At 38.1% G+C, this 144179-nt stretch overlaps 2 protein-coding genes across 6 annotated transcripts; one reads left to right on the top strand and one right to left on the bottom strand.

Annotated features, from left to right (window-relative positions):
- Positions 1-42582: 42582 nt before the first annotated feature.
- Positions 42583-138216, bottom strand: AKAP7 (A-kinase anchoring protein 7). 5 transcript variants are annotated; one of them, XM_083379950.1, is made up of 8 exons: positions 137800-138207; positions 131994-132131; positions 129479-129624; positions 123954-124090; positions 113037-113197; positions 102697-102806; positions 91865-92012; positions 42583-42671 (listed from the first exon to the last, which is right to left on the bottom strand). In XM_083379950.1, the coding sequence occupies exons 1-8, from the start codon at positions 138095-138097 to the stop codon at positions 42598-42600; spliced, it is 1212 nt and encodes a 403-aa protein (XP_083236076.1). In that variant the 5' UTR covers positions 138098-138207; the 3' UTR covers positions 42583-42597. The 5 variants fall into 5 exon arrangements, with proteins under 5 accessions (XP_083236076.1, XP_083236077.1, XP_083236075.1 ...); XM_083379951.1 differs by lacking the exon at positions 42583-42671 and adding an exon at positions 52179-52210 and having other exon boundaries at positions 137800-138197; XM_083379949.1 differs by lacking the exon at positions 42583-42671 and adding an exon at positions 59657-59895 and having other exon boundaries at positions 137800-138214.
- Positions 98066-100507, top strand: MSH5 (mutS homolog 5; the record flags this gene model as incomplete). Its single annotated transcript, XM_083350187.1, has 1 exon — positions 98066-100507. The coding sequence occupies one exon, from the start codon at positions 98066-98068 to the stop codon at positions 100505-100507; it is 2442 nt and encodes an 813-aa protein (XP_083206313.1).
- Positions 138217-144179: the final 5963 nt, after the last annotated feature.

The raw sequence follows: 144179 nt of genomic DNA, 5'->3' as shown, positions 1-144179 counted from the left end.
AGTCTATCTTTTCTTCTATTGCTTTAGAAATATTCTATCATTAAAAAGTTCCGCTCTCCACTCTCCTCCGTGATCATTGGGCTGGGCGAAGCACTTGGACTGCCTGGCAAGCAGTCCTATGAGTGCTTTAGCACCAGGGCTTTTAACTGGTTTAGCACAAGACTGAAAAAAGCCAAACAGTGAAGTGATATAACCAGTGCTTTTTTTGTAAAAGAAAAAGGTGCCGGAACTCACACATGTCATACAACCCGCCTTGCCTACCCTACAAGGTTCTATCCAAAAAAGGTGCCGGAACTCCGTTTTGAGCGTTCTATGAGGAAAAAAGCCCTGGATATAACCAATTTTATCCTCTTTGCCTCTCAAAACAACTTAGGATAATTTAGAACTTGGCATCTATTACCGCTAAAGAAAGGAAAGAAAGGGGAGAGGGATCTTTTTTTAAAGGCCTACTTATGACTCATTGCTTTTTGTGAGGTTTTTTTTTCTTTTTTAAAAAAGAACTTCATTTGATTTACAGGCAGATGTTGGAAGACGGTCAGAGAGATGATAGAGCCCCACAGACTCTGCTACAGACTACCCTGGTCTAATCACTCGCATCAGTTAGTGGCATGAAAAAGAAGAAGAAGAGCAGCAGAATCATCACTGAACTGTAAGGCATCTTTATGCAAAACATTTTCGGCCACTACAAAGTCAGGTCACATCTTGTGGCAGCTGTGGCTTTGTTCTCCCTTCTCTTCTGCAGCCCACGAGCAGAGATGCAACATATTATCCAGATGTACTTCTTCCCCCAACCTGGCACCTTGCATTGCAATATTGGACACTACCATTCTCAGTGTTTAGCATCCCCATGTCATGGCACCATTGTGCTGGGCATAATTGGTGCACCTGTGATAGTGGCCCTGGAGAGCACCAAAGTTAGAGGAGCCAACCAATCACTTTGCATATTACTTGCTGCACCCACAAAATTAGTGCAGGACCATTCAACTTTGAATTGGAACTGATGCAAAGAGGCATGATAAAGATCAGCAATAAGAGCAACGCATTTAAATCTGGTATTTTCTGCCAGGGTAAATGGGTGCATGGATGGCATTTTAATGTATTAATTGGGATGGGCCCAGTGCTAATGCCTGATATGAGTCCTGTTCTATATTCCATTACATCATTTGGCTGAAATCAGGGGGGGGGACAAACTATGTCCCTTTTATGTCTTTTGGACTTCAATTCCCAGAATTCCTGAGTCAGTCATGCTGGCTCAGGAATTCTGGGAGTTGAAGTCCACAAGTCATGAAGGGGCCATAGTTCCCCACTTCTGATATACATTATTGTGTACTTGCATATGCTTGTATATGCTCATACATATGCAAGCCGGTGCTTAACTCATCACTCAATCCATCCCCTACTTCAAAATAACTTCAATCTCACCCAAACCTATTGTTTTAAAGCTGCTTTTTACTTTGTTTTCACTGGCTGGACCCTGCCCTTTCCCCACCCTCCTGCTGTTCCTTGGCACACATCTCCCCAGCAGAATATCTCAGCACCCATCCTGCCAGGCTGCTGTGAGGTACATTCTCTGCTAGGTTGGAATGACATTGATTTTCAGCAGTCAACCCAACACACAGGGCAGCCTCAAGTTTACAACCGCACCATGCCGGGTAGCAGATGATTCCCAGCAGCAAAAGTATTATCTCATTTTGAGATGCAAATTGAGCTACAAATACTCCAGCTGGCTCTGCCTGTGCATTCCCTCACTTTGATGCCTATTCAAGGTTACAAACAACTGCAGAGCTGAGGTTCAGGTACCAATGTGGAGATATTAATTAGGAAAAGGGATGGTGGAAAAAGCAACTCACAACCAGCTATCTCTAAGCCGAAGTTTGAAAACAGAACCACCTGCCAGCACAGGAAGAATGCTGGAGGAAATAGATGGGTGGTCCCTCTCAGCCTGAGGTTCAGGGTGCCATGTAGGACCAAGAATAAGCAGGTGAAGCATTCACCACCTTGGAAAGGCATCATCTGAAGTCAGTCCTTTTTGTTCTGTTTAGAAGGAAAATTGCTCACTTTCCTGAGCTGTCCTTAGTAATGAGGCTGACAGTTGTTAAGAAAACAGTGCTCTGTTTCATCAGCTTGAATAAAAACCTAGCTGTTGAACAATGATGGTCACTCATCAGGAACAATTTTGCCAGCCATACTAACCGGATGATATAATTCTTAAATGCTATCCACAGCTTTAGAGGGGAAAAAGGCTTCTATTCTTTTCTCTGCATATGCAGACCCAGTTGGAGAAGGCTCCTGAAAATACCATGGACAGCCAAGAAAACAAACAAATGGATCACTGGACAAATCAAGTCAAAGTTCACACTCAAGGCACAAATCACAAGGCTCGTATTATCGTACATCAGACACGTTATGCAAAGACTTTGCTCTCCGGAGAAGTCTCTAATTTTGGGGAAGGTGAAAGGAAAGTGTAGAAGAGGATGACCAGCAAAAAGATGGATAGACTTGATTACAGCAGCAATGCATGCACTTTTAGAAGACTGATACAGATTGCCATGGAGAAAAATCTATGTGATCATTAGAGTTGACTATGAGTTGATGGCACATAATCAATTCCAATGTGGAAAACCCCAATCTTCATATTCACAGGAGCCCCAAAACTGGCCTTAGGGTTTCCAAGCCAATCCAGAACTTCCAATCCAATCTATTCTTGTTGCTCCTCTAAGCTACTTGGCTCTTATAACAAAATTGGCACCATGTAGCAGTCAGTATTTCTGAGTCACAGGGCAACAAATACTTCATCATGTGTGACATACAAATACCAGGTTAACCTGTTACAAGTATACAATATACAAAATTCAGAATGTGATATTAAAGAAATGTCCCGTTTAAACATGAAAAATATTCTTTTCCCGTGTGGAATTGTGGACAGTGTTTAAACTAAATTATGATGTATGTTTCTTTAATAAATGAGATAAGAGCCACAGAATACTATTACATCAAGGGCTGGATGCAGTCTACAGGCTGCTAGTTGGACAGCCACAGGCTTTCTAATGCTGGGACACATTCATACATTAAATGCCCATATGTTAAGAGTTTTCAGAAGTTCCTAACCAAAAAGCAGGAAGCAACGTTGTTGCCATCACAGAACTATTGAACATATAAGTGTATATTGCAAAACAAAGGAAAAACGGATGGTAAAAGATCCCAGGCTAAACAGTCCTTAGCAGAAGTAAGTAAAAAAAAAACTGTGTCGTTCAGACTCTGTAATCTCAGAAGCTGGGCAGGAATGGGTCTGAGTACACCACAATCTGGCCAAGCCAACTGTCTGGAATGTTTGAGGTTTTATCCATGTCCAATTTCAGCCAAGCAGGAGAAGTTTAATATACCCCTCTCTTCTTTCATTGCCTCTTTAACATAGCTTGTGCACCAGCTGACCAACCCACCATCCCTGTGCCTTGCTTCCAGTGGTGGGATTCAGCCAATTCACACCAGTTCAGCAGAACCGGTAGCTAATTTTTTTGTTGCCCAAGCCCAGAATGGACTTCCGGAATCAGCATCCACACAGAGAACCAGTTGTTTCCCTTTTCACTGCAGGTACTGGACTTGAGTTGAAGTACTGAATAATCCACTGACCTACTTGCCCCTTGTCTTGATCCTCTAACCCAGGGGTGTCAAACTACCGGCCCCTGGGCCGGTTGCGTCACATGGAGGCCGTGCCCACTCCAGCTCCGGCAATGCAAAAAAAGTCATGATACATTGCAACACGTCACATGACATGGCGAGTTTGACACCCGTGATCTAAACACTTCCTTTCTCTTTGCTGTTCCTGTTATGTTGGAATTCAAGCATGGAATAGCCCAACTGACTTATATCCACTGGCCTTTCCTCCAACTGTACCAGGGCCTTCCTTTCTCTAATTTTTCTTTAGCTGCTTGCATGCATCACTGCCAGCTTTGCCTTTTCTTCCTCCGTCTTCCACTCTGGAATGTTTCTGCCTAAAACAGACTAAACATGAATCTGTATTTTTTGGCTTGGACCCAGCCTAGGTGAATATGGCTGTTTCATGACTAGAACAGCATCATGGAACCCTTTGCTCACCGGTAGTCCTCTGCTTACCACAGTTCAGTTTGGCCATTCAAGGTTACAATGGCACTGAAATAATGACCATGCAGCATCCCCATGGTCATGTGATCAGACGGTAGGCATCTGAGTCATATTTCCGACAGTTGCAACATCACAGCATCATGTGATCAGCTTTTGTGACCTTCTGACAAGCAGAGTCAATGAGGAAGCCACTAGTAACTCTGTTACTAATTTAACAACTTCAGTGATTCACTTAACAACTGTGGCAAGAATGGGGATAAAACGGGGGTAAAACTCACTTAATAAATGTCTCACTTAGCAACAGAAAATTTTGGGATTAATTGGGGTTGTAAGTCAAGGACTACTTGTATTTAGCTTTCTTCTTGGAAAAAAATATTTCTTCGAAGAAGAAATATATTGCTGCTTTTTGGGTTTTTTAAATTAAATTTGATGCTTGATTCTCAATGACTCTGGACAATTCATAACAATGAAAACAAAGAAATTATAATAAAACCAATTAAAAGGAAGAAAAGATATAGCAAGAACAACAGACCAGATGGAATGAAGCAAGAAGCCTCCCCCTACCTCACAAAAACCTGAGCCAGGTCTTCCTGACTCTTAAACAATAGTAGAGTGGGGGATCATCCAAATCCTAGAAGAACCTAATTCCAGAGGGCAGTCTGGAAAAGAATGCTTGCACTTCTGGGGTCTATTGTTTAACTGAAGGAACCAAAAGTGCACCAACCTTACAAGATCATTTTGTCCAGGCAGATACTATGGGAGACAGGCAGTCCCACAAGTAACATAAAAGAAAATCAGTAGCCAAATGCAATAACATTTGGTACAAGCAATTCAAGAGAGATAAGAGAATAGTGAAGGAGATGAATAGAGAATAGAATAGAATAGAATAGAATAGAATAGAATAGAATAGAATAGAATAGAATAGAATAGAATAGAATAGAATAGAATAGAATAGAATTTTATTGTCACTTTAAATGTACACTAATCAGCATACATTAAAATGAAATTTTGTTGCATTCAGCTCTCAAAGGGTAACCCCCTCCAATATACACTGCATAAACATGTAAAAAAGTTATGCACATACCCGCTTACACACACATATGACACAGAGAATCAACACAGTCTAGTTTGGATGTACACATATACATGGCGAAAAAAAGAATCCTGTGAATTTCAAGATGAATGGCATAAGGAACAAAGCTGTTACAGAATATAGTAGTTCTTCTATAAATACCTCAAAACCTCCTCCCAGAGGGGAGCAACAGGAATGGACCATGAAGTGGGTGTGTGGGGTTTCTAATAATGCTTGGAGCTCTAAGCACATAGCACTTCTAAGCAGTATCCTGAATAATAGGAAGCGAGCTTCCTATAATCTTCTCAGCTGTCCTTACCACTCTCTGTATGGACCTTCTATCTGAGGCTCTGCTACCACCAAACCAAACAGTGACACAGTTTATTAAGACATTCTCAATTGTGCCTCTGTAAAAAGTGGCCAGGACTGAAGGAGAAATATGAGGATAGTGGAAGAAGAAGGAGAAGGGGAAGGGGAAGGAGGATTATTCCAAATAATCTTCAATATATCATATATCAATGATGGGTCAACTGATTTAAGTCCGAGATGAAACAGAGACTAAAGTCTACTCCCTCTGTCTTTTTAACACCTGATTTGTTTTTCTTCGTTCAGCCACCATTTTTCCCCCTTCCACTGTTTCTAATACTCTCTTCTGTCTTTACCAGAAGAAAGAGAGAAGCTTTATTAATTGTTGTGATTCAGGGTCAGCCTGTGGGTTCGGCAGTTGGGTCGGACGACTCAGAGGAGGATTAGGGGGGTGTTGAAGAGCTTGCTGATGAGAGCCCTCAGCCAGGCCCCTCTCACCTGGTCATGACGGAGACCCAGCTGTGTGAGCCTGACAGCGTGGATGAAGATGACCCACAGCTGGCCCTGTTCAAGGACGCCCGACACAGGAGGCAGTCAATCAGGAGTAAACAGAGGAAGGCAATGGGGCACCTCGGAAGGAGGCAGAGAGAAGCCACGCCCTAAACTGTATAAAAGGGGAATGCGTGGGAGGGCTGGTTTGCTGAAGGCAACCGCTTGAAAAGCTCCTGTTTCTTGGTTCGTGTCTTGTTTGTTTTTGTATCAATAAATTTGGCAGGCTTAATTCCAGCCTCTTGCCGTTTGTAAAGGGGTTGTCCCTGCCTTTTCTGCAGGGCCGGTAGCAGGCTGGTACAGAACATTAATGATCTTGACTGAGCACTTGCAGATGGATTTTGACATGAGGACAAAGGCCTCATTAAATGAAGCAGACAGTTGGGTAAGGCACTTCAGCAGCAGGATGCCCATTTTGGTCTAAAAGAATGGATTACAAAAATAAAGCTGTAATTTACAGCACATGAATGCGTGGAGACAACTGAGCTTTTCCATCCTACGCACTCGTTTCACAAAAAGTCTCTACAAAATTCTCCAAATCAGAGAATGGAAATGATGCGCTTCACGTAGCTGCAATCAACAAACAATGGAGATGAAAAAAGAGGGAGTCAGAAATCTGATGGTCATTTCTCACATACTGTTCAGTTTAATATAATTGGGAACAAGATAATGAAGATGAAACCTGAAAATAATAATGGGGTTGGGAAAGATTAAAATAGGTAACATTATATGGAAGATTACAGCAGATTTAGTTCAATTAACTGAAAATTAACTATGCCTCTAGTTGAATTCTGAGGTGGGCAATTTTATCCCGCCTCAATGTATATTTAGTACATACTCCATACTCCTCTCTCTCTCTCTCTCTCTCTCTCTCTCTCTCTTTCTCTCTCTCTCTCGTTTGATATTGATATTCTCTGCAGTATCTTGCTTTGCTGACTTAACTGATAGTAAATATTAATTCCATTCTTAAATAAATCTGAGGCATTTAGTCATTCTACAGACAGTAAAATGAAGGAGATCCCCTCCTTACATTTCCTCCCTTCACATTACCCTTTCCAGCAGGTTGTATTTGCAGACCCAGCGTGAAATCAGGAAAGCTTCTTTAAAACTTGAAAGCCTGCCAACCATTGCCATGTCATTTCTTTCTGTAATGAGATTTTACCATAACTAATTAGCAGAAAAGCGGAAAGGGACCGGTGAGAATGTTTTGAACAGTCCATAGCTGAGTATTAACTGAAAAGCAGAGATCTTCCGATAAAAGCTTCAATGAAATGCCCACAAAAATAAATGCTGGTTTGTAATTCCTCCACCCCCACCTCTATCATTTTCATGACCATTTGCGTGTGTATATATACACAAAGTAGACTGCCAGGTGTATTATCTCATGGAAACCAGGAATGTTAATTAAATTACAATCCAGAGGCTGGTAGATTTGTCCCTTTTGTCTGGAGAATGCTATTTCTTTCAGCATGATGTGAAGGTTGAACCACCATCATGCATTCAAGTTAGATGCAGCCATGATATAAATACATTTTGTGCAAAATTCCTTGATGTGGTCTCTTGAGTAGAACCCAATATGCTTGATGATGCTCTAGTCATCTCCTTTTGAATATAGGTTCTCTTTTTACCCCGGTAGTAGCAAGTAATTCAATGGGGAAATAAATAAATAATGCATTTTGAACTGACCCAGAAACCGGTTTGACTTTTTCTTCTCTAAAGCTTCTAGTTCTGTTGAAGTTGGATCCATCAATTGAGAAATCTCAAATGGAAAAGTTGGTTTCCAAAACATGAATGAGGGATTTGACTTTGTTGATATCTCAATGTCCTTCATATTCTCAGCCATACATTACTTTCAGTCTGCTTCTGCATCTGTTTGCTAATTCAGCAGGTTAAAAAAAACAGCTGACACACTTTTTTTTTCTTTAGAGACACCGTTTTCTATACACATTTCTAGATTTAACAGGTTCAGTAAGCTATACTGTCCTAATAAAATGCACTTATGTGTGCTGTTTTCTTTACTGATACAAGTATTTTACCTGAAATTTCATTTTGTGACATGCATTTAGCACGCTTTCATGTGGTACCATTATCACTCAATTTCTATCACCCACCCACCCACCCTGATCCTTCAACAATCTGTTTGAAGTTGACCTTGATCATACTCCTTTCCTTCTTTGGATGTCCAGGAAGGCGTAGATATGTAAATAGCAAAAGAGTAAGATGTCATGATATGCATGCCATCACTTGCCTATTTGCAACAAAGACTGGGACATGCAAATGTAACGGCTTCATTTATGTCATAACATCACCACACATGTGGTGTTATTTGGATGTCATCACAGTTGATACAGAAAGAGAAGGTGATGATCAGAAGCAAGGTGGATAGATTCAGCTAGAGTAGTGATCAGTATACTACTAGAAGAACTGAAGGACCGAGCTAGGCAGAGATTATCATAGAGAAAATCTATGTGGTTGCTATGAATTGACAACAGCAACTTCAAGAAGAAATAGGGGAGAGATGCTAGCAGTATTCCAGTATTTGAGGGGCTGCCACAAAGAAGAGGGGGGGGTCATGTTATTCACCAAAGCACCAGAAGGAAGGATGAGAAACAATGGTTGGAAATTGATCAAAGAGAGAAGCAACCTGGAATTAAGGAGAAACTTCCTGACAGGACACTTAACCAATGGAACAGCTTGCCCCCAAAAATCATGGGCGCTCAATCATTGGAAGTTTTTAAGAAGAGACTTGTCTGAGATTGTCTGAGATTGTATGGGTTCTCCTGCTTGAGCAGGGGGCTGGACTAGAAGACCTCCAAGGTCCCTTCCAGCTCTATTCTATTCATATCATAAATCATCACAGAGGATGCCACTGTTTCTGCCCACTATAAAATTCTGCAAATAGATGGAAAAGCTCATGAGATAATCAGTTTTCCCTCCAGTAAATCCATAGGAGAGTAAAAAATATAGGAAGTCCTTGACTTACAACAGTTCATTTAGTGACTGTTTGAAGTTACAACAGCACTGAAAAATGTGACTTAGGGCCATTTTTCATACTTACGATCTTTGCAGCATCCTCATGATCATACGATCAAAATTTGGATGCTTGACAATTGGTTCATATTTCTGACCATTGCTGTGTCCCAAGATCATGTGATCACCTTTTGCGACCTTTTAACAAGCAAAGTCAATGGGGAAGCCAGATTCACTTAATAATCAGGTTGCTAATTTAAAACAACTTCAGCGATTCACTTAACAACTGTGGCGCAAAAGGTCGTAAAATGGGGCAAAACTCACTTGACAAGTGTCTCACTTAACAACAGAAATTTTGAGCTCGGTTGCGCTCATAAGTTGAGGACTACCTGTATACGGCCCCAAAACCGTTTCCAGAAAACACCTCTGCAGCTCCTAGAAAATGAAAATCACTTTTCCATTCCCCCCCCCCTATTGTAAATAGATTGATAGCATTCACACACACATGCACACATATAACACCTTCATTTTTGGAACACATGGAGTGCTTTTGCTAGGATTTACAAAAATAAAATCAATCTGAATGGTTGCTGAGGGAGAAGGCATTATCCTTCCTATTTCTGTTCCAAGACCCCTGCAATTTGGGCCAGCAGAAAAATCAGATGGAGGCATTTTTGTTTTTTGCCCAAACTCTAACCAGAGATATGGGTTGCAGGTTGAACCTCTCTGTGCCTGTTGGGGTAGGAAGGGAAAGAATGTCTTACTACAGCCCAGGGGCAGAATGGGGAGAGGGAATGAATGCTTTGGTTATGCTGTTATAGAAGCAGAGGAAGTCAAGAGGAACAGTTGTGATGCTGATTTTCATCAGGCTCATGGAACTGAATGCAAACCGATCAGAAGGATTAACATGGATTTTGCTGATAAAGTCTGCTTATGTCACTGAGGCACATAAAATCCTGAGGCACTGTGAAGCTGATTAGAAGGATTTACAGGGAATCCCTAATCTGATGGCCCATATTCCTACCACAGCATTGTAGGTTGCTGATGTTAATCAAGTCCTTACTTGCATCCCAGAGAACATTGATTCAGCCCTTGAAGCCAGGCAATGTATAATGTATAAGATCACTGGCCAATAAGCTAACTTATTGCTTATGACTCCACAGTTCCATAAATTCCATAAGCTTTCATACCATAGTTAGACCCATCAGAACCAAGGATGTTTTAAAAGAGCCGTATTACATTTTCTCCCTTTTCTTACTGCCCTGTGTTTTTCTGCCTCTTCTTTTTTTCAATCCATAAAAAATCAGTTAAAGGCAGAAATATGAATTAGCAGTACTGTGCTTTTGCTTCATAGCCATATAATCTTTATTTACAGAGACAACCAGAGTTGCAAAAGTTGGAGTGGAGAATTTAGGTTTCACTGGAAAACCTTTGGCATTTATTTATTTAGTGTACACTGTCGGATTCAGAGCACACACAAAAATCAACAGAAACACTGCATAAATTCAAACAACAGTAAAATGATATGCTGGCCATTAATGAAATATTTTGTTATATATTTTTTAATTAAATAACAGTGACCAAGGGCGTTATTCTTATTTTTAAGAACTGATCAAACAATTTCACAAAAAGCTTTCAAGCTTTTAAGCACTGTGTAATTGAAGTCTTTGGGCTAATTGCCCCTAATGTCCCCAAACCTTCTCCCCAATTTATATTCTGATGTTACCTTCATCTTATCATCAACTGACAATAAGACAGGCTTAAGTCTTCCTTAGCTGTAACAATCTTTAAGTAGTATTTTTCCCCACCCACCCCTTACCTTGACATCATCCAAAAGCAACTTTACAATGTACAAATCTGTTAAACCTTGCAACCCACAAGCTTATAAGACACAATATACACTTGGCAATGATTGGGAGGGGGGAATAGGATGGGTACTGTCAATGGGGCTAACAATATTCAGACTAGCACAGTTTTCTGTCAACTCAAAGGGGAGGGCAAAGCACTTAATTCAGCAGAAAGAAAAGGCTGTTTAAGTGAGAATGCCCTCTTCATTCTTACCTCAGGGTTTATTATGTTTATTTATTATTTATTAGTAGTATTTACTTATAGACTTCTCCAATCCACTGTTTGTGTTAGCCCTGCAAGGTAGTTCAGTCAAGAAGAACATCCAGGAGTACCAGGTTTGTCTTTATTGAAAGGTTACATTAATAGAATCTTGCAAAATTAAAAATATTCCACCCCCCTTTGTTTTTTATTGTCCAGAAAACTAAAGGGGATCCTTCTGAAGCATTTTCCATTGCATTGTCTCTTTTGAGGGCTGAGATATCTTTTACATCTTGGTTATCCAGTCTGCAGCTCTTCCTCATACTGTATCTCCCAAGGTTATTCCCTTATCACTACATCACAGCAAGCAAGAATTTCCAATATATAATGAATGAAAAATAATCAGTCATCATCACTCCTGGCAACTGCCTGAAAAAGTCACAGTAGTTTTATTGGCAAGATATTTGCCATTGCTTTCTTCCTAGGGCTGAGAGAGAGTGACTGGCCCAAGGCAGAATTAGAATTTATGGTCTCCCGGTTTCTAGTCTGGTGCCTTAACCAATACAAGGAGTCCTTGGGCTATGACCTCTTGTTCAGCAACTATTCAAAGTTATAATGGCACTGAATGAAGGAGACCTATGACCAATTCACAAAGTTGTGGCCTTCACGATGTCCTCTTGCTCACACGATCCTGATTTGGGCACACATGGCAACTGGTTCACAATTACAGTAGTTGCAGCATTCCCTGGTAAGGAAATCAGCATTTGTAAACATTCGCCTATCCCAGATTCTTGGAAAGAACTCGATAGATGGATTTAAAAGACCAAATTTATTCTAAACATCTGGCTGACTATGCAGCCAGCCATAATGATTCTGTAAAAGGAAGACCATGATTGAGATCACTGCTGTACAACCCTTAGAAGAAATAAGGAAAGGAACCATATCTAATTCAAAGCAAGGGGACAGCTATTCTGCCTTTTCTCTTTGTTTACATTATATCTCTTTTGTTTTTATATTTAATAGTTCTTCATTTCATAATCTGGGTTTTGTTCTTTTGCGCTTTTTGACAGAAGAGATTTCAAAAATTGTGATCGATGGGAACATTCTGCTTCTGAAAATATTTGCAACCTTAATGGCCCACAGCAGGATTAAGGAAATGTTTCTTTCAAAGTAACTAACATATTGAAAAAAAATATGTCTTCATTAATGTGAAGGACATCAGGCTGTTTTATTGTTGATTGTGGAATTCAAGAAAGAATATCAATATGAACACAATATGAACATAATATGAAAACAAATAGCTATTCCATGTTGACTAACTGCATTTGAAATCATGATATATGAATAATACTCTTTGCAACATGTCACATTTAACTTTAAAAAAAAGTAGAAGAGGACTGGACAGTCATTTGTCTGAAATGGTATAGGGTTTCCTGCCTGAGCAGGGGATTGGACTAGATGACCTCCAAGGTCCCATCCAACTTTACTATTATGATTATGATTACAATAACAATAATTTAAACTTCTTGAAATACACAGAAATACGAGAATCAAAATATGACATATTACAGCAAAATCTTGAATTTGAATGAAATGTCTGATAGCTTTTACCATGATTTATCTAGAATCTATCTTTGCCAACATGGGAGGATTTTAGGACCTATTGTGGGGTTCAGAGCCCCCATCTTTGCCTATTTCAGGGAATAGTAAAAGGGTTGGTAAAGAACCCCACCTAAAACACAATGTCAGAACTGTAACAAGAACATACTATAAGAGCTTTTGATATTGATTCTGTCTTTTGCATGACAAGAATTACTGGAGAGAAGAACAGTGAGAACTGTTTCTGCTAGATGATTATCTTTGTTTATTTGGGAGAAAGGTCCTTTTAAATTTTTAAAATTGTCTTCAGTTGAAGCTTACAAAAGCTTACTAGGTTAAATCCCTGGAAACTTCCCCCAAAGTGAAATGTACCAGCAAAACAAAAGAAGATGCAAATTTATGCAGTTTATACACAGAGAGCAATGCAAATTCAGACATCCTCAATTTATATCAGGGATAGGATACTGAGGACTCTTTTGAGCTCACAGCCTAATTTCAAATCCCCTGTGAAAAGGATAATTCAAATTTGAAAGAATTAAGACCAGGCTACTCTCTGCAGTTACTCCCCACAGCCACTTATCTGTCAGGGGGAGAGAAAAGGGGGAAGGAAGAAAAGAAAAGGGGTGGGGGTGGGTAGACAATAGGCCTAGTAAGAAATAAGCAGACAGCAATGCAGTTTTCAGAAAGAATATTTATGTGTGTCAGCTAATTTAACTAAGTTAGCCATAGCTAAGTGAGTCACCAGTGGAAATAAAAGTACTATATGGCGTTGTGATTTCTGATTCCTGAACAGGTGAAATAATTTTTTTTGCCATCTCTCTCAAAATTTGCTCCAGAATTTTTCCCACCCAGAACTCAAGATATTGAATTGGAGACTTCAAGATAAACGGAAATCATTCAGCAGGCTGATTTCATTCCATTAGTTGATGGTTACTGTATATTTGAAATTCAGCTTATGTTCTATCCGGTTTGGTATTTAAATGATTCTTTTTTAAAAAAATAAAATGTTCTTCATAACTTATGAGAAAAACGTATGTGAAACACAAAAAGAAATCTGAGTCTGATATAAGAGCAACTTTTGTTTGTCATGAACTAGACACCTCAAAGAATGTTTAATAAGCTTCAGAAACAATAGTTTTTTTTTACTGGAGATGCAATTCAGGAGTTGCCATATTAACCTATGTGATTTGATCCAGACTTATTATCACTACAATATGTAGTGAAATCTACAGACTTGTTAATGTAGAATTATAGTAATCATACTGCTTTAACAGTGCATATGACTTGTTTGTAGGGACGCAGTGGCTCAGTGGGTTAGGACGCTGAGGTTGTCGATCAGAAGGTCAGCAGTTTGGCGGGTTGAATCCCACGTGCCACGTAACAGAGTGAGCGCCTGTTACTCATCCCAGCTTCTGCCAACCTAGCAGTTCGAAAGCACGTAAAAATGCAAGTAGAAAAATAGGGACCACTACTGTTCTGAACCAGCCCTCTTCTGGCCTTGTAGTAAGGCAAACCCCTATTCAGAAAGAAGAGACTGGAGAGCGTCCAAGGCTAAAAGGCATCTGCCAAGATTTATTACGCAGTTAACAAAAACACTAGAGCTTGACTCCTCAAGCGGAAGAGTTGCTTTCAGCAACCAGCCCCTCCCCAAACACTCCTTTTATAGAGAGCTCAGGGCGTGGTCTCCCTGTGCCTCCTCCCGAGGAGTCCCACAGCCTTTCTTTGTTTGTTCCTGCTCGACTGCCTCCTGCGTCGGGCGTCCTTGAACAGGGCCAGCTGTGGGTCATCTTCCTCCGCACTCTCGGGCTCACGCAGCTGAGAAGAGGTCCCCGGCTGAGGGCTCTGCAAAGCCTCCAAACCATCATCAGCCGGTTCGTCACCCACACACACCTCCTCCCCCTCATCTGAGTCATCCGATACATCTGAGCCGGGTGCCGAACCCACAGGCTGACCCTGAGTCACAACAACTACGGTGGGAAGGTAACAGCGTTCCGTGCGCCTTTGGCATCTAGTCATGCTGGCCACATGACCACGGAGACATCCTCGGACAAGTGCTGGCTCTTCGGCTTTGAAACGGAGATGAGCACCGGCCCCTAGAGTTGGAAACGACTAGCACGCATGTGCGGGGGAACCTTTACCTTTTTACCTTTTATGACTTGTTTAACTATATACCCAATATTTGTTATCTATTGACTTTTTGCACAAAGAATGTGGCCAAAATAGTTATTATATAATAACACTGGAGAGATAAAATAAAGACTGACCAAAAACCTAGTTTTTCGATGTTGAATTGCTGACTTATTATTTTTCAGTGTGTGACTGGTCTTAAGGCCATGCATCTCATTTGAATTAGCACAATACCTGGATATATCTAACTCATACCATTTGTCAAGTATAGATAGTCCTTGACTTACGACCACAACTGAGCCCAAAATTTCTGTTGCGAAGCAAGACATTTGTTAAGTGACTATTGCGCCATTTTATATCCTTTTTGCCACAGTTATTAAGTGAATCACTGCCATTGTTAAATTAGCAACATGGTGATTAAGTAAAGCTGGCTTCCCCATTGACTTTGCTTGTCAGAGGTTCACAAAAGCTGATCACATGACCTCAGGACACTGCAACCGTCATAAATATGAGTCAGTTGCCAAGTGTCAGAATTTTGATCACATGACCATAGGGATGCTGCAACAGTCATAAATGTGAAAAACAGTCATAAGTCACTATTTTAGTGCTATTTTGCAAATCAAAAGACATGAGAACTGGTTTGATGCAGTAAGACTCCAGGAGAATCCATGAGATCTAGTCCTGCCTTAAGACATGAAGCCAGCTGCTTCATCTTTGGGCCAATCATTCTCTCTCAGCCCTTGGAAAAAGGCAAGGGAAGATTAAACTACGGTACTTCTGAAGAAAGCTGCAGGGACTTGGCCAAACAATCCCCAAGAACTGAACAGTAGGGGGGGTGGAAATCAAGACATGTTTGCAGTTACTGAAAACCATTCCTACTACTTCTGCCGTGATAGAGGAAGAAAACATTCACATATCCCACAGGAGGCTTATCCTGTTCTGAGCGTGATCACAAGCAAGATACAACAGCTTCAACTCAGCAGGGTTACCTTCAGCTGCTGTACCTGGGTTTTCTTTTGCCAAGACACAACAGCAGCAACAAGAAAAACAAGAGCAAAAACACCTCCAGTCTTGGGAAAGGAAAGCTAGGTGATTCCCAAAGCGATCCCATATGTTACTGAGGGGATAAAAGCATCATTACCAGCATTACTTGTGTTGTTTTTGTGGGATTACATAAGAATAAAGCAATTCAGTCAGTAGCAGATTCTGGTGAACCCTGAACATGGAGCCTGATATTGCTGCTACTTCAGGGCCAACAACATGCACGGCAGAGTAGCTGCCATTTCTTTCCACCTCCCTGATGGGTTTGTCTGGCTGAGATCCATTCCACAGCCGCTGCCATGTTAGATTCCCCAACAGCAAGTGCCAAAGAGGGCAGAAACAGGGAAGAGAGAGAGGAGGGGGGGGATAAATAAGGGGGAAAAAGGAAATGAGTTCTTTCTCATATGCTTAATTAATGGAAGGGCTTCAGTGTCTCCAAGCAACTTAATTATGTCAATTTTCAAAAGCATGAAACAAGTTTATGATTAATGGATCCTGGCCTCAAGTTAGGAAACGTCGGAAACTTGGAAAAAGATAGAAAATCCATTCATAAAATGGCAGAGCTCCAGATAATTTTCTTCCATTTTCAGTCCAATCTCTCACTTTCTAGTCTTCCAAAAAGAATAGTCAAAACCCTGGAATGAAAGATAAGGGTGCTTCCTATAACATGAAGAGTTGATATAATGGGCTATATAATGAAAATAAACAGTACAGCTGACATGCCTTTATCATGCTTTGGGATTTACATATAGAATAAATGGAGTGTTAATCTTTCCTAGCAAGCAAGCTGCTGTAATCTCCATGCAATGAAAGTAACTGTGCTAATAGTAATAATAGTGAGTGAGATACACACAGAAAAATACAGTAGAAGGATAGAAAGATAATATACATTGTAACTGTGGCTTAGGAATCAATGCACAAGAAATGAGAAATTTATCCAGTAAGTAGTAGTATTAATCACAGCTATCCAAATCTATATTAGCATCAAAGCCCTAGAATTGAAAACCTGCACAGTGCATTAGCAATTCCCATGTTGCTGTCTATTCAAGAGACAGCCAAGACTTTGGCTGTTCTTTTTCTGATAGAATTTGAAGATCATATTATCAATCATTAAGGAAAGGGATAAATTATTTACTGCTTTTTAAAATGAAATTGGAGTTTGGTAAATAACATTTCTGATGCAGCCTCTATATTATAATTTTGTGCAGCTGGGGCAGATCTAAAACCTATTAAGTAAAGTGCTAGACTTTAATGTTCAGAGAGTGAGTTGTTAAATCTCTGGTACCAAAAAAAGACAGATTAGCAAATTTATAAGCCTGTGAAAGTCTTACAATAGATGTGGTAGTCTTTAAGATTTTGCAGTTAAGTGTTGTTTAAATTTTAAATTAGATGGTGTTTTGAAAATAGCATGTATCTCTTACAGATTGGTGATAGGTATTTAAAACCACCAGTTTGTTTGTACATAACAGGAATGAAATAATTTGAATATCCTAAAGCAGAAATGGAAGTAAAACTGGCTTTGGCTGTTCAAAACCAGATTATAAGGATGAAATGCATTGACTTAAAAACAATTTTTAAACATGATATAGCATACTTTATATCAATCCCTTTTGTTCCAAATTTAATATATTAGGCCATAACTAAGTGGGACATTTTGCATAATTAACATGTAGCACATTGATTTTGAATAGAAAATATCCCAGAACATAGTGATCAGGAGTATCTATTGGGTGAAGGGTGAAAAAAGGGAGAAGATTGCTGCTTTTATCATACTGCTATCATATTGACCATTCCTGTTCTAGAATAATATCCAAAGTAGATTCTTGAACTCCAAGGTTCATATGGTTTCAACAAAGTGTTCTAACTTCATCTTGCTGCAGTGGCAGAAAGATAATAATTTATTTCTTGATAAATATCCCACAATGTTGCTTCATACCTTATGTGGCATCTTGCCTGTCGTTTCTTATATCCAGCTACACAAAACAAGGCCAATCTGAGGTCTGCTGTCTCAGGTGCTGAATCCAACCTAAGGTGTGCTATGGTCCATGTTCCCAAATCCAGATTCATAGTTGTAGGTAACACATTAGAGGCTAAAAAACACAGAAAACAAATGTCTCTTTTCACCACATGGGCAGATGTTTCTTAACTTAATTTTTCTTTGGATGGAGTTTGCCGCAGCAGCAGATGGCTTACAAAGATTTTTGCCTCTAGTAACACATATTCTTTAAAAAAAATAAGCTACCTTTGTCCAACTAGATTCTAGAATAGAATAGAATAGAATAGAATAGAATAGAATAGAATAGAATAGAATAGAATAGAATAGAATAGAATAGAATAGAATAGAATAGAATGGAATGGAATGGAATAGAATAGAATAGAATAGAATAGAACAGAACAGAACAGAACAGAACAGAACAGAACAGAACAGAACAGAATAGAATAGAATAGAATAGAATAGAACAGAATAGAATAGAATATTTTATTGGCCAAGTGTGATTGGACACACAAGGAATTTTCAAAAATAATTTGGAAAAGGGGGGACTGACATGAGTTCATAAAGGATATTCCAAGGTATGTGAATGAGCAGTAAAATAGCTAAGACAATTCAATGGCTGAATTCATATATACATATGTTATTCAAAGCCATGTTACTTGGCATGTTGTGTGCATATTTTCATTATGATTTATAAACTATTGATAATGGTTCAGCATTCCATGTCAGTCCAGCTTCATAGCTTGTTCAAGAAATTTTTTAACCAAGTCAATGTAAAACAAATGGGATAAAGAGGGGCAAAATTCTAATCCAAAAGATAAGCGATGGGATCTGAGCTGGGAATAACAAAGAAATAGAACAAACATGTGCTTGTGATAGAAAATATTAAGATGGTTAATCTGTATTTGAAGAGACAACTTCCTTGTTTAGTGCCTACCTTATAATAAGCTGGAAAATTGTAATGCCATTATGCAAATCCAGAGTGCCACCACATACTTTGAATATGAATATTGCACCTTAAATAATGGAAAATAAGTAGGAGAAGGAAGCTAATTGTTCAGAGGCTTGAAGTAACTTTCTGATGAAGCATGGTTTGACTTTTAAAATGTTAAAGTAAATTTGGCTGCTGAATTTTTCCCACACCCTTTATTAGCAATGGCCATAAGAGGCTCCTGTATTTTCTTCTGTGGAACAAAGTGTTTGTGTGCAATGAGAAGCACTGGATTCTCAAGAGGGAGGAGGCTTAGAATAGAATGAATGAGATGGTAATATTCTAGACTCCCAAACCCCTTACATAATTTGTTTCCAACATTCCACCAGATTGGAGAGAATAAGAAGATAGGAAAAATTGTGAAGAGGACATGGTGGAAATTGGAAAGATTATGCACAACATGTAGATAAAAACACAGGAATCATATTTGCTCTCTCTTTCCCATTATATGAGTGATGTGAAAAGAGGAAAAATCCAGAAGAAATTCAGGACAGACACCCCTGGGCTAATGCAAAGCATGCTTTGGCTGGTAGATGAAATAGTTTACTAAGACATTAGAGAATAGCATGAAATGAAGATATTAATGGCTAAGTATCACCATAGTTACAATTTACCTCGTGTCTGATGTTGTGTATGTTTTAAAACTACTGAAAAGCAGCACGCACAGAATATACCATGCTAGAGAGGCTTTCTTTTGTAATCTATTTGCTTCTGTGAGAAACAGAACACTGAAGTTCTTTGATTGGTGACTGATCTAATCTTTTAGAACTTTTTGTTACTACCGCAGTCCACCCCATGACTAGCCAGCATTGGCTCATCTCAAAGAAGCAAGGTTGGACTTGATTAGAACCTGGATAGGAAATTATCAGGAAATCACACAAGAATAACAGAATAACAAAGTTGGAAGGGACCTTGGAGATCTTCTAGTCCAACCCCCTGCTCAAGCAGGAAATCCTATTGCATATCAGGCAAATGGCTGTCCAATCTCTTCTTAAAAACTTCCAGTGACGGAGCAGCCATAGCTTCTGCAGGCACTGGTTAATTGTTCTAACTCTCAGAAAATTTCTTAGTTCTAGATAGAATTTATCCCCACCCCCCTTGTAGGTGATGAAAATATTCACATGCAAAAAAAAATAATCCATGTGTTATCTTTAATTTAATTTATTTAAAATAAATTTCTAGATTGTATGCTTAAAAAAAAACAGCCTACCTGTTGTATGTGGTGGTCTTTTTTCCAATTCTTAGCTGTCTATTTTTGTACCAGAACCAGCATGAGCTGCTTTTACTCTAAGAAACTTATTCAATTTCTCCTGGCAGAACCGTGACATTTTTCAGTTGCTTGTATTACGAACAGGAAAAAGTGTAGAAAAAAATGTGTGAAAGGCTGAGGGACATGTTTAAAGGCTAAAAAAGAAATATTATCTAACAGTTTCTTGAACAGAATTTCTAGTTATTTTAAGCGTTCGGAGTGGAAGAAAAAAGTGGGTAGGGAATTATTCTTTCCAAGACCATAAAGTGAATTTTAGCAATGATCAATTCTTCTTTTCTCAGGGAAATAACTGTGATCTAAACAAATGGGAATGGGGAATCTTGAAGGGATCTCAGAATAGAGAAAAAGGTGGGATAACTCTGAGATCCTGAGATTATGATTTCTACAGACAAGATCTCAAATACCACAGGAAACAGGTGGCACCATTTAAGATGGCTGTACTTCCGTTTCCCAAAGTAAATTCAAGTCTTTAAAAAAAATCATTTGAGCTCTTCTGGTTAGGATATCTAATTATGTCTGTGATCAAGAATATGATTGCGGTTTCCAGAGAAGCTTTGTTGTTTAATTCAATGAAAGTTTTTCTTCTTCTAGTTAATGTGGAAAACAACACTATTAATCTGATAAAGGAGAATATTTGTAGCTCAGAGTTGAATTGAGGAGTCCTTTCTGAGCTTGGTTATTTTCTTACAGACATTTCATTACCCAAACTGGGCAACATCACCAGTGTTAGTAAGCAATGGAGATTGTGGTGCACTGATAATGTTACTTAGTTTGAGTAATGAAATGTCTATTAAAAAACAATCAAACAATAAGAGGACCAAAGACCCCTCAACAGTGTTAATCTCTATTAACATACGGTTCACAAAGAGTCAACACCTAACACAAGGCACCAATCATGCACAAATGGAGTCAAACATTATTCTGTCAATATAGTGGTATTAATAAATGCAGAACAAGTTAAGTTCATGCAATGCACTGTACACTGTAAACATTTGGTAGAAGTAAAATCATATTGTTATGGATAGCTGCTTAAGTAATGATTAATCCATGGGACTAATAAAGTCTTGCCATTCTTAATGTTAGGATTTCTCCCCTAAGTGGAGCTAGAAATGATGTCTCTTGAGACTTCCAAGAGAAGTTGGAAGATGTTTCAGTTCTAATACTGTAAAATGTTCCATTGATAGCCAATATGGAACAAGAAGTCAAGGAAGGTTTCAGAGATAATTCATCACCCTTGTCACCATTAACTGAGATGAAAAGCATGAGACCCAAATGAGGCTGGGAATTATAATAGTTATAATAATTATTAAACTTGCTAAACTGTGCACCACACTGTACAAACCACAATATCTGAGAGTTCATAACACATGTTCAGCCAATATCAAATATATCGTTTTATGTTAAGCACAATATGTTAAGCCAGTGTATTGACAAGATTGAAGACCTTGCAAAAGAAACTCTGTGGTCACCCATCCTGAAGTGGCACTTCATTCCAGTGGGTCTTCCAGCCAATGTTGAGAATCCATTCATTATCTATTTCCCAGGTTAATTCTTTTATTTCTCAATCTATTTCAGGTTCTACTTTATTTTATTGGCTTTTTTCCACCTGGCATCTAAAGATGTTTTTTCCCCATCTCAAGTTCTGTGCTTGAAACTAGAGAAAGGTATATAAAGAGATTAATCTGCAGAGTCTGGAAAGTGTTTGGAAAGAAAGTGACTCAAGAAGTAAGCTTCTCTTAAATACAAATATTATGCACTTGTGCAGCAATTAGTAAAAATACTATTGCATACTGAATAGCATTTCGACTTATATACTGCTTCACAGTGCTTTACAGCCCCTCTCTAAGTGGTTTAAAGAGTCAGCCTATTGCCCCCAACAATCTGGGTCCTCATTTTACCAACTTCAGAAGGAGTCAACCTTCAGCCTGTCAGAATCGAACTGCCGAACTGCTGGCAGCCGGCAGTCAGCAGAAGTAGCCAGCAGTACTGCATTCTAACCACTGCACCACCAAGCCCATGTTCCAAGGATTGAGGATTTTCAGGAATTCCAGACTCTCTGGATTAACATCTTTATACATCTTTCTCTTAGTTTCTCAACATTGCCTGGAAGACCTATTGGAATGATGTGCACTTCAGATAGGGTGATTACAGAGGGTTTATTTTTTGGGGTTTTTTGCAATTATTTCAGTCTTATCAGTACATTGGCTTAACATATTGTGCTTAACATAAAGTAGCACATTTGATGTAGGCTTAACAAGTGTTATGAACTCATATTGTGGTTGTAAAGCTGGTTTACAGCTCAGCATTGTGCATAAGACAGATTGCTGTGGCTTGTTATATAGACCAGGTTTGTTTAACTTGTAGTTCAAACAATTGCTTAGCAAAGTATATGAATGTAGAAGCCAATAAATGTGCGAGACAGCATCTCCTGCAGCCTTACTGGAGGGATTTAGCAGAGCAAACCAAATTACCTGCTATGAGATCATTATTACTATTTTAATACAGCTGGCTTAATTACAATCAGTGGGATTGTCAAATGCTCGAGCATTTCAAATTTTATCAAAGTGAGCTATTAGCAATTTCATCTGAGATTATTGAATTTAAAAAACTGAATATCTTATTGTACCATTTGTTTTGTGCAATTCCTGGTATACACTTCAGTAATTGATGGGAAAGAGATTATCTGGGATTAGCATTTACTGTCTAGATACTCTAAATGTATCTTGCTGAAGATGGATAAATGCAACAATATTCTCATAATCACATAGTGAATAATTACAATTAGTGAGTATAGGAAGAACCCCAGTAATGGTGGATAGTGTTGTGATTCAGTGTCAGCCTGTGGGTACGGCAGATGAATCGGACAATTCTGAGGAGGAGGAGGGGGAGGGGATTGGAGAGCCTGCAGAGGAAAGTTCTGAGGCATCGCAGAGCTCTCAGCCAGGCCCCTCCCGTCTTGTTCCTCCTCAGACCCAGCTGTGTGAGCCTGAAAGCTTAGACGAAGATGATTCACAGCTGGCTTTGTTCAAGGACGCTCAAAGCAGGAGGCAGACAAGCAGGAGTGAACAAAGGAGGGCAATGAGGCACCTTGGGAGGAGGCAAAGAGAAGCCATGCCTTGAAACTGTGTTTAAAAGGGGAATGTGTGGGAGGTGCTGGTTGCTGAAGGCAACCATTTGAACAGCTTCTGATTTAGTCATGGTTAGTATTTGTTTTGCTCTGTTTTGGATCTGTTTCATTTCATTTGTGTAAATAAATTTGGTTGGCTTACTTTCAGCCTATTGACTATTGAAAAGGGGTTGTCCCTGACATTTCTGCAGGGCCGGTAGTAGGCTGGAACAGAACAGATAGAATTTTTTTCTGTAACAACAATATACAGTAGGAGACTGATTTAGACTGAGTTCAATGTAAATCTTTTTGGTGCAACACGAAGTCAACTAAGAGAATACAGTGCCATACAATATGGGGAAGGGTGTGGATGAAATGATTTAAACAAGCAAACAAACTCTTAGATCTACAATAGCACAGATTTGTTCATCAAACAACTGCAATCAATGGAGCCTCAGTTGTTGTGAAACCTTTGTATTTCATAAACACACTCACTGAAGAGATAAATTTGAATGGAGATATTTGTGTTCTCTCTTTGCACTTCTAAATTCACTTAATATCAAGTGTCTGTCATGTCATTTTTAAGGAAACAATCTTACTGTGGTAGATTGTAATGAAAATATGAAACAGGTGTCAATATTCATGGCCATCTGCACCACACATAATAAGTACAGCTGGTTCTAGCATGGAGAGTAATATATTGTCCATTCTTGTCCATATTAAAGATGAACAGATCTGTAACAGAAGAAAGAACCCTTCTAATACAGAAAATAAGCATCATTAAATATAAGAATTTAAGCCCAAACACTGATTCAAGTATTTTTGTTCAATTTTATGTACTCCTATATTATATTTTCTAAATTTATCTTTTAAGTTGATTCTTCCCATTCATCATTCTAATAAAAACATGATTAAATGACATTCTTGTTGTTTAATTCCTAGTGTGGACTCACCAATAAATATCAGGTTATAAATAAATGTCTTACATACTATGAGGCCATCAGCCAAGCAAAGTGAGTGTGCAGAGACTAACTACAGGTGACTCTAGAGATACAAATAATGAATGCTCGCTACAGTCAGTGGAGACCTGATAAATTTTGAATAATGTTGCTCATCAGGACTGGGCTTTCAGCCCCATGTCAAGAGAAGCTCATAAGTTTGAGTAGATGAAGTGATCTGTGGCTCAGCATGCCAAGTTCGTTTGATGCTGACAAAGCTAATCAGTTTCAGACATGTTTAGTACTTGGATAGGAGGCCATTAGAAAAACCCATGTATGTAGGTTGGACTGGGAAGTTGAAAAAGTTGCCTCAGAAGAAAACAAGGACAAGCTGCTTCCATATTGCTGCCAATGTCCATGTAGTCATTAACAATCAAGCTTGATTTAAAGATTTTTTTAAAAATCCTTCAGAGTATGCATCTACTGGTAACCATAACTTTTATAAGATAATAATTGTCAACGTCTACCAAACAAAAAGATCACGCATCTTCAAAAAGACTCAGGTTTATATCATACTAGCTCATACCACTCTGGATGATTGAAACATTGCTCTTGTGGTGAAGAAAATGTCAGAAATTTGCCCCCCCTCCCCCCCACCGACTTCTTGGTTCATTTGCCATTGTAGAGAGAAAATCTTTGGTATCTGGTAGCTTCACATAACATATTTGGAGAACTGAAGCACAATGGATGGAAAAATTATAACACGGACAGGCACTGATACCTATAGAAGTGAGAACAGAATGTATTTTCCCTTACATTTTAATGGTTTGTGTAACTTTAATGTACTGTATTTTCTGCAACTCCCACTCACAACAATAGTGATTGTTGGGGGGGGGGTTTCAGCAATTACAAAAGCAAGGCAGCAGGCCACATATACTGTAGAAGCAGACTATGTTGTATTATAGAGGAGTCCTTGAAGATTCAGTGCATGATGATCTTTCTAACAACCTGATAACCTTTGAAGTTATAATACCCAAGAGAGGGACAAAGCTAAAAGCATTCACCTCCTTTGGTTATGTCTATCTCACATGATTCAGTATGGAGAAAAAAGCAAGATGCTCTCATGTCTTCAGAGACCTCCTGTCAGACAGAGAAATCACCTGCTACTCTCTCTGCACTCTCTAAATAATGTGTTGTCAACAAGAATTATGAATGCTTGGTCATTTTAAAACTCAATACTGTATCTATCTTCTAAAGCAGACATGTCAAACCCGCGACGTCGCAAGACGTATCGGGACTGTTTTGCCATTGCCAGCAATGGGGTGGGCCTGGCTTCCAGATGATGCGTCTGGCCCGTGGGCCGGCAGTTTGACACCCCTGTTCTAAAGGCTGTCAAATTCTTGGAAATTTAGATTAGATTAGATACATAACACACATTTAAAATGTACTATATACAACATATGTACAGACCTTCACCCTTACATATATGTAACATATAAATATTAATCACTGTCCATCTTTAATACATAACGGAAGAAGAAAGCTTTAGAGTTCACAAGGACTCTATGGAAAAAAAACCTGTGACTGAATCTGGATGTTCTGCTTTGGATACCACGAAGCCTCCTCCCAGAAGGTAACAAGGAAAACAGGTCATGAAGAGGATATGTAATGTCCCAGACAATCTTGCGGACCCTGCTCAAGCTTATGTGCTATATCATGGATGGAAGGGAGGGAACTGCCAATGATCTTTTCAGCCATCCTCACCACTCTCTGCACTGCCTTCCTGTCTGAAGCTTCCAAACCAGATTGTGATGTTGTATGACAGGATGCTCTCGATTGTCCCTCTGTAGAAAGTTGTAAGAACAGGGGAAGGAAGATGTGCTTTTCTCATGCAATGGAGAAAATGCAGGCACTGCTATGCCTGCTTCACCAGTGTCCCACAGCTGAGTGACCAAGCTAGATTACTTGTTAACTGCACTTGTTGTTTACGGCACATTTGGATGACCACCAAACTCATCACAAGCACTTCCAGGCTTTGAAGCGTTCCCCTAGCTTAGTGACCTTATTTTCCCTCTTTCTACTTCTTGAATATTTGTTCAATAGACTTACAGTGCCAGGCTAATTACCTCCAGGAAGTAACAGGCTATTATGCCAGGCTAAACAACAATGGCTCAGATCAAGAGCAGCAGCTCATTGGCAAAAGACATAGGAACGGCTGTCCATTTTTAACCACTGTGCATGCATACTTTGAACACACGTATGGATTCATTGTTAACGATGGAACATTTCTTGATTGTCTGTTTTATCCACTGAGATGACAATTAGATAGTAATAATAATATTATATATGTTTAAATGTTTGGATAGAGAAATGTGGGACAATTTGCACTGTCTTTGCTCCCTATCAACACATATTGAGTGAGTTCATATGTGCCTATGACTAGGCTTCTATTTCCAGAGTCACAGAAGGATACTGAAAAGTATGTTCTTGAGGATTGTCCGTATCTGCTCATCAACAGTAGGTTGCCTCATCCCAGTGTACTGTCAACAGTTCTAGCCACATGCTAAATAAATAAATGTCAATAGTCCAACAAAATTAAATCTGTGGCTTAGATTGCTGCAATGGATAAATTGTCTATTTATGGGCTAGGGCAAGTAGGGCATAACTCTGCAAAAGTCAAATGTGTTCGCCCTCCATTTAAAATGTCCAAAATTCAGCATTATACCTACAAAAATCTCACAGTGCAAGTTCTTTTTTAAAAATCTTTTTCTTCTTCTTCTTTTTTTTAAAAAGCACCTGTCTGTTGGTAGAGTTGGGCGACTATAGAAATTAAATAAATAAAAATAAATAAAAAAACCTTCCTTTTTTATCATCATCAGGAGATGATTCTAAATACAGTGGGGCTCCAAGTCAGATGCTTAAAGCTCCTTAAATAACCAGAAGGGGAATAGGAATTCTGAACATATGTAGCTGTTTGATTCCATGTACCAAAATACTAAATAATTCTGATGAAATGGATATACCCATCAGAAAGAAAAGAGTGAATTAATGAGCTGTAAACAGAATTGAAAACAGCAGGACTGTACAAGGTCAGGAAGAAACAGCCTCTTTTTAAAACAGCTAACAGGAGAGAAAATGTTGTCTGTAGTGCAGGTGTAAGTATGCAGATGCAATTTATTTAAATCATACAGCATATTCCTTTCCCACATTATTATATGGAAACCCAAAATAAAAAGGATCCTGGTCCTTCTTAGCTCTTCACTGTTCTTCATATTTCCTTGCTTCAGAGAAGCACATGGGCTGGACTGAGAGAATGTGATGCTTTTCCACATTCCACTACAAACATTTGGAGAGGAAAAACTGAATTCCTTTTATAAAGCAGCACACATTTTAAAAACTATTCAGTCAATGTACATCAGATTTCAGTGAAGCACAGGCCTCCTCTGCTATTCATTAAATCAGGCGTTTTGATTTCAAGCTCTTTGTACAAGTATGAAAAAAAAAGCCAGTTCATTAAACTTGATGCAACTCTTAAAGCATTCATTTTGTTTTTAATCTAGACTCATGAGGAAGTCTGGGGGAAAAGGCTGCTGTAATGAATAGCAGGTAGGCCCAAAGCACTTTTCCAAATGCTATTTTCATTTATTCTTTTATTCTCTCGAATAAATATATGCTAGAATATTCTCTGTGCTTAGGGGCCATGCATAAACTGATTGTAATGGGCATCAGGTAATAAGAAAGTATAAAAGCACCGGATGTGAAAAAGAGGTGACAAACAGATCTGTGTGAAAAAGCATAAAGTCCTCATTGAGGGATGGAAACAGTTAACTAATACCATGACAAAGCAGCATGTACATTTTTCCTGTTCTCCGCAGCCATTGAAATCCAGCATCTTTGTTTACTTGTTTTTGCTTGTCTTCAGCCTAGGCAAACTTTGCATGCAAATGTTAAGAGTTGTTCTGGAAGATTTTCTCTGCTTTTTAATGAGCAATTAGCATTGAATAAAAGGAAATCATGAACTAAAGTCCTGGTTGGGATAGGCTAAAATCAAGGAGGTAGAATATATTAGTTCTTTAAGGCCACTTTGTATAGAAAAATGTAATTGTTGGAGACAAACACTTCTACTTAAAAAAAAACAACTACAGCTGGCTTTGAAAAAAGAACTTGTGAGGATGCAAGAATTGATGCTTTTGTTTTCCTCAGTGCAGTGACTGATTAAAAGCCTCTCCATATAGAATATATTCAGCTTCTGACGAAATTGTCAAATATATTGGAATTTTAATGATGGATATTGGAAAAGTATTATTTATGTATGACTAAGATTTCTGTGCTGCTCCATTACAGATGAGCTCTGAATGCCTTAGAAGAACTGGAGATCCATTAAAATCGAGAGACAAAATCAATACTATATATAAAAAAGGCGTCATTCATTGCGAAGGCACAAATTAACATCTCTTCCCCGAGGCCTTATCCAATGGGCTGTTTTTATACCCCCCCATCCCAAAAAAACAAATGGAGAGGAAGGAGTCTGGGTGTGGGAGAAGCTATTCCAGAAGGCTGAAGGTGGATCACCTTCAGATATCTCAGTTTTGGGGCCAATACAGATGACACTCCCCTGATGACTTTTAACAAGACTTTTTCTCCCCAATCTCTCTGGAGAGGCAGATTCATTCTGGAACACATGAAGTGCAGTTTTGTTTAATCTAGGGGATTCTCAAACTCTGAGACACTACAATTCATTAAATTAATTAATTAATTAATTAATTAATTAATATAACACCCAATAAAATTAATTAATTCATTGGGATTATGGCTGAACAAGAACTAAATATATCACTTAATTACACTTTGTTTTTATATCTCAAATAAAACAGTTATGCACAGCTAGCACATCTGGAGAGCAAAACTCCAGAGAACTGCAAAGACACCACAAAGAAACATTCTGTAACATAAATGGCAAATTCAAAAATACAATCATGATGGTGATTCAAAGAATCCCTGAGTCTCTTTACTAAGAAAAGAAGATGGAAAACCTATTTGAGGAAAGAAGATGAAAAACCTAGGAGAAAATAGTCATGGCCCAACTCTAAGCTTTGTCGCGTTGAGCGACCGATCAGGGTTCCAGCCTCAACTCTTAGAGCCCCGTAACAGGGGTGAGAATTTAGAGGGACCCTCGCAAGGGTGAACACCTTGAATATGGAAGGATTTTGCCCTTTGCCACCAACCCAGTGTGCCGGACGTTCCGACGGTCACACTTGGGAACTGCGATAGTGCAGGAACAGGATCCTAGGACAAACTGAGGCACCAACACAAGTTTGTTCAAGGTGAGAGAGCACAGAGTGCCCGGGGTGGATGGTGTTGCCCCCCGAACAGCTTTGCACAGCACTCTTTTATTGAGCAGTTTCATCAGGGAGGGGGAAGTACACACATGAGGAAGCAACATATGGAAGGTCATAGGAAAACATAGCTCACTGCATACAACTGCTAATGAAGAGGGCAAAGGTCATCACAGGAAACAATAAAGCATAACTTATTGTATACAAATGCTAACAGAGAAGACAAGGGTTATCACAGGAAGGCATAACTTGAGGCAAGGACAATTACAGGAGACAGGAAGCCATATCTTGAGGCAAGGGCAATTACAGGAGACAAGTCTTGTTATATACAATTGTAAATGGAGGAGGCAGAGGTATTTGTTGTATACAATTGTAAATGGAGGAGGCAGAGGTTTTTGTTGTATACAATTGTAAATGGAGGAGGCAGAGGTATTTGTTGTATACAATTGTAAATGGAGGAGGCAGAGGTTTATCACTAGAGACAGGAATGCAGAACTTTATAACTTTCAATATAGAAGGCAAAAAGGTCTTTGGGAGTCTAGGATAACTACAAAGCTTGGCTAAGCTAAGACAAACATTTTATCGAGAGCCTTCTTCCTTCCCACAACTTTTAAATAGTTCACAGGTCACAGTTTGGAAACCTCTAGTTTCAACTATTTTCTTCTTAGATCAGCCAACAGGACAAGGTTACATTTGGGGCAAGAGTCAGTTCTATCCTCTTTAGCCATTATATGAAGTGGCTGAGTTGAAGGGACATGGACTCCCATAACAGCAGAAAAGCTCCAGGTCCCCCCACCCACCCACTTGTGCTGTATTTGCAATTTGCAGCCAAAGGACTTTATTTAACAGCCGTGGTGGTGCAGTGGTTGAAGTGCAGTATTGCAGGCTATTTCTGCTGACTGCCAGCAGTTCAATTCTCACCGATTCCAGGTTGACTTTGTCTTCCATCTTTCAAAGATCGTAAAATGTGGACCGGCGGTATATAAGTCCAAGTACTAATGCTATCCACAAAGCCTTGAATATAACTTATCAGAGTCCTGGCAAAACTTCCCGCGGTAATTCTTAATGCAACAGAGAAAGAACACTATGAAATTGGAGAAGAAATAATCACATTATACTTTTTAATTTGATTACATGCAATGAAATAAAATGCCATTTTTCCATGGCTCCATCCTCTCTTTCATATCTAGCCTCAACTATTTTCAGAGTGCAACTTAGCAGGCTACCCACGTCCTCAGACCAAAAAAGTTGCAAACTTCTACCATAGTTTAAGAAATAAAAGTCCCTCCAGATCAAGTGCTAACAATAGGAACAAAACAAAATAAAGCACAGGCCTTGTATCTAGTCCATGAAACACTTTTCAAACATAGATACACCAGCTATAAAAACATACAAGCCATTATCCTATGTGCGTTTGTTGAGGACTAAGCTCTTCTAAACCTAGCCCAAGTTTTTTTTCCCCCCAATAAAAATTCCTAGGATGTAATTTTAGCAAACTCTTTTGGCTTGGCAAACCTGCTTGGAAGTACAAGAACAAAGGAACTGGAGTCCATGTAGTGTTTTTTTTCCAGTTATATATCAAAGATCCCAGGGTATTTTCAAGGTCTGCCAACATCATCTCAGTGTACCCCTTCTAAAAGGGAAACCTGATTATGTGAACAATAACGTGTTTACCTTCTCTGAGTACCTAATTAAAAATAAGCTTTGCCAGTTTTAAGGATTTACTTCTTTGTTTGCCCTGTGCCAAAGCAAACAATCTTTAATATATTGAAGGATCTACAAACAGCAACCAAGCTATTGTGCAATTCTGTTTGGGTTGCAAGTACCAGAGAAAGTTTATTCACACACATGCACACTCAAAATTAAATCTCATTAATGGGTCTTCTTCTGGGTGAGTGACTATACAAGTGCAAAAGAGTCATTTCCCTTACTTAAGAAAGAAGGGGGCAAGAAATATCCAAAACTAAATTTGTTACATTAAGCAAGATTTTCCTTTTTGATCAAGAAATAGAAAAACTGAATTACGGGAATTGCACATTGTGCAGCTGTATATAAAGAAAGCAAGTGATATTATAAAAACAAATGCAGCTATATGAAATATGTTCAGAAAACAATACAAAGAAAGCAAATGCAATGGTTTTAAGAAGAAATGGAGTGGGACACATTCTGAGTGTATGTCCATATGCCCCAAAATGCAGCAATCTTGAGTTCCTGGAAGCTGGATAGGGTATAAATCTAACAACAATAACAACAAAAGGTACATTTGTCAAAGAACAGTTTGCTTTAGATCTGCAAATAAAACTGGAAAAGAAGTGCATTTCTCAAATAGGCTTTATCATGCCATTAACCTGCCTCCTTAAAATATTACAAGGCAAGCTAGTATGGTAACCTTCTATTGCAACTCTCTTCTTATTGCTTCAAGAGGAAAAGATGGGGAAGCTGTGATATATTACTGGTTTTATAATGGTAAAACCATGTTCAATTTCCTTTGCACATGACCCAAGCTTCATAGCAATTACACTTTGCAGAATTCCCAGTTAGTATGGCCAGATTTAGGAATTAAGGAAGCTGGAGTCCCAACAGATATGAAGAATATCGGATGGAGATGGCTTCTACAGAATGCAATATATGATACCGTAGCTTAACACGGAGACAGAAGCTTTTCATGATCACATTTTCCCCTGAATGTCTTCCAAGCTTATCTATAGCAACAAAAATTCGGGGCTCAGTTGCGGTTGTAAATTGAGGACTACCTGAACTTAGAGTAAAATCTGGTCTCAGTTTTTATATTCTCTTGATCTTCCCTTTCAGTAGTCTGAATTTCAACAGTCAAGGCATTTTGCAAACAAAAACGGGCCACATGAAGATTTTCTTGTAATATTATCATGACCCTACACGGAGGCAGAGCAACACTTGTTTATCTATTTTATTTTGTTTGGCCAACTAGAATGTTTTATCCTATTCAAGTCTAGTGCAACTGCCTTTACAACTACATGTTAAAGAAGTCTAATACCAAACAAAGAAATCTAACCATTAACTCCAAACCTCTGCATTGTATGGTTTCAGCACACTTTTAAAAACATACTGGAAATGTTGCCGTACAATTAAAGCATTTTTTTCATTTCACTTTTACAAACTAAATAAATAAGTGAAATCTTGTGGCAGACCAAGATCCCTTAAAAGTATCCTCATGTTCCTCTGACCTTGGATAAATGTGCCCTGCTAATAATTTTGAACGGCACATTTTAAAATCCTGTTTTTAAACAGCTTTTCCTTCTTCTCTTGCCATTAATTTTCTCATGGATACAAGGTTGGATTCTTTGTCCCCCATGTGATTGATGGGGCATGTCAGGACCTGGGATCAGCTAGTTACAGATTGGTGCAGGCCCGCTTCCTCTGGCTACTCTTCACCACCCTTCTGGAAACATAGTAAGCAGATCAATATTTAATGACTAATTGCTCAGTTAGCAGAGGATTAAACAAATGGTTCAAACCATTTGCCTAGATTCATCCAGCAGAGTCTTACTCACCACACATTAAGGAGAGTGATTTTATCCCACTAGCACACTCTGACAGGAAAAACAAAGCTAGGAGGTTCCATCAATTTTTCCCTTAATTTATCCTTTATTGAAGTAATAAGGGCAGCACCCAATCACTGTTCTCATTATTGGGACAGAATTAGATTAGGGCATCAAAATTTATGCCAATATTTATTTTTTTTTGCCAATTCAAGGTCTAGAGAGGGAGTGTCCAACCCACAGTCCATGGGCCTCATGTGGCCCTAGGTAGCTCCACAAGATCATACATTTTTAAGATTATTATGTGATTTTTAGCAATATTAACATACATTTAGTTATATTATAAATATGCCACTCAAGACAATTTCTCTTCACTCAGTTTGGCCCAGGCAAGCCAAAAGATTGGACACTCCTGGTCTAGCGGACAGAAAGTTAGAATGGCTATGAGAAAGAGCCCCAGGTCAGTTATTGTTTACAAATGCTACTGGATTCAGCTATTTTTGTGTGTGTGTGTAGAAGATGTGTTACAACAAAGTGAAATCTAATTGGTATAACTCATACAGCTCAACCCCATGCATTTTTAACTTGGAAATAAATGCATTAAAACCATAATGGCTGGTTTAAACCAAACCAAGAATTCATATCTTACTACTATATATGAGCTAACATTTTCTCATAAAACCTGTAGAAAAGGAAAAATTTCACTAGAATTAGAAAAAGAACCCAATCTGCTATCTTTTTTCTTCTTTCTTGAATATTCTTGGCCTAACTCTAAATGTGGTCTAATAGCCAGAAATACAGATTCTGGGTTTATAGTCATTAATAGTGAGAATGGAACAGAAAGAGAGAGAGAGAATAGGATTGAGCTTACACTATTTTTGAATAGTGCCTTCTAATTCAATTCAATTCCAACTTTGCCCAACAGTAAGGCATAATAAAATCTAAAAAAACCCCTGCCCCCTCAAACTGTCTAACGGGAATAATCCCAGAATGTTCAAAGACTAGGATCAGCAATAGAAAGGAAGAAATATCTGGAAACAGGGAACAGTTAGCTGGCATCTTAATTAGTAACACCCTTCACTAATGTGGACATTCTTTATACCACCATAGTGATGCCTGGGTGATGTTACAAAATATTTGTGTTGGTATACTACTCATCAAAAGGGTCGCGGTGGCTCAGTGGGTTAGGAGTCGGAAAAGACTAGCACACATGTGCGGGGGAACCTTTACCTTTATTACTACTCATCATCTATGTCCACAATCCTGGATCATGGGGACTAGACAATAGTGTTCAAAGTCTAGCAAGGGATGGTTTTATAATTACTGTCATTTCCTCCTCATTTGTCTTGCTTCACTGCAGAGTGTGTCTGCTTTGCACTGCATTCGCTTAGTTTTTCAGTCAGCTTGTCACACAGCCTTTTGACTATTATAATTGAGAGGAAGTGACTGGCTCAAGGTCACCCCAATTGGGGACCATGTCTAAGGAAGGTTTACTGCCTGGGTCTCTCTACTTCTTTTCAGATATCTTAACCACTACACCATTCTGGTCCAATAAATGATTTTATGATACTATCTAATCTTATTAATAGTCATCCAAATGTTTCATTTGACAATTTTCTAGATAATCTGTTCCTATGCTTGGTTTTTCCTGTGACCCATGCTTAGGAGTTCTGCTATATTTTTTACCAGTTCTGTCTTTTTAAAAACAGTTTTAAATGAAAATGTGAAGCTTTTCCTGCTGGCAGAAGCTAATCAAAGTATTACTGTATTAGTTGTCCTTCAAAGAACAGAGGGGGAAATTTGACAACTCAGCACTGACAGGCAGAGATTGGAAATTCTTATCAAGCAAGCTTCAAGTTATACTGATAGAGAAAATGCATAAAAATAAACCAAATGGTGGGAAGACTCTAGAGCAGGGATAGCAAGTGTGTTAGTGTAGGACTGGTGGGTATAGAGTTAGCCATGTTGACAGCATCTTTCAATGACCAACAGGAGTCCACTATCAGTTATAGACAACCTGGGTTCATCTGGAACTTTAGCTCACTTTACTTCAAACTGTGTGGAATTGCTAAAAATAGTTATTGTAAGTTTGGTATAGCAAGTGATTGATTGATTATGTGCATTACATTGGTGCTAACTATGGGTGACCACATGGATTTTTTCTAGGATTACTTGTCCCGGTCTTGACCTTCAGATCTTCCAATGTTGTCCCTATCACCACTGTAATTGAATCTCTCTACTTTGTTGCTGGTCATCCTCTTTGGTGATTGATACAGATTACAAATGAAGCCTTTGATGTTCAGCTCTCCAAAGGTAATTTGGACTTTAGAGAGCATTTTATGAGGGGTCCTTGGTGCTCTCTGAGCTTCCTTGTTTTCTTGCAGACGTTTCATTACCCTAACTAGGTAACATCATCAGAGCATGTTATGGGTGTAATTACAAAATAGCTACAATGAGAAATTTGCCTATTGACAATATGGTTACCCTGGCAGACATGGCTTATTGCAGAAATGGCTTTCTTCTTAATTTTTTTCATTTGAACTATTAGTAGGCAGTGAGGGGAAAAGAGGTTAGTTTGGACTCTTCCTCATATAGTTGTAACTCTGTGAGAGAAACATGATTCATTAGGATTTAATATTTATCTTCATGTAACAAGGGAGAGAAAGCATCATTTGTATTGGCCTAAAGCAAGTTAGAAGACAACAATAAATTGCTTAGAAAGAAGATAGATTAGCATGGCAGACTATTTGCTTCCTGCCATAAGTGTTTGAATACTTCAATTAACACACTGTTGCTTGAGATTGTCAATGGTTGGTCTTTAATTTGGCAATGTCACTAAGCTCCATTATTTATGTGCACTGTGCTATAAGGGTAGCTCATCCGAAGCATGAATGATGATCTCAATTCCTTTTTTGAGTGCTGAAAGAGGGAGTGCTATGAACACCCTGCCACATGTTTGACATCTTTGTCAAGCTATGAAATCTACTGCCTTTAGGACCGCTGTAATTCTTCTTGATTGCCAACAGAACAGAGGGGGTGAGGTTTGGAAGAGTTTGGGGTGTACAGGTGTCTCTTATCACCTTGAGAGCTGAGAGCCTGTTGAGGAGTTGTTTTGTCAAGCTGAAGGTTCTTCTCATAACAATTATCAGAAGATGCATTGGACAATGTGACTGAACTGTCAGAGTGGGGAAGGAGGATTTTACTCTTTTAATTATCTGCTTCCCACCATTTCCTCAGAGCTATGCCAGTTCAATGAAAGTTTACATTAGTGAACAAAATGACTGGTGCTTTGCTAGATTGGGCTTTTTCAGCTGGGACTTGACAATCTTCTGGATTACTAGATCTATTTCCATTCCAAATTTCAAATAGCACAATAGTCCCTTTCAGGACTATAGGATGGGGTAGGATGAGGTGGGTGTCACTGGTTACAGAAGATGCACTTTCTGTAGTCCCAGCCCCTATTTGCCTCCTTTCATTTTCTCCATTTGCAATGCACAACAATCAATAAATATCAGAACATTAGCTTTGGGAATAATAACTTCCTGCAATTGTCATTGAATTTCACTTCCTAATCATGCTCTTATGGCTGTTGTTCCAACACATTGCATGAATCATTAAGAGCTCTTACCATTATTCTATAATTAGAAAGTTCTGGGTGAGTTTGTAATGAAAACAACACAATCTTTTGAATCCAGATATATGGGAGGGAATACATCCAAAGAAAAATCAAGTTCTTTGAGTGATCTACCACGGATTCTATTTTCCTCATGGCTTCTTTATTTTATTCCCAGTACTCCAGGATGAGTAGTTTCTGAACACATGAAAGGAAAACATAAAGGGTCATATGAAATTTGTCTCGAACTGAAGAAGTGGTGTATTTCCCTTTATTTACAGATTTCAGAAAAAAGAATACAGAAGGCTGATTTATATCAAATTAAAGATTCAATATGTTTAAGTAGGCATTATTTTCTCTGGATGAGAACAGCAACCTAATCTTTCAGGAAACGGACATTCCCTGCTCTACGCAGGAATTAAAAATATTGAAACTGGAGCCATTTATATGCAGGCAGGCATGGACATTTTCTTCACAGCACAACCAGAAAACAGCCCAACCTAGTGCTTTCTAGGTCAGATATGTCAAACACAAGGCCCGGGGGCCAGATCCGGCCCGCGAAGTGGTTTCATGCGGCCCGCGAAGCCATCCTGGAAACAGTGAGGGAACGGCCCCCACTGCCTTGGCCCTGGCCCAGAGACCCTCCTTCTGCCAGAGACCCACTCCTGCCCAGGCCCCCATAGGCACCCTTGATGCAAACGATGTAGAGCTGGCCATGCCCACCCAGTAGGTCATACGGACTCTAGCCACACCCACCCAGCAGGCCACACCCACCCAGACCATACCCACCCGGCCCCTTGAGGGCAACCGCAATGCTGATGCGGCCCTCAATGAAATTGAGTATGATACCCCTGTTCTAGGTGATTGCAACTTAATTGTAACTATTGGTAATTTGAGTGGTAGTGGGAAAGGAAGGGCAATTTAGCCTCACATAACTGGAGGACCTTTGCCCTTTTCTCTGAGTCTGCCAGAGGATGGGAAAAAGGAGAGGGACTTTCCAAATATGCACATATAGTTCATCTCTATTTATTCTCTGTTCTTTTGTATGTTTACAGCTAGAAGGCAGATCTCCCTTATCCAGGGATTTTAATCAACCATTAAACATCTCCTTCACAATATCTACATGAGCCTGACTTCTGGCCCACAAGAGAAAAACCTTTACTTTTGAAATGCTGCATCATTCAAATCCATCAGGACAACTCCCCTGCCAGTCTGAGAAGGGGATGTTTGAACTTCACCCTGCTGTGTGTTGATCTAGTATCATATTGACTTGAGCTAGGTGATGGTGTATGCTAAATTGGCATGCTATTAATCAAGCACTGAGGATCTTGCTCCCTTTGCATGGATTTTTGACATAGACAAAGCTCTTTTCTGAAGCAAACAGGAACTTCAGTATTGTACCGACTCGTGGTTTTTTGTAAATAGAGCACATAATTTCACTGCCATTATGACAAAGATTAAAGACACCATACAGATATAAAAGGAACTGTGTGGATTATTCGTAAAGGGTGTGGTGCACAGCAAAAGAATTATTTCTTAAAGTGGCTTTCTCCAACCTAATATATTGGACAGTTAGAAGAAAGTCCTGGGTTTGAAACCAGGCCGAGTCATCCAAAGAACATACAGGGCAAGCCACTTGGAGCAGAAGCAAAGTTTATTTGAGAGCATAATGTGAAGTACAGCAATCCAAGTTTGCAACGTAATTACAGCTGTCAAGTGATTACCTTTATACATTTCCTCTGTCCTGGTCAGACTCTCTCTGTTCAGAAACAAAGCCCTCCCTGAAGAAATTATTGGAAACTGCAATTAACTGGATGGCCCAAAGAGGGCATTTGGTGGGGAGTTTGAGGGATTTTTCCACTCATTTACCATATCAACTGGCTTCCTGCTTAATTAACATTGAGGCTGGGGGTGGCAGTCACTCAGTGGAAGGGATCTTTTTATTAATAGACGTGATATCTGCTATGTGCCCAAATGGGCTACAACCTTTGGCCAATCTCAACTACCTTGTGTGTGTAAAGGAGGGGATTTATAATGGTTTTGAGTGAGTTACTTCCTAACAGTTTCATCCAAAGGGTCAAACTTGGCTGATAGCTCAGGAGGTTCTTTGTTTTGTGACCTGGAGTTTCCTAGGGTCAGAGATGGCCGAGATTAGTGTGTGGTCTGGCTAGAAGTTATCATGGACACTTTTACTTTCTTACGGTACAATTTCATACATTCCAACATAATTTGTGTCTATTTCTGCTAAGGAAGAAGAGGGTTTGTCCAATAGAGCTTGAAGAAATCAAAGGAAAAAGATCCAGAGAGGCCTGTTAAAGAGATTCCCATCAGTACGGGACTTGCTCTATTTTTTCTGTATATCAAATTGATAAAAGGAAAAGAAAAAAAAGCTGAATTAGGGAATTTTCAGAACAATCTACTTCATATAAATTTTAATTAAACATATACAGTACATAAAACTCACATGGAAGATTCCATCCAGCCTGGATATCCTGGGAAAGAATGTTAAGACTCGAAACAAAAAACTTATGCAAGAATCCTAAATACAAGCCATTTCAGAGTCATAAATCCAAAACACAGATTAAAATTGTTGTTTATGGTTTCAACAGGTGTCCATTTCAACAAAGACAAACCGGTAAGATCAGAAGACAACAACACTTACCTAAATACTTAAAGGGTAAGAAAGATGGGAGCCAAATCTCTAAAATCAATTTAGACATTTATTTTTTTGTTGTACGCTCTCCTTAAAAATACCTATTAATGTCTGCAACATTTTACTTGTATGTTTTATCCAAATATTTAGATCCCCCTTTTTATTAAAGGCAGATGTCTTCACAATAAAGCTTGCATATGATTAAACTGGTATATAAGCTAATTAAAGAATACAGCACTCAATAATTTTACGAGAAACACAACAAAAATAATTCAGAGTCTGAGCGAACAAAGAGGAGTTACTCTCCAGTGAGCTTTTAAACTGCCTATAATAGTAGAGGGACAAAAAGACACCAGGGAATACTGCCTTCAAAATTAAGAATGTTGGTTATAATACAGAGTTCCCCAACTTTTCTAGCTATGTGGCCCTGTGAGGGAGGGAAGTGGGGAAGTAGGGAGTGGGGAAGTGCGTGCGCTTGCCTGCTGCTCGCGCACGTTGGGATGTGTGCACGTACTGATCTCCCCCCCACACACACACTTCTGCAACCCGGTTCCGAATGGCTCAAGGCCCATTAGTGTGCCATGCCCTGGGGCTTGGGGACCCCTGCTTTAACATAACAATACAGGCAGTCCTTGACTTATGACAAATGAGCCCAACATTTCTGTTGCTAAGTGGACGGTTGTCAAGTGAGTTTGCCCCCATTTTATGATCTTTCTTGCCAGAGTTGTTAAGCAAATCACTACAGCTGTTAAGTTAGTATCATGGCTGTTAAGAACGTTGGTGTCTAGTATAAGTATACATACTCTCTCTCTCTCTCTCTCTCTCTCTCTCTCTCTCTCTCTCTCTCTCTCTCTCTCTCTGTGTGTGTGTGTGTGTGTATCAAAGCTAAGCACACTTTGGAAAAGATTCATGAGCTCTGAAGTTCTTCTTTTCACTCATTTTCAAAACCTACACAACCCCCATATAGTATTTCTTCCTTTACCAACCATATTACAACCTACTTTGTATTCCAGTGGTGTCTTATTTAGACAGTTCTAAATACCTTCATTAACGCTACATAGTATGGTAAAAACATTAAGCCTGCCCTCCTATTGCCAACCCTTTGATAAAAAAATTCCCAGGAGTCCTCTTTAGTAAGGGACAAAATGACTTACCCGCTGATTTCTGCACAGCTTCCCTCTGCTAATGGAACAAAATCAGTCTAGGTTTTTCTTTCTTTATTGCCCAGTTGCACCAGGTGATTCCAAACTCATTTTGAATTTCAAATATGATTCATTCCTGATTGCAATATGTTGAACAGAAAATAGTAGCCAGGTTCAGCATTTAATGAAAACTGTAATATATCAGGAAATTATTCAAGGTCTACGCAGTTAGCTGATATCGGTCCCTGATAAGACTTGATGCTATTTATACAGAGTGAATGGCAACAGACGGTGCTGTGAACCAGTGAGCCATGCGATGCTGTAAAATACTTCAGTGTCAGTTAAAAAAAAATGATGTGTGCTTCCAGGCTGAAAGCCCCTGGCCTACAATGACATTGAGCAGAATGCCAGCCAGAAAAAGCCAGCATATGTTTGAGTTCATGAAGCATGATTTTGACAAATGATTGATTTAATACATTTTGCAATGTATTCACCCTACTGCAAAGAGCACAGCTTAAAGACCTTTATTTATCAACATCCGAAGAAACGTGTGTATTCGTATTTAATGAAATTGTTTTGAGAGATGTCACAAAGAGGACCTAAATAGTTAATACATTCAGCACACATATGGAAATGATCATTGAAGTGTTAATAGAGTAATAGCACTCTACCATGCCTCTGTTCCATCACTTCTTTTGCTCTCTCTTAAAAGTTGTGAGATTTTCTTTCTTTTTTTCTTTTTTAATGTCTCTTTTCTCTGTTCCTCTTCGGATATTTTTATTGAAATTAAGGAATCTATAAATATTTTATTTTCCTTTACCCATTGTGTTTAGCAATCCCTGGGCTTCATGATCAATGCCTGCCTTCATGTTTTTGTAGTGATGTTTTACAGCTCAAGCTATATCATTCCTTCAGTTCCCTGTCTGTCTCCACTGATCACTTTTAGCCTTACAGGAGTCTTAACAAAAGTTTGCAAGCTACATTTTTGTTTTATCTACTTAAATGTAGTTTTTCATCTTTTATTCAATACCCTTTTATTCAACCCTTTTGTACTAATTTTAATGGTTAAAGTATTACCCATAAAGTATTATTCAATACCTCTTTTATTCAGTCCTCTTATCCTTGTGCTAACTTGAATAAAGCATTATCTGTGCTTCTTCATAGCCATTTATTAGAAAGAAAAATCATTTTTCTCTGTGTGTGTTCTGTGCTAATCATGACAATCGTTATTTTTAAATTGATCAAAAGCATTGCCACAACTTGAACATAAGTGAGAAAGGGGAATGTTGTGGACATGAGCATTTTGAAATGTTTGTATTGGGGTTTGGTTGAGTATGCCAACATTCAGCAAACACATATTGCATTTTACACTAATTCCTAAGCCAGAGTTTCTAGCCAAGATGACAACTATGATGCAGAGTAGGAAAAGTTGTTTAACACAAGTGTAACTATTTGAAAGCCAGAAATGTTTTCTGCTGTCTCTGCACAACTTAGGCAAGAAGCCCACTCAGCTACTAAAACCATCATTCAAGGCAGTTGCTCCACAAATGATGGAGTAAATCAATCTTTTCTAACGCCTTCCAGATGTGTGGGCTTCAATGTCCAGAATTCTCAGTCAACATGGTTGTTGCTGAAAAAGCAAAGAATTGAATAATAGAATTGGAAGAGATCTTGGAGGTCTTCTAGTCCAACCCTCTGCACAAACAGGAGACCCTATACCATTTTGGATGAATAGCTTCTTAAAAACCTCCAGTGATGGAGCACCCACAACTTCAGGGAAGGCAAGCCATTCCACTGATTAATTGTTCTCACTGCCAGGAAATATCTCCTTAGTTCTAGGCTGCTTCTTTTCTTGATTAGTTTCCATCCATTGCTTCTTGACCTAGCTTCTGGTACTTTTGAAAATAGGTTGACCTCCTCTTCTTTGTGGCAGCCCCTCAAATATTGGAACACTGCTATCATGCCACCCTTAGTCCTTCTTTTCACCAGACTAGACATACCCAATTCCTGTAGCTGTTCTTCATGTTTTAGCTTTCAGCCCCCTAATCGTCTTTGTTGCTCTTCTCTGCATTCTTTCCAAAATCTCAACATCTATTTTATACTGTGGTGACCAAAACTGAATGCAGTAATCCAAGTGTGATCTTACCAGTTTCAAGTGGGATAAAGTGAGGTCCACATATCTGAAGGGCTCTTGTTCATGGACAGTCCAGAAAGACTTGGGAACTTTCAGATAGGTTGGCTCAGAACTCCAGGCTGGCTGGCAATTGGAGAAGTGGTAGTCTCATGCATCCCGAGGACACCTAGTTGGAGAAAGTTTGGATATGCAAATGATCTCCAAGACAACTTCCCATAGTTCCAAGTTTCACTATACGGAACAGCTCAGTTTGAAATAACATAAAGAGTTTTATTATGCCCCAGCTGATCAACCTACCAGCAGCAAAACATTGTAACTGGACAATTGGCTCTATATAATATACCTTTGCTTGTGTATTCAATAATTGAAGGCCAAATATGTGCCTGAAATCTTTCTGAACAGCAATAATCTGAATTTTGAAATAGTGATACCATGACAACCACAGTGTTGCCTTTCATGCCATCATGTGTTGCTGTATATGTTGTTAACAAAAGCATTTCAGAATAGTAATTCCAAAATTGTGTTTCAAAAAGCCATGCACACAATTTTAAATGAGGTAACTGTAGTTGGAGGCAAAAAATAAAAAAAAAGATCTGTGATTCCAAAATACTCATCTAGAGGAAGGATGCTTGACTGCAGCATCTGTTGTAGGATTCCAGTTTTGCTTTGGCTTCCTTCTGCTGGGCTGAGTCACTCTGCTGCCTGAATCCATACCAATTATTTGATTGGGTCTATCATTATCTGTGCAGAGATGTCATAGCAGGGTGCACTTTCAGATGAGACCAACTTCTGCTTTGGGGTGGAGTGCCTCCTTTCAGCCTGAAGATTGTTCCTGATAAGTGACCATCTATTTGGAGGGAGGATAAACATTCTGTAGCTCAGTGGTAGGTCATTGCTTCCTGCGGAAAGTTCATGATTCAGTCAAGTCCAGAGAAATTTGAAACAGGACATTGAGAGATCTGCAGTCACTGTAGAGAATCCTGAGCTACTTAACCCTGATTCAGTATATGGTACTACACCTTCCTTTCTTCACACAATGCAAGAATTCTTACCTTTTGCTATTAAAAACAAACCTAGGCTTGGTTTACATGAGTATTTAACTATGTTCCATTAAATAGTAAGTGTTGACTTGCACAATATATTAGGCCCTCAAAAAAACAATGAATGAATGAATGAATGAACCTTTATTGTCAAAGTACAACCATGTATACATTCAGATTGGCTGAGCCTCCCTTCATGCCCCCACCCCCAACTTACAGTGACACAAACCCTCCATCTTATTACACCATGTGAACTAATTGCACAACGCACCGGCCTCGCAAGTCAATCACTGGCCTTGCTTTAATATAAGTCTTATTGAACAAATTGTGAGCAGATCCTTGCTTTCTGATAGGCCCATTGTCTTGTGTGGGTCATTTCCCCTTTTCTGAATGTAGGAACAGACGACATTGTCTTTCTGTCCTTCCCAGCACATTGCAGATGCATCCCATGCCTGAAATTGGCTTAAGAAACAACTGAAAGCAGTCTTAGAGACAAACGGTTTATTACATAACTAACTTTTAATCCAACAACCTCCGCTAGGCAGCTTCAGGTCTCTTGAGGCATGGCATTTACACCTCTCCTCTTATTCCTCATGAAGCTCAGCTAGGATGCAGCCAAAATCACAACATTTTTGCCATTTAAACATTAGAGCTCTATAACGCTTCGAGCTGGCTATTTTCTTACTTTGCTTTAGGAAATTCTTGCTTCATCTATCCCTCTCCTACAGTTTAAGCTCCACTGTCTAGATCCCTGAAGCAATCTTATCAATAAACTGATCTTAATCCTTTGAGTCAGTCTCACAATCTGGTTTGCTTTCCTTGCTTAGGTGAACAATCACCTCTACACAAGATGGGCAGTGCACAAATCAATCAGATAAATAAATAGCCTGCACTAAACTCATACCTCACTTTGGGCTCTCCTTCATAGCCATGGAAACATGTGATCCTCTCATTCTTCCCTCAGGAGGAAATTACATTGTCTAAAAAGCTTGGTCCTTTACCACAGTTCAGGGACAAACTGGCTAGTACTGCTCCCCAGAATACACATTAGGGCAATTATTTAGGTGATTGAATCATTTAGGGCAATGATTGGTACACTCCTGGCTCTCCTTCCCCTCCCGCCCACCATCTCCTACTTTGGGGAAAAACAACAGCTACTTGTTGTTCTGAACACGTAGGTGTCTGTGGCGAGGGACATGGTTTGACATTCAAGCTGTCATTTTTATTTTCTAGGTATTTTGACTTTTTTTTTCTCTGGAGAAGACTCTGATGCTGGGAAAGATGGAAAGAAAGAGAATGACCCAGCAGCAAGATGGAGGGATTGAGTTACGGGGTGATGAGTGCATTGATGCATGCCCTAGAAGACCAGGTTAGGGACAGCTCAGCATAGAGAAAAGATATTTATGTGGCCACTAAGAGCCATCAACAACTTGATAACATGTACTCAGTCAATGTTGTCTTTCTTATTCCCTGCCTACTTATGGGAGAAAGCACACCTAACAGGGAGGGGACCACAGGTCTTTTAATGGAAGGGGCTGAAATTTATGGAATAATCTTTAAAAAGTTCATGGCAATCCCAATGTGATTTTCCCCCCAAAAAATATGATTTCAAGCAGTGATGGAATTCAAATATGTGAACAACCGGTTCTCTGTGTGGATGCCACTTCCGGAAGTCCATTCTGGGCCTGGGCAACAAAAAATTATCGGTTCTGCTGAACTGATGCGAACCGGCTGAATCCCACCACTGATTTCCAGGCCTGCTACATGAATCCTTTGAAGCCTTTCTACTTTCTTCTTAGGATTCAAATAAGTTATAGGAAAAGGGAAGAAGAGATTCTGAGATAACCCAAGGAGAATCCCATCATCATAGTTCTCTATAGTGCCTCTCCTCTCCCAAATCCAAACAAAGGTATTCCAGGAAGATGCATTTTTGGCACACTCTCAGGGGGAAAAATTCTGATTTATCTGGTTTTCCAGTTTTGAATCCAAGCATGATAACTGAAGGCTATAGAACACAAGGACTCTTACAGCTGATGCTTCGCCTGAACTCTCACACTATCTGGTTTGGCTTTCTCCCAGTCCCCAATATGGTAACCTTCATGCCTCAGTACTTACTGAATGTTTGGTAGAAACCTTCTCACTTGCTCTGCTGCCATTTGGCAAAAACTTGCTGTTCCCCAGATCTGTTGTCTTTGCTCACAATGGTGGTCAGATTGCTGCCATAGCTGATGTTAGATTGCATGTCAGCTATGCCTGGGGAGCTTCTATCTAGGTCAAGCACCTTTAGGCAGCTTAGGATTTTCAGTTGTTTCCCAGATATTCACTGGGAATATACATTCATCACAAAATATATGATCTGTGCCCCAGAGTTGGTTCTCCCAGGATTTCCAGATTTCAGCACATCCCAGCTGATTGCTTCAAATAATTTGGATAGTATGGTTTCAAATTCACACATGCATACAGTTGCTTAGTGAGAATACCATTTTACATAAGGCTCAGCAGACAAGGAATGGAATGTAAACCCAAGCAGTTTCTGAAAAAGGAAGCTAGCCTGGATAATTTCAACAGGAACATGAAGAAGAGAAATCAAAATCCAGTCCAAAGTTCAGAGAGCCAATCCATATCAGTCAACTAATCTGAAGGTCAGAGTTTCAGGGTTCACAAGCAGAATTCACAGGAATAACACATCAGGAAATCAGATAATTGTTTCCAGTAAGATTGCCTGTTAAATCAGACTGCAGCCAGCAATCTTCAATTGAGACAATTAGCTTCTTCCTTGGCAAGGAGCTTCATGTTGCATCTGTTGTACCTGCTGCTCTACTGAGTCTGAGGGCTTAGAGGTCTATCTCTGATCTGATTGTTCTAGCTGTTCTGATGGTGTATGTGTTTGATCAGTTTTAGGTGGTTTCTAGTTTGGGTTTACCTGAAACTGACATTCTACCGGTTCAGACGAAGAAGCTTCTTCAGAGTCAGAATCAGAGTCTCAGCCCTGGACCATGACAGTTGGAATCATTTCAGTGATGCATTTCTTAGGATTATTTGCCAATGGGAAATTAATCTCCTAAGTCCTGTCTTTGGTCTTCTATGAGGTTGATATACCTATGTCCAATCTCCTACCTACTACCAAGAAAGAGTTAGGTTTTCCAAGTGAGGTCCCAAGTTCCTATGGTAGCCATAACCAAAATAGCTATGAAAGTACAGAGGACAATGACCAGATAGTAGTGGTTCTCCAAGGACACCAGCTCAGCCAATTGTAGCTAATTCACTGACTGCCAAAACATTTTCTGAAGACCATGTATATTTTAAAAAAACCAGGCCTCATATGGTTGCCATCTTGATTTCCCCCCCCCCCCCGCTTAAGCCCCTGGCAGATGTCTCTGATAGCATCTGTCACTGCAGCAAACAGACCATGTGGAGGAGCCCTCTGATGCCATATCCTCATTTACAGCTTTTAATTGGAAATATATGTGTCTTGATGCCCGGCAACCCTCCCATCAATCCAATGCATCAGGTATTTTTCAAAATGGCAAATGCACATATTTTGGGAAGAGACTATTGTTTTACTACTTTCCATGTCAAGCAGGAGTGGATTTTTGTTATTACATGAGTTGCACCAGCTCCAAGTGGGATTTTTACACTCTGAATGGAAGGTGTAAAAATCAGTATATTGCAATTGGCTTAAGTGAAGACAATTTTTAAGTTATTTTATTGGGAAACCTTACTCTGTTCAATGGGACATGCTCCCAAGATACTGTAAGTGTGTATAGGCTAAATGGTACAAACCGTCTTGAATAAAAACTTACCTGAAGTAAAAACATTTTGGTATCCAGACTAGGAATATAATCAATTTTCTTATTATCTAGTTCATAAGTCATGTTTAATCTTCTGGTAATATTATTACAAATCCCATAATGTTCTCCTTAGAAGAAAATACTGTGTGAGGAAGTACATAAGAATCTGTGCATGTGTTTGAAACCAGCTGCTTGAAAGGTTTTGTCTAATCCTAAAGTCCACTGTGAAACTTGGTCAGTTACAAAGCCAGTTTCTTTGAATGTACACGTATCTAAATATTTTTTTTAAAAAAACAAAATGTAAGGAGGAAATCTGATCTTATGCTTGATTTTCACAGAACTGGACAACTGTAAATAAAATTGCACCTATTTTATTTTTAAAACGGCACCTTGGACTTTCTACGCTTGTGGAATGGGCTTCCCAGATAAATACAGATGCTATGTGTGACCTTTCTAAGCTTGCAGGGATAACAATATATGATACTCAATCATGCTCTAAGAATAGCAGTACAGTCAGTGCTCTATTAATGAGTGACACTGAGCACTTTTCGGTATGGGTGTGGATAAAACTGTACTTAGCTAGTAGCTCAGAAAATAAAGGAATGCTGGTGAAGACTTACCTAAGTGACATATGGCTGGTGTGAATAGAAAATCTTCAGGAGTAAAGGTGATAAAGCACATGTAGGAGGTATCATTAGCAAATACAGGATACAAAAAAGGGTTGGGTAATAAACGTAAAATATTCTAGAAAAACTCCCATGCAACTGGCTCTTGATAAAAGGGGAAAAGTTCAATTTTCTATCCCATGGAAGGGAATTCAAGTGCTTGTAATTAAACCTGAATGAGATAAGATATGAGGTAAGAACTGGGATGGTGGTGCTCTAATAGCAAAATTAACGGCAAGGAAAGTGCTGGTTTGCCACTTTCAATATTAAAATAAAATTGAAGTGTTTCGCTCCTAAAATAGAAAACAGCAACATAAAAAACTGTTTCTAATAAAATAAAGCCCACAACCCGCCACCACTGCCCACCTCCAATTCAAAGTACTTCGCCACACAGAAAACAAACTACCAGAGAGACCGTGCCAATTTCTTTTCTAATACTTTTATTCACTATAGGTACAAAATACTGTACAGAGTACAGTATGGACAAAAAGCCCACCTTACATCTGTAAATAAGTTGGACAACATAATTAACATTTGCTTCATCTAATAATCCTTTTTGGGATCACGATCATGACTCTATCAGATACACAAGCAAACAGCTCTGATTTTTTCTAACTCTGCAAGCAAGAGTGAAAGGTCATAGAGGTTTTATCCCTGTTGTTGTTCACAAAACACTCTTTTACTTCTCCATGGTAACTACTGAGTAACCAAACAGAGGCATCATCCTACACAAATGTTTACCTAGAAATATTAAGGTGAAAATAACCTGTGGTTGCTGAATTCCAGTAGGAAGCCAGCTGTGAGGACTCTTAAGTTCCTACAATACTCTTCTGTTCTTGGAGTAGTTTTCCAAAAAATGGATTATTTATAACGTCAACAAAGATATATTCACCAACACAAAGTTCAAACTAAACCAAGAATCTCTTTAACTATAGGTTTCTAGTAGCTTAGTAAACAAAGAAGTCCACAGCTTGCTGGTATAGCACATGCTTTGATGAAGAAAGTTCATCCATGAAAGCTGCCATTTGATTTTATTTGTGAAGTGTAATGGGGTTGATGATGGAAAGGCCTCATTGATACAAAATATTGAAAAAAGGCAGCTGGTGTCGATATCAAGTTACAATACAGTTGTGGTTGATATATGAGGTGGCACCTTTTTAAAAATTTGTGTGGAGATGGAAAATGCTGTTATAATTCTCTTATACAAAGAAAAGAGGAACAAATGACCATACTCAAGTTATTTTACTTTGGTCACATTATGAAAAGATTTAGCTCTCTGGAGAAATCTCTTGATACTGAGAAAGGTGAAACAGAAGAGGATGACCAGCACCAGGTGGAGTAACTCTGTTACAGTAGCAATGGATGCACTGTTTGAAGACCTGAAAGACCAGGTTAAGGACTGTTTGTCACAGAGAAAATCTGCACATTCACTAAGAGTTGACTCCAACTTAATGGCACATACTGTAATCAAATAAAGCGAAAGCTAATAATAATAAATGCAAAAAGTACAGGTTGATTAGTTTGTAAAATACATTGGGAAAGTACTGCTCTTTCGAAGGCCAGATCCTGAAGTTGAAACTCAAATACTTTGGCCACCTAATGAGAAGGAAGGACTCACTGGAGAAGAGCCTAATGCTGGGAAAGATTGAGGGCAAGAGAAGAAGGGGATGACAGAGAATGAGATGGCTGGATGGAATCACTGAAGCAGTAGGCATGAGCCTAAATGGACTCCAGAAGATGGTAGAGGACAGGAAGGCCTGGAGGAACATTGTCCATGGGGTTGCGATGGGTCAGACACGACTTCGCAACTAACAACAACAATTTTATCCAATAGAAAGGATGAAAAATAACGATTAGTACACGTTGGAAAAGAGAAAGTGGCAAAATATTTTGACTAACTCAAAATTGGTTGTGAAATTCATTAAGAATGGTATATGATGGGAGCAAAAGCATGTACAAGTATAAAATGGTTAGTGAATAATTCAATACTACCTGGAAGTAAGTAATATATTTTTCCTATGAAATATATTTAAGAATAAACATGTAAAATACAGTACCTGTGATATTCAACGTGGGTTAGAGACATAAATGTGTAGATATGCAGGTGGAGATGACATATCAAAGTATATATTTAATTGTATGGTGCAATAAAGAGCACAGAACTAAAAACCTAATGCCTGAAAGATCAAAGTTTGATAAGGAAAATTGAGAGAATGCTTATAAACATCAATGATGAAAAATTAGATAATTCTGTGTATCTTTGTAAAATGTTTATTAAAGTTGGAATAGATGGAGAGGATTTAATTGTAAATGCTGATAGAAAAATAATGATAGAATGTAGTACTAATATTTGTCAAAAGAAATTAAAATTGCAATAGCTTACTTACATGAAGTAAAAGTTGGGGATAGCAGGAAAAAACAAAAGTTGACATGTAGTGGGAACAGGTTACGTAAGAAATGTGATGATAAAACAAGAAAAGATAGGGTCATGAATGAGTGGACTGAATCCAAGAGGGAGTGGCCAGTTTGAAAGAAACTTACTAAGGTTGGATCATATACAGAGTATGAATAAAGACTGACTCACAAAGAAATACAGTATATAAGGGGTCCTTGGTGCTGAGCTTGTTTGTTTTCTTGCAGACGTTTCATTATTCAAACTAGGTAACGTCATCATTGCTAGTAAGGAGTGCTATTTGTGGCCAATTTATATTCTAGTGCAGGGGTCCCCAACCCCTAGTCTGTGGACCAGTACCAGGCCATGGCATGCCAGCAACCGGGCCGCACAAACAAACGAAGCCCCATTTGCAGGATGCAGGCAGCGCACAAAGCCACAAACTGTCCGGTCTGTAGAAAAAACGGTCCCTGGTGCCCAAAAGGTTGGGGACTTCTATTATAGTGGCTTGCCTGCCAGTGTTGGTGAAGGTAGTCTTAGGTATTCTTTGGTTGGTGTTTGCTGTTGGCTTCTTTGGCAATTTCTTGATTGGGGTATTGTTTACTTGATTGTTGGTCTTATGTTAAGCTTTGAGTTAATCTACGCTGATCTGGTGCTGTTTGCTGGAGGATAGCTGGCTTGGGTCTTTTTGTTCCTTTTTGGGCTGGTTGATTGTCTCTTTTGCATAGTCATATATATATATATACAGTATATGATTCTAGTCAATGGATTAAGAGGAAAGCAAAAAATGAAAAACTCATGGCTAGAAAGAGTTGATGACAACCTCAAAAAATAAGAAATATAAAGTATATGAATTAGCAGCATATACTGATAACTTTATTGTCACTTTGAATGTACACCAATCGGCATACATCAAAATGAAATTTCGTTGCATACAGCTCTCAAAGGGTCACCACCTCCGATATATACTCCTTGTTCGGGGCCCGCTCAAATTTCACATTGTCCATTTTAGTCTCTAGGGAGTGAACGATGGCAAACAGGACAGATGGAAATGGGGCTCCATGTGGATTAGCCCTCAAATTCGCTTGTATTCTGACAACCTCGCCTTCTTTCTTTTTTCTGATCCTGACTCTTCCGCCCTTTCCTTAAAGAGGCCTTGCTTCTTTTCACCCCTGGAGCATGCTGCTGCTGCCGCCACCAGCTCCTCCAAAAGCCTCTCTCTCTTCCTCTGGGCCTGCTGACAGCCTCATCCAGTTCCTTCGCTCCATAAGCTCCAGGTCCTCTCCTCCTCTGCCTCCTCTGGAAACAGCCCTGATTTGCAATAGAATCCATCACTGGGCCAGCAGTCAGATCTTGCTGCTGGTAGAACAAATTCAAACAGCGCCAACGACTTTTAACACTCTCACCAACAGTTCCAAAACAACTAGAAACTCGCCAGGCCAGCAAAGATTGTTGGTCGTATGTCGTATGTTACCTTAGTTCCACCATGTTGCTCAAACACATTAAAATCTTCCTGATCATGTGGCCTATAGCCTTTACTATCCCTCCCAAAACTATTCGCCTTCAAGAGCCAATGCAGCCGCAGCCATTCCAGGCACCGCCATCTTAGAACTTATACTGTACTTATGAAACAAGTTTGGTTTGCTAGAACGTATGGAGAAGTTAATGGATACTTTTGGTGTAAACTAGATTTAGTTACATTTCTTTTTTTCATCTCTTGCATTTAATATTGTTGCTCATTGCTTCTCATTCTTTGGTTCCTCTGCTTTCCATAATGTTGTGTTGAAAGAAAAACCTTCATCAGGGTCCAGTCCAAGCTGGGAATAAACAAAATGGAGACTACTTTAGAAAGAAAGTTGTAGTTTATTGAAGAGCAGAGCCAGACAGAAAGATGGCTCTGGGAAAGCTGACCACATGTTGCTAGGAGTGCTGGGTTTTTATACCTTCTTGGGCTTTTGTGTTTGGAGTTCCTGTTCCTGTGGCATGAACTTTGACCTGAGGTTTTGAGTGTGTCCTTTTTGGTATTGGTAGGCTAATCCTATTATGTCCCAAAGATCATATCCTGCTTCTCTGGGGCTGGGGCTGATGGCTTACTTCCTGTGTTGGATTTTTTGGGTGAGGGGTTGCTGGTTCTAATTCAATCACTCTGCTAATGTTAGTTTTAAGTTTTGTTGCAGGGGATTTCAAAATATTGTCTTTAATAGGCTTCTGCATGGTGGTATTTACTACTGAATGGGGCTGAATGGGATTATCAAATCTGCATTTCTAAAAGGTGGTTTCCTGAGTTTCTACTTGGGGCTATTAAGAAAAACTGGGCCTGCTTTTCTGCCTTTAAGATCCTTTGAGGAAATATATTCTGCCATTTTAATATTCCCCAAAATTTCTTTCTCTGGGGGGCAGGGGTGCTGTCCTCCTATAGTTGGTTACCATACTTGCAAAGGAATAGCATGTTGTATATACACAGATTGAATATTAACTTGAGCAATTTTAACAATATCTCAAGAGACCAGAAACTATTGCAGGCAGAAATGCATTTAATCATGCCTTTCAAACATTCATATGTGAATTGAATTGCAAAGCAAAAATAGCAACCTTTGATATATAACTTTAGACTGCAAATAAACAAATTACATTAGAACACCCTTTTCACTAATAATTTGTGGGAGGGAGGATGGGTATATTCAGAGATTTTTTTTAAAGTCTTCTATATGCAGTTTGACATGGAAAAAAGCAATGGATCAACCATTTGAGCCAATCACATATATACTTCATGGAATAAAATTATAGCTGAACGCCCTGAAATCAAAAGCTTTAACTGTAATATTAGATTCATTTTCCATGTATTTTCATTTTTTTAATTTTAGCTTAATTTTTACAGAGATGAACAATTTGTAATTACGATTTTCAAGTATTAACATTACATACATAATATGTATCAATATGCTCTCCAAATATTCAGAATGTTAGCAAAGACATGTAATAGTTGCTTTATTTAATCAAAGCACTAATGGAAAATATAAAAAATGTATAAGAGGAAAATTTGAGTTCATTATTCATGTAATCGTCTGCTTTCTTCATTGCAGTTACTTTTTAGTAATGTTTTTTTTTCTTCTAAATCCTCAACAGGCTTCTAATTATTGTTTGGATGTAAGAGTACATCTTAGCCTCTGCAGAATCAGTTTCCCTGTTGCACAAATGTTCTCATTAGGAAGACATTGAACATGGGAAGAATATAAATGAGATTTTTTTTTATATTTTGATCAAAGAATAGTGGAGCCAAATTACCACACTATTAGGTCTTCCACAGAAATTAGATGACCAAATGGCTTTTTTTAACGTCCCCTGTTATAAACACTGACACTTCATGAAACATTCATGTTTGAATGACACACTGCCTTTTAGAAATCAATTTGATGTAAAGATTCATCTGTATATGACACTTTTAGATTTTTCCCATGTTTTCTAATGTTACAAACCCAACTCTAATTCAACTGAAGCTCTTATTCTTAATCCAATATCTGTATGTATCTACTCAAGCATATCAGAACATGGGTGAAAATCAAATATTAGTTTTAGATTCTCTGATCAGTTTGGCCTATTATACTTGTTATGATAGCAATGTAATCAACATAGGCTATTGTAGTTAAATTGGCCCAGAATCAGATTTATCAAACAGGATTTATATAAGAATAACACTAGAATGCATGGGGAAACCCAATGTGCCAATAAAAGCAGAATACACAATAAAGTGTGTTTGCATTAACGTTGCAGGCACGCTCAATGCTGAATTGAACAATCTGTGGAAATGACTAGCAATTAAGAATGCTTTCAGACTAGGTTTTTTCTTTCTTTTAATAAAGCCTATTTGTTGTCTCCTTCACAAAATGTTATGGCAAGTGGAATCCAGTACTGCCAACTTGAAAGCAGATACCATTCTTGATTAAGAAAGGAAAGCTAGAATCACTGAACAATGTATTCTGATTGACAGCATAGGACCCTCCCTATCTTATAGCATCCCCACCTGCAAAGGAAGCTTCCAAGGAAAAAACTGCTTTTCTGGTTAAATACATGCTACCTATTTAGTACATTCCTAGCATTTCCCTTCAGTGTAAAGAGGTTGCCCACAGGTAGTCCTCAACTTACAATACTTCATTTAGTGACCATTCAAAGTTACTGAAAAAAATGACTTATGACCATTTTTCACACTTAACGACCGTTGCCACATCCTCATGGTCACGTAATCAAAATTCAGATGCTTGGCAACTGACTCATATTTATGATGGTTGCAATGTTCCGGGCTCATGTGATCACCTTTTGTGACCTTTCAATAAGCAAAGTCAATTGGAAAGCCAGATTCACATTTACCCATTTACCCAAAAATAAGATGGAGTCTTATTTTTTGGAAGCCTCCCAAAGAGACACCAGGTCTTATTTTCGGTGAATGTCTTACTCACCTCTGACACCGACAGCCCTTCTGGGGCTGAAGGAGCAGCTGCATTCCGGCCTGCATTTTGCAGTCAGGCCTTTCCAGAAGGCCTGTGCAGCTGAGTACCGAGCTATGGATTGAATCCATAGCTAGGTCCTCGACTGCAGAGGCCTTGCAGAACCGAGCTACGGATTGAATCCATAGCTCGCTTCTTGGCTGCACAGGCCTTCCAGAAAGGCCTGTGACTGAGAAATGCAGGCCTGACTGAAGAAGACGCCTCAGAAGTGGGCCGGTGAGGAGAAGCCTGGCTGCAAGGTAAGTGATCCCCACCCCACCCTAGCTTGATTTTTTTTTAAAAAAAAACAGGTTTTATTAATTTTCTAATTTTACATCCAAATGTTTATGAAGCAATGTGGTGATTGGATAGTCAAAAGTGCAATAACAAAATCCTTTTGTAGATAGCTCAGGGTACGTCAACAAAAATTCCCTTTCCAATTCCCTTAGTCACAATATCAAAATCAAATTAATACATTTCTAGTTGTAACACAATCAATTAGAGCAACCCTAGCTTGATTATTAAGTGTGTGCCTCACTCCAAAACTACAGGGAGTGCAGAATTATTAGGCAAATGAGTATTTTGACCACATCATCCTCTTTATGCATGTTGTCTTACTCCAAGCTGTATAGGCTCGAAAGCCTACTACCAATTAAGCATATTAGGTGATGTGCATCTCTGTAATGAGAAGGGGTGTGGTCTAATGACATCAACACCCTGTATCAGGTGTGCATAATTATTAGGCAACTTCCTTTCCTTTGGCAAAATGGGTCAAAAGAAGGACTTGACAGGCTCAGAAAAGTCAAAAATAGTGAGATATCTTGCAGAGGGATGCAGCACTCTTAAAATTGCAAAGCTTCTGAAGCGTGATCATCGAACAATCAAGCATTTCATTCAAAATAGTCAACAGGGTCGCAAGAAGCGTGTGGAGAAACCAAGGCGCAAAATAACTGCCCATGAACTGAGAAAAGTCAAGCGTGCAGCTGCCAAGATGCCACTTGCCACCAGTTTGGCCATATTTCAGAGCTGCAACATCACTGGAGTGCCCAAAAGCACAAGGTGTGCAATACTCAGAGACATGGCCAAGGTAAGAAAGGCTGAAAGACGACCACCACTGAACAAGACACACAAGCTGAAACGTCAAGACTGGGCCAAGAAATATCTCAAGACTGATTTTTCTAAGGTTTTATGGACTGATGAAATGAGAGTGAGTCTTGATGGGCCAGATGGATGGGCCCGTGGCTGGATTGGTAAAGGGCAGAGAGCTCCAGTCCGACTCAGACGCCAGCAAGGTGGAGGTGGAGTACTGGTTTGGGCTGGTATCATCAAAGATGAGCTTGTGGGGCCTTTTCGGGTTGAGGATGGAGTCAAGCTCAACTCCCAGTCCTACTGCCAGTTTCTGGAAAACACCTTCTTCAAGCAGTGGTACAGGAAGAAGTCTGCATCCTTCAAGAAAAACATGATTTTCATGCAGGACAATGCTCCATCACACGCGTCCAAGTACTCCACAGCGTGGCTGGCAAGAAAGGGTATAAAAGCAGGAAATCTAATGACATGGCCTCCTTGTTCACCTGATCTGAACCCCATTAAGAACCTGTGGTCCATCATCAAATGTGAGATTTACAAGGAGGGAAAACAGTACACCTCTCTGAACAGTGTCTGGGAGGCTGTGGTTGCTGCTGCACGCAATGTTGATGGTGAACAGATCAAAACACTGACAGAATCCATGGATGGCAGGCTTTTGAGTGTCCTTGCAAAGAAAGGTGGCTATATTGGTCACTGATTTGTTTTTGTTATGTTTTTGAATGTCAGAAATGTATATTTGTGAATGTTGAGATGTTATATTGGTTTCACTGGTAAAAATAAATAATTGAAATGGGTATATATTTGTTTTTTGTTAAGTTGCCTAATAATTATGCACAGTAATAGTCACCTGCACACACAGATATCCCCCTAAAATAGCTATAACTAAAAACAAACTAAAAACTACTTCCAAAAATATTCAGCTTTGATATTAATGAGTTTTTTGGGTTCATTGAGAACATGGTTGTTGTTCAATAATAAAATTAATCCTCAAAAATACAACTTGCCTAATAATTCTGCACTCCCTGTAGGCCTTATTTTTGGGATAGGGCTTATATTAGCCCCACCCCCAAAAATCAAGCTAGGGCTTATTTTCAGGGTAGGCCTTATTTTTGGGGAAACATGGTAATTACAACTGCAGTGATTCACTTAGTAACTGTGGCAAGAAAAGTCATAAAATGGGGCAAAATTCACTTAACAAATGTCTCACTCAGCAACATAAATTTTTGGTTCAGTTGTGGTTGCAAGTCAAGGACTACCTTTATTCAACTGGGTCAGACCATCACATATAGAATGTTGCAAACAAACATGCCAGGAAGGAGGTGTTTGTTATACGCCCTGTTTTTAGTGGTATGCAAATCCAAGTCAAATCTTTATTATTGTCAAAGACCAGCATGCCAAGAATGTATCCATTGATCTTCCTGCCTAGCAGGCTGACCAGAGTACAGTTCAAATGGAGAAGATGGCTTTGCTCCTTTTCTTAGAATAAAGCAGTGATAGCAAAGAAGGATTTGGAAGGGGAGAAGTATATGTGCACCATTGACAGAAGGCATTACGAAAAGCCTCTCAATGGCACTCAGCTGGCAGACTGATGGGAGTGTTACTCGTATATATTGTCATGGATTCTGCTATGTTGTGATTAAGTGGAGTAACTCAAATTGTCTGGGAAAAAAGAGGACAGGGCTGACAGTGAAATGAGATAGTTGGCATTTGTTCTGGTGAGCTGTGTTCTCAAGCCTGTGAAATAAAGGATTTATTATTTGTGTGTTTACATTTTGGCTTTGGTTGTCATTTATGGCATCTAGATAAAACACACAAAACTTTTATTCTAGCAACCAAGCTTATTTGTCCAGGCATTTTACCCTTAGGATTGTGTCAACTGAGCATAGCAAAGATCCTGGTTCTTTCTAATGCCATGTCAAGCAGGTTTTTTTAAAAACCTATTTAAAACCTTGGCTTTGGAAATAGGGAAAACATCACACTTATAAAATGTATTTTACATTTACATTTACAAAGCTTATCCTTTCTTACAAACGCTGTTTCTTATTGGTTCCTGCGTATCTCACAAGCCTGGACAAGATTGCAGCTGAGAGAAATGCAGGGAAACACATCTTCGTAAACATGCTAAAGAATTATCTATCATTATTTTTATTTTTTTCCCTATTAACTATGTACCCAGGTGAAGCTTTCCTTCCTAAACTTCCCTGATGATGCTAAAATCCTATGTGCATCAGTAGCTGTATGCACAACACTCATTTTTCCTTTTAGTGGTCAATCTGCATGATGGATTAGGCATCTTTCTCTGGATTACTCTGCCAGAAGTTTTTGTGAAGCCATAAAAGCAGCATTCTCTTCAGAACATTCATTCAATGGTATATCTGTATTCAGTTTCTGGATTACTGATTTCCTGAAGATGTAAATACCAGCACTGAACCCCACATCTACGACTGCACAGATTCCATATAACCTTTAGCAGCAGCAGCAGCCCTAAGGTCAATTAATTTAAGTATGAAATGTTTCTCTACGAATGTATTTGGAAGAAGCAACAATCAGCATCCAGCAAACTGAATTTAAAGACAGAATAAGAGCAAGAATAGTAAAAGAATCATTAAGGCATTTGAAGAGATCAACTTCCTTCTTTCATCATTTGCCTGCAAGAGGTAGAAGACAGAGACTAGCATACCACACACTTTTTATGTATCTACTGGAAGCACAAGCCTGCATTCAGAAAATGCACTTTGTATAAACATTAATACAATGTGTCTTACCTACCCTGGCCCACATTTTTAGCCCTTTTCAAATTTCAGAAATGATATTCACAAAAGCTACTGAATTTTTCCCCGTTTTTTAAAATTACTATACTCCTAACGAGTGATTAAATAAATGACCTGCTGCAATTTTACAACAAATATTAAAACATTTTAAACCATCTTGTTTTGCATGTAAACAATAGCAAAAATCGTATGTCAGAATCTGTACATAAGATTTAAAATTCTGATTGTTAAAAAAGTAAGCAGTCCAAAACCAAAATATCACCATAAATAGATAAAAGACAGGATAATTACAAAACAATCTCTTAAGTGGTACTGTTTAAAGCCACTTAACAGAACTTTGTTATAAAGTTTACAGCCATAGAAATAATCCACTGTACTATCTATTATAGAATAAACATGGGCTAAGACAGAGGATATGATCTGGTCAATATGATAAATAGTGAGTAAGAAAAAGAAAAAAAAGGTAATGAGATGATATAATTTATAGGTTAGACAGTGCATGCAATTCCACTCCAAACAATACCTATCCTTAATTCAGTTTTTGCTTTATACTAAATGATACACTCTAAGCAATTAAAGTCTGCATCTAAGTTTTGTCCACTGACATCCCCATGCCACAGTAATAATATGCACAGGATGAGATTAATCATATCACACAAATCATGATTTCTCTCAATCAATTCTACAGCATTATACTGTATTTTCAGGTACTAATAAATATTGGCAGCATTAGAGTCCTTTATGTATACAGTACATAATTTCCTGAAATAGGATGGATCTTAGAAAAGAATAGGATGGATCTTAGAAAAGAATCCTTTATGTATTATGCAATCCGTTTTCCCTATCACTTTCAACTATTTGGATACAGGTATGTCTCTTCCCCTAAAAAAAAAAGAAGCAGTACAAACCAGGTAGGTAAGTGATCTTCGCTAAAAATTAATCTGTATAATTTGCAGTTAAAAATTAAGACACATTAGAAGTAAGATCAGTGACATTTTACGAAATGCTGTCAACTAAGCTGTCCTTGTTCAAGCAGTTCCTTGTATATTTTCATCCGAATTGATGGTGTGGATAAAAGTTCTCTTATCTGGTTCACTTTGGTCAACAGGGGCAACAATTCTCTATGCAAAGCTTCCTTTACTAGAGCTGTTTCAGGGCTCTTCCCTAAAGGAAAAAGAATAACAACACATGTTTGTATACAATTAATATGATTAAAATGTTATGGAACAAATTACCAAAATATGCCATTGTGTGGAACATACATAGTTTTGCTTCAATGCATATTTTTTTACCGTGAAGAGTAATGTTAATCAGAGAAAAATACAATTTTTGTGTGAAAATTGTACTTTAAAATGAAACATGATATTTAATATCCAGTTACATTCTATTGGGCAACAGTAATTGTGGTTCATATTAAGATTTCAGTACTGATTGCTCTTCGATACAATAGATTGGCTTCTTCTCCAACAAAGCACTTTATTCAGTTGTGCTGAACAAAATTCACGGTACTGTTTTTTTGGCCATTCGTTTTGCTTCCAGGCGGTACACAAAGAAAGCAACGGAGAAATAACTCTGTAGTCAAAAAACACAAAAAAGATGACACTTTTTTTTGGGGGGGGGGAGTCACATCTCTCTGTCCATCTTGTCCTTTCCTCTCTTTGTCTGATCTTCTTTCCCAGAGTTCAGTAGTTTTTTTTTTAAATAATTATTTTCAGTAGCATTGGCATCTGTCTCTTGTAAAGCTCTGTGTTCTCAGTTCAGAAAGGATATCTGATAGCAAACTATAACCATCATTCCAGTGAGGACAATTCTGAAGAGTAGGGAGCAGAGACATGGATGTTGGTGGTACAGCCCTCCCTTTTTGGCCTCCAAAACAGTCATTTTCTAATGTCACTCTCGCTTTCTTTGCTATTTCCAACGGCCACCTCCTCAGTTTTCACTGGGGTCCCACAATCATTTTGTATGTTTTTGTTTTGAGTTTCTTCTAGATACTGCTGTACCGCCTTGAGGACTGCAGTCTCCACCAGCTTTTTGCTGAGGCTCAGCAATTCTGCATCATCTGGCTCTGCCCCCTTTTTGTCACCTGTACACCACAACAGACAAAAATCAGTAAACCTAAGCAGGGAAAGCTGCATGCAAATACACACTTCTGGAGAAAAGCTCCTCAGACACACGGGATACACGTTCATAAGGGTGTTCTTGCTTTCTTTGCTTCCAAAACCCCTGCAAACCCTTCAGAATGAAAGAGCCCCTTGCGCTCTCTGAGACTGGTTGTTTTCTTGCAGACGTTTCATTACCCAAAATTAGGGAAGATCATCGGTGCGAGTAAGGAGTGGGGTGGGTTCTCAGTTTATATTCAACCCTGAGTACAAATATTCTTTGTTGAAAAAAAATAGCCAGTACTGTAGGCAGTAAGGAAGATGACCTTGCCAGAGATACTATATAGATCAGCTCTGTTCCTAAACCAACAAGGGCAAAAACACAGCTTAAGTCTAAAACAAGAAGCTATGCTTAAGCAACTCAGACAGATACCTGCCTAATTTACATGAAAATGGGGGGGAGTAAAGAACAGTTAGATTTGCAAGATTCTGCTACTATAGCCAATAATAATAAAAATATTGTAGTTTGAGCCTTCTTTAGAGTTGATTTCTTGGTTTGGTCCACCTAGTGAGGCTGAACCTAAGTTTTCCTCAGTTCTTTGCCTGAATCTTAAAGCAGCCTGTCTCTTTCCCTGGATTCTGGCTATTGCATTTGCCTCTTTTGCCCAAAGAAAATTTCTAATCCAACAATTACCCAAAGTCTCAGCTTATAATTTGAAAATCATCTTATTGCAGGAATTTAAAACATAAATCTTGGTGCAATTCGGGACTAATATGTGGTACAGTCTTATTGAAGTTAATGAAATTGTAGCTGAGATAAGAAAGTCTGATGAGGGACTACTGTAAGGCTAATTAAGAAGTAATAACAAAAAATGTAATAAATACCATTAAACAGAAATGCAAGTCATATAGAGCTTATCCTCCAGAAAAATAACTTGTGTTTTTTTAATTATGCAATGTTTATCCACATTGATACACCATTGAAATGGCAAGTCAATGTTATCCAAGGATTCCTAGTTTGAAATCCTGTTTATTTCATATTTAAGTCAAATATACTTCATAAATCCTACTTGCAACACTCTTGGACTGGCTCCAAATCTCAATGATCATATAAAGCAGAAATTGGAGCAAGGCAAGTATTTTCCTTGGAATTACTGCAATTCTGCAAATATTGTGAGATGTCAGTTTTCCTTCTGGTGAGGAATATTTCCTTACCCACCTACTGCCCCTGGGTTCAAGCTACCCGTTACTCTCTACCCACAGAAATTAAAGTTCCTGAAGCCGAACTCTTCCTTTTCTTCTCCCTTCTCCCTTTGTCCAACCAAGCAGCAATCATGGTCTTAGTACTGGGAAAAACATCTGAAAAAGTACTGACTTACTATTCTGTCACCTTCATAACACAGAGAGCTTTTAAATGCAAATAACATGCTAGATATCATCATCATCAACATGCTAGAAAGCCACTGAAAGATTGCAGTGCCTGTTTTGAATATAGCTTCCTATCGTTGCTATCACTCAAATTCTTTTGCAAAGTGCAAATGAATCTATTTAAAGGGATGTATGGAAAACATGGTGCTGGCAATTTATTTTGTGGAGTAGTGGGGAGGGCTATTTGTTAAATGGTGGTAGCTGCGGGGACAGAACACGGACTGAGTGACATACTCTTATTGGTTAGCTGAAAGAGAAGTGCTAAGTCCTGATTAACCCATAGTATTCTTGGTTTTCCAAGGTTACTAAAAATATGTAGTACATCAGTCTGAAACTACTTTGCGAGGAATTAGGAAATGGAAATGCTGCCAGTGTGGAATGCTTTTTTTTAAATGAAAATGTAATATGCCCTAGCTGCTTAATCATATACTTTTCTACTAAAGTGTAATTTATAAATATACAACTCTATTGAATGCAGTCGATTTATATTTTGCTATGAAACTAGTACTATTGTTAAGCGTTCATTTTTTAACGTAAAACTGCTTTTTTGCTCCTAAGCAACTCAGTAATAATGGACTGAAAATGTCACTTTCAACTAAAACCAGCTCTGAGAAATAGTCAGCAGGGACAGAAACATTGGTTTTTCTTTTATTTGTTTGGTTTCTATAGTTGCCCATCTCAATAATGACATCTATGCCCCCCTTCTCTGCTCACCTAGCATTAATTTAGTTCAGGAGTTTTAAGAAGTAAATGGGTGCCTTAACCACTCTGCCCCATTAAAATCCCATATGCACATTCAAGGAGGAAAATAAGGCTCCATATTTTTGTTCCATTGTTCTGGCAAGCTTTAGGAATAACTAAAGAACACTGGCAGGCCAAACACAGTGAGCCATGGTTTTCCTATCCCTACTTTAGCCATAGTTTTTGGCTTGGACCATAGTTTTCATATCCTTACTTTACATTATTATTGAGCCATAGTTTTCATACCCTTACTTTGGGTTATTCAAATTTAGAACCTTTTAAATCCTTCATGAAAATATTTATTTAAATCCTTCTCTGAAATATTCACTGGCTTTCAATCGTTTAAAAATAGAGAAATACGGCAAATTCTATTCTTCTTGCACTGCATTAGAAAGATCTTTTAATGAAATGATATGAGAAACAGTGGAAAGCCTTGGAACTTGTAATATAATAGCCAGGAAACTTTCACTGAGTAGTTTTTATTACATTGCTTGTATGCATGGCCTTGAATGCTGTATAAATCATAAACAGACCAAATAATTCAAAGGCTTCAGTCGAAGCAAGTTATTTTCCACCTTGAAGGAACTGTGTTCCTCTTCTGTTTTATCAAGTTATATTTAGCACTTCCAACAAAGATACAATCTTTTATCTATTGTCATCCTCTGGGATACTATGTCACCTTTAACTGTAAAAAAAAAACTTTCTAGCATTCATGGCCACACTTACATAAAACACATGCCAAGCGCCTTATTCCCCTCCTGGAGTCTGTGTAACAAATGTTCCATCTAATTGGGCAGTTTGTCCAAACAGATGCCTATGGGAATCCCCTAATCATGGCCTAATAAAGAAAGCTATATCACATTTTTCTTTTTCCTCACCCTAGATTCTGAAATTAAGCATAGAGTTATTGTTATTCTGTCAGCGTTCACCTATATTAAAGATATATTATCTGTGATTTGTTTGATCCTTTCTTTAAGCAATCAGGAACCATTACAACATATTTTGACAAAACATACAGTATATTCACCACTGTTGCATTCTATATATAATCACACAATATATTTTATTTCCACACTCTTCAACCCAATGGGATTTAAATTATTGTACTAACTTCAGCGGGTCCTAATCTGATTAGGTTTTGATAATTGTTCTTTGCTCTGCCTCTTGTCCTTTGGGATAAAATCATGATCTTTTATGGGGCATCAATTCAAATACACAGAGTAATAATATTCCCCTAAGCATTGTCAAGGTTTTTTTAGTCTGTCATAGGACTTAGATCCTAGTTGTTCTTTTCTGAATCTATACCAATATGTCTAATCTTCTCAAAGTGTCTAAGTTACATTAACCTTTCTTCTCTATTTTTCCAGTATTTATATGCAGAGGATTAAGTAATTTCCATAGGATAACACTTCATTCTGCAACTGAAGAAAGGAAAGAAGGTAGAAGAGCACATAAAATAATAAAGTTTATTACTTTTGCAAGCTTATCTACCTTCTTTCCTTTCTTCAGCTGCAGAATGAAGTGCTTGGGGCGGCGCTAGTGCCAGTGGGACGCTCAGGGCATGATTCAGAACACGTGGAATAGCTTCCAAAATATCCCATTTAAAAGAGGAATCAAAATAACAGTGTGTTGTGCAAATGCTACACAGCAAGTTATATATTTAATTTCAATGTCATGTATTTTTCATGCTACTACACTTTAAGTAGAATGTGGAGTTCGTCAGCAATGGGTCCCTGGTTCTCAGAGCCCAGATGAAACAGGTGGGATGTGTCATCAGAATGGATGACCAATGATGAACCAGTTGCTCTACGGTGAACCAGAGTCTGGGAAGAGACCTTGAGGTTGACCATACAACTGCTACAAAGATGCTATGAAAGAAACCCTACATCACTGTCATATCCAACCAAGAGGACTAGAAGCTGCAAATGCTGTTGGGACCTGTTGGTCAGCTCTATTCTAGGCATTGCCAAAAACTTATAGAAAACCATGAGCAGCATCACAAAATAATACCCATGGTTACTATAACAATGGCCATTGTGCTAGACTCTGTGCTTCCAAAGTGGGATTGTAGAGCCACCTCCATGTCTAGCAATGAAATGCCCAGTATGTCTTCCTCAAACCTGAAGGCCTATCAGAACTATACATGTATTTTTCATGCTACTGTACTTTATCTTTAAGTAGCATATAACATTAAATGGTTACGTTGTCTTTTCCCCCTCATCTTCCTTTAACTTGTATTATACAAATTCTAGGCTTTATTTTAAAGCACATGTGATAAGCTTAGGATACTAATTTCTTTTGTGATGTAAGAAAACTAGTATCATAATAAGCTCCGGATTCCAGCTGATTTAAAGAAGACAGGATCACCCAATTCCAAATTGTGCTATGCTATTTGTGCCGCTGAAAATCAACTTCCATTAGAAGTGGCAAATTGCATAGCTGCTATAATGTAGTATTCATGCTCAAATCAGCCAGGATTGTAAAGATGCAGAACTCTTCTTTCACATGCATCTTCTGTCACACACATGCCTGGTGATAGGCCTGAACTGAGGATAAACATAATGGAGAATCAGCTCTCATTAAAACTAAAGATAGCCTCATGTCAAATTCAATCTGCTGACAGCATCATTCATTTTTTTTTGGAAAAATTATAGAAGTTCTTTACTGTTATTTTCTTCTAGGATGTCTATTAATTTCTCAAACTAGCCTTCAGCCCTGGAATTCCCATCCAGGTACTACCGGTAGTCAGAGCCAGTCCTGTTTAATCATCCAGAATCCACAAGCATTCCTTTGTCTCTTTATAGTGTATTTCTATTCATATTCCATCATCCTATTAGCCTGTTAATGCTGGGGATATTTGTTCCTGTAAACTAGTCTTAAACTAGACACAATGGAAATATATTTGATTGCCTAACCTCTTGGCTTCTGCCTCCAGGAGGGTATATGTGAAAATAAACATTTGTCATTTTGACTTAAATAGCTCATCTATGCCATCAATAGTTTCACCTGCACACTCTTTTTTTTGCTTCTTCTATGTTATCAATTGCAGTTTTATCCTGTTATCAACTGCAATTTTCAGTCTTGTGTTCCTGACTGAGATATGTCCACACTAATGTCCCAATACTATATTGATCTAGTCCAGGGCTTTTCAACTTTTCCACCCATTTTTAGGAAATGGCAACATCTGAGTACCACCACTACTTGCCTAGCAAGGTGTCAAAAACTTGATGACCAAAAAAAAAAAAAGGAAAAAAGTGATGAAGTACAGGTAGTCCTTGACTTACAACAGTTCGCTTAGTGACTGTTCAAAGTTACAATGGCACTGAAAAAAGTGCCCGCTCTTCCTCCTGTCCGAGGTTTTCACTGTTGTGAGCATTTCTGTTGAGGACTGGCAGCAGGGGTGGGGTGGGGGGTGTTTGGTTTTTATTCCCCCCCCCATCTGCTGGTTGGTTGCAGCAGGTTTTGGTCACTTCACATGGCCCTGGGACACTGTGACCATCATAAATATGAATCAGTTGCCAAGCATCTGAATGTAAATCACAAGGCCCTGGAGATGCTGCAACATTCCAGCTGATCGGCGCTTCTTCTGGGCTCAGGAGATGCGCCAGGATCAGTGCCAAGCTCCATCTCCGCTGAGCCCTGACAACCCTGCAGCTCCAACCATCTCTCACTCAGGCTTGTGCGGTGCTGCCACCAGTTCAGCTCATTTCCCTCCCCCACTACCACTTTCCTAGGATGGTCGCGTACCACCTGCCAGGTGCCAATGTACCACAGGTGGTACCCGTACCACTGGTTGAAAAGCCCTGATCTAGTCTACAAATTAATGTTATTGGGATATGTAATTTCAAACTCTGGATTAAAGCTTATGCAACTAAGCATGCTTTTTCTTTCTGGCTGAGTACTTTCCTATGTTTAAGATTTATTCTTCTGAATGGGGGGGGGGAAGCATCCATGTTGCCCTGCATTCTTAACCAAAAAAATATCTCAATATAACCAAACTCATCGCCCTATTAGGTAAAAATTAAAAAATTATGTATATTAGAAATAGATCTGCAAGCATACTTTGAAGAATAAATATTGTATTATAATCATGCTAAATGGTCTACATTAGGGGTGTCAAACTGCCAGCCCATGGGCCAGGTGCATCATCTGGAAGCCACGCCCATCCCATTGCCGGCAATGGCAAAACAGTCCTGATACGTCTCACGACATCACATGAAGTCACGAGTTTGACATGTCTGGTCTACATGATAGCTTCCCTTTCCTATGTGGCAGATCAAACTTTGTAAGAAACTTCATCCATATTATATTATTATGTCAGAAACTTGTAGTTACACTGATTCAGTTAAGCTCAGAATTCATGGAAACCACTAACATTTCTCTTAAAATATTTTCCCCCCCCCACCCCAAAAACCAACCCAGAAATTTGGAGAAAGAGCATGCACAAAAAATGTTTAGTAGTCAAAGAGATTAACAAAGTGCAAGTACTTTGAAGATTGGCATGTCAATAATTGTAATTTTAAAAAATAACAATTTCCATAAAATAAGGAAGAAAGACTAATATCTGAAAGTGTACCATAATGAAATGGACCAGATATCTGCATTTAACCTAGTTATCGTCTACATTTCTATATATCTTTTTCTGGCCAAACTTCACCGGAATCCTGATTTATTAGCCTTTCATTTCATTTGTTCCATGACTTTCTAACAATATTTCTTTGGAACACAATGTTTCATCCTACCTCTCTTATCTGATGTCAAGATTTTGCCAGTTATAATTAAAAGTTACTTAGAATCAGGAATTAAGCACTGAAGTGATTAAATCATAGGTCTGCCACAGCTAAAGTACATTGGTAATATTACTGGTCAGCTAATATGATATAACAGTTTATTTGGAAATTCCACTGAATGGAAAGGGTATGTGTATATAGCTGCAGAGTTTATCATTAAGACTAACTATAGAAAAAACAGAAATAGAATGTAAAATAAAGCAAAAATGCAACATTAAAAACGGTTTCCCTAAATATTCCCCATTAAAATTAAAATAAAGATATGACAGGTATCACAATTAGTTTTCTGACAGGAAGTCTGACAACACACAATGTTTGAATGCTGCTATACAAACTATTCTAAAACATGCAATTAAAATGAACATTCCATTGAAATTATTATTATAAAATAAGTTAATAAAAAAAATTTGCAGTGCCTTTTTTGTAATCTGAATAAAACTAAAATCATGCCTTGCACCTGTTCAGAAAAGACTCACTTTGAAAGGGTGCAATGCATTACAGCAAGAATACTAGAGAATCTTTCCCCTATTTTTAAGTACAACAGTAACAAATCATCTGTCTTTTTGGTCCTCCATGTCTGTTAGATTTTGCTGGTAAGCACTGCCTTCAATTGAAATTAGATTTAGCATGGCAACACTGCCCTATCAGATAGGGTACATCTGATAAGTTAAACAAATACACACCCTAATGTTAAGTCATATTTCACTCTATGTACTAACAGAATAACCATCCATAATTCAGAGTTCCAGATATAAAATTTGTTTCCCTGCCTAAGAAATTTAATACAGTATGTATATAAACATACAGACACACAATCAGTTTCTACTTATCTGCATTCCTTTGAACCATAGTATATAGTTTAAAGTGTAGGTGAGAATGACTCACGCCCCCAAATGCATATAGGGGGGATCTTTTTTTTTTTCTTTCTTAGCAGTAAACTACATTCCGAAATAGCTGCACCCAGTACTGGCATTGCACAAAACAATCAGACTTACTGATTTTTTTCTCCTCTCTCCCAAAAGGATAACAGCACAGCTGGCCCATGATATTTACTGTTTTCTTGGCTTCCTTGTCCTCTCAGTGTGCACCACCCCAAACTGTAAACTGGATGTTGCTCTCGACTCTGAAGGCAAACTGGTCATTCTACTCAGAGGAACACAGAAAGGCAGGCACACACACACACACACACACACACACACACACACACACAGAGAGAGAGAGAGAGAGAGAGAGAGAGAGAGAGAGAGAGAGAGAGAGAGAGAGAGAGAGAGACTGAGGGGAGGGAAAGAGAAAGCAGCGAGTTCTCTGCTGTAAAGAATGAGAAAGGCTCCACCTCTTTGTCCTCGGCACTGATAGGTACAGAGAAGGAAAAGTATTGCTACCATCTGGAGGGGTTTACAGTGACACTATTTTACGCATACACACATGGATGCTTCACACATTTCACAATTTCTTTGCACAGGGATTTAGAATGTCAAAATAAAAGTATTTTGTCACCATCAAGGATTGGCTATATTAATAGCTAGTTTGCAAATATTTTTTTTAAATCTTAAAAGAGTTGGGACAACGTTACAGGCAGAGTTTCCTTCTCATATTTTTTTTTCTCTTGTCCCTCTATGCCTTAAAAGCTGTATTTCTTACAGAAATATAAGAGATACAATATTTTCCATCACTTTCTCTCAATTTTAAAACAACCCCTGTAATTCCTACATCACTTAAAACTTATGAAGATGCAGGAATGCAACCAAAGACAGGTGACATCTTTATTTAAAGTATATACTTCCCCCCCCCAATTATTAAGGTCGGGGACAATACAGTGGCACCTCAGTACTTATTCTTAATTGGTTCCGGGAGGTGGGATAAATATTCAAAAGGAGGAGTACCAAACAAACTACGTGACCCTTTGTTTCGATCGGGAAGGACCTCCTATCTATCCCTTTTCCTATCTCAGTGACCTTCCCAGCATGGCCAACTTCCTGTCCGCCCCTCTGCGGCTGTCCCCCACTTCCTTTTGCAGCCATCTTCCCAGCATGGCCATCTTCCTGTCTGTCCCTGTGGCTGTCCCCCACTTTCTTTTGCAGCATCTCAAATAACAAACAAACAATGAGTACTGGGACAACATTTTCACATCCAAATGCATTAAATACCAAATTCAATGAGTTTTGAAGCAACTGAGTACCGAAGTACTATTGTATTAAATCTTCCTCTAGAAGACTTCAACTAATACTGCATTCTTGATAATGCTTGGTTCTGCTTATGTGATTAATTATAGAGAAAAAAACACACATTAAAAGTGAGAAAATGCCTAACAGGAGATGGGACTTGCCCTGAAGTAGTGCTCTATAGACAGAAGCAGCCACCAACACTGAAATAATGAATAATGGGGCTGCAGATAACTAACAATCTGAATTGGTCTCTCCACATATCATCCTTAGTGAAGCGTGCAATCCAGCATTTGCATTTCCTGCATCGGATGAAGACAGCACATCTCTCCTTCTGTCCTGGCCACTTTTTACAGAGGCACGATTGAAAGCATCTTAACAAACTGCATCACTGTCTGGTTTGGTGGCAGCAGTGCCTCAGACAGAAAGTCCATACAGAGAATGGTAAGGACAGCCGAGAAGATGATAGGCTCGCTCCCTAGTATTCAGGATGCTACTTATAAATGTTCTGTGCTTACAGCTCAAAGCATTGTTAGAGACCCCACACACCCACTTTAAGGTCTGTTTCTGTTGCTCCCCTCTGGGAGGAGGTTTCGAAGTATTTATAGCAGGACTACCTGATTCTGTAATAGCTTTGTTCCCTATGCCATCCATCTGGTAAACTCGCAAGATTTGTTTCTCTCACCATGCAGATGTATACATAACCCGAACTAGACTGTGTTGTTTCTCTGTCATATAATATATGTGGGTATATGCATAATTCTGTATTTATTTATTTATTTTTGTCATATTTATGTAGTGTATATCAGAGGTGGTGACCCTTTGAGAGCTGTATGCAACGAAATTTCATTTTAATGTATGCCAATTAGTGTGCATTCAAAAGTGACAAAAAAGTTATTATTCTATTCTTTAAAAAACCCTCTAGCATTCCCCTTATGAATTACATTAAACAATTCTAAGGTAATTGCTAAAGTCATAATCCAATGGGCAGAATGTGATGGTTCTCTTAATCTTAAATAGTAAAGGAAATTCAAGAAAACAAATCACTGCTTACAGGATAACAGGTATGTAATAAACCTGTAACCTACAGTATTCTTTCTGTGTCTTTACCAACTACTATCCACTTGCTAGAAGAATTTCTTCTTTACAGTATCTTCCACAAACAAAAACAGAGGAGTATTATTTTTAAATATTGAATCACAACTGTTCTTTAAAACGATGTGAACAGAACACCCTTTCCTGAGAACACTGAGAGTTGTTCCAAGATCATTTGGATCTTATCAGGGACAGAAGTCAGAAGGTTCTTTCATAAAAATACTAGTGTAATACTTTTCAGGCAAATATTATATGGTACTTATAAATTATTCTTATATTGCAAGATGGACTATAAAACTCTATCATGCATATGAACAGCTTCATCTACATTTTGTAATAAAGCCTGCTTAAGCAAAAACTGTCAGCCTGTCAAATCACATGTGGGGGGAAAAAAGCACATGACCCATATTCTAAAGAACAAATGAATTAAACATGACTACTTAACACACATCTACAGGGCATAAGTAAAAGCCTATCATTAAAGCAAAAGAAAATACGTCTGGTGGGAACTACTTTCATTTTACTCTTTTTCAGGGGACTAAGGCCCTATTTATTCAAAAAGAAAACTAACTGGGGAAAAACGCTAGAAGTGTATTTTTTGTTTCATTTTAAAACTGTGCAGTGAAGATAAGTGTTAACAAATAGCTGATTTCTAAGAATATCAAATGAGATACGTCCAAATAATTTCAGCATGAAGAAAAATGTGGGTTTAAAATTCTCACAGTGAATTTAATAAAACTTTACTATGAACTTTGTCAGTGATGGAATATACAATCAGGTTTTGATAAATCTGCTCATTTTAATTTCAAAATCTGCATAAATATTCATAAGTATACTTTTTCTCAAATGCATACAGCCTGAATAAAATGATAGTTTGTCCATCATCTTTCAAAATATGCCATTTTGTATATTTTTTTGCTAAAGTACACAGATTTATACTCAGTTTTGATTGAAGAACAGCATCACAGAATTGAGAAAGATGCAAAAACATATAACTGCATTTCTGCATACAAATTTATTGAAGAAATACTATTTAGAAATGTTATGCTTTATTTTATGTTTTTAATTATTATTTTATTATTGATTTTTTACAATAACAATCCCTAGTGCTTAGCAACAGTGTGTTGCCTGGGTTCGTATATTTAAAAACAATCAATAATCATTAATTTCTATAATTAATCAATATGTTAATGATATATGTCCTTGATCTTCTCTTCTTCCAGTAATATTCTCCTTTTGTCTGCATTAAACAAATATAATTCTTAATATTTTCAATACATACAAAGTTGAGTATAAACATTTTTCTAGTATTTGTACAACTAACAATAACATCAACATATAACACCTTTTTATTTTTTTATTTTATTTTTTATTTTTATTACATTTATATCCCGCCCTTCTCCGAAGACTCAGGGCGCCTTACAAGCTTGGCAGTAGCCTTCATTCTTCATTCATTCATTCTTCATTCAGCTTATATTTCAATTGTATTTATGAAAATCATCCTATTAAATCATTGTGTCCTGTTTTCAAGATTATTTAAGCTTAATTTCCCCACTGTATTCAAACCACTCTTATCAAGTCATAATTTTCTCAAATTTTTTTTTATTGAAAAGTTTTAACATACATTTTGTCTTTGACAGTCCCCCCTCCCCCTCCCCTCCCTCCCTGCCCCTCCCCCCTCCCCTCCCCCCCGACTTCCCAGAGCTAAGTACAAGGTATAAAAAAACAAAAAAACAATCATGAACATCCATATGCTAACAACCATAAACTCTAAAATCTATCACTCTCTAGCTCATATAGGATAACTACAAACACTATTAATATTAAATATAAAAAAAAGGAAAAAAGAAAAAAGAAAGAAAGATTTATTCAAATGCTACATGAAACTTTTTAGTCCCATATTTGTTCTGGATATACTCAATCCATTTTCTCCACTTCATAATATAACGTTCTTGCGAGTGATCTTTCAAATAAGCCGAGATCTTTGCCATCTCTGCCAGGTCAGAAACCTTTAAAGTCCATTCTTCTATAGTCGGCAGTTCCTCCTTCTTCCAATATTGACCTATTAAGAGTCTTGCTGCCGTAATTAAATTCAACATCAGCTTAGTGTCCACAACCGTAGCATCTGTAATTATACCCAACAAAAAAAGTTGCGGACAAAACTTTATCCTTTGCTTGAAAATCTTCTGCATGTTCCACCAAATTTTTATCCAAAAGGCCTTAACCTTTTTACAAGTCCACCATATGTGAAAATATGTTGCATCTTCATCGCCACACCTCCAGCATTTGGGCTGATAATTCAGATACATACTTGCAAGCTTTTTAGGATCTAGATGCCATCTATAAAACATTTTATAAAAGTTCTCTCTTAAGTTTTGAGCTTGTGTAAATTTTACGTTCCTCACCCAAATCTTTTCCCACGTGTCTATTGTAATAACTTCTTGGATGTTTTGGGCCCATTTTATCATACAATCTTTAACAAGTTCTGTTTCTGAGTCAATTTCTATCAATGCAAGATATATCCGTTTGATATGTGCTGGACCCTGATTTCTAATTTGCTTTATTAGATTTTCATCAGTCATTGTAAAACCAGTTTTCTGATCTTCTTTCCACCTGGCCCGTAGCTGAATATATTGAAACCAAGTTTGAACAATCTTCTCATCTCGCAAGAGGCTGTACGGTTTCAGACACCAGACATTTCTTTCCAAACTTAAAATCTCCTTATACGTAGTCACATCATGTTTAAAACCAACATTTATATTTTCTATTGCGTGTTTTGGAATTGCCCACAATGGTATCTTACAATCTAACTTATGTCTATACTTCTTCCAAACTCTCAACAATGCCTGTCTTAAAATATGCACTTTAAACACATTATCTACCTTCTTATCATACAACAAATATGCATGCCAGCCAAACAACAAGTCGTGGCCCTCAAGATTTAATAATCTCTCTTGTGTCAAATTAATCCAATCACTTATACCTGCTAACGCAGCAGCTTCGTAATATAATTTAAGATTGGGCATTTTAAGACCACCTCTTTCACGAGTATCCTGCATAATCTTAAGTTTAACTCGTGGCCTTTTCCCTGCCCAGACAAATTTGTTGATACCTCGCTGCCATTCCTCCAGATTAGAATCTTTCTTAAGAACCGGTATCATTTGAAATAAGAATAAAAATTTAGGCAGGACATTCATTTTCACTGCTGCGATTCGCCCCAACAAAGACAATTGCAATTTTTCCCAGCTCTCCATTTCTTTTTGAATTTTTCCCCATAATCTTTCATAGTTATTTTTATATAACTTTGTATTAGAGGGTGACAAAAACACCCCCAAGTATTTGACCCTCCTGACAATCTCAAATCCAGTTAGTCCTTCTAGGAGAGCCTTTTGCGATACTGTCATATTTTTGGCCAGAATTTTAGTTTTTTGTGCATTAACTTTAAATCCAGAAACCTTCCCATATTGCATTATTATCTCCATCAGGTCCACAACAGAGTTCTCCAGCTGAGTCACTGTAACAACCAGATCGTCTGTGAACGCTCTCAATCTATAATCCTGATCTCTAATTTGTATGCCCTTAATTCTTTCCGAATTCCGTATTTTTACCAATAATATCTCCAATGTTAACACAAATAACAAAGGCGATAACGGACACCCTTGCCTTGTGCCCTTCTCAATATTACATGATTCTGTCAAGCTATTGTTAACTATTATTCGGGCAGTTTGTTTTTGATATAATGCCCTAATTGATTGCAAAAAATTATCCCCAAAATTCATCTTATCTAAAACTTTCATCAAAAATTGCCAATTCAATTGATCAAAGGCTTTTTCAGCATCTAAAAAAATTAGCGCTGCAGGGATCTGGTTGTTCCTTTCCAAAAACTCTAACACATCAACTATATGCCTCACATTTTTTTTCATTTGCCTACCACTAATAAACCCCGTTTGGTCCCCATGAATCACTTGTTGCAGAACCCTCATCAGTCTATTAGCCAACACCTTAGCAAATATCTTGTAATCTGTATTTAAAAGTGATATCGGTCTAAAATGTTTTACTTGAGTAGCATCTTGATCTTCCTTCGGAATCAAAGAAATAAAAGCAGTTCTCCAAGACGGAGGCACCTTTCCCCCTCTCTGAATTGTCTGGAACAGTTCCTTTAACGGTTTTATCATCTCTAATTGTAAATTTTTGTAGTAAGCCGCAGTCAAACCATCCGTACCTGGCGCTTTATCCACCTTCAATTCCTTAATTGCTGTAAGAATTTCTTCTTCTGTTATCAATTGGTTAATCTCCTCTTTTTGTGCTTGCGTAAGAACCGGGATGCTAGCATTCTCCAAATATACATCAATGTCTTTTTCATTAATCTTCTCCTTAGCATATAATTTAGAATAAAAATCCAGAAAGGCTTCCTTAATAAGATCCTGTTGAAACACAACCTTTCCCTTATGCTCAATTTTATCTATATTAGAAGCCCTTTGCTTTTTCCTCAGTCTGTAAGCTAGCCATCTACCTGGCTTATTAGCATTGCAAAAAGTATTATGCCTGGCAAACCGCAAATTGGTTGCCGCTTGGTCAGCCATTAGTTTGTCAAATTGTCCTCTTAATAGCTTAATAACCTCCTTAGTCTTCACATCCAATGGATTCAAAATCAAGGCCTTTTCTTTTTCCTTAATTCCATTCTCCAATTCTTTCCTTCTGGCTTCCAAAGTACGTCTATGTTTATTATTCATATATATCAACACCCCTCTCATATAGGCCTTGCTAGCATCCCAAACCATGTCCATAGAAGTATCCTTATTCATATTAATTTCAAAAAAATCCTTCATCCGCTGTTTACATTCTTCCACATTTCTCTGATTTCTAAACAAATTCTCATTTACGCGCCACGAGCGCCTATCTTTATTGTCCTTATTAATCTCTAACCAGACTGGACTATGGTCAGAAATAGCTCTTGCACAGATCTTTACCTTCTTAATCCTAGAAAAAAAGTCATTAGTCAGCAAAATAAAATCAATCCTGGAAAAAGATTGATGTCTATCAGAAAAAAAAGTATAGTCCTTTTCATGCAGGTGTGTGTCACGCCAAATATCTCGCAATTCCAAATCATCCTTCATTTCAAAAAAGGATTTAGGCAATCTGGCATGACTCGGAACGCGCTTAAAAGCACCAGCCTTATCCATCTGTACATCCAAAACACCATTCCAGTCCCCCATAAAAATAAACGATTTGTAATCCAACTGAGTAAGCTTTCTATGAAGTAAACTAAAAAAATCAGCTTGTTGTTGATTAGGAGCATACAATCCAACTAAAAGCGTTTTTTTGCCTTCTAGCAGCAAATCTATCATAACATATCTTCCATGCTTATCTGCTTCAATTAAATCCGCTGTTAAAGCACTTTTAACATAAACAACCACTCCATTTTTCTTGTTCATTGCAGAGGCAACAAATTGCGTGCCCAACCTTGAGTTCGATAAATACTTTTGGTCCATAACCCTAATATGCGTTTCTTGCAAACATATAACATCAATCTTGAATTGTTTTTAAATATTGAAAAACTTTCTTTCTCTTCTGTGGTGAATTTAGTCCATTAACGTTCCAGGTTAGAAATTTAGTCGCCATGCATGTCATCCCAAAGCTGTTGGAGCACATCTTTAATAGCCCCTCTATCTCCTTTGGGCCGCGCTCCTCCCACTGCTTCACTGTAAGTACGCTTTGAAAGTTCCATAAACTTCTGCTGGTCTTGTTCTTTTATTTGTTTTGCTCATTTTAAAGCGTCACGCGTCACCCTCTGCTCTCCAGCAACAGCCAACGAAGTTATAGTTTGATCCCCTCCAGCACCATTCTCCTCTGTCTGTCCACCTTCGGCCTCTTGAGGTTTTCCTTCTCCAGATCCCTTTGCAGCTTCCAGAAGTAGTAGAGGGGTTGCTTTTAAAACATTATTGTAGAAATCACGCGCCTGTGTCACAGTAACCAGACGGTATCTTTTACCTTCATGCATCACCACCAATCCAACTGGAATCTCCCATCTGAACCTTATATCACGTTGCTTAAGTTCCTGCACCAGAAATGCAAAATCCTTCCTTCTCCTTAAGATCTTTGGAGGAATTTCTTTTAAAACCAAAACTTCTTGGTCAGCAACCACAACTTTAGTATCATAAGCGGCTTGAATAACTTCATCTCTAGTTTCTCTCTTTATAAAATAAACCACCACATCTCTAGGTAGCTTTCTCTGCCTAGCAATCCAAGAGTTTACACGAAAAACTTTATCCATGCATGCCTTTATTTCAGATGTAGGCTGACCCAATACTGCTTCCAGAGCCTCAGAAATCAGCTGCTTTAGGTCTTCTTTAGTATTCTCTTTTAAGCCTCTGATTCTAATAGCATGTTGCATCTGATGATACTGAACAAGACTCAATTCTCCGTCCATTTTATCCCTTAAATCTTCATTCTCTAGTACTTTTACTTCTAGTATAGCGTTCTTTTGACTCAAGTCCTCCACTTTTTCGTCCAAACCTTGCACACATTCAGCCACTCTTTCCACTGTAGACAAAATGTCTACCCTCATCGCACTGAACTTCTCTTCCATCCTCTCCTCCATTACTTTAAACTTCTCTTCTATCCTCTCCTCCAAGTTCTCCAGTTTCTCCTCCACCTTTGCCAACTTATCACCCAGCATTTCTAATATTACCTGGGATTGTTTTTCAAGGGCATCTTGTAAGTCCTTTGATGTCAATGCAGCAGGAGGAAGCAAGGCTTGCAACAATGTCTGTTGCACCGGGGAGGTTCCTGCACTCCAAAGGGTTTTTGAGGGAGGTTTAGTCGCCATCTTTTTACTTTCACTTGTTGCGCACTTTCACTTTAAGTTTATAAAGTCCATTAAGCTAGAGAGTAAGAATAAAAGTCCTCTTCACCTTGATCTCCTGTACTGCTCTGCCTGCTCTTTTTATTCCAGGGTCTTTCCTTCTGGCAGGGGTGGTCGCAAACGCCTGGCTCTGCTCCAAAAATCCCGGAGCAGAGACGCTGAACAGCTCGGAGCAACCCAGGCTACGGGGGAGTTCAATCCTTCAGCCGCCCCAGCTTTAAGCTCAGGCGGCCCCGGAGAACTCAACCCCTACCTGGGGCCTCACCCCCTCCTCTTCTCCCGAGGAGGGGGCTTCAAATCCACCCGAACAGCTGATCGACGCTGTTTCGGGTGAAAACAACTCAGCTGAGCAGCGGGCAGCCCGAAACGGCTGTCTTCGGCGCCGCGCCGCCACCGGAAGACATAATTTTCTGCATACAAATTTATTGAAGAAATACTATTAAGAAATGTTATGCTTTATTTTATGTTTTTAATTATTATTTTATTATTGATTTTTTACAATAACAATCCCTAGTGCTTAGCAACAGTGTGTTGCCTGGGTTCATATATTTAAAAACAATCAATAATCATTAATTTCTATAATTAATCAATATGTTAATGATATATGTCCTTGATCTTCTCTTCTTCCAGTAATATTCCCCTTTTGTCTGCATTAAACAAATATAATTCTTAATATTTTCAATACATACAAGGTTGAGTATAAACATTTTTCTAGTATTTGTACAACTAACAATAACATCAACATATAACACCTTTTTATTTTTTTATTTTATTTTTTATTTTAATTCCATTTATATCCCGCCCTTCTCCGAAGACTCAGGGCGGCTTACAAGCTTGGCAGTAGCCTTCATTCTTCATTCATTCATTCTTCATTCAGCTTATATTTCAATTGTATTTATGAAAATCATCCTATTAAATCATTGTGTCCTGTTTTCAAGATTATTTAAGCTTAATTTCCCCACTGTATTCAAACCACTCTTATCAAGTCATAATTTTCTCAAAATTAATTACTTTTAAATATCCAAACTTTTCATTCACATACACCATCCCAATATTTTTACATTTCATGTATTATAAAAAGTATTACACTACTTATATATCTTATCCCTCTTATTATAGGGCCCCTTTATATCTAAGCTTTATCTATTCTTTTAACCGTATTCAAACAAGTGTTTGATCATATAGTACTCCATCTGATAAGGTGGATCAAGTCTCTTAATTCTGACTCTAGCCTTCTTCTTTTGCCAGGTCGCTTTCCAATTCAGTATGTTCAGCTTGCCAGGGGATTTTTCCTGTATTTTTGTAGACGTTGTTGGGGATAAAAATTACAAATTAACTAGGTCTGTTTTTTTTCTCCTAAATTTAATGATTTTCTGACAGCTCTTTAATCCTTTCTTGTCCTCAAGTTTGTTTTGAAGTCCTGGAAGATAAATTCTTTTTTTATTCCCTTCTTGTAGTAAAATCTTGCAGTTTTTCTTTTGTTTGAATTAAGTTGTAGTTCTCTTTATTTGTAGTTTCCATATTTAAATCTCTTTCCCCTGGTTTGTGTTCTATTATTTGATTTGTTTATTCTTTATCGTAATTTTTTGAGTTTTTTTTAATTGCAAGCTTAAGTTAGAGATATGCTCATTTACGTCATCAAAGTTGTTTTTAATCTCCTCATGATTTGAAACAATTATCATTTGAATCTGTTGCAGCATTGCATATATTTTCTCCAGAAATGTGTTTGCTTTGTCTTGAGTCATTGCTCCTGCAGATCTCTCATGTTCCAGGCTGAGGTCTTCAGGAGGGAATATTAGGTGTGGTTTCCTGTCACTTTTAGATAGATGTACAACATCCATTTTGTCTCCCCCCTCCAGATAGTTTTCACCAGTACCATAGTCTTTTTGATTAGCTTTGTCAAACCAGCCACTTAAAATCCAAACAACCAAATCTTATGTAGTTCTTATCTTTATATATGGTTTTTTTAGTCCAATACATTTCCAATTATCAAAGCACCACTGAAAGCAGTATTTTGTAACAGTTCTTCTATTTAGGGGTCTTACAATTGTCAGTCAGCCAAGATTTCAGTCCAGAATGTTTAACCACCTAAAAGCCTTCCAGTAACTTCTCCCCTAGAAGATTAGCCAAGGTTTTTCTTTTTCTGCAGACAGCTTCTAAACAAATATAGTTCTCACTCTGTAATAGATAGCCCAGTATATTTTCTTTCCTTTGTACTCAGCTGTTTTTTGTTTATTTAGAAGTCACTGAAGTTAAAAGGAAGAAATTATTCTCTATTTCTGGGCGTCTTGGCAATTTCAAATCAATGCAGCTATAGTTTTATGCTCTAATACTCCACTAGATGCAGGAGCTATTCATTTTCCAACTTTTAAAGTGGAAAATTATTTTCTTATAATTTCATCAATATTCTTTCAGATGTGAAATTTTAACAGTTTTCATGGTCTTCAGCTTTATCCAGACTGTAATATTATTATCCTCATTTCACTATATTTCTGTTCCCCATAAAAGTTTAATTTAGCGCTTCTGTCTATGGGAGAGTGGGGGTGTAGTCCCCTCCCTTCTCACTTTTGGAGGATTTTTTTCTTCTTGGGGATCTTTTCCAGGGAATCAAATACAAAATAGGAGAGAGAAGATTGGATTTCTCACCCAGTTCCAAGCATGTTGTTCACCGTTGTTCTGGTTAGTGGCTTTGGACTTCGATTGCCGGTAGCTTAGGCTGGTCACCGAGGTGTGGCCAACCTTTCTCCTGTTGGGTTTTGGAGAACTTCCCCCGGTTTGAGTGGATCAACCACCATCATTCCGCAAACATCGGGGTGCCCCTCCTTTGTCGCCTCTCCGGGGTGACTTTAGATCCATTTTAGGGTCCCCAGGCAAGGTGAAACCAGCTGAGGGGTGCAGAATTCTGTGATCCCACGCCATATCGCTACGATGCAAGACTGGAAGTCCTAGAAACATTATGGTTTAAAAGACCAGCCAAACAAATTTCTCCCCATCCCCATTAACACATCACATTGGTTTCCTAAACTCACTGAGCAAGTTTAAGCAAGACATTCAATGCAGTCCCCAATCTGCATCATGAAGACAAGCTATGGCTCCCACAATGCTCTAAATACCCATCTGAATAGCATTCTTGAAATCATTGTAATGTAATATTTTCTTTTTCTCTTAAGTTTATTTGTTCTTGTTCTTAACATAGATATCAATCATAAAATAAACTTAATATTTATGGCTACCTTTTCTGTTATCATCTTCCTTACTTTTATACTGCAGATTTGGCAAAAGAAAGGCCTAGTAGAAAAAAAACACTCATTCTATATGTAAATAGTTGAATGCTAATTCACTCTCAAAAAACAAACAAACAAATAAAGAAAAAGATGAGGGAACCAAGATACTTTTTTTGTGGTTGTTCAAATTCATATGGAATGTGAAGACCATTGTGGTTACACTAATCTGGACCTGAACTAGCTGCTATGAACATTAAATTTTTTTTCCAGTTCTGTGATGTTCTATATTAACCAAGATTTTGTTGCTTTAAAGATACCACTGATTCTCACAAAGTGTGCACAACCTATTTACTTAAGAGTTCAAATTTCCTGTTAGGAATGTTCATTTCCTTATGTATTTAGTTCATGAAAACTACAGAGACGCTTTAAAAAAGAAATCATCCATTTGTATAGTATTTTTACATGAACACAAATGTACATCACCAATTCTTTAACAAAAAAAGATAGATCTGAAATTTCATGTGACTGGCCAGTTGCTGGGACAACTGGAACTTCGAAGACCAGTCATAGGTACTACTCATTTAGGACCATTGTTAACTTTGAATGGTTGCTAAAGGACTGGTAATGAATCGAGGACTAGTTATATATTTCAACATGGTAGGCATATCTATAACACAAAGATTTAAAAACTCCATTAGAGAGATTACAATATATTTATTTCAAATTCAGAACTGGAGTTCCCTGACTTCCTTAAGACTAGATTTAATCTTGGGAACTCTTCAGACAGCAGAAGGCCATTGTGAAGATTTCCTTGTAAAAACTTCAGTTTTCATGAAATTACTTGGAATTCCTGAAAAACTTCTTTGCCTCCTGTGCACAATGCACAAAGAACTATATGATAATAAAAGTCACAATGCCTGAATTGTTACAAATGCCAAATCTTCAATATAGTGTCTACAGGGTTAACAGCATTAAAACAGCAGGCAAAACTGACAACTGAAGCCTTGCCTCTACCAACATGGGGTGGGGGGAGCAATTAGATTATTCCAACAGTGTCCGCCATTTTGAACCAGCTAACACTGCCAGTGGATATACCAAATGGTACTATGTTGTATAGCAAAGAATTTGATTCCTTGAACTATAAAGCAAATAGATTTATTTATTTGTATCCCACCTTTATTATTTTTATAATTAACTCAAGACAGTGAACATATCCAATACACCATTGTTCTCCTATTTTCCCAACAACAGCAACCCTGTAAGGTGGGCTAAGAGTGGCTTGCCCATGGTCATGGCTAAAGCGAGACTAAAACTCACAGTCTCTTGCTTTCTAGCCTGGTTGCTCTAACCACTAGATAAAATTGGCTCTCAGATCTTAAAACAATACTTTAGTGTCCATTTTAAAAAATCAGGCCAAAGAAACCTGTCTTATTTGAAAACTTCTGCGCTTTCTCCAGAGTCTACTGACAGAAATGAATTAAACCTCCTTATGATGGTTTCTCAACAATGTAAACTATCTTTCTCAAAGAGTTTAACTGTATTGAATAATATATTTTGGAGATGAATCCTCTAAATCAAAAGCAGAAATCTTCTCATTTTTCACTGTAGAATGGCACTTTCTAATATTAATCTTTATTCCAAATAAAAGCAATTTACCCCAGCAAACTATGACCAATAAATCTATTTATAACTCTTTATAGGTTCCTCAACAATAACACAGCAATCCTAAAATATTTTCAGAATTGGGCCAGAGTGCTTGAACAAATCAAAACGGATATTTTTAGACCATTAGCTCACAGCTTGAATGATATACCAATGCTGCTAAAACAAAATCTTTTATGGAGACATTAGCTAAAGCAGGCAAACTTCAAAGAAAGCTTTATCTAAATGCTTTGAGATAAGATCATTCCAGGGTGACACATCATCATTAATCTTTTGTAAGTTTTAACCAAATACCCTAACATGTTTTAATAGATTAGCCTTGTTGCCATTTATTCTGAGAATTAAGCTTTTAATTCCTCCATCATCCAGTTCTTCCCATTTTCAAACTACAGTATTGAATATACAAACCCATTATTTACAAGACATTATTATTTTAAATAAAAGAAACGATATTTGAATGAGTAATCTGTTCCCTGTAAATGGAGTTTTAAACTAAGTATTTACTTTATATTAAAAATCAAAGGGGAAAACGTCTAATCAAATGAAAATTAAATTATTTGCTGACTCTGAAGTATACTGCTAAAATCATGTTTTTTCAAGTTGTACTACTACATCAATATAAAATTGATACATAACACTGAATAATAAATTATTTTACTATTTAGTGACATCTTAGGGTTTGAATTATTATAGAGCCAATAAATTTGCAAGATGTAGTTAATATTACCAGTTATCTCAAAGCACAGCTAAAACTAATTAATTGGCTATTGCCTACAGTTCTTTCTATCAATAAATTCATGAATTATTTTTAAAGACGATTATGCATCATATTATTTGGTAAGTATGCTTGCTGTGCATATAGATAAAATTGGAGTTCTTAACATCTAATTTCTTAACAGAAATATTTTTATGTTTAATTTCAGATGATTATGAGACCACCGCATAAAACATTTGGTTTTGTGTTCTGCATTTTTTCAAACCCTTACTGCAATCTTCTGGTTTACAAATAAATATAAAACACCTTTGATCTAAAATGTATTAGCAGTTGCAAGTTACACAATCACAGTATACATTCTTGAACTTAAAGAGACCCCAATATTCAGTATTGTAATTTAAACATTCTAGTAAAAAGAAGACCCTTATACTGCTGAACAAATTCTGATTTTGGTTATTCTCAACCTCAGGTTTTTTCAGTCATATTAAAGTGTTGATTACTTGAAGGACCACCACCTGTCTCCCATAACATCTGCCCAGTCAATTCAATTCTGCATTCTTTCATATGTTTTAGTTTGCACAGATGGCTTATCGTAGGAGGCACATTTGTTCTGATATTTTGGTTAAAAATCTTAGATTGACTTATATGTGGATGGGCTTATATGTGAGTATACTGTATACATGACATATGATTACTTTAGAGAAGTTTTGTCATATGTCTTCACACATAAGACCATCCATGAATAAAATGAACCCAATTTGAGGGGCATATTTTGCCACCTAAAAATCTTGGCTTTTCTGCAAGTTTACAGAGTACACAGTACCTGAAATGTAGAGAAATGCAAGTTTTTTTTTTTTAAAGGAAATAGTTGTATGATTAATCACAGGTACAAAGTGGTTTATATTAGTAGGCAGAAATAGCTTTGAAAACAAAAGCCATGGCAATTTTCCTGCAAACCTTTTTTCCTATCACGGATGAAATAAAATTGTAGTCTTACAGGAATAATGAGTAACCACAAAGAATCAACAGCCAAATATTTGTAAATGGACTTTCATCTCCCAAATAGCCCATGAAGCAGCAAACAAGTCAAGACTGTCCTCTAAAAATAAAGCATCTAATAAAAGAAGGTACCACAAAATAATAGAATGTCAAGAATCAAATTAACAAAAATCAGTCCAAAAATTCTAGAAAACAGAGAACACAAAGGAAATATAAACATGGATTTTCCTTTGAGTCTGCTTTTTTTTTAAAAAAAAAATATTACTAAACCCTAAATACCCATAAAATATACTGAATTGGCATTTTTAAATGATAACAGCTGCTAGGATTCTCTGTGTCTCTCATTAGAAATTGTGAACAATTTCTTTTGTAGAAGAATGGCAAGTTATGGAAGTTTATCTCAATTTCAAACTTGATACATGAGAAACATATCTGATACAGAGTCCAACTCAGTAGGAAACTATTTTTAGTCTAAAATCTTATAACAGGCTCATATCACATTCAAAATTTAGGTTATCCTTAACATAAGGCTAAGGTAAAGGTAAAGGTTCCCCCGCACATGCGTGCTAGTCGTTTCCGACTCTAGGGGCCGGTGCTCATCTCCGTTTCAAAGCCGAAGAGCCAGCGCTTGTCCGAGGACGTCTCCGTGGTCATGTGGCCAGCATGACTAGACGCCAAAGGCGCACGGAACGCTGTTACCTTCCCACCGTAGTGGTCCCTATTTTTCTACTTGCATTTTTACGTGCTTTCGAACTGCTAGGTTGGCAGAAGCTGGGACGAGTAACAGGCGCTCACTCTGTTACGTGGCACTCGGGATTCTACCCGCCAAACTGCCGACCTTCTGATCGACAAGCTCAGCGTCCTAACCCACTGAGCCACCGCGCCCCTCTTAACATAAGGCTAGTAAGACTTAATTCTATTATGGTTTGCTAAATTTGCCAAATTTCCTATATCAGTCATAAATTACAGCAATTTCTTAGACTATAATATAGTTTAAATGTTACAGTTAACAGTTGTTAGTTACTGCACAATCCAATGTTAATATCGACTTTAGTATTAACTAAACTTTCAATGGGGCATGATAGCTCAACAGCTAAAGACTCTGAGCTTGTCAGCTGGAGAACTGACAGCCCAAGTTTGAGATCTAAGCTCTGCGCAACAGGATGAGCTCCCATATTACTTGCCTCAGCTCCTGCACAACTAGCAGTTGCAAATGCAAGTAGATTAATAGGTACAATTTCAGTGGAAAGGTAACAATGTTCCATGTGCCTTTGGTTATAGTCATGCTGGTCAGACAATGCTGGCTCCCTTGGTCAAGAAACGGAGATAAGCACCGACCTCTGGAGTTGGGACACGACTGACAGGGAAACCTTTACTTTTAAACTTTCAATTACTATAGTATTGCAGTATGCATATTTATTTAAATATATTTTGGAAACCTCTTAGCTAATTTTCTGGGGTTTATAAACCTTCCATTTTGTCTACTTTGATTTTATTTTTACTGTGCCTTTAAAATTAATACATTAATAAATCAGAGAAAGCAGGGGAGAATGTTTCCAGAATGGGTTTAACATAATTTCATCTGTAAAACACTATACTGATGCTAGAGTGGAACACGAAGTGCTTAAGGTAGCTGGAATAGGTGCTTCAGGTATACAATGAAATCTTGATTTAGGGGATCACATTTCACAGACAATGGGTCTGCATCAGCTTACTATACTTGGTAATCTGCCTTTCAAGATTCCCCACTTTTGGGTGCTGCTGAAGAATTTCCAAGCACTTTGTCAAGGCCTTTATTATTATTATTAATTTTATTTGTATACCGCCCTTTGATTGAGAATAAATGTATTTCATACTTTCTGAAGCTGGATCCAGCAAATTAAGTTTATCCATCAAACTAGAGCCTATAGATTTCCTTGGCAAAAAGGTTTTAAATTTTGTACCTAACCAGTTTCTCTTTTCCCTTCATTCTCCCTGTTCCTCTTTGACATTCCCATTTACTCAGTACAAGGCTGAAGTAACAAGGAACTGGCTCTATTTCTGTACGAATCTTAGCTCTGAAGTTTAAAGGAAGAGGGTCAAATAAAAGGCCAATTCAATGTTGCTTCTTTCTGTGATATAAGAACATCTGCAATTGCAAGCTGGGTAAGCCACCTTTTGACGGTGAAAGAGTCAGCTATGCTCCCCTATGAGAATGCAAAAAAAAAAAAATCTTTAGAAACAAAGATTTAGTGCTCTGGAAAAATGCTGACATTTTTTTAAAGCATGGATTTAGGGTGTTTTTTTTAAAGCAATACTGTTATATACATAGAAACTGGAAGAGAAAGACAAGTTCTGCCATATGTATATTGCGAACTGATACGACCAGGTGTATTACAGCTTTTCTGCTGCTTCTGCTAAAAGTTTTACATGGATTTGATTTTTACTATTTTATTTCTTTTATGTTTCTCAGGACTCTTGCAAGAATGCTATTGCCTTGACAAAACAATGCTCTTGGCCACAGCTGTTTGTGTAATGCACCATCGTTACTTCTTATCCTCACTGTAGAGTAGAACAGCGCCTTTTAACCCATTCTCTTCCAACTTTGGAGGTGTTCCATGTTAGAGTGATGACAGTTCTTATAGGCAGACCACTCACAATTGCATGATTCCAGAAATCTCCTCTGGTACACGTGTTTTCCATAGCTCTTCCCTGGATTCTTCCAGTCATGAAATCAACTGGATCCCTTCGTCACTCATTGCCAGTACAGCCACTTTCCTGCAGTGCTCTTTGGAGATGGTGTTTGTTTATAATAAATAATTCCTATCTATTTTACTTGACATCCCTTTTAGGAGCCTGTCATTTGTTAATTGAGCAATTTGACAGGTAGCTAAACTTTTTATTGTTAAGCCTTCACACAAACTTTCCCACTCTATACTAGGAACAGTGATTGGTAGATGTTTTTCTACCAGCAAGAGTCACTTTCTAGAAGGAATGGGGAAGCAAAGTAAAGGGAATCTATCAGTCCCTTTCTTTATGTGGACTAAATAAATAATAGCACCATTTGCTGACATTGTTACTATAGTGGAATAGGATTCTACAGAATAGAAGAGGCCATTCTTTTGCTGGCTCAAGGACAGGTGCATAACGCTGTGAGAAACTGTGAGAAACAGCCCTATTTCTATTTCATTGCCATCAACTTGGTTACGGTAGAAGCAGACAGGCGATTCCAAATATATCTTTTAGCATTCCCTCTCTAGAGCATGACAGAGAAAGCCATTTTAATGTGCAACTAAAGATCTAATTTATCAGTTTGTGAAGTAGGCAGCTTTTCAAAATGAAAACACTGCCTTGATAACTGGGTATTGGAACTGTCAGTCAAAGAATGATTACCATATTTTCTGGCGTATAAGACGACTTTTTAACCCATGAAAATCTTCTCAAAAGTCAGGGGTCGTCTTATACGCCGGGTGCTGAAACATTAGGGCAGGGGTCTTCAAACTTGGCCCTTTTATGACTTGTGGACTTCAACTCCCAGAATTCCTCAGCTAGCGTGCCTGGCTGAGGAATTCTGGGAGTTGAAGTCCACAAGTCATAAAGGGGCCAAGTTTGAAGACCCCCGCTTTAGGGAGAGGGCTGGCTGGAAAACTTGGAGCAGATCTCCCATTTAGTCTGTGCAGGGAAAGCGGGACCAATTAGAGTAGAAGCTGCAGTCTGTGATTTTTTACAGGCTGGGGTCTGGGCGTCTTTCCTTCTAAAGTTGAAGAGCAGCTGTAGTCTATCCCAACTTGAAAGGCAGGTGGGGAATGCCGCAGCCAGAGCAGCTGCTTAGCTCGAAGGACACATTTGACTCAGGAACTGGGCGGGCTGGCTGGAAAACCTGGAGCGGATCTCCCATTTGGTCTTTTTTTTTTTAATCCCATTTATATCCCACCCTTCTCCGAAGACTCAGGGCGGCTTACAATTTAAAGCACAAATCAATGTGCTTAGCAATAGCCTTCATTCTATGTATATGCCTGCCTATTAGAGCTTTCACCCCCCCACACACGCAGCATTATTACAAAGTCAGCTTATTGCTCCCATTGCTGCTTCTTCTTCTTCTTCTTCTTCTTCTTCTTCTTCTTCTTCTTTTTCTTCTTCTTCTTCTTCTTCTTATTATTATTATTATTATTATTATTATTATTATTATTATTATTATTATTATTATTATTATTATTATGTTTAATCCACTTGCACTGTTTTATCTTTACATGTTTGATGACAAACAGCCTTATGTTTATAAGTGACAGTTTTCCTACTAAGTACCTGCATGTCATAAGCATTTGAATTAAAATTACCATATTAAAATCAAATCTGATGTTTTTTAATTTTTATTTGGTGTGTGTTGGAAGATGGGTAGTCTTATACGGCGAGTATAGCCCAAACCCTATAATTTAACAGGAAATGTAGGGGGTCGTCTTATACGCCCAGTCGTCTTATAAGCCGGAAAATACGGTATATGTGGTAAATACAAAGAATCAGCATTCAGATAAATACATTACCTTTACAGGGTACTATGATCTGTTCAATATAATGGATTCTTAGCTTAGCTGCCTTAACAACAAACTTAGCAGTTCTGCTTGCAATGTGTAGCTTAAAGCCCAGGAGGAAATAGGACAATCTGCAGTTCAGATCCCAGTGGGCCGTCTTTCCAAGGAGGGATGTTAAATACCGTATGTAAATCTAAGAGATACATACAGTTGACAGTAAAAAAAACCCCATGAGAATATCTTCAATAACTGAGGCATTTCTCATGATATGGCAGGTGATAGAAGCACCGATATGTAGCCATGGAATCGAACAATTCAAATCTTGGTCTAAAACATGGGTGTCAATCTCGTGACATACCGTGATGTATTGTGACTTTTTTTGCATTGCTGGAGCTGGGTGGGCACGGCCTCCATATGATGCAACCAGCCCGCAGGGTGGCAGTTTGACACCCCTGCTCTAGAAAATGCCCTTCTTAAGAATATGTCAGGTATTTAACTCTTATCTGTTCACAGTAATAACAAGAGACTTTCCTTGGGTTGAGGCTATAGACTTCTCATACCTCTCCTTACCTACATGTCCACCAAATGCCTCTTTCTTCACCTCACTTACCTCTAGAATTTAAATAGAAATGTGGAGCCATATGTTACCGTATTTTCCGGCGTATAAGATGACTGGGCGTATAAGACGACCCCCTACATTTCCTGTTAAATTATAGGGTTTGGGCTATACTTGCCGTATAAGATCACCCCTCTTCCAATGCATACCAAATAAAAAAAAACATCAGATTTGATTTTAATATGGTAATTTTAATTCAAATGCTTATGACATGCAGGTACTTAGTAGGAAAACTCACTTAAGGCTGTTTGTCATCAAACATGTATACATAAAACAGTGCAAGTGGATTAAAAATAATAATAATAATAATAATAATAATAATAATAATAATAATAATAATAATAAGAAGAAGAAGAAGAAGAAGAAGAAGAAGAAGAAGAAGAAGAAGAAGAAGAAGAAGTAGTAGTAGTAGTAGTAGTAGTTGGAAGGGACCTTGGAGGTCATCTAGTCCAACCCCCTGCTCAGGCAGGAAACCCTATACCATTTCAGACAAATGGCTGTCCAGTCTCTTGTTAAAAACTTCCAGTGTTGGAGCATTCACCACTTCTGGAGGCAGGTTGTTCCACTGGTTAATTGTTCTAACTGTCAGGAAGTTTCTCCTTAGTTCTAGGTTGCTTCTCTCCTTGACTAGTTTCCCTCCTTGTCCTGCTTTCAGGTGCTTTGGAGAATAGCTTGGCTCCCTCTTCTTTGTGGCAGCCCCTGAGATATTGGATCACTGCTATCGTGTCACCCCTCACCCTTCTCTTCGTTAAACTACACATAACCAATTCCAGCAACCGTTTCCTATTTTCCTAATTCACTTTTTAACTTTTCCTAATTCACTCTAAAGCTTTCCCTGCGCAGAGCCTTAAGTAACCCCAGCTGCCTGCAATTAGTGCAGGTTCTCATCCCACCAGGCTCAAGGTTGAGTCAGCCTTCCATCCTTCCGAGGTAGGTAAAATGAGGACTCAGATTGTTGGGAGCAATAAGCTGACTTTGTAATAATGCTGCGTGTGTGGGGGGGTGAAAGCTCTAATAGGCAGGCATATACATAGAATGAAGGCTATTGCTAAGCACATTGATTTGTGCTTTAAATTGTAAGCCGCCCTGAGTCTTCGGAGAAGGGTGGGATATAAATGGGATTAAAAAAAAGACCAAATGGGAGATCCACTCCAGGTTTTCCAGCCAGCCCGCCCAGTTCCTGAGTCAAATGTGTCCTTAGAGCTAAGCTGCTTCTCTGGCTATGCATTCCCCACCTGCCTTTCAAATTGCTCTTGCATTCCCCACCTGCCTACAGCTGCTCTTCAACTTTAGAAGGAAAGAAGCCCAGACCCCAGCCTGTAAAAAATCACAGACTGCAGCTTCTACTCCAATTGGTCCCGCTTTCCCTGCGCAGACTAAATGGAAGATCCGCTCCAGGTTTTCCAGCCAGCCCTGTCCCTAAAGTTTCAGCACCTGGCGTATAAGACGACCCCTGACTTTTGAGAAGATTTTCATGGGTTAAAAAGTCGTCTTATACACCGGGTATATACGACGGGTATATATCTACGGTATATTTTATTACTGTATTTTCTTTGGTATATTTTACCCTAGAATTAAATCTTGTATTTCATTTTATGGTATAATCATAAGACTAATCAATTAATAAACTACCACTACCACTGTGAACAGATATGTATTGATATATGTTTTGTAGAACAATTAGGAGTCATCTTGTTATGAAAGTAAAGAGAGGTAAAACTAAATTATAAACTTAAAGGGAATGCTTTTACAATTCTTTTTATAGAAGAATTGTTTTATTGTTTTACCTTTACGTTACCCTTTATACACACATAAGTATATACAAATACAAATATGGATACAGTACATAGGAATGGACACATTACAAGCCTTAAAAAAATTCCAGATCAGGAAAGTATTTGGTGATGACAGCAAAACCAATAGATGCTATAATGATCTCCCCAGATTACGGAAATTATGCTTTAGTGCTGAAGTGGCAAAACAAAAAACACAAAAAAAAATGAGGGCATCTACTGCAATCAAAGTGTGCCACACTGCCACTTTTCTAAGAGCATTGCTTGAAGACAGGGCAATGCTACGTAAAAAAGCTTCAAAGCCTTAGGACAGGCCTAGTGCTTACATTCTTAACGTTATGTTCATTTGCAAAATTCTATAAAGAAATCAGCAAAGGTTTTACACATATATTCTCCATTATTAACTAGCATAAAAATATTAAATATATCTTCTTACCTACTACAACTGAGGATTCACAATGATAGTAGCCATTAGGCTGCTTTTTTTTCAACATTGAGCAAAGATCTAGGCGGTTCATAAGTTCATCTCCAAAATAATGACTTTTGAAATTTGAAAACACGCTTGGATCAATTCTTTTCACTCCCTTGTAATATCAAAGAAAAAGCAGTCAGAAGAAGAGAATGTGAACATCCTACAATGAGTATATATAAAACATTTCACAGAATAACCTAAAAATGTGAATCTTTGTGTAGTACTAGATTAGATCTCATTCAGTTTTAAAATAATGTTGATTATTTCCTAGCTAAAGACCTAATTTAGAAAACTACTATAGCTGTATGAATATATTAAGCATTACATTTCACTACTATAGCTTAACCAATAAGATTAGCATCTTCTTAAAGTAGCCTCTGCCTGTCAAAGAAAAAGATCAACATTGTAGACTGAAACCCGCTATCGATTGCAAATACAATCTCTGATCATGTATATATACTCTGTTCATTAGTACAATTCTTTTAATTGTTAAACAATATAATTAGCAACTGTGGTTAACACGAGACTCATAGCTGATCTCTGGAAGCTCCAGGCTTTGCTGTTATATTCTCAGCTGTTCCTGGCAGTTCCGCTCTATCATTCAGACAATGGCAAGAGTGACAAGATGCAATATGGCTTCATATTGTTTGAACTCTTCCTCTGGGTAGTTGTGCAGATCGAGCTACACAGGCAGTATATCTGTCAGGACCCACCCCAAACCACATCTTAGGAAGACAAAAACTCTTGGAGCCAAATCTTAGTCCAAAAAGAATCTTTACTATGACATGCTTGGTTGTAGGAAATGAGACAGGGCTTAATATTTCCACGATGTAAACCCTTATAAAGAGTTCCCGGTTTAACCCCCCTTAATCTCCATTTGGTCAGTCCCCCATCCTTCCTCTCATATCATCCATCTCGTGGGAAAAAGGAAGTTAGGATCCTTTTGTTTATTGCTGTCTACCGTGACAAAAACCAGATGCTAGCCCCCCCTTTTGTTTCCCCAGTTCAAAAGGCTTCTCCTTTCCTTTGAAATGCCTATTGCCGGTTCAATACACATCTATCCTCTTCTCTTCGGGAGATGGCAGAATCCATGGGATATGTCTGAAACATTCCATTTATGAATATGATATAAATGGATTCTGACAATATCCTTAGCTCTCTACCTATATTCTACTGCTCTCTTGTGATGAAGAATCAGTGCCAAAAGATTTGCAAATAAGGATTCCAATCAACTCTCCACCCCTCCAATAAAATAAACAAGAATTGGTGCCCACGTTTGGGTTACCTTTTCCTAATTCTTTACCTTTGTGTCATTTTTATGCATTTCTACGATGAATAATGGAAATTAGCTCAATACTTTGTTATTTCCTCTGTAATCTCATTTGAGGGTCTTTTCCGTAGAACGTACATAGTTTTTTTTTTATACATACATGCAAACACACACACACACACACACACACACACACTTCAGGATGATGAGAGATGCACCTGCTTGCCTTGCCCACAAAGCACAGAATTTTGAAGCTGGCAAATCTGCCATTTTACTCTTTTCTCTTCCTCTTCCTTTCCTCAGGACTGTTAATAAAAATATGGATAACAAAATATTTTTTTATTCTTCTCTTTTATTTCTATTTTCCCCTTTTCTCAGTTGTTTCCCTGTGTTTGTTTCTGAATAGAATCCCTTTGAGGTTTTCCAGTATGTCATTTTGGATAGGATTCCAAAAATGTGTTAAGGATTGCAGAGAATTGTAAACTCAGCTCTTGGCCCCAACTATTTAAAATAGTTACGTCTTTCCAAGATCAAGCAGATGCCTTTCGTAACAGCTATACAATCTTGAGAAAAGGGTGTGACTACTCTTACAAGTTGCAGGCAGGTGCTGTACTCATGGCTCCCATATACTTTATGTAACCAAATCTGAACACAACTTTCACAATCTAGTGCAATTTTTTTAAAAAAAAAAAGAATTATGACAATTACTGTCATTTGTGATAGGAAGGGAGGTCTGCTATTCTATGTGAAAGTATCATATAAGTGAACAGAAGAACAACCAACTGCATAACAGTAAATGTTACAATATCAATCTGGCATCTAGTACCTAAAGAAAGTATTGATTCAATAATTTGAAATGATTTCCTACTAAGCAATATAACATGTAGTCTCCTTCAAAATACAGGCATATCATATATGTAAATTTTATATAATATTTAAAATAAAATAGGCAGAAAAAAGAGTTATGATCCGCTTTAAATTCAGTTCACTCAAGGCACAAATGACCAGACTCAAAGTATATTTGGGGACATTACCTAGTTCTTTAGAAAAGTCTTATTAAGTTGTGAAATGTGATAGGAAAGAGAAGAGGAGGACAAGGTGCATGAACTCAGTTATAACAGCAACAGCAAGAAGAAGAACCAAAAGATCAGGTTAGGGGTATCTATTTATATATGGCTGCTAAGAATAAAAACTGACTGAATAGCACATAATCATCAATCATCATCCTGTTTTTTTGCTTAAAGTTATCTATAAATAACTGCTGTTGTAGCTTTTTCTTCTAGCAATTATTTATTTTGAACAAAATTTCTTGCACAAGAAACAAGCAACACTCTCAAAAAAATAAGAAGACATTAGCGATCTAGTAGTAACTACTGTATGATAGATAGCTCTGTTTTAATTAATGCCTGAAATGTGGCTGACATCTAGTGGTGCATCATGTGTGCTGCATTCTGAGCTGCTTCTTGATATCTTATCCCCTAGCTCTTTTTAATTCCATAGCAAGTATTTTTAAATCAATAACAATGGACAGAGGCTACTTTGCCACCCGCACTGTCACTACAATACACTGTAATAGCATAATACAATATTTGCATTCCAGCAACTGACCAAGAGATTTAAATGAATGAGAAACAGGAGACAAAACTAATCCTTCTAAAGAGGTGATCCTTTGTGCTCTCTGAGCTTGGTTGCTTTCTTGCAGACTTTTCATTACCCAAACTAGGTAACATCATCAGTGCACTGAAACGTCTGCAAGAAAAACAACCAAGCTCAGAGAGTACCAAGGACCCCCCATTTCAACCCTGAATTACAAATATTCTCCTTCATTGGGAACTCCTCTAAATATGAAAAGCTGGTCCCTTTTCCTAATTGTAACAAGAGAACTTCCCAAACTGGAAAAAGCAGTCTCATCCTCCTCTATAGATTGAACCTTCCTCATTTTAGGCCTAAGACATTATATGAGCGACTGGTTTCCCACCCTATCTTTCTTTAACTCAGAGATGGTTCTGTGGAAAAGGAAGAGCTTTTTGTAAATGCCTTACTCCAAGTAAGTTCCCAAGTTAATTCAAAAACTAAATTTCATTCATTTGGGGGAGCAGAAACATGTAAGTTAGTCCTCTCCCGTCTCCCCTCAAGATGCAGGCAATGAAGCCATCTGAACTGAATTTTATTTCGATGTCATGCCATGCTAAATGCTCCCTTTAGTCATGTTAGTCTCTTCATCCCTCGAGTCGTGTTAGTCTCTTCACTCATGTTTTTTTCCCCCCGCACCTTCCCCCACCTCTGTTTTGACAATAGCGGAAGAGAAGTCTGGAGAAAAAACACTGAGGGACCCTCTCTGGAATGCTGAAAGTGAGAAAATGCAGCAAGTATGAGAGAATTTATTTAGGGAAGAAATTATCTGGGGAGGATCTGAGAATTATCTCTGTGTGCGCACGTGTGTGTGCATATGTGCAGAACTGTGCTGCTCATTATTGCTCATGTGCCTTGGGAATGGCGAGCTGGCCTTTTTTTATTGGAAGCAAGGAGGCTAAGGCTGAAGTCAAGGCCTAGGCCTCCATTTCAGGCCCAGGCCCAGTTTCTGCCAAGGGCCGCTATTCAGAGTGGCCAACGTTGGGGGAAGGTAGTAAAGAATTTCTCTTTTTGTCAGGATGATGGTAGTGGGATACGCCAACAGAATCAAGTTAGGCAATTTTACATTTTTCACATGGCAGGCCCAAAAGGTTTGCCATCACTGTCCTAGAGGTACTGTTAAAGGCAAGAAGTTCACTTTCTTTAAGACCAATACCCCTATCATGGAATATTTATAAGCAAAGGATCACAAGACTTCAATGGATGACTAGAGGTGATGGGAAAATGCTTTACTTCTATGAGAAAGAATACAAAATAGACAAATTCAGAAAATAAATGTTATATAAAACGGGCTTTGATCGTAAAATATTAGCAAGGTATTTTTGCAACTGTATTGCAACAGCATACATAGGAAACATGCTAGTGTGTGTACCTTTGTGGATACTTGTATGTAAAGTAAGGCTATGCATCAATCAGAAATTATTCAAAAAAATATACAGTATACTGAGCACATAAGAATGCAAGCATGGCATCTCAGCAAAGGGGTTTTCATCTTTTCCAAATAATTTTCAAACCACGCAAAAGACTAAAATATAGTACATGCATATAAATGTAAGAAGAAAAAATAGTATGGATTTAGGAAATATTGATCAAGCCAGGTTACACCATTGGAATAATTAGAAAATACTATAAATGGAAGTCCACTTTAGAAAGAGGACAGGTGGCAACACTGGCACAAAACCTCTTAATTCTTACGAGGGATAAAGATAAAAGTGAGGTGGAGAATTAGAAGTGTTCTGCATGGAAAATATCTACTTACAATACTGAAAATGGTTTGTAGAGAGATGGGGAGTAGATTAATACTGTCATGGTATCTTCATTAGCAGGATACTTATGAATTGGTTCATGCAGAATGTGGGTACTTTAGGCTTGGGACCAGGAATGCATTGGGGATTTTGTTATGTACTATTCATCAAATTTATTTTAGATGTCATTTTCAAGTTTTAGAAACATCTGGGTTTATTGTGCTGGGTGACTCCACTTTGGACAAAAGGTTAATTTGATGTTTTGTTCTAATCAGGAGGCTGTTCTGACAGTGGAGTTAAGGAGTTATGAATAGATTGCTATCTGGTTAAGGTTGGATTAATGGCTACACATCATCTTTGTGGGGACCCTGGATCTATTAAGATGATTTACTCCCAAAAAGCTACTGGACAGGTGACTTGACATGGTATTTTTTTTATCATATGTCCTTCTGATCTTTGTTTCTTATTTCAACCTAGGAAGTTATTCAAGAAGATTTATTCAGTTCTGTAAATTTCTGAATAAATAAATATAATATAAATAAACATACTACATTGTTTAAAGGAGTCAATTATTAGATATCTTAAGCACAATGGATCCCTTAGAGATATTTTTCAGGCAGATATTAATTGCTCCAGTCTATCCCCAACCTTTTTCAATATTTACATGAAATGTCTGGTGAAGCATTATCAGGAGATGCAGAATTGGGTGTTTTCAGTCGGATGATGACACCCAAATCTATCTCTGTGTGACAACTTCAGGTTCCCCTGCCTGCAGTCAATAATAATTCATATGAAATCAAATGAAGACAAAATGGAAATGCTTACTGTGACTGGTATAATGGAGCGGCATCTATTATATGAATTTTTTTCACATATTTAATTCTGTATACAAAATCCATAATACAATACCCAATCATGCAGAACAATGACTGCTTGTTAGCTCAAATTTAATCTGGTTCATCTGTTGCTCTCCAGAATTTATATTTCTATAAAAGGAAAATATCTTTATATTTACATAAACATTTGGTCCTACATATTTATTGTGCACAATATTTCTATTTGGACTTTCTAATTCAAAGATTCCAAATATCAGCATTCTCACCTTAAAAAGAATACTTCTGGGAAGAATATGTACTTTCAGCATTGACTCCAAAATGCAAAAATTGGGCTCTATTTTCTTCGTTCCTTATCTAATAATATTACGATAACTTCCTTTAAAATGTATGTAGAAAGATTGTTGACCTGGTGTATGCTGCATTTAACTTAAACCCAGATTCAGGGAATAAATTAATCTTAAGGGTTAATGGGGCCCTTAGAATGTCCATGTGTATCAGTTAATTATATTAGACTTTGTCCTGGTCCATCCACTCTTTTTACCCTGGGCCCTTTTTGATAAATGGCTTATAGCTTAAAAAGATTATATAGTCCTCATTTTGCATACATGTTCCATAAAGGCCACTAATAGAATATTGTATTTCCAACTACATAGATGGTTGAACTTCTTTGAAGCCAAGGAAAATGAGTACTACTGCTACTTTTTCCAACCAGTGCCCATCCCAACCTCAGCAGGCCATTGAAGAAGATGAAGGGCCATCTGAAATCTACTTGTGTGTTTTGTGGTACGGAGGTGAGCTGGGAATTGTTTATTATGACACTGGAGACTGCTCAGTATATTTCATGCCTGACACACCTGACAATGAAGACCTCAAACTGCTTCAGAGGGTGGTAGATGAGATCTCTCCCAAATATATATTGACTAGTGCCAAACAAGATTCTAATATTGCCAAATTTCTGACCAATGTAGGCACCACTGAGGGAGAAAAGCCAGAAGGAGGAAAAGTAGAGGTTGTCCTCTATCCAAATATGGATTTTGGTTTGGAAGTAAGCAAACAAAGGATTCTATCCAGGCAATTCCCTTTTGTCCCTTCTCACGTGACAGCAGCAGACAAAATTCTTTATCTGTCCTCTATTTTACCTTTCGAGAGCCCTCTTGTACTAAGAGCATTAGGAGGTCTGCTAAAATTCCTTGACAGGAGAAGACCTGGAGTTGAACTAGAAGATAGTCATGTTGCTGTTCCCATCTTGGCCTTTAAAAAGTTCGTATTGACAGATACCGTACATGTGGATCAAGACACTTACTGTGTACTGCAGATTTTTAAAAGCGAAGTACATCCTTCTGTGTATAAACAGGCCACTGGGAAGAAAGAAGGACTGAGCTTATATGGGATTCTGAACCACTGTAGGTGTAAGTGGGGAGAGAAACTGATGAGACTGTGGCTTATGAGGCCCACCAGCAACTTTACAGAGCTTAACAAGCGACTGGATGTTATCCAATTCTTTCTGTTAGCTCAGAACCATGAAACAATCCTGACCCTACAGGAATGCCTCAAAAATATAAAAAACGTACCTCTGATTCTTAAGAGGATGGCTCTTTCTAACACAAAGGTAAGTGACTGGCAGGCACTTTACAAAACCGTTTATAGTGCTGTGTGCCTAAGAGATAAATGTCGCTCTCTGCCAAGCACCCTTGAGCTTTTTCAGACAATTTCTCATGTTTTCACTGATGATTTACACTATATAGCCAGCCTAATTAGCAAAGTGGTAGATTTTGAAAGCAGCATCTCGGAAAACCACTTTATTGTCAGACCAAATGTGGACCCCATAATTGATGAGAAGAAACGAAAGCTAGTGGGTCTGTCTGACTTCCTTACTGAAGTAGCTCGCAAAGAACTAGAGGACCTGGATAACAGAATTCCATCCTGCAGTGTTATTTATATTCCTTTAATAGGGTTCTTACTCTCTCTTCCACGGCTGCCCACCATGGTGGGCAAGACTGACTTTGAGATTGAAGGTCTAGATTTTATGTTCTTATCAGAAGAAAAGCTGCATTACCGCAGTGCCAGGACCAAGGAACTGGATAGTTTGCTTGGGGACCTTCACTGTGAAATACGAGATCAGGAAACATTAATCATGTACCAGCTACAGTCTAAGATCCTGGAAAAATCTGCGGTACTTAGTGATGTGATTGAATATACGGCACATTTAGATGTGCTATTATCTCTGGCAGTAATGGCTCGAGAGAACGGATATATCAGACCCACCTTCTCTCATTCTCCTATTATTCACATTAAAGATGGAAGGCACCCTCTGATGGAGTTATGTGCAAAAACGTTTGTGCCTAATTCAGTGGACAGCAGTGAAACATATGGACGGATTAAGCTCCTTACTGGGCCCAATTCATCTGGTAAAAGTATTTATCTAAAACAAGTAGGTCTTATTACATTTATGGCTCTAATTGGCAGTTACGTCCCTGCTACTAAAGCTGAAATAGGACTTATAGATGGAATTTATACAAGGATCCACAGCAGAGAATCAGTATCTCTCGGACTGTCCACTTTCATGATTGATCTTAACCAGATAGCCAAAGCAGTGAATAATGCCACTGAAAACTCTTTGGTATTAATTGATGAGTTTGGCAAAGGCACAAATACTGTGGATGGCCTCTCTCTTTTGGCTGCTGTTCTAAGGCATTGGATTGCACAAGTGAGCCAGTGCCCACACCTTTTTGTTGCCACTAATTTCCATAGCCTGATGCAACTGAAGCTCTTGCCTCACACTCCTCTTGTGCAATATCTGACCATGGATACCCATCAAGATGGAGACGAGCTTGTATTTTTCTATCAGATTAAAGAAGGCATGTCCACTGTCAGCCATGCAGCCAATATTGCAGCTCTGGCTGGCATGCCCTCCAAAATTATTGACAGAGGAGTTGAAGTATCAGAACTGTTTCGCAATGGGAAACCTATCCAACGTACTGACCATCCCTCAAGAGAGAAACAGATGCAAAATTGCAAATCTCTGGTGGATAAATTCCTCTCGCTAGATCTTGATAATTCCCAAGTGGATTTAAAGGAGTTTTTGATTCAAGAGGTGCTACCCTCTTCAGCTTCCATACTGTAACCTATTAACCTAGAGTGATTTGAATAGAGAGCATATAAATAACTGCAATACAAATAACATATGACTGAACTATATAGTTTAGTCAGTGTATACTGAATTGTTACAAAGTAGGAAATACATCAGAAAGAAATGCCACATTGCTTCAGACAAAAAGCCTGAAAAATTCATAATCCACCAGTCAGTTTCGCCCATCAGGTCTTTAATATGTTTTACCCGTTGCTTGTCACATCCAACCAGCATATCCCACTCTGTCACATATGGGAGATGACAAAACTATGATCCTGATCCTGCAAACCACCATACGGCTATTGTTATATTTGATGAACTATTAATGTGTATTTGTGAATAAATTATAACTGAAATTAAATTCAAGGTTATTTATAGATTTCCCTAGTTTTTTGTAAACATAATTGTCAATAACATGATATTTAGACACACAAGTGGACTATGTTCAGGTTATTTACTAACTTTTTTTCCACTGATAAATAATTTCTAAATTGGTGTTATATACCGTACATTAGATATGTCGATAACATAAAAATAGTCCAGAAAATCTACATTGCAAAAACATTTAAAAGCAAAGAAATTTGTATTAATATTCCTTTTTTAACAGTAGATTTTTCTTTGCTTTGTTGTCTATTGTTAAATGTTTTTGTATGCTGGTATTCTAAAAAATAAAATCTACAATGTTTCATCTTGATATTATTTTTAAATGTCCCAGTTTCTTTAGCTTTACAATAGAACTTTTTAATTCAGAACATTCAGGTATTTTCCATACTGAAAAAATACCTTTATTACTGGTTACTAAAATACAATTATAATACATGAAAAATTGAATTAGTTCAGGCACAACCATAGATGGCAGTATATGATCAAGACTAGATGATTATATTTCTCTCTTTCTCTCTCTTCTTAGTTTGCTTTTGCATTCACAGTAGGAACCTATGGCTTCCATATACATTTAAACACATACTATTCTTAAATCTTTCATTATAGCTGATATTCGATCATGAGTGAGATACCCATCCTGTTTAGATGAGAACACAAAATTATACACGAACTTGTTATAATTACTAAACTAGTTTCATTATTCATTTTGAACACTTGCTAGTAATGAGATAACTATCATCCTGTAAAATGGAGCTGTATCTATTCTTAAATTTCTTGTTACATAGTGAAAAAAGAAAATGTGATTAAAAATACAGTAAAACTAGAAGTATTCAGAAGAAAGAAGAAGCTCAAATCATTTATATCATAACAAACACATTGGCTAATAAACATTGTTCTTACTGTATTTTTTTCTGAGTTTAAATTACTCTAAAATTTTCAACTATCTTATTCATACTCTTGGAAAAATAATAAATATATTTCTAAAAATACAAATATCTTAATTCTACTTTCATGCTTTTTTAAAATATATTTTTCTTAATCTTATCTGCAAGCATCTTCACAATGGCTAAACTTAAAAGTTGTATTATTTTCATTATTACTCAAGTGCTTCAGGACTAAGTACATTACTTTGAGAATAAATATGAGGTTCACTTCAAAGTGGACAGGCAAAAGGTTACGCTACCAATATTGTTTGATTTTAACTCAAATTAAAATTAATACAAACAAAAACTACATTTATATCAGTATGTGTACATATCATTCTAATGTCTAATGTCTTTACATTTTCTGTTTCCCAGATTCTTCATTATAAAATGTGTGCAATTAATAACGACATCAAGGCAGAGGTCTTATTTTCATTTAATAAAGAAGTACTATATTTATTACAGCCCAGATAAGTGCTTGGACCCAGTATTTCCTTAGTCTTTAAAAAAAAACGTATGAGTTGGAAATTACTATTTAAAAACCATGAAAATTGCAAAGGAAAATATAATTTGTAAAAATGCCATCTCCCTTAAATTAATCTTTCTTTTCTTTATTTAAGAGAGCTGTACAAGCTGAAGTTAATAGTTTTGGTATATAATTATTTTTTAAATAATCTCAGATATATAATTATGCTGTCTGTAGGATTAAATTTCAACTGTGAAATAGTATCTATAGGATATCCTGATAACAGACTTAATACTAGTTTACCTGTCACTCAGCTACGGTTAAAATGTAAAATCATATAACAATAATTTGTGGAGAATCTAAATCTTTACAATGCAAACTGCCCCTCAACCCAACTGTGATCATTTCACCTGCTTTTGTAGTTTTGGGGATTTTGACAACTTCATGAAGGTCAAGTGAGGCTTTAAAACTTTGTCATCTATGATGATACCTTTTTCTTGAAATATCTTCTTCACAATTTCTAGGATTAAAAAAATAGAAGTAAAGGTAGAGGTAAATCAGAGAATGAGAAATATTTTTTATTTTTTTATTTTTATTTTTTTTAATTTTTATTACATTTATATCCCGCCCTTCTCCGAAGACTCAGGGCGGCTTACAAGCTTAGCAATATCTGTTTCAGGGGGGGGAAAGAATCCACTGAAAAGAGAGAACACTTTTAATTTATTTTTAAATTTGCTACAACTAAACCATATAATTTTACACATGTAACGTTAATTGCATAAAATTATGGTGCAGATTATTTCTTGGGAAAAGCAGGAATCCTACCTCCAAACATGGCTGTACAAGGGTTGCCTTACTCTGAGATCACTCTCGCACTCAATTTTGCTATTACTGCGATGTGTGCAAGCAAACTGTCAGCTCAAATTTGCTTCAGGCATGTTAATGCTAAATCACTTTGTGTCTGAAACTTAAATATATTTGGCAAGTCAGTAGTAAAGCAAACATTATTGTGACTTTTACAAAAGTATGATCGGGCAGCAGAACTCTTTTTAATCTACTGCAATGATTTTTTTGTACATCTTAAGACAGATGTCAAGAGTTTGAATTTTTTTTTATCATAACAACGTATTTAAAAATAACAAGAGGGAATTGTAGAACCACAGAGCTGGAAGGTCTACTGAGTTCACATCCTGCTCAGTGCAGGAATCTAAATCAAAGCATTCTTAACACATTGCTGCTCTCGCCTCCACTTGAAGACATTAAAGGGGACCAACTACCTTCAAAGTGCTCTTGGTGATTCTTCTTTTTCCTATTGAACTGGATTCTGCCTTCCTGTTACTTAAATCGAATCTTCCATTCTAAAGAAAACAGGAAGCGCTCTTCTATATATCCCTTCAAGTATTTGAAGAACACTATCACTCATCTTTTCTCAAGGTCCTGTTTCTCCAATGTCTCTTCTTAGGAATTCATTTCTAGCTCCACCATCGTTATTTTCTGAATCTTTTCAGTTTTCCTCAACCTGTCCTCAACCACGTGCCCAGAACTGAACACAAGACTCAACATGGGGTTTGACCAAGCAGAATGGTTACTACTTATCATGCAGAAATTATACTTCTACTGATGTGACATAAAAAGTGTGTTTGTCATCTTTCAATACATCAGTTGGTTTATTTTCAGTTTGCAATCACTCACTCACTGCTGTAATACCTTTTTCCAATGTACTGTTACCAAATCAAGTATTCTATAGCTGTACCTTTGATTTTTATTATCGAAGAACTTTGCATCTGTCACTTTCAATTTTCACTCTGTATGTTTGATTTGAATTTCATTTCTGTCTTCTGGTATATTAGCTGTCACATCCAATTTTCTATCGTCTGCAAACCGATAAGCATTCCTCCACCACTCCACCCACATCGTTAATTAAGACACTGAAAAATAGAAGACTGAACCAAGCAGCATTGTCTCCAATCTGATGAGGAATCACTGACAAGAACCTGATGAGTATGATTTTCAAGCCAATTATAAATCCACCTAATGATCATGCCATCCAGCCCATACCTAACAGCTTTTTAATCAATATGTTAAGGAGTTCTTTGTCAAATGCCCTTCTGCAGTTAAGGTACAGCTTGTCTACAGTAATCCCATAATCTATGAAGGAAGTTACTGCAGCAGAACTATTTTGATGACATAATGACATAAAATTAGTCTGGCCAGATTTGTTCTTGACAAATGCATGCCGATATCCAGCAATTGTAAATTGTTTTCAAGATATTTACAGATCAATCTTTTTAAAGCCGCTATAGAATTTTCATGGGTATTGCTATGATGCTGCCTGCTAGTTTCTTGGATTTTTTTTCTCAATTTTTGAAGATAGGAATATTTGCCCTTCATTCATGAGGCAGTTCAGATCTCCAGTATTAGATCTCAAAATCTAATACACAAGGTTTCATCAAGACTATTAGCTAATTCCTTCAATACTCTAAGCTGCAATTAATCTGGCCCTGGATACTGAAATAGGTTTTCCTTAAGAGGTTCTTTCCATTCATTCATCCTGCCCTTCATATTTTGCTATGGAACACACTGATTTTTGTTGGAGAAAATTGGACCAAAATAGGAGTTAAGTAATTCTGCATATATTTTTTTGTTTACCTTCTTCACTGAGCAGCTGGTATACTAGTTTTTAATTCTCCTTAGTCAATAATACAATATGGCCATATATCAGAAAACTGTTCTCTTTGAATTTTTAAAATAAGCTACAGTTATTTAATCAAAGGTTTACCGTATATTAAACTTTAAGTGTTAATATCAATGATTTATTTGAATTTTTCAGTATCTCCCTCTGATATTCATTTCCCATTTTAATTTCCTTTGCTTTATTTTCATGCAAAGAAGCCTTTGATATTTACAGTTAACACAGCTGGATTCACATTTCATGCCTCAGTAACCTCTCACAGACATGCCCTCTTATTTTTCTCTTTGAACTAGACACTTCAGTAGGCCTGTTCAGAGATTCTAGGTAAGTTGGGAATGTACTTCTGAGTTCATTCAGGTCCAGCAGAGTTGAACTGTACCTTGTACAAAGTGATAATATCTGTTGTGCCTCAGAACCTCCTACAACAGGCAGGACTGGGTTGTAAATGCATAAAAATACATTGATAATGAAAATGATAGCTGGCCATGACGTTTTATGCAACATTTTCAAACAAGGAAGCAATGAAACAGGGAAAATAAAATATGACAGAGAGAAAAGGAAGATTATTTGCACCCTATTTTACTTCTAGCTCTACCTCTTGCACGTTTCAATCTTACTAATTCTAGGAAAATGTGGCTTCTGGAAGAAAAACAAAGATTCCTTACCCACTTAATATAATGATTAATTTGTTTGACTTCTCTGGAAATCAGACAAATTCTAGAACGATTATCTCAAGTTAGAAAAAGGGGCAAAAAGCTGAGGAACAATGATTTGCTTGGCAAAAATTTGGAGTATAATTTGGGATTCAAGAGGAACTTGGATTACTGAATTCATTCTGAAATTGCTATTAACCACATCTACTAACCAAATGAAACTTTTGTGTTACTTGAATTTGAATGGCACAAATATTTTGCAACTACAAACATTGTATCTAAGAGCTGTATTTAAATAAAGACTTATTGTACTCCCTAATGCATTCCCCTCCTCTTTTCCTGATTGCTGGGTAATGTTTGCAGTAAATGTAGGCTTTTATGAAACCGGAGTCCCATTTCTTGCTACAAAGAGCCAGGGTAAGTGCTGCTAACATTGTCAATAAAGACCCACACCGTTTCAAGACACCAGCTTTTCGATTATTAGTTGGTGTGCCATCAGCACAAACTAGGTAACGAAAGAAAAGTCATTGTTTGAGGTAAATGCTTTCTCACAGCCTAGCGGTATGAAAATGTATTTCCAATTACTCTCCTTTGACCTTCCCTTTTTTGTAAGATGCACGTGAGTTTTTTTGTTTGTTTGTTTGTTTTAAAGCTTCACTTATAAGTGTTGAGCTGCTGATGCACCAATTGTCGCAGCTCTGTAACAGCAGGTGGCAGCACTTCACTGACCGTGGCTGACCTTGAGGAAGTTTATTAAAATGTGTATTTTGTGTGGGTGTGACGAGTGCCTAATTAACAGCAGAAATAGGCAGCCCTGTTGACAAGAATGTGTGTCTGCGTGTGTGCGCGCACACACACGTGTATGTGCTTTTTAAGTCTGGAAAGAAAGCCCTATGAGGAACTGATGGGGGATTATTAGCCTACTTCTCTCACAGGGCTTGCTTTCCAGACCAGGGGTGTCAAACTCGCAACGTCAACATGACTTGTCACGACGTATCGCAACTTTTTTTGTCCATTGCCGGCAATGGGGTGGGCGCGGTTTTGGCATGACACATCTGGCCCGCAGGCCAGCAGTTTGACATCCCAGTCCTATCTAGACTCATCAACTTAGAAGCTGCCCTCTGAACTTGCTCCCATTTGACACTGTTGAAAATTGACAAAATGCACTGTTCAAGGGACCACAGTGTCTGTCCAATTATTTATTCTAAGTAATAGCAATCTAGGATAAAAATACCTTTTCTTTATTAACAGCACAAAACCTAATTTCTGTTATCGTATTTCACCATCTGTGGAAGTTTTAAAGTGTACATTTCTTTTTTGTAAAATACACGCTCTGCACTCTGACCAGAAAGTCATTTCTTTGTGAAGCAACATTTAGTATCCCAAGGGATTCATTGCGTTCCATTTTTTTCTAAGTACTTAGGTTGCTCATTTATTTACTGATTTTCAGTGCAACTCCTGGTTCAATTAACAGCTACTGAGATGTTTGTTCCTAGACAATCAGTATCTAACCCACAAAAAAATATGATAGGCAGAGCAGGAAAAAGAAAGCCTATTAAATAAAAACTTTTAGAAACATATTAGGAACAAATAAAATATTAGACTTAATTTTGTGTATAGTATGGTACTCAAACTGATGCTTAATAGTTAGTGTATACAATCTGTATATATATTGAAGGCCTGCTTTGTGTCTGAACTTTTACTTCAAAATGACTTGATTAAAGACTCACTGCCAAAAAGCTAGATGTTATTAGCAACCTGAACAACACCAGCACAAGATTAGTATCTAATTAAATTCATATAATCTGCTTGTTGGCTGACCTTAAATGCTCTCATTTCCTGTCATTTCTTTATATTGTTCTTCCTCTAAACCACTTTGGTGCAATAATAAACAATAGACAATATAATATTTTTTTACAAAAATGAAACAATAGTCTTAATAGTTAAAATAATATAATTACCATAATGGTACACTGGAATTAGACAAATACAATACACACTACTAAGAGAAACAATAAAATGTGTTTTTGTTGTCTCTGAAAATATCTAGTAAAGGAAACACATGACATCACGGTGATGAGAATGTTTCTTTTGCTTACAAATGACAACCAATGGACGAAAACAGATTACGTATAATAATATGTATTTGTTTTTATGAGATGTATCCAAAAGCCATATGTAGAATAGATGCATTTGTTGGAAAAAGTGACTTGTGTTCCACCCTATGCAAAGTCTGTTGAAGCAGGTTTGGTAGCTTTAACAGAAATAAATTTTAGTTACAGAAAAAAAAACAGGTAGGCAGAAAAGCAGCATCTAGCTAACTACATCCTACTAAAGGCAAAGTTGGGAATAGAATGTTCACGTGTAAAAAACAGGAAGGAGGAATTTGAGATTAACAATCTCAACAACAAAGAACAGAAATGCCATAATAAGCGATAAAAGAGCCTCGGTGGAACAGTGGGCTGATGCCTCCTTAAATAACACCAGCTGCCTGCAATTAGTGCAGGTTCAAGTCCCACCAGGTTCAAGGTTGACTCAGCCTTCCATCCTTCCGAGGTAGGTAAAATGAGGACCCAGATTATTGGGGGCAATTAAGCTGACTTTGTAATAATGCCGCTTGGGGGGGGCGAAAGCCCTAATAAGCAGGCATATACATAGAATGAAGGCTATTGCTAAGCACATTGATTTGTGCTTCTTAGATTGTAAGCCACCCTGAGTCTTCGGAGAAGGGCGGGATATAAATGGGATTAAAATATATATATATCAGAGAGTGAATTCCTAACAGATTTTCTGTATCTGGTTACGAAAAATTGAAGTCACATCTTCAATAACATCCAAGAACAACTCTCTTCCCCCCCCCCAATTCTTATAGGTTTTAGGAAAGTAATGAAGAACATACGAGAATAAGCCTGGTTTTTAAACTAATTAAATTGGGAGGGGGGAGGAATGAAATAGAAGAAAGAGCAAGTAAAAAAAAATAAATTGAAAAGGAAAGAAAACAAAGAGCTGTATGCAAGTTTCAGATGAATTCTGGATTCAGAAGCAAAGTATGTGGAAGCAGAATGATTTCTTTGGCCCCTTCCACATTTGAAACAGCTGGCTTCCCACTGGCAAAATACCTGCTACTCCTTTAGGATTCCCATCTACTATCTGAACTTCTCTCTTCCCAAATGTAATCACGAATGACATTATTTCCTCCCATGACAAAGGAAAACAGTGATAAAGGTAGGAAGATGGGAGGAAAGACAATGGCTGGGACATTAATTTTCTTGGTATCTCCTTGCAGATGGAGTATAATAGGGTTGTTGTTTTTTTAACATTTGCAGACATATCAATATCTTATTTTCATTCAAGCAGTATGTAAAAATAAAGGTGATGCAATTAAACCATCACCTTTATTGAACTATGAAAAATTGACTTTGCAATCATTTATTTATAAAATTAACACATATTTTTATTTTTTATTTTTTATTTTAATTCCATTTATATCCCGCCCTTCTCCGAAGACTCAGGGCGGCTTACAAGCTTAGCAGTAGCCTTCATTCTATGTATATGCCTGCTTATTAGGGCTTTCATACACCCCCCAAGCGGCATTATTACAAAGTCAGCTTAATTGCCCCCAACAATCTGGGTCCTCATTTTTACCTACCTCGGAAGGATGGAAGGCTGAGTCAACCTTGAGCCTGGTGGGATGCGAACCTGCACTAATTGCAGGCAGCTGGTGTTAATTAAGGAGGCATTAGCCCACTGCTCCACCAAGGCTCAATATGAATTTCCTTCCATGGAAAAAGCTCCTTGCCCCCTTTGGCAGAAACAAACTCAAGTAAGCATTTAGCATCAGTGTCAACCAGTTTCTGATATTGACTGGAAGGACTTCTTTCCCACTTCTCCATGCAGCTGTGTGATCTTTAATGGGTTTCTTGCATTCATAGCCCATTTCAAATCACCTGACAATGTCATATAAATTAATCATTTGACTAAGCCAGAAATGTCAAACTCACGACATCACATGAACATCACGAGACGTATCGGGACTGTTTTGCCATTGCCAGCAATGGGGTGGGCGCAGCTTCTGGATGATGCGTCCGGCCCATGGGCCAGCATTTTGACACCCCTGGATTAAGCCATCCCAAGTAACAGAGATCTTTGGAATAATAATAAATTAATAATAACAGAGATACCTGACCCTATTTTTTAACTGTGTGAATTTCTAGAAACACAGTTGTCAGGAAAAATGTTGCATGGTATGAGATAATTCATGGCGTCATATATAACTGGGTAGAACAAAGAACCACTAGAGTGATTGATATTTATTTTTGTGTTTTTCTCATAATTGGTTATTACTTATTGCTCCTAGAAATATCTTGTTTAGAGATTTAAAATTAAAATACAAGGTTGCTGTTGTTGTTGTTTGTGTTTTCAAGTCATTGACACCTGAAAACTGCCTGGAACATTTTCTTGGCAAAATTTCAAAAGTGGTTTGCCAATTTCTTCTTCCCAGGGTTGAGGGAATGTGACTAGCTCAAAGTTACCCCACCAGCTTTTATGCCTAAGGTGGGAACAGAACGTATGATTCCTAATTTTATCCTATCCATTATATCAAATTGGCTATCATATTAAAAAGATATAATGCTACAAAAAATAATAATGTTTAACTATTGCAGTATACAATACTAGACGCTTTTGGGTTAAAACTGGAATGCTTTCTTTAGCTACCAAGGTCCAACTTGGGGAAAATGCTCCTTTTCTAAGAAGTCCTGATTTATTTCAAAAGATAGGTATTTTATTTTCCATGAGTGGAACAACATGTTTATCTCATTCTCCCTGAGAATGTTTTCAATGCTGCTAAAACTGCCCCCATCTCCATCCTCCAGTTTCATACTAATTATTTGGAAATTAGAAAAATACATAAAACGCCTGTGAATCTTATATTGAGCTATGCAAAACATAATCAAGATGGCCGTGGCCTTTGCAACTTTGAAAAATTCTCCTAATGTGAGTCACACAATATTCAGGCATGGTACGACTTCACATTCCTTAGAGCACAAAAGAACATTTATTACATCTAATAATGTCTTAGAGGAAAACTTTTCAAGAAATGATTGGAATTTGGGGAACAGTCTAAAAGGACAATGTCAAACTCTAGGCTTTTCTCCAAGACTGAGATCTTTTTGTTAATTTATCTTTCCAACACTTTGCTTTATCAGATGGTTTCTGTTTTTTAATACCACATTTTCTATTGCTCCATGAAGTTTAAGTTCTATTCAATCAGATCTAATGCCTATAATCTCTCATTTCTCATATACCTAGCAAAAATCATGGGGCAATTCCTAAGAAAAGGCTTTACTTTTTTCCTGCTTTTCTTAACAAGTGATACATGACAACAGGTTACATCTCATTCTGAAAATTGTAGCCATCCTGACTACTTGCCAGAGATAATTTCTTCCTCCATAAATCTGTGTCATTTGGTTAAAGTACTGTATCCAGTGGCCAAGCCAAATTGCAATTGCAATCAAAATTTCTAAGATATTGGCCTAAAAGCAATATTGCTAAACAAAATCGTATCTTTGACACTACTTTCTCCATTGAACCTTCCTTTCCCATTCCTATCCTCATGAAACTTACACCCTCTGACAAATATCAGTATGTATGTAGAACATGAAATAAATCCTACAGATAGAAATTTTACACATACCCCACCTTCACAAGACACCAGCTGCAAACCTCCACTGATGTTTAGGCTTAATACTCTACTTCCTTGATACACTTGAAGTAATAACTGTTTTCTTTACACTTAAGCAACTGATGAAACTTGTAGCAGTCCATCTTACATTTCTTTGTGCTTTTTTCACTAAATATACTGCTGTGGTTGCCCCTTATTTCCCAGTTCATATTTCATACAATCCAACAGGAAAAAAGCTCTTAGCCATGCGATGCTGTCAGGAGCAGCTCTCAGTGAATACACATTTCATCTTGAAGGATTCTGTAAAACTGTAGAGCTATGGAATAAGATTTTGTTAGGCTTCTCTGTATAATTTTAATACTTTCAAAATGAATTAGATATTAAATGTATCAGGAAGAATGTTTTACAATCCAACAGATAAATGTGGACATACATAGTATGTAAGTGCTATGTATGTATGTATATGTATATACACAAACACATTTATTCAAGGATGTAGAGGAACTTGATTACTCCTCTTTTGGTGAAGGAAAGGGAAAAGGTTTTTTTAAAAAATTCTCGTTAGCACTGGAAGCTCTGGGAACATTTAGCAATTTACAGATTTGAAGCATACTGTGGGCCTCGGCCATAGGCCAGCTCAGCATCAGAAGTTGCTCTTTGCAAATCCAAAACCCACAAGCATACAGACATTAAACTAAAAGTGTTTTTGATCTAGAAATGGCAAGGACAAAGTATAGAAACCACAGGGTGGTTTTAAAATGGGTTGAGAATTACTTCCAATGGGAAAGCTAGTGATTATGGCAGAGTTCTGTTTTTGAAGCATTATCTACATAGGATGCCTTATTGCTCAGTGCAGTCCAACCAATCTCATATAGAACCCTTGGCTTTGTCACCTTCAAACATGATCTCACAGATGAGACAGCAATAGCAGACTTTATTCTTGTGTTTGGTTTCCATAATATGGAGATTGTTTTCCAGATGCTTGGATTATCAATGAATCTGAGTCTCTGCCTATGAAAACCTCTAGGTCTGTGACTGGAGATAACAATTGTTGCTCTCGTTATAACTGGACGAGGGATACAGCTGTGTATTCCATGACAGCTATCACAACAATATATTAATGATAATATTTCATTTATTGTTATCTCAGTTTCTGATATAATAAAAATAATAGTTTCCAGTTATAAAAAGAATTGTAGTAAATCACATGTTCATGTCTGCAACTTATTCCATACCTGTGAAAACTAATTATTTCCACAATACGGAAAAGTGCGGATCTATAGCTGCTTAAGCAATGTTACTAAAGAAACCAAGATCAAACTGTGTTTTTAAACTATATTTGGCCTCAACACTATGAGTTCCTCAATTACAAACATCACAGAGAACTGTAATTAGCCTTTAAAATGAAACTCATTTTTGTAGGCATGAAATAAAAATAATATGAAAGGATAGCAGGTGCCCAAAGTGTAACTCTGCTTGTTCTCATTGCTTGTAATCTCAGGCTTCAGATTATATCTGAATCAAGACTGGGTTGCCAATCATTTTATAGGAGTAGTAGTATAGTGATATTATCTTCATTCCTACAGCTATTATTCCATGTTCTCTTTAACTCAAGATTCACAAATGGATCACACTTACTCAAGGACTAATGTAGCAGCTACATCTAAAGAACTTTTTTTTAAAAAAATAGGCTACTTTTTAATAATATTTGAAAATATTTACCTGCTGTCTTTAAAAGCGTGCTTGTGTTATCATTCTCAGTCAACTTTACAAATCCAATTTGATTTCTGAAGTGATCAGTGCCTTGAAAAGATAAATTTAAAGGCTTTCCTTGCAGTAATTCTTCAATTAAACCTCCACTCTCCAAGAAAGCACCAACTGCACTATCAGAAAGAAAATAATAATAATAATAATAATAATAATAATAATAATAATAATAATAATAATAATAATAATAATAAATAATTTAATTTCTATACCGCCCTTCTCCCGAAAGACTCAGGGCGGTGTACAGGGCAATACAATAAAAAATACAATGTACAAAAGTTAAGAAAGAATTAAATAATGTAGCCCAAATTACAATAAAAATTAATAAAATTAATATTAAAATACCCCACACCCATCAGACCAGGCCAGCTTGTTCAAATAAGTAAGTTTTTAGATCACGGCGGAAGGAGCGAAGGTCAGGAGCCATCCGGAGCTCAACCGGTAAACAGTTCCAATGGTCTGGCGCGCCCACAGAGAACGCCCTCCCCCTGGGGGCTGCCAGTCGACACTCTTTGACCAACGGCACCCTGAGGAGGTCCTCTCTGTGGGAGCGCACTGGACGAAGGGAAGTTGATGCCGGCAGCAGGTGCTCCCGTAGGTAGTCCGGACCCATGCCATTTAGGGCTTTATAGGTCATTACCAGCACCTTGAATCTCACCCGGAGGGCAACCAAAATCCAATGCAGCTTGCGGAGTAGAAGTGTTACATGGGAGTATCGGGAAGCCCACACCACCACTCGCGCGGCCGCATTCTGCACCAGCTGAAGCCTCTGAGTAGTCCTCAAGGGCAGCCCCATATAGAGAACATTGCAGTAGTCTAAACGAGAGGTCACAAGCACATGAGTGACCGTACGCAAGGCATCCCGGTCCAGATAGGGGCGCAACTGGCACACCAGGCGAACCTGGGCGAAGCCTCCCCTAGTCACAGCTCCTATATGATCTTCCAAGGAGAGCTGTGAATCTAGGAGGACACCCAAGTTGTGAGCCCTATCTACAGGGGGTAATATCTCACCCCCCATGATTAGAGATGGAATAATCTGAATTTCCCGAGATGCTGGCACGTACAACCACTCAGTCTTGTCGGGATTGAGCCGAAGCCTGTTCCTCCCCATCCAGACCCGAACTGCCTCCAGGCAACAGGACATCACATCAAGGGCATCACTGGGGTGGTTTGGGGTAGAGACGAAAAGCTGGGTATCATCAGCATATTGATGATAACCAACCCCAAAACCACAAATGATCTCACCCAGTGGCTTCATATAGATGTTGAACAGAAAAGGTGAGAGGACCGACCCCTGAGGAACTCCAGAAACGAGAGGTCTCGAGGTCGACCTTTTCCCTCCTGCCAACACCGACTGCGAACATCCCAGGAGGTAGGAGAACCACCGTAAAACGGTGCCTCCCACTCCCAACCCCCTGAGACGCCGCAGTAAGATACCATGGTCGATGGTATCGAAAGCCACTGAGAGGTCTAACAGGACTAGGACAGAGGAACAACCCCTGTCCCGAGCCCGCCAGAGATCATTCACCAGCGTGACCAATGCCGTCTCCGTGCTGTACCCGGGCCTGAAGCCCGATTGGTACGGGTCCAGATAATCAGCTTCCTCCAGGAACAAAGGGAGCTGATGCACCACCACACTTTCAACAACCTTCACAAGAAAGCGAAGGTTGGAGACCGGACGATAGTTCTTTAAAACAGCTGGGTCCAGGACAGGCTTCTTGAGGAGGGGTCTCACCGCCGCCTCCTTCAAGGCGGCGGGAAAACTGCCCTCACTCAAAGAAGCAGTTATCACTCCCTGAAGCCAGCCTCGTGTCCCCTCCTGAGCCGCATAAACCAGCCAGGAGGGGCACGGGTCCAATAAACACGTGGTGGAGCTCAGCTTCCCCATAATCCTGTCCACCTCTTCCAGAGTCACAGGATCGAACTCATCCCAGATGACATCACTAAGACCTCCCATGTCCTCACCGTCAGACTCTACCCAGTCGGAGTCCAAACCGGTCCGGATCCAAGCGATTTTGTCTGACAGATGTTGGCTAAACTCCTCGGCACGACCCTGCAAGGGCTCCTCCCTCACCTCCTGATTTAATACATACAATCACTACATTAACTTGCTACAGGTAGTTCTCACTTAATGATCATTGGTTCTGTGTCCAATGTGTTCATTCAGCAGCACTGAATGAATGATATTTATAGCCGGTCCCCAAAATTACTACTATTGCAGTGCCCCCATGGCCACATGATCAGAATTTGAGTGTTTTGCAGCTCACAAAAAATTAGGACTGCAGGATGTTTCAACTCCTCCCCCATCTACCCCACTCCACTTTCTGCCTTTTTGGCCACTTTGGACAGAGACACTCCTCGGTGGCGGCAGCAATGCTAGGGCTGAAATAAGAGGCTTGGGCCTTTAGCAGTCTCACCGGCTGCCACCACCCTCAAGCTGCTGTGCCTAGTTGATCTGTGTTGTCTTCCTCCCTCTGCAGACAAGGCATGCAAAGGCTGGCCCTACCCAAGGCAGCTGAGGGCCACGCCAGGCCTTCCTTCTTCACAAGGCCACTTGCATTGTTTTTAAAAAGGGATGTCATTGTCCAGTGTTCAACATTTTCTACATTGGCTCCCTCATAGATTTCCTGTTTAGAGAATACTAAAACTAATTTAAATTATCAATATGCCATATGCCAGACATGTCAAACACAAGGCCCGGGGGCCAGATCCGGCCCATGAAGTGGTTTCATGCGGCCCATGAAGCCATCCTGGAAACAGTGAGGGAATGGCCCCCACTGCCTTGGCCCTGGCCCAGAGACCCTCCTCCTGCCAGAGACCCTCAGATCTGTCCCACTCCTGCCCAGGCCCCCATAGGCACCCTTGATGCGAACGATGTAGAGCTGGCCATGCCCACCCAGTAGACCATATACACGCTAGCCACGCCCACCCAGTATGCCACGCCCACCCTGGCCACACCCACCCGGCCCCCTGAGGGCAACCGCAATGCTGATGCGGCCCTCAATGAAATTGAGTTTGACACCCTTGCCATATGCAGTTGTATACAATGTTAGTTTTACTGAGCTACTAGACAACTCATGACCCCTTGGCTCATGATTTCAGAGATATTTCCTTACCAGATTCCTCAATGCCTTCAACACTGGCAGAACTTCTAATATGCCTGAAAAGTATTTCAAAAATTTTAAAAGATGTATCTGCCTTGAAAGGAGCCCACGTGAAACTGTGTAGCACAGTCCAATATCAGGACTTGAGCACAGGAGTTGTTTTATGATATTTCGTATTCTGACATGAAATGCTTTCTGATCATTTTTATGTCATAACATGTTTTACAAAATCTGCCAAATTTCAATTCCACAGGAGTCCTGGGTCCTGGATTTTAGACTCATTCTTATAGTTAGCTCATTTGAGAAATCCTAGCTGAAAAGCTTTTGCCCTACGATACACTGTTTTGCGCAGTTTATAGACCCGAGAGTTTTAGCAGTATATAAATAAATAAAGGGCAAGCTACAATGCTTTCTTGTAGGCTTGCAGTTTGAATGAAGGCAAGAAAGACATCAATTATATTTCAGCCTTTCCTTATTGCCAGTCCTGGCAACTTTTGCATACCACTTTATCTAACACACACAGTAGAGACAATGCCTTTTCCCTAGCATGGTTTCAGATCAAGTTGCATAGCGCAATATTCCTATGACATATTTTGCCACAGGAAATTTTTTTTTAACTTGATGTCTTCCTTTTTCTAAAAAAAAAATCTTGTTCTTTCAGTGTTAAGGATGAAGTAAAGTATTAAACTACGACTTGGGAGAGTTGGATACAGAGCCCTGCTAAATTACAAAATGATATGGTTAACCTTGGGTCAGCACCCTGGTTTTTGACATTTTATAATTCAGTGTCATTCTGGTGAGAAAAGGATAAGATTAAAACACAATACAGCTTTGAAATAATTAATGGGATTTCCTGCCAATAGGCATCATTAAGATTTCAGCCTTATTAAGCCTATTAAGGTCTTTAAAAATCTTTGTTGTTGTTATTGTTGCCATTGTATTCACATAATTATCACTAGGTGGCAGTAACTACCTTTTAAGCAAGCATCCTTCCTTTCATACACTGTACTGTAAAAATGCATTTTGACTCACAGTATGCCTTAAGCAAAGAAATGGTAAGATATGCAATTAGTTCCTTTAATAATTACCAAGACAGCCTACTAAAGCCCTAGCTGTGGCTCAGGATAGTAACACGGAACACAACACAAATAAGACATATGTTCTGACAATCATTTCCTTTAAATTAATCATTTTCTAGCTTTCCCTTTCCACTCCTTTTTGTCTACTGTGGAACTCTGAAGGGCTTTTCTACAATACTGATGTGAACTGTAGAGGCTCCTATGACATGTCCTAGAAATCACACGTGTCACACTTTTCAAGCCCCATTATTTCAACGTATAACTGTGCCTATAAATAAATTTAATAATCTCCCATGGCAACCCACTACAGAACAGGGAAGAATCAACAGCTAGGAACTGTTTTTCAAAGAAACATGCTCACTACAATTCACTGAGAAGGGTAGCAAAATAATCATGGTTTCCTAGAACACAGCTTTAAAATCACAGTTGTAAATTCGTGGATTTCATAAGAAAAAAGAATAAGAAAACAAATCTGCAAGCAGTAACCCTGGATAATGGATAAGCTCTTGGATTTGAACTACAAAGACCCAATTTTAATCCCTCCTTGACCAGGGAGTCTGGATGGGTCTCATAACCCAACTTTAAAAGGTTGCTATTATGAGAGATAGAAAAGGGGGTGGGGAGATTTGATAAATTTCCATGAAATTAGAAGTTTTGCTGAGGTTTTAGAAAAAGTTGGAATATAAATGCACTGATAGACTGTTTTGAGGTTCAGTTCACATATAGCAACTCTTTTTCCAGACGACTGTTTCTAATATTAGATTCTGCAAAGAAACTCAAGACCTTTCACTGCCTACATGTCAAGGAAAGAGGAAGGGATTGGTTAGTTTCTGTAGTAAAGGCAGCCCTTTATTTCAATCCATCACAAGTACAGGAACCAGCAACATCAGAATGGTTTTCTATTCTCTGATAAGCAGGGTCTGCACAAGAGTAACTGGTTGGATTGCATGTGTGAACCAGTAAGAATTACATGGCGAGGAAACCAACAAAGAAAGGCTTATATATAGCACTCCCAACCACAAATGTGTTGTTGTTAGCTGCGAAGTCGTGTCCGACCCATTGTGACCCCATGGACAACGTTCCTCCAGGCCTTCCTGTCCTCTACCATCTTCTGGAGTCCATTTAGGCTCACACCTACTGCTTCAGTGACTCCATCCAGCCACCTCATTCTCTGTTGTCCCCTTCTTCTATTGCCCTCAATCTTTCCCAGCATTAGGCTCTTCTCCAGTGAGTCCTTCCTTCTCATTAGGTGGACAAAGTATTTGAGTTTCAACTTCAGGATCTGGCCTTCTAAAGAGCAGTCAGGGTTGATCTCCTCTAGGACTGACCAGTTTGATTACCCTGCAGTCCAAGGGACTCACAGGAGTCTTCTCCAGCACCACAGTTCAAAGGCCTCAATTCTTTGGCGCTCAGCCTTTCTTATGGTCCAACTTTCACTGCCATACATTGTAACTGGGAAGACCATAGCCTTGACTATACACACTTTTGTTGACAGGGTGATGTCTCTGCTTTTTAGTGTGCTGTCTAGATTTGTCATGACTTTCCTCCCCAGGAGCAAGCATCTTTTAATTTCTTGGCTACAGTCCCCATCTGCAGTGATCTTGGACCCCAGGAAAATAAAATCTGTCACTACCTCCATTTCTTCCCCATCTATTTGCCAGGAATTGAGAGGGCCGGATGCCATGATCTTGGTTTTCTTAATGTTAAGTTTCAACCCAACTTTTGCACTCTCCTTCTTCACCCTCAACAAGAGGCTCTTTAGTTCTTCTTTACTTTCTGCCGTTAGAGTGGTATCATCTGCATATCTTAGGTTGTTGATATTTCTCCCGGCAATCTTAATTCCAACTTTTGATTCATCTAACCCTGCCTTTCTCATGATGTGCTCTGCATATAAGTTAAATAGGCAAGGCGACAGTATACATCCTTGCCGGACTCCTTTCCCAATTTTGAACCAATCAGTGGTTCCGTGTCCAGTTCTCACTGTTGCTTCTTGGCCCGCATATAGGTTTCTCAAAAGACAAATAAGATGGTCTGGTACACCCATCTCTTTAAGAACTTGCCACAGTTTGTTGTGATCTACACAATCAAAGGCTTTAGCATAGTCAATGAAGCAGAAGTACGGTAGATGTTTTTCTGGAACTCCCTAGCTTTCTCCATGATCCAGAGTATGTTGGCAATTTGATCTCTAGTTCCTCTGCCTCTTGGAAATCCTGCCTGTACTTCTGGTAGTTCTCGATCCACATACTGCTGGAGTCTAGCTTGTAGGATTTTAAGCATAACTTTACTAGCATGTGAAATGAGTGCAATGGTGTCATAGTTTGAACATTCTTTGGCACTGCCTTTCTTTGGAATTGGAATGTAAACTGATCTTTTCCAATCCTGTGGCCACTGTTGAGTTTTCCAAATTTGCTGGCAAATTGAGTGTAGCACTTTCAATGTATCGTCTTTTAAGATTTTGAATAGCTCAGCTGGAATACTGTCACCTCCACTAGCTTTGTTGTTGCTCAGTTTTTCTAGGGCCCACCACTTCACTTCACATTCTAGAATGTCTGGCTCGAGGTCAGTGACCACCTCATTGTGATTATCAGGGACGTTAAGTTCATTCCTGTATAGTTCTTTTGTGTAATTTTGCCACCTCTTCTTAATCTCTTCTGCCTGTTAGGTCCCTGCCTTTTTGGTCCTTTATTATGCCCATTTTTGCATGAAACATTTCCTTCATCTCTCCAATTTTCTTGAAGAGATATCTGGTCCTCCCTATTCTATTGTTTTCTTCTATTTCTTTGCACTGTTCATTTAAGAAGGCATTCTTATCTCTTCTAACTATTTTCTGGAATTCTGCATTCAACTGGGTGTATCTTTCTTTTTTTCCCTTGCCTTTCGCTTCATTCCAGGTTCCTATGGAGAAAAAATCTTTACAGCATCGGACTTTCCTTTCACCACCAGACACATCCACAGCTGAGCATCCTTTTGGCTTTGGCCCAGTCGCTTCATTCTTTCTGGCGCTACTAGTACTAGCCCTCTGCTCTTCCCCAGTAGCATATTGGACGCCTTCCGACCTGAGGGGCTCATCTTCCAGCGTCATATCATTTTGCCTTTTGGTACTGTCCATGGGGTTTTCATGGCAAAAATACTGGAGTGGGTTGCCATTTCCTTCTCCAGTGGATCACGTTTTGTCAGAACTCTGCTATAACCTGTCCATCTTGGGTGGCCCTGCACAGCATAGCTCATAGCTTCACTGAATTACACAAGCCCCTTCGCCACAACAAGGCAGTAATCCATGAAGGGACCACAAATGTAGGAAGCTCCAAAAGTCACTCACCAGATATATAATTTCTAAATAAGTAAAAAAAATAATTATCAAGCCACATAAACACTAATAACCACCTGGTGTCAATATCTCCAAAAAGAGTTATATATTGACAGAGGAACATACTTTTCTTTATACTTTCTTAAACATTATCTATGCCTTCAGCCACCCAATTTTCTTCCTAATCACTTTCTACTCTATAAATGCAAATGGTTCTTAGCTGTCCTGCAAACTTAATTGTTTCAGAACTCTTCTGTTGACAGTCTCTAAAGTACGCAATAGTTGATTCATTTTCTGACAGTAACCACAAAAGTAAAGCTTGAATGATTTTCACTTTTTTTGCTTTAGTTCTGCTGTATTGAAAAAAAAAATCAATCCTGTTTCTCACCGAGAACTGTGATGCTTGGAGTTAACTAGATCTCACATTACAACAGAAACTTATCATGCTGATGACCCAAGACTGGGCTAGCATCTATTATCTTTTGTCCATGCTATGTGAACTTGGAATGCACTTTTAAGATTCTGAAAGTAACATGGATTCTTGAAGTATTCTTTTTTCACTGTATTTCTTTCAGCGGTGACCATATATCCTTTATTATAAAGGACAGTCCTTTATTTCAGAAAGTTATCCCTTGAATTTATTTAATTATTTACTTTTTTGGTTTTGCTATCAAGCTTTCCTTTGTAAACCCAAGTTATAAACATAAACATTTTTTTAAAAAAATTCATATGAATCCTTTTCAGATTTTCCCTTTTTCTTTTTCGTCCTTCATTTTTTCCCCAAGAAAATACTGTATGACCATCGTATCTACAAACTACTTGGTAAAAGAAAAAAGTCAAATCCAGGTAAATGCACTCAAGTCAATATTTCAAATGGTATTATGTTAGGCTTAACAAACAAGCAAGCTGTCATTCTGAACTCCTATTATAATTGAAGTACCAGTGTATATAATGTACTTATTGGAGAAGCTACTGTTAAGATAACACAAGGTCGAGGCCACAAGAAACCACCATTTGCAGTAGACAGGTTTCTCTCAGATAAGGATAATGAAAGACAGAAAATGAGCTGGTTGGACATCTAAACTTTTCCTGGAATGAATCAATTACAAAAAACATATCTAGCCAGATGATACTGCAACATTCTCTCTGGATGAAATGATAGCAAGATATTTAGATAACCTTTTAGTGACTGCTGGGAAAAATATGGTAATTATATTAGTAACAGCTATACAAACATCTGAAATTGTGTCAAAGAAGACTAGGCCATCATCCAAACTTTTATAAAATGGTGATCATTTTATAAAATTGTATGGCTATCAAAATAAAAATACGGGGCACAGAGAAGAGGTGCTATCAGATTGAGAAACGGAAGAATTTTTTATTTGATGACAGAGGAAAAAAGGCTAGAAGAATATTCGACCAAGATAAGCCAAAAGGTGTTGGGAAATGTACCACTTTTACATGGTATATTTAGCACAGCATGTACAAAGGAATTCTACTGCCAATTTTACACAGTAAGGGCAGAGAGATATTTTAACAATAAACTCGTAAACCCAGGTTTGAAGACATACCACAGGCAGTTTCACACCTCCAGAAGCAATGCTGTATTTTAGATGCTGAACTGGTTTTCAGTAATTGATGGTATGCTGAGACACAGACTGAAGGAGTAGACCTGTTTCCATATGACCCCTTTTTAATTAGTGAGGGATGAAACTCCATATTCAATATTTTTAAGTGGTCATTTGCATATTTCACTACTCCTGCTAGAGAATACAGAACTTCCAGTTGGCACTGAAAGAACATTCAGAAATAATGAGTGCACAGCATAAATTGAATTATGAGAAGACAAAGAAATTGCAGGAAAAGGGAAAAAGGGAAAAGAAAAAAAAGAAAAGGCAGTGGATGCAGCAAAACAAGTCTTTATAAGCAGTGCTTGATTTTTTTAAATAAATCATTAAATAAAAAATGATGTTTGAGAGACTGCTTATGTCAGAAATGAAACTTCTTCACTTTTTTCATTATTAACATAAAGCTGTGTTAAAAATAAATTTTGGTGCAACATCTGCTAACTATAGGATTTAAGATCACAGCTAAAATTACTGGAAGCAAGTAAATGGAAATGTTTTGGCTTTTAGCACAGTTATGTTGAGAAGTTCAGCCACAGACTCATTATATCCTCCAATTTACCACATGATTTATTTTTACTAAACTCAAGCCATTAGCTGCTTTGTGAACAAGTCAGAGCTGAACACAAAGTTCCCAAAAACAGTTTAACTACTTTTTTCTGGTCAAAATTCATAGGCCCTCAGCCAAGTGCAACAGTGTATGAAAAGTATGTAAGTGGACTTTAGTGGTGCCATCAACATTAAGTACAGTATAAAGTTAAGATCTAGCTTGAAATAGACAAAGATAATCAACCAGAGCAACCTATGCCATTTCTGTCATATAATCAGGCCTAAATTCTGACAGAAGAATCTGGATAATCTGTTTCATTTAGGCCAAAGCTAATTTGGCACCATCTTCTCAATCAAGGTTAGAAAGTGGGTGAACGGTATTAAAAAGGGTTGGCTCTCTTCAGACAAAAGCACATTACTGAATTCTTAAAAGCAAGAAATATTGCATCCTTTCCCAGAAAGGTGCTTACAACTTGCTCACATCTCACTTAACCATCCAAAAGCACTGGGAAAGACATGGACTGAATCCACAACTGGCATAATTCAGGTTACTTGGACCATTAACCACTCCTTCTGGTTCCAAACTCAAAAGAAATCCAGATTAAAATTTAAAAAGATGACGTGCTCACCAGAATAGTTTCTGTCCAACTAGCATTCAACCTGGAATAAATATCTACTAAGACACCCACAAATTCATCTGGTGTGCCTGCCCCACTCATCCTTCCTCAAAAGAATCCAGGTTCCTCTAAATGGAATAGCTGGGCAGCAATTTATGAATGTAGTAAATGTGGAGAAAAAGTGACATTTTAGTGCTCTTACTGCCACCATGCAATCTCAAACACAAGCTCATCTCAGTATTTAAATGTGTCCACTTCTTGGTTTTCACCAGGTAAGTTTAAGTGTCACTATTTATGTGTACACTACTAATGTACAGTGGTAAGATATCAATGGAGCCCATCCTTCACATAATGTAGTTACTAAGTATGAGTTAGTTCTAGTTACTTAGCAGTAACTAATCATTCTCCTCCTGGACTACAGAAATTCATATTAATAATATATCAATGGTTACTCGGTACATAATTGATGTCATAATTAATATTAAAATAATTAATAATTGTTTCTACTCTCATTCAATTGTTATACTTTTCCCAGTTCTATCATAAACAAAACAGATTTTAAAACATTTGATTTCAGAATGAAACACGTACTTGCTAATTGCTTCTTCATTCGACAGATGCATCACTAAAAGGGTGACATGGAAAGAGCCATAATGAATCATAGCTTTGGAGAGCCTATTATCTTTTTGTATGATTGTGTTCTGAAGAGTCTGAATGCCATCTATAATCTAAGATAAAACAGAAGCATATAGAAAACCAAATTACTGTAAAGATTACTACAATTAACAGCAAAAGAAAAGAGGGAGAAAAAAATGAGCATTTTAGTTTTAGGTAAGCAAATACGATAGTCAGTAGGGTCATAGAAGAACACAACCAACAAAAGGTAAGTTATCCATTATGTCTTAGTGCAGACATGTCAAACTCACGACGTCACGTGACGTCGCGCGACGTATCGGAACTTTTTCCCATTGCCGGCAATGGGATGGGCGCGGTTTCTCCGTGACGCTCCAGCCCGCAGGCCGACAGTTTGACACCCCTATCTTAGTGGGATTTATGCCGGAAAACAGTCCAGTGTATGGCATTTCTTTTCAAAATTGTTCCACTGGACAAGTATATAATCATCTCCCTGATTGGAGTCTTAAATCTGCTTTGATAAATTTGAAGCTGGTGGGGAATAAATAATTAGTGGATAAAATGGCACCCTGCTGTCACATCTTGTTATGGTTTCTCCTTGCAAAAGCACGTCACTGTACACCATTTGTGCCTGATTATATGCTTTCACAAACTTTTCATTTCATTCATATTAATCTTAAGCAAAGGACATGGTGACAAATAAGCTTTCCCATTAAAACATGCAAATCCAATTGTAACACTGATTAATGAATACAATCATTGAAAAAAGGACAGACTGTATTAGCTTTTTTTCTGAAGAGAATTGTGATAGCATGTCCAGTCTATTTGATTGGAAATGCCAAAACAAAGCAGTAAAAGAAGCTATTACCACAAAACATCTGTGTTACATCAACCTCATTTTAACAGCAGGTATTGCTAGCTTGAAGGTTATAGGAGTGAGAACATGTAGCCCATCCTCAAGTATTAATATATAGGAATTAAACTCCATTTTATACCACATCAACATAAATTGTTTGTTTGTTCTTGAGTCATCACTGCCTGGGACATTAAATTCATACAGAGTTTGGCAAACAATTACAGGATTATAAAGTAACTCCACTGAGTTAAATCAACTGTCGCAATGGGATGGGGGATATTAGTATCGGTTAGACATTCACAAAATATATGAATAAGGTGCTTCCCTGTTCAGTGAGCAGGATCGTACATTTTTGTTGTTGTTGGCCTGGGACAAATTTAACATAATGGGAGAGAATGAGGGCTATAATATGTAGGGGGAGGATGCCTTGATATTCATTCACTGAGGGTTTTTAAAACCTATTTAGGACTTACATAAGTCTTTATAATGTAACCCCTCAATTCTTCAGACTGAACTAAACTGTACCCACAATATTTGTTGTTGGTAGCACTGTCAAAAAGTGTTGTAAATATGTTTTAAGTTGGATCCTTATACTGCATAAGGGGGTTGGACATGATGGCTACCTCAATTTCTAAGAGCCATACAAAATGGCCATAATTTTTGCATCTCTAATGTACTGCAGCCTAAATAATATTTAGAGAGAGTCAAATAATTATTCATTATATTACCCAGATTTGTTAAATTGGAAGAATTTTTTAATATGAAGACCAAGCTTACTTATTCATAATTAATGTTCATAGCTTTTTTTTTCAAAATTACATTCCAAGAAATTTCAAGACATTTCAAGGAATTTCTGGACTAACTCAACAAATTTATCAGAACTATATCAAACATATACGTTTTCTGCGTTTAGTAAAACAAAATAAAAAAACAGCAAGTAGGAAACGTTTTTTTAAAATGTTTTTTCTTGCCAATTGACAAGAAAATTATTTATTTATATCTACAATGACTATATCATCCAATTCCAGTGACTTTGGGAAGTTCAGCAAAAGAAACCCACCCCCATCACCCTAATCAATGGCCTGGGGAAAAAGCCATACTTTTAAAGCTATTTTAAGGGCTGGCAAGATGGAGGGGGGGGCATCCGACTCTCAGGGATGAAGGATGCTGCAGTAGAGAATGCCTGCCTCATATGTCCTGCTAGATGACATTGTTTAATTGACAGGACCAGGAGAAAGACAATTCTGCCAGATTTTTAATGACTAGCAAAAACAATGGGAGTAGGCAGACCTCAAATAACTAGGCTGTATGCCACTTAGAGTTTTTAAAGCATCTTGCATTGCACCTTAAATATAAACATGCACTCAAATTTTAAAGCATTATTTGGATAGTTTTGCATTATCTGAATGTGAGTTTTCAATAATGATATTGACAATGAGAAACCTTGCTATAGGAAATTAATCTAATTACTTTATTAAAAGAGATTTGAAAAATGAGGCTTATTTTGCTAAATCTATTATATTGTTTTACTTTGTGTTTCTATCCAATAATTACACATAAGGAAATAGGTTTTTTCAATATTACTTTGCTATGCAGAGAAACAAAGAAAAAAACTGGTAAGATTATGTTCTTTGTAGTTTTTATTTTTTATTTTTATTAATATATAAAATACAAAGAAAAATAGAAATAAGAAATCAAGAGAAGGAAAAAAGGGGACAAAAAAGTGAGAAAAGGGAAAAAAGAAAAAAAAGAAGAAAGAAAAGGTGTTGACCTCCAATTCTTTAAGCACAGTACAAGATAAAAACACTCCAGCCTCAACCTTTTACTTATACACATTAGTATATAACTAGCCATTTCTATAAATCTATCTAATCAACAAAACCAAAGTCAAAATTTCATTTTTTTCATCGCAAGCACAAAATCCAGAAGTGATATTCAAGTAGAAAAAGTACTTAAATATATTCTCCTCTTTGAATAAAATGGTCAATATAACCATTCCTGCTTTATCTTCCTTGCTGTGGAAATAATGTGTATTTCTATTTGCATCTAATAATCTTTGTGAACTATCACTATTTTTATTAACAGGGTTCACTGTATTCTTTCAGATTCTTTGACCTTACAGAGGAAAATACTCCTTTTTTTTCTTTTTTTCCATCCTTTTTAAAATGCTAAGGTTTTCTTTAAACACATTTCTAAAATCAAAAAATTCTAATACATCTTTTTCTTTAATTTCTTAACGTACAGGCTTTGAACTTCAGTATTAAATTTAGATCCCTCCCTCCAAAATATCCTTATAGAATAATATTTTTTTCTTTTATAAATATCCTTTTTAAAATTCAAAAATTTTCTTTAAACTATTATAACATTTTCTTTAATGTTTTTCTTTAAAGATTATGTTCAGCTTTATCTGTCTGAACTATTCATTTTCATATGCTACACGTAAGCTTCCGAGTAAAACTTAAGAAACACTATACAAGATGTTTACATTTTAATCTGAAAGCAGCAGGAAAATATAACATTTAGTCAGCTATGTTTTGTTTGAAGAAAGGTAAAGTCAAAGAAATCAGTTAAGATTAATCACAATTTAGTATATGAACATAACTGCCTTTAATAAAAAAAGAGCTTCCAATTTCATATCTGGAGCAGCAACAAGACTCAGTGCAATTTCAATTTAATGTGACTCCTAATTCCCAGCATAAGATTCTCTTTCCTGCAAGCTAAAATAACAGTATGAATTACTTGTAGAGTTAAGCCTAACGACAGGTTGTCCTTAACTTACAACCACAATTGAGCCCAAAATTTCCATTGTTAAGTGAATTACACCTCATTTTATTATCTTTTTGCCACATTGTCAAGCCAATCACTGAACGTGTTAAGTGAATCATGTGGTTCTTAAGTGAATGTGGCTTCTCCCATTGACTTGTCAGAAGCCAACTGGGAAGGTTACAAATGGTGATCACGTGACCCCAGGACAGTGCAATGCCAGTTGCCAAACAGCCACATTTTGATCATATGAACATGGGGATGCTGCAACGGTTGTCATTGTGAAAAATGGTCCTAAGTCACTTTTTTTCAGCACTATTGTAATTTCAAGCTGTCAGTAAACAAATGGTTGTTAAGTCGAGGACTGCCTATATAACTGTGCTTACCAAGAAGTATTAGTTGAGGGCTATTGCCTCCAAATGACAACAAATGAGTGCAAATTTAAGGGAAACAAAATTCAAAGAACAACATATAATAAGATAAAGAACTGGGTCAAACAAACATATTCATTTTACTGGACAATCAATTCCTTTGAACTGAGCTTAACTCTGGCAAATTTCATTGCCATGCTTTCCTGACCACAACTAGATGTGATCTGCCAGTATATTTTTTTGAAAGTCATTTCAAATTTACATCCGAAGTTGTGGCCCTGAATGCATCCAGGGAGCTCATGTCCAAGATCTGACCCCAATTAATTTTTCAAGATTATCCAGGGTAAGACAAACACTGTCATTTTGGTGAACAGTTAAGAAAAGCAGCGGTCAAATTATTTCAAGGTGGGGATAAAGTGGGGGAACCTAAAAAAACATATCCATAAATCTATCACTGACTTTCCAGCTTTCTTCAAATCATGCCTTCCTGGTAAGAGTAACAAGAAATGCTTTACGATAAGGTTATGGATAGAGTATATACAAACAACATGACCTTAGTTATTAAAATATACAACCATGAGAGTTGAAAGAAAAAGTCCAGCTAAGAGAGGAAATATCCCAGATACTTTTTGACTGGAGTCTTCTTACACCAGGATCCTATTTTCTACAAGATGAAATAACTCAATATATCCTTTTTGCTAGCTGTATTCGTAGCTGTAACTGTACTCTGCTAGTTGTATTCTACAATGATTGTGAGAATCATCCTAACTGCCTAGGTTTATACAAGACAACAAACTATAAAATAAAGAGAACAAACTAACCAGCCATATTTTAACCTAGTTTATTATGCAAACCCAAATATGTTGGAGGGAAAAAATGCTAGTTGGGCAGATAATTATTTCTCAAAAATCTTCCTGTTTTCAATCTACCGTTGCTTTCCTCACTTCTTCCACCCTCTTATTAAATTTATCTTTGATGTCACTGTTGCAATCAGAATAGGTGAGCCTTTTCTAGATAACATGATTTTAAATCAGACATGTCAAACACAAGGCCCGGGGGCCAGATCCGGCCCGCGAAGTGGTTTCATGTGGCCCGCGAAGCCGTCCTGGAAACAGTGAGGGAACGGCCCTCGCTGCCTTGGCCCTGGCCCAGAGACCCTCAGATCTGTCCCACTCCTGCCCAGGCCCCCATAGGCACCCTTGATGTGAACGATGTAGAGCTGGCTATCCCCACCCAGTAGGCCATACGCACTCTAGCCATGCCCACCCAGTAGGCCACGCCCACCCTGGCCATATCCACCCGGTCCCTTGAGGGCAACCGTAATGCTGATGCAGCCCTCAATGAAATTGAGATTGACACCCCTGTTTTAAATCAATGGAGTTCCTGTGCCAACAATATGAAACAGATTATTGTGATTAGAACTAAACTGTGATTTATTAACTTTATGTCATTTTGGCTACTAAAAGAATAGATTTTAAGGGGAAAAAGATCACCTGTGGATTTGTAATTGGAACAGAAATGAAATAATTGGGTCTGTCTTGGTTCTTCTTTTTCTTCTTTATTGTATTGTCTTCTTCATTCCCCTTTCCAGCTATTCTCTTTCTCTTCTTTTTAACAGATGGTTTAGATTTGCTCGAGGCTGGGTAGAAAGCAAAATAGTTATTATACTGTAAGCATAACATTTGATAAATACTACATCAAAATGCCATTCAGACATTATTTTATCCTCATTTTCAAATCTGAACGCTAAAGTTTCATCCTTTCTTAGTCAGAATCCACACCTCTATATTCTTCAAGATGTTTCTCTGTCCTTGGAAGTCCCAAAGCTGCTTTTTCAAAAGGCAACTGGCCTTTTTTTTGTTTTGCTTGAAGATGTTTCGCTTCTCATCCAAGAAGCTTCTTCACTTCTGAACTGAAGCTCAGAACTGAAGAAGCTTCTTGGATGAGAAGCGAAATGTCTTCAAGCAAAATAAAGAAAGTCCAGTTGCCTTTTGAAAAAGCACCTTTGGGACACCCGTGACCTGGATGACTGAGAATTTCCACAGACATCCACCCTTGGAAGTAATGCTAAGAAGTGCAAAAGAAAGGAAGAACTAAAAACAAAGCCCACATTTCCCTCTTTTTTCAATGTTAAAAAAAAAATACACTGCTTAGTACAAATCTGTCTCCAGTGCAAATATTTTATTAAGAAATAAAACCTGGAGCTTCCACATATTTTCAACTGCAATTCCTTGCCACTGGCTGCACTGGCAGTAACCAATAATAATTAAAGCCCAGAATCCAACAAAAGAGAATATATGTAACTCAGAGTTGAATTGTGGGGTCTTTGGTGCTCTCCAAACTTGCTGTTTGCTTGTCGATATTTCATTACCCGATAAGGTAACTGTCATGATTCCGATAGATGAGACCAATTAAAGCAGAACTCCGAAGATTGAGTTTTCCTCTAAGAACATGTTTATTGGCTGCAAAGTATCAGCACAGTCAAAAGTAAAACCAAGATTAAAGTTCCCTCCAAAAAGTTACATCATTACAAAGTTAACTTCCCTCCCCAGAAACTATGCAATCGACTACATTTCCCAATAGAATAGTTTGGCGGGCTTTCTAACATAAGGCTCAGCACCCCAATCTAACGAACAGGAATGACCTTGGTTCCCATGGGTCAGAGAATTGTTCAGACTAGCATAAAAATCCCCATCCCTCCCCCTATTCTGGTGACAACTGAAAACGAGCAAGATGGCTTCAGACAGGTTTGTTGCAAAGTTGACAGTAACTATCAGTACTAGGGAACATGGAATTTGTTACCTGTTTGTATACAAGAGCTTGCCCTGCCAGCATATGTGGGGATATGATTTTCTCTTTGCTAGTTCTTTGATTAGGCTATTGCCTTCTACTAGATTGCTCATCTGGTCTTAAACTGGGTGTTGACTGCTGCAGAGGATGTGTTTAAGTACACATCCGTGTTCAAGACATGCAATCTAGCCAAAACCAATACCCTAAATGAAGAAACTGTCAAGGAGAAAACCACACCCCCACCAACACTGGCAGGCAAGCTATGGTAGGAAGCAAACTCCATATCCCTAGCACTGATGATATGATCTAGCCAGGTAATGAAATGTCTGGAAATGAACAACCAAACTAAGAGAGCACTAAGCACTCCAAAGCCCAAAATATCTGGTACCAGTTTGCTTAATCCTATTTTTTTTTCCAGTTCAATCTCTAATACATTAATGGGAAAATCTCTTGCCTGCCCCAAACAAACGTTTGTCATAAGTAAAAATTCAAACTTTGAAGTTTCAAAAGTTTTAATGTTATAAACATAAAACACAGTGAGGTTAAGATGATTACGAAATATTGTTTTTTTTCCAGAAGGTGCACTTGTTTGTTCATTTTTTCTTTTATGAGTCACTCATACAATCTTGCTTCAAAATTCTTCTATTCCAGTATCTTCTATGGCACCTTAAATCCATGTCATTTTTTCAGAGTGCTTGTGTGAGTGTACCATTTCTGTATGTTTTGAAACGTAAAACTCAAATTATAACATGATTCGGTTCCAGGTGGCCTTTGGAGATTACTTATTAAGGCTTCCTCCTGCTCTGCTCCTAAAGCTTTAATTAGTTCTGTGTTCATACATCCTGGTCACACTTAATCTTTTAGTTAGTTGCTTCACATGTATAATCAAGCAATCCCACCTTTCTTTATTAAATGTTTTAACTGCATTTTTCATTATTGTAATTGCCCTTTTGTGGCATTTCGCTAGAAGGTTAGCACCAGCAAGCATTAGAAAGCAGGAAGCTTTTACTTCATAGACAGAATTCTTATACTGAATAATTTTGAATTCAAATATATTTCAGAAAAAGGAAATTTCTAGTCATTTCGAAAGGGAGACCTGACAAGACCTGGAATTTGAAATGGCAAAGGTTAGGGGGAAAACACTGGCTAAATGGTACTTGTTTGCTTAACAACGTGAATATCCAATCTAACAAAGTTTCATAGTTCTATTAAACTTACTGCTAAATTCAAGTTCAATATCTGCTTCACCAAATGGCATTTCCGCCATCAAATTATCAATTGAATTGTTAGAGCTGCATGATTTCTTCCTTTGCTTTTTTTGTTCTTTTTTCTTGCACTCCACAGTTTGTTTTCCATCTGGAATACATTTAAAACAATGAATTTGGTTTTAGATTTCATGGTTGATTAAACCATCACAATAAAATTCTGTTCTAGACTTATAAGCTCATTATAAGGCAGTTTTTCAAGCATAACATCAGAGGTTCTCAAAGCATTTGTTTCTCTAGCAAGATTAACTGATTTTTAAAGCATTAATACATTACAATAAGAGATATGCACACAGACACATACACACTGTGTGTGTGTGCCTGTGCGTGTGTGTGTGTATATACCCATTTGAAAAACAGGGATAAAGTTGATTCAAGTCTTTCATACTAATCTGCAGTTTGCTCTGATTTTTAAGTTTTGAAATTGGTATATATTTCTCTGGGTATGGCTAAATAAGTTATTAGCAGTGTTTCATTAATGTGAAGAAAGGTTGGTGACTCAGTTCTGCGCTGATAAAATGATTCAGCCAAGATACATGCAAAGGCTCCTCATAGCTGGAACTGTTAAATGGAAACAATGTTATCATTTGTTTAGATTTAGATTTTATTAGTTACCATTCATTTCTTGTTTACTTATTAACTTATATAAAAGGGTGGACCCACACTTTTAAATAAACATCAAACTTTTTTTTCTATTCCGGCAACTCTACTATTGTATTATAATTATGTATGTGAGAATTGTTTTCCATTTTGATTTAGGTTGCAGATCCAAGCAGATTTAGAGAGACTTGTTTGGGAGTCTCGGAAATCTTGCTGGGTTCCCCAAAGTTTGCTTCAAAAAAATGAACACAGGATTCCATCCTGAAAAGCAATAACATCAGAATTAACATATTTAGGTTTTGCTCTGTATCTCTACATTAAATTTATTAGCCATATTTTTAACTGTATCATATCCTTCGTGTATTTTTCAGAATACCATACCACTATGATTATAGCATGAACTATAATGTTCTGTTATGCTTGTGCCTTTAAAAAAAGAGAGGTTAAAATTCTTTGGTGTGTTTGGTTTTTTCTTTTCTTTTCTTGAGGCTGTACACTAGTGTGGTAATGGCAAACACAGGTGATACGACACCAGGCCTTAAGACCTTCTAGAGCAGACATGTCAAACCTGCGATGTCACGTGACATATCGGGACTGTTTTGCCATTGCCGGAAATGGGGTGGGCGCGGCTTCCCTGTGACGCATCCGGCCCGTGGGCCAGCAGTTTGACACCCCTGCTCTAGAGGACACTCAAGAAGACCCCTGCTCTCACACGGCCTCTGGGGCCTCATGCAAGATGTTAGAGTAGGGGTCTTCAAACTCGGCCCTTTTATGACTCATGGACTTCAACTCCCAGAATTCTTCAGCCAAGCACATTGTCTGAGGAATTCTGGGAGTTGAAGTTCATGAGTCATAAAAGGGCCAAGTTTGAAGACCCTTGTGTTAGAGTGAAGTAAAAAAATCTCCCGTGACTGCAGAAAAGCACATTTCATTGCCAAGGCTGGATATTCCACCTTCACCCCAGGGGCAATTCGGTAGCAGAAGAGCACATTCTATTCTTAAGACATAAAAAGAAACCAGTGGCTTGATAGATGGAGTGTGAAAAAAACCAAACATTTCATCCAGATTATTAGTGTCCTGTATAGTGTTACCTGGATACCTCATCCCTAGCGCTAGGGGAGATAAGCCACCTGATTACGAGCTAATTGGCTTCAGTGTTCAAAAAACAAGGAAAGGATAACAAGGATAACTGATCCTGGAGGCTGTACAAAAACTGCAATAGCTGTTAGATGGTGACCCATTTGGGGGGGGGGGAGAAGACTTCTCTTGTATGAATGCTAAGATGGACATCCTAGATGAGCAACCCTGTCTTCCACCAGTTAATGGTTTTAAAACCACTATTGTGCTTTTTATCTGGGGAGGGAAGGGGAGAAGAAAAATTGCCTGGGCCAAAATAAGAGGCATGAATTTAATTTGTTCTGTTTTAGAATGACAGCTAAAAGCTTACAAATGCATGCACCATGTGGCAATTTATTGGGAAACTGATCAAAAGTTCCTTTTAGGTGCTGATCAAATCTTGTTTTTGCCATCTTAAATTTCCAAAATTATTACAAGTAAAAGGGCTATTATGTGAGAGGTTAAAAAGAGAGGTTATTAGTCTGAGTTTTGGTCCTCTATGAAGACATTATTTAATGAAACAAACAAAAGGTTTGATGAATTTCCCTGATGGCTTAATTGCCCCATTCGCAACACAAAGAAATGTGTGGTTTGGCCATTATATAAACGTAAGTACTATGAACAATCAATACACGACGAAGCAGGAACTGCTGAACAAAATGATTTGCCGTATTATCAAGTGAAGCAGATATTCTTTCTCTCATGGGAAATTATCAAAAAAGGATGAGACAAACAAGTGAGTCACAGTCATGAGTGGATAGTCTGCTGGTTAACAACAATAGATAGTAAGTTACTTCAACAGGTAACTGTTGATTATTGTCATTTATTGTCCTATAATAATAATTAATAATAATAATAAACCTTTATTGTCAAAGTACAACATGTGTACATTGAGATTAGCTGAGTCTTCCCCGTGCTCTCTCCCCCCAACACACAGTGACAACAAACCCTCCATCCCACCACACCATGTGAACCAACTACACCACACACCGGCCTCCCAAGTCAATTCTGCATAAGATTATGTCCCATTTAAAAGCCTAACAGCCCACGGATAAAAGCTATTTTTCAGCCTGTTGGTACGGCTGGCTATATTCCTATATCTCCTACCGGATGGTAGGAGAGTAAAGAGATACCGTCCAGGGTGTGAGTCATCCCTGAGAATCTTCCTCACTCTTCCAAGGCAGCGAGCCCTGGCGATGTCATCCAGTGGTGTCAGGGAACAGCCCACAATGTATTGTGCTGTGCTCGCTACCCTTAACTTTCATTAAAGAACCAATTCACAAAAAAGACCAATTATAGTTTGCAACCCAATCTGTACCTCTAATATTGAAAGCTTTTGCTCTCATTTTCTGATACTGTCAGAGACTGAAAAGCTTTGAGTCCTGCTGTAAGTACCAGGTTGAATTTAATGGCCTCAATGATTCCTTTCAACTCTATGACTGTATTATTATAAAATAATGATAATCTCTAATTGAGTACTGTAAGCCTAGGATTAGGTAGTTTCTCAGAATATACTGTTCTTTCCTTGTTTTCAAACTGAAGATGAATTTTTAATTATGGAGAAGCAGAGGTGTGGTTGCTACTTGAATGGAAGGCATCTAGGGAATACAAGAGATGTAGACTAGATTGAGAAATCAAAACAACACATTAGAAAATGGCTATGGCAAACCACATTTGGGACTGCTACCAATAAAATTATATAAATTTATTCATTATATCATCAGGAATCGAGCCTGACCTGGAGTATCTACTTCAGAGAGATTCATAGGCTGCTCTGTTCCTTATTACTGAGAAACAGCAATTTGAACCAGATTCTGTTGTAAATATTCAATTTCTAAAATATGAACACACTTTCAGGAATAGACAACATGTGGTTTTATAACTAGGTTTTTCTTTACATACAGAAGCATGTGTTCCTTAATTATTATAAATTTTGCAAGTCTGGAATGCCTCAGATAAGCTTTGCTGAAGCTATACAAACTGGATCTATGAATACATTCAACTACTATTCACAAATATTAGGAGGAACATGAAATATACCTGCATTCAACCCTTGCATCTCCCAAGATAGGTATTTCCTCATTAATTGTGCTATCATATCTGCCCTTGAGAGTACCAGTTGTTAACTAGGAACTAGGGTTTATTTCAGCATATCTTGCATCGTAAAGGGTTTTGTGTTTTGTTTTGTTTTTTGAATCACAGTGAAAGAAAAGTACTCCATTTTGGTTGTCTGTAACTAACAAGAGGCAACATTTTAATACTGGTAGTCTTTGACTTACGACCACAATTTCTGTTGTTAATCAAAGTGCTTGCTAACTGAGTCATGTCTGATTTTAGCTTTTTTGCCATAGTTGTTAAGCGATTATTAAGTGTATCATATGGCTGTTAAGTGAATCTGGCTTTCCCCATTGACTTTGTTTGTCAGAAGCCATCTGGAAAGATTACAAATGGAGATCACATGACCCCGGGATGCTACAACCATCGTAAACACTTGCCAGTTGCTAAGCACCTGAATTTTGATGTGGCTATGAGGATGCTATGAGAGTTGTAAGTACTTTATTTTCAATACTGTTGTAACTTCAAACCAGTGCTAAACCGGTTGTAATTTGAGGACTATCTGTACCTGAATAACTCTTGTCTTAGGTGGTAAATATGAATGCACCTCACTGATACTTTCCCCCATACTGTATTAAAAAGTCTATTACAAAGTCTGAATTGCTGGCAGCTGTTGAAGTAGACTAGATATTAATATCACTTTGCTTTCTAGGTGGATTTAAAAGATAGAAACTTTTACTTTCCCTCAGTAATTCTGTTTCTATGAGAAAATGTAAGGGGAGGGACAGAAAAAACACCTGTAGTTTAATGCAAACTAAAACAGTTTGAATTAATGGAATAAGATGGATAGAAAATGCAACTTCATATTGTACCATAAAGTCTATCACATACCACCAAGTTTTAATCAAATGTCTCTAACAGGATAAACATATGGTGAAAGAAAATAAGTTAATGGATTATGCCCACTAAAAAAAGAATAAAATAACCACCTGAAGTAATACATGTAAAACCAAAAGGTGACTTAACAAAATGCAATGACTTCTAAGGCAGCTGTTTACTTTCTGGGCCAATCTGGAGCACAGAAAAATTGTGCAAATTGAGGTTTTATTACCCTTACCAAATGTTTGCTTAAAAAGCATGATGTAATAAATATTGGCATGTTTTATTGTACTTAAAAGCTCACTTGCTAACACTTTAATAAGCCCGTCATAATTGCCAGTCCTAGCGGTAACCTCCAGCTGCCAGTTACATGACAAACCAGCAGCAGGATTAGACTTCATCACTAATTAGAAAGGAGGCCATCAAAAAAATATCAGAATGGCAAGCTAGACTGAAATTTTTTACAAAGGTGACAATGGCAAGCCACTTTGTATTCTTGCCAAGAAAGCAACAGGGATATATATACACGTGTCTGTATAATATCCAGAAGTTGACTGAACTGGACTCAGCCCAATTGGTTTGTTTCCTTTTAAAAGGATTATCAGCCCTTTTGTTTTCCTTTTGTGGAATAATTATTCATAACACGTGAATATGTGCAACACTCATGATTATTCATTCACGCACCGGGTAGTCTCTCTAGGGCAGGCGTCTTCAAACTTGGCCCTTTTATGACTTGTGGACTTCAACTCCCAGAATTCCTCAGCCAGGCAAGCTGGCTGAGGAATTCTGGGAGTTGAAGTCCACAAGTCATAAAAGGGCCAAGTTTGAAGACCCCTGCTCTAGGGATTCTGATACCGTTACGATGACCGAGCTCCCTTTTTGGGCTTGAGAACTTGCGGGCCAGCGTTAACTAAGCGCCGGAACAAGCATTGCACAAGCTTTAGAGGAAGGGAGGTTACATATCTGCTACTGCCAAAGTGAAAGGCAAATGGAAGTGCACCCCCCTTCCCACGTTAAGAAAGGAAAAGTTGAAGAGAAGGGTGGGTCTGCTGGACGCTCCTCTCTTTTGGCTTTGGGGCCGCTCCTAGCATTCATTATCTCCTCCTCACCGATCTGTTGTGACAACTGCTTGCTTGCAGGGGGAGGCTGAACTTTTTCTCCTATTCCTCGTCCAGCTTCCTCCTCCTCCTCCTCCTCCTCCTCCTCCTCCTCCGCTTCCAGCCTTTGGGAATCCGCCCGGAGAGGGGAGGACCCCTGGACAGCCATAACGGCGCCGGAGCACAAAGATCCCCGTCCCACCTCTGGGGGCGCCCAGGGGATCCGGGGACTAGAGGACCCAGCTGCCTCTGCGGCGAAGCGAACGGAGCGGAGAGTCCGGGAAAAAAGTCCCAGCAGTTTCGGTATCATGGGTCCGGCTCTCGCTTTCTCCAGGCACCTACGGAAAAACGGAGGAGTCAAAGGAAAAGCTCCACCGGTCACTGCCGTTCAATCGGCGGAACAGACACGATGCTTCTCCCCGCACGTTAACCTTACGGAAAACTACGACTCCCATCATGCAACGCAACAGCCGAGTGGGACCGAACTCAGGGGAAAGGCTGGGCCGTGTATTGTGACGCCGCTTCGAATGTTTATTGAGAGTCGACGGCGCTAGGCCTTTCTGAACGGTGTTCGTCGTGTGTTACCTGTGTGAAAATAATTTCCAGTTCTTATTATTTCTCCCTCTCTGAATTCTCTGTTGTATTCTCTGAACCAAAGTTTTTGGTGTGCATCTGCACAATATGACTGTATGTGCATAATATTCTTGACCCACATAACCCATAATCCCGCCATAGGTGCTCTTTATTGGAGGTGGCAACGCAAAACTGTTAACCAGATCAAGGAGCCCGTTTTGAAAAATGCAGTGTTTCTCAATGCTTTGTCCTTTCTGATATCCCATGAGTCTTTGTGCAAGGAGAGCACTGGTAACATCGTAGCAATATGATTGATTCAAACAGGAAAATGGTGGGCATGGCAGCCAAGCAATTTTGGAAGGTGTTTGCTGTCATTGTATGGCCCTTAGCAGCCAACTTCATAATGAGTGCCTTGTATTTTCAGCTGCTCTACACCTATCCACATATCTGGCTTTGAAATATAAAAGGGAATTGAAGAGGTTTCTAGAACAAGGCTCCACTGGGAGATGAGATGCTGTGGGGTTAGAATGGTTCTCATCTGGGTATAGAATGAGTTTGTGCATTTGCACAATGCATTGCATCTAAAAATTGCCAGTTAAATGCGAGGGAAGTCAGCTCCCCAGTGAAGGAAATATTAAAAGGGCAGAAAAATATATTTCCTAAAAAGAAACTGAAGAACCAGGAAAGCATGCCCAGTTTTCTCAATAGTCTCAAGTCTCCTTCCCCCCCCAGCAGAAAACCAGTTCTATAGACATGCAAATGTGAGCCATCAAGAAGGTTGGAGCTAGACGCTTAGGAAAGACAAAGACATACCCCAGCCCCAGGGAAGCAGGGGCTGGGACATACCATACCCACAACCAGCAAGATTCCTAGAGAGGCCCACCTAGACTCAGGACAATACGTGACAGAGGAAGCCTCAAACAGGAACAGGAAATAACTTCAAACAATAGAGTCCAGGGGGTATAAAGACCCACTACCCACATGTGGTCAGTCCTTTTTTCTGTTGGATCCATACTTCTGTCTAGCTTTCCTCTGTAATAAACTACAACCTTCTTCCTAAAGCAGTTGCCATGTTTATTCCCCGCTTCGATGAACCATGATGAAGACTTTTCTTCCTACAAATGTATTTTGCAAATTTATCCAATGTAGGCGAATAATTGAATGCAAAGACAGAACATCACAGAACATTTTAAACTCCGTTGCATTTACTGACTTGTAGCTCAATGTACTGTACTGTGGAAGTTCTAAATAAAGTTTGTTTATGTTCCATTAAATCATGTAAATCCATGTTAGCTCAGGAAACTAAGGTTGTTAATCATGACCTAGTAAGTTGTGTGAACTCTCCAGAGCAAAGGTGTTCACCATAAGAGATGGTGGAAATCTAGTCACAGTCCAAGTCCTGCACTTTTTATACCAGTGTGTATGTGATATCAATGCATATACAAAAAAGAGTGAGGTTTGTATACCTATGTTGCTTCCAACTTCTTACCTTTTGAATCTCCCTCCTAGCAGATTATCTTTGATTCTTACTACTTGACTGCTCTATCCCAGGGCTTTTCAACTTTTTCACCCATTGTACCACTTTTAGGATATAGCAACATCTGAGTACCGCCAGTCACCTAGCAAGGTGTCAAAAACTTGATGACCAAAAAAAAGGAAAAAAGTGATGAAGTACAGGTAGTCCTCAACTTACAACAGTTCGCTTAGTGACTGTTCGAAGTTACAATGGCACTGAAAAAAGTGCCCCCTAAGCCACAGCCGAGCAAGACACCTGCCTGCCTGCCCGGCGGCGCTGTTCCTCCTGTCCAAGGTTTTCATTGTGAGCATTTCTGTTGAGCATTGGCAGCGGGGATGGAGTGGGGGGTGTTTTGTTTTTATTCCCCGCATCTGCTGGGTGGTTGCAGCAGGTTTTGGTCACTTCACATGACCCTGGGACACTGTGACCGTCATAAATATGAATCAGTTGCCAAGCATCTGAATGTAAATCACAAGACCCTGGAGATGCTGCAACATTCCAGCTGATCAGCGCTTCTTCTGGGCTCAGCAGAAGCGCCAAGATCTGTGCCAAGCTCCAGCTGGAGCCTGGTGCTGATCCTGGTGCTTCTGCTGAGCCCTGACAGCCCTGCAGCTCCAGCCGTCTCTTGCTCAGGCTTGTGCAGTGCTGCCACCGGTTCAGCTCATTCCCCTCCCCCACTACCACTTTCCTAGGATGGTCGCGTACCACCTGCCAGGTGCCAATGTACCACAGGTGGTACCTGTGCCACTGGTTGAAAAGCCCTGCTCTATCCTTTTGATCAAGCCCCCATCATTTGGAGCCCATTAAATTCTATTTTTGTTTTTGTTTTAGATGGTCTTGGACAAACATATTTGAGTATATACAAATCTGAAACTTGGTTTTGCCTTTAAGGAAACTAAATAATCTCTTTGGCAAACACCTGTAAGGGAAGACCTCTTCCCTTCCCATTTGTAAACATAATGTTTGTCATAAGGATAAGGGGTTGGATTATGAACGGAGGAAATCAAGTTCCAGTTCTCCCTCAGCCATGGAAACTTCCTGGGCTAGTCATTCTCTTTTAGCACAATCTATGTACTGGACTGTTGTGGGGGGAAAGTAATAAAAGAACTATGCATATATCGTTGAACTGCTAAATAAAAGCAAGATATAAATATAATAAAATAACCCTTCGTCAAAATATTCTGGTTCTGGTATTCTGGAACATACGCTGTAATCTTAACAGTTTTGAGTTTTCACATAGCATTTAGTCTGTCTGCCTAGTCAAAACCAAATCAATTCTTCTGAGATCTGGTCCTTTCAGATGTGTTGGGACTACAATACCCAAAATTCCCAAGTTGGGAAACACTTCAATTAATCTGTGGATTTTTTAACAAAAAAAAAACCCACTAGGTTATCTCCCTTGCAAATTCACCCATGGAGCGTGAATAGATCTGAAACTGCGGCAGGCATCTAAGGAGGAAGGAATGAGTTAATAAGGCCCTGGAAAGGAAAGGGGAAAGTGTTCATATGGAACCAATTACAGTGGTATTATAAAGGATGTTCCCTCCAGAGGAAGAAAGCTAGCTAATGGAAGAGTTATCATTCTGGAAATTCAACAGCACACATCTTGAACAGCTGGCAATGAACCAAAATATTTTTAAACCCTTTTGTTAAAGATTAAAGGGAAAGGCTGACCAATAAGATGGAGTTAGCAAATTCTTCTAGAAAAAATAGTTCTGAATGCAGCCCATTTTCTGCCAGTTTCCAGATTTGGAACTTGTTTGGAGGAAAGGATATTTATAGTGCTGCAGTTTTAATTGCTTTGGTTCTTTACTATTCAATTCAATGATTTTCAAGGTATGTTATAACTTTCAAATTAAAGAGCAGGCTTGAGATATTTTTTTCATCAAAATTAGTATTCTGCTACAGAATGCTAAAAGACCAGTTGAACCTGGCCTGGTAGCCTGAGTTCCTTATTTAATGGTTCTTTTCAAAGGGCAAACCTAATTGTGAGTGACTTATGTCCTAACTAGACCTGCGTATGCCACTTCTTACTAATTATCACGAAGACTTTGTAAAGGCAGCAAGCTTGCATTGTTCATGGAACAGAAAAATGGAAATCTAAATGCATCATAATGCGGCATTGAAAAAGTAAAATATTACCAATCACCACTTAACCTTTATATAGCATACCCTACAACAGGAAATGCCACTGAGGATTTATTTGCTTACAGATTTGTGATTGTGGATGTAGGATCATCTGAGAGATGGATTTGTAATTGCAGTCTAGACTTCATAGTGATTTGTGCGTCTTTTATAAAGCCAGCAGATGTCACTTCATCTAACTTGGCTGCAAAATGGACAAGGCAGAAATCAATGGTCATGGTATATGTTGACATTAATGTTGGGAAATGTTATGGAGAAATGATGAAATATAGTTAGAACAGACATAATGGAACCCTAGTGAAATGGACAGAACTAGTGAAGATACAAATTATTGAAAGAAGAGGAAAACACAGTTGGAATTTGTGTCACTTTGTAGTTCAAAAGAAAGTAGTGAATATGCTGTGATTTCAAGCTTCAACTTCTATTGACCATCTGTGACTAGGAGCCTACCCTCTACTAGTACTACTGCTACTACTACTACTATTACTAATAATAATAATAATAATAATAATAATAATAATAATAATAACAACAACAACAACAACACATTGACAGCATTTGAAAAACTGAAGGAAAATGTGATAACAACTTGACATGGGCATGGCTTAAGATGGGAACCATCAAGAAAGAAGCTGAAGGCTTAATACTGGCTGCTCAAGAACAAGCACTACAAACTAATGTCATGAAAGCAAAGATACAAAAATCCACTGACAATCCAAATTGTTGACTTTGGAATGACAAAGTTGAAACTGTTTTACATCTAATATGTGAGTGCAGCAAAATCGCACAAACTGATTACAAGGCTACACATGACCAAGTTGCTAAACTAATCCACTGGGCATTGTGTAAAAATACAACTTGCCTGTGTCCGAAAAGTCATGGGAACATAGGGTGAAAAAAGTTGTTGAGAATGAGAGGGTGAAGATCTTGTGGGACTTTTGATTACAGCCATTTGGAACACAACACGCCAGATATCACAGTTGTAGAGAACCGAAGCATACAGCTGATTGATATTGCTGTACCAGGAGATGCCAGAGTCGAAGAAAAAGAACTGGAAAAAAAATTACAAAATTTCGCGACCTGGCCATTGAAACTGCACGATTATGGATGAAATGTGTAACAATGATACCCATTGTCATCGGGGCACTGGGAACTATGTCCAAAAACTTTGCAAAATACATCAACAAACTGCAGCTTCCTGCAATAACTCCAGCAATGCTACAAAAAAACTGCACTACTCGGAACATCTTACATTTTAAGGAGGTACCTGGTTGATACCTAGGATGCTGGTAGCAACCTGTGTCAGCCATCAGCGCCAGTCAATTTGTATGTTCAGTTGACTGTGGTTCATGTCTAATGAATAAAAGATAATAATAATAATAATAATAATAATAATAATAATAATAATAATAATAATAAATAATAATAATAAAAAATGGAAAGTTTGTTATCTTAACACATTAACAATGGGATCATATATATTTCAGTATGTCAATGGATATAAGTTCAGCCCAAGACTGAGGTGTCATGTACTAATATCTAGAAGCATCCTTCACTGCAAATAGAGAAACAGAAAATATTCATTGCAACATAAATGACTACTGAAATTCAACAGAGTAATGATATGAATATTAACATTCATGAAATTTATTAACCATTTATGATGCTATTCTATATGGATCCATGTGGAAGCAAAACCTATTATATTCAATTCTTTTGACTTCCTAATAAGATTGACACTTGTATCATAGGAATAACCCCACTAAAGTGAGTATTACGTATTGTATTTCTGAGCAGAAATTTTCAAGATAAGGACATAAGAAAAGCCTGGCTGAGTCCATCTAAAGCCCCATTTGATCCTGCAGTCTATGTCATATGTGACTAACCAAATGGATCTAATCTCCTATTATTATCTAGGAATCGGTATTTAGGATTCTAAAAGTATTTAGAATTGCAGCCTTCCATATTCAATAGGAAATCAAAGATTCCCTAGTTATATCTGTTCAATATAAGAATATGTAAATAATGGAGTCCATAAAATATAGAGAATTAGTTTTGCATGTTAGTAATTTATGAAGTTGAATCGAACACCAATACATGTCCAAGTTTTTTAGATGCTATCCAAGGCTTGCCACTTGTTCCTGTGGGGATAAAAAAA

This window comes from Vipera ursinii, assembly GCF_947247035.1.
Source record: "Vipera ursinii genome assembly, chromosome: 1".
Lineage (NCBI taxonomy): Eukaryota > Metazoa > Chordata > Lepidosauria > Squamata > Viperidae > Vipera > Vipera ursinii.
The sequence above is the reverse complement of the archived record's forward strand: the minus strand, read 5'-3'. Positions and strand labels throughout refer to the sequence as shown.

Coding starts and splice junctions, on each gene's coding strand:
- AKAP7 (XM_083379948.1), bottom strand. CDS start 138,097: ATGATACCGAAACTGCTGGGACTTTTTTCCCGGACTCTCCGCTCCGTT. Junction 129,625..131,993: donor TATTGAACTTGAATTTAGCA/GTAAGTTTAATA, acceptor CTTTCTACCCAG/CCTCGAGCAAATCTAAACCA. Junction 113,198..123,953: donor AATGAAGAAGCAATTAGCAA/GTACGTGTTTCA, acceptor TCTTTCTGATAG/TGCAGTTGGTGCTTTCTTGG.